Below are 144179 nucleotides of genomic sequence, written 5' to 3' on the forward strand. Positions count from 1 at the left end.
GTATTTGTTGATGCGTCCAAAGAAGCTGTTGGTGCTGTTTTAAAACAAGAACATCCTGATGGTAGTTTACATCCAATTGCTTTTCATTCTAGAAAATTAAGATCTTATGAACAAAATTATGCCATTACTGAGCTGGAATGTTTATCTATTATTGATGCAATTGATAAATTTTATTATTATTTACATGGTAACCATTTTACTGTACATACTGATCATGCTGCTTTAGTTTGGCTTAAAAATATAAAACACCCTACTGGTCGTCTATTTAGGTGGTCTTTAAAATTATCTATGTATGATTTTGATATAAAATATAAAAAAAGGATCTACTAATGTTGAAGCTGACATGCTCTCTAGAAATCCTATGTGTCAACATTTAAGATTGCAAGTTAATTTATTATCATTAGAAGAAATAAAAGAATATCAAAATTTAGATAATGTTTGTAATACTAAGTATAGGAAAATAAATGATGTCTTAACTATTAAAAAACAGGGATTGTACAAAATTGTGATACCCATGTCTCTACGTACGAAATTACTTGAAAAGGCCCATATACAATTTGGTCATATTGGTGTATCATCTATGCTAAATTTGTTATCTCCACAATATTATTGGCCAGGAATTGTTCAAGATGTTAGAAATTATTGTAAACATTGTGAAGTATGTCAGTTTAATAAGAAAAGTAAACAAAAGAAATTTGGTTTAATGCAAAATTTACCATCAGTTAGTGAACCTTTTGAAATATTATCTATTGATACTGTAGGTGGTTTAAATTATTATAATTCTACTAAAAAGTATATTCACATAATTATTGATCATGCAACTAGATATATCTGGACTTTTGCTTCCAAAAGTGTAACTACAGATACTTATATAAATTGCTTGAAACAAATTTTCCAAATTCAGGTCCCTAAAAAGATTTTAAGTGATAGGAACGCTGCTTTTACATCTTCAAAATTTAAGCACTTTTTAAGGAATCATAATGTAAAACAATTGCTAACTACTGCAAATAGACCCCAAACTAATGGTAAAATTGAACGTGTTAATCAAACTATTATAACTAGATTAAAATGCAAACTAAATTCTTATCACAGTAATATAGCATGGACAAAATTATTACCCCAAGTAACTGAAGAGTATAATAATACCCCTCATTCTGTAACAAAATTCCCTCCATCATATTTAATGTATGGAAAATTACCTTATGATTCCTTAATTCAAAATCAAGAATTGTATCCGTCAATAGAAGAAGCCAGAAAAATAGCTCAAAAGAGATCTGATGATTATCATAATGTAAATAAAGAAAGATATGATATTCATTTTAAACCTAGTAATTTTAAAATTGGTGATTTAGTAATGTATGAAGAATTTCAATACCCTAATACACGTAAATTATCTCCTCCATTCTCAGGACCTTATAAAATTTTAAAACAATATTCTGAAGTTACTTATGAAATAGATAAACCTAATCCTTTAACTAAAAAGAAATCAGAAATTGTTCATTCAACTAGATTAAGACCTTTTAATCCAGCAAGTGAGTTTAAGTTAACTGTCCGAAATAGTAGAATTCCTATCTCTGTTCAAAATTAAAATTAATTTTTTTTTTTTTTTTAATTCTCTTTTAAACATTTTCCTGATTATGACCTTTAATACCTGATTTAGACTTACACCCTAACTATGACAAGTTATTTTCCTGACTATAACAAATTATTCTCCCGATCTTGACCTTTTATATCTTTCACATAATTTGAATTATTTTGTAGCAAAAATTTTCTTCTCATTGTAGGATAATATTTGTTTCTAATTTACAACATTATAAAAAAGACTTTAACTTGATTATACAAGTTATCCGTCTTATAATTTTGATTTTATATGATCTTTTATTTTTCTAACACCACTTTGAGGTAATGTACAATGCCAAAAACCAGTTACCTTCTATTAGGCAACGGAGGTTTTTCGATATTTGTACCAAGCACCCCCCAACCATCAGCAAGTAATCACGCTGATCTGTTGGCGAGGACATGCCATAGTTTTAAAGTCAAAGTGTTCATTTTCTAGTGTATAATTGTATTATTTATATTGAATTGTTTTTTGAATAAGTATAATATTTTGTATTGAAGTGTAAAACATGTCAATCTTTACGATGAGAGGAAAAAATGCATCATATTTGTGAACTATCAACATGCATCATATTTGTGGACTATCTGGCATTTACAGATTTTACCAGATATTTTCATTCTATTCGAACTCTTTTTATGAAAAGGACTTTAAAAAAAAAAAAAAAAAAACACAAAATGGACATTTTTCACAAAATTGAGGACTTTTGTAATTATAACTTACTTATTTATCAGTATTCCATGTTTATTATGTTATAGTCTTAAAATTAGTCATATATTGTATATTTATTTATAACTCATTGTTTTAATGTTCAAAATTTCATATGCTATAAAGTCAAAATTTTATATGAGAAAGTCATGAACTATGATAGGCCATAGTTAAAGCTTGTACGCTATGTTCTGGATGTTTTCATGTCTTTTCTCATACTTTTGCTTCACTCCTGTACTAATGCTTTTCTCACCCCGGCCTCTCTTTTTGACGGGGGGGAAGATGTAAAATAAAAAAAAAAATACGATGGCTTTGCTCTTTGCGAACCAGCAACCTTTAATTACTTTTCTGCAATTCAGGATCGTCCCCTAACCCAGTACCTGCTAGAACATTCACGCCTATTACATAACCTCCTCATATAAATGCTGCGTCATAAGTTTTCTACATTTTTCTAGAAGCTACTCTGTTACATAACCATTCATATAAATGCTGAGTCATAAGTTCTCCTAGACAGATGCCTTCTCATCTTCGTCCTGCTAACGCTTCCGCTATGCTCCTCTTTCTTTGGTAGAACGTTATGATGTATTAAAGTTTAAAGTCAGTCCTATCTAATAGTTCAATCACTGAATAAGTTATTTGATTAACTTCATCTGGAAAAAGTCATCTGCTATAAATTAAAATAAAGATATGCTTGCTGTTAAAAGTGAAAAGTCCTGAGTCGTCATTTTACTCCGTGTTTCAATCACCCCAGCTTCGTTAACCATCTGCCAGAACGTGTAATGGAATAGCCTCACCATTCGCCCACGATGTGTTGGAATAACTGAAAACATTACATATATATATGTAAAGAGCTTCTCATAACTGTAATAAATATATCTCGAGTTCAAAAATGCAGTATTACGCAATCTCACAAATGTACTAATCATTATATGGAGTCGGACGCAATAACTGCCACCGCTTTTAAACTTTATTCGGCTTTAAAAGGTACTCTAAAGCATTCTACTGCAAGACTTGACTCTTCAGCTTCGAACACAACAACTAATTCTTTTGCTGGTGGAGTGATACTAATAAAACTGCCCCAAAAGATGTTAGGCCAGCTAATGATTCTATGAATGACCAACCAAGAGCAGTTATTAAAAAAAGTATGATGAAAATTAGATGCCTTAAGAATTCCAGAACAATAATGCTAATTCTAAAGGGCAAAGTTTTCTCAAACAGCTCTATGGCTCCAGCTAAAATGCATCATCATTTGGAATCTGTTTATGGTTAGGAAAAAATGTTGACTTTGTGATTTGAAAGTGTGCCAAACTCTTTCAATTAATACGGTTTATGGTAAACCACAAAAAGAAGGAAAGAAAAAGCAAATGAAGATTCTTATTTAGTCAGCTATCATATAACTCAATGCCGTGAAGCCTACTCCATAACTGAAAATTTTATTACACTTTTCACTATAGAGATGGTAAAATGTATGTTAGATGGAAAAAGAAAAGCATAAGAAATAGTCAAGATCCTACTTTCAACTGACACAGTATCTCAGAACAGCTAATATAAAGCATCAATAAACACTAGTGGAGTGGAAATATTTGATGTCCTAAATTCTTTTCTTGAAGAGAAAAATATCATGCGATAAGTGCACTGATATCTTTGCTGATGGAGCAAAGGTCATGCATGGTATAATACTGCATTAAAACCATACTACTGAAGAAAACCTGAGGTTTCCCAATAAAAGTGGACCTTAGAAAGGGTTCCATTTATCAAAAAGATTAAGAAATGCTGATTTAGACAATAAATCTGGTAACAGAGTAACGCAGACACACTTCACATGCAGCCCAGATTCCCATGCTTATAGCATATGCATATTTTCAAATGCTTGTCGTGGTGCAACTTTCAAGAAGTTTATTAGCTTTTATTAGTTTATCATTGTTCAGTTATAAGGCTTACAGGATTATCTTCCAGTAGAATCTAGAACAAATGTTGAAAAAAAAAAATGAGGACAAAAAATCAACAAGATATGATGCTGAGTTTCACCAAGATTTATATAAAGTGCTTTTCTGTGAGAAAAGCATGGGCAACATAGATCAAAAAAACATTTTAAGGTCTCGAAAAGTCAGTTTTCAGTTTAGGCAAAATTCTGCCAAGAAGAAAAGAATAATGTAAGACGTTATTAGAAAACAGTTTTTCTGATGTATTCATCATGTTGAAAGTAACTTGTAATATGTCATTTACTTATTACATATTTATCATTTTCCACTCTTCTTCAAAAGCAATACATGAAGGTTTACACTGTATGTGTTTATAAGTGTGTGTGTGTAAGATAAAAGGTATGAAAGTACACTTCTGATTTTAACTGGCAACAGCCCCCCTTATTCTTCATTTAGGTATATCCCCTTTTTGTCCTAAAAACAGTAATATTTATAATGCATCAATGTAAAACCGCACTGTTCCAAATTTATCCGCATCATACAATCTTACATTCAGCAGCAATATATGTATGTTTTAACCAATCCATGAATAAGATTTCAGTTGAAACCAAAACCTTTTGATACTCTCCCAGCCTTCTTTTGAATGCATGCAATTTTCTCACTTGCTTGCCTACAGGTACCGTGTTGTGGCTCACTTCTCTCATCATCCATTGTAATTTACAAGATGTACTAAACTTCAAAAAAATATAATGAAGATAGGATGCAGATTGCACCGATAATGATGTGTGAATTAGAATATGCATCTGAAGAATTATAATGTCCATAAATGAAATGTGTTGAATCTATAGCTATATGCTTGTCTGCAAGTCCTATCCTTCTACTATGTAATACACATTTGATATATCAGCACCATTTACAACCTATTATTGCATTTTTAAAAATTATTTTAATCATGGCCAATGGTCATATATGGCACTGACATATCAAATCTTAATGGTCTAAACAAATCAAATTTTTTTCCCATTTTGCATTATTTCTGAAAAAACAATGCAGCAGAAAAATTCACAAGAGAAGGGTGAGATCTTAATGACGAAATGAAAATATCTGCCCACTTTCTTCTGCTGAAATTTTAAAGGTGCACGCACACACGTACGCACATATACTTCTATATAAAAAAATTTAAAATAATAAATTTTATTGAAAAATCACAGAAATAAAAAATATTAAATACTTTTCATTTTACTGAAATGGAAACTTTATAATACAGTTTTTAATATATCAAAAAATGACATTATAAACTCATAATACATTCCATTATAAATTCAGACTGGATTTAAGTTTCTAACATAGCTCCGCAAACAGGAGAGAATACGCAAAATTTTTTAAATAAGATATCCAAGTTATGAATATAATCTAGTTTCTACTTTGTTTTGTTTGAATTTTACCCAACGTATAATTATTTACATGGAAAAGAAAAATTCTTTTTTTTTACTTATAAAGTGATCAGCCTCAAGAAATGACTAATTTTTCTAGCCAAGGAATGGTTACTTGGCTACAAAAATCTGCCTGTGTATGACTGGTGATCACATCTATGACTTCACTCATTGCTTCACTATTAGGTAATACAGTCAATATTCATTTTAATGATCTCTCAAAGGACGTTACAATTAATGGTCTTTATAACAAAAGTGAATTTAGTGTATTCTCGTAAGTTAAAGATATTTTGCACTTGTCTTTATAACGAGCAGCCATTACAATGAGTAACGACAGAATATAATCAAATCCTGATTTAACTGTTTTCTCAATTTAATAAAATATTTCCACTTCTCAAAAAAAGTTAATTAAAAAATTCTCAATTTCATAAATACATCAAAAGTTTTCAAATTTCTTCATTAAGTACTTCAAAAAAATTATGGAAATAACTTAAAATGAAATATTTAAATTTTTCAATGTAATTTTAGCTGGAAAAATAAGCTCAAGCTTTTTAATAAAATTGTTTTTATCCGACATCTACAGATTGAACAGACATGAAACACAATCAGTAGCTGCTTTAAAAATCACTTTTATTATAAGGTGAAACAAATATAACTTACTCGCAGTCTAAAACAACTGTGAATCAAATTCAATCAAAGCATCGAATGAAATTTCATAGACCTACTAGTTTCGGATTATGTAGCTGTTCATATTCATTTGCTGATTTTCAAGATATGATTTTCTGATAAAGAAACAAGCAATTGGTCTAATTTTCAAAATGAAAAGGAACAGCCCAATCACTTTTGTGAATGCTTTTCTAGTCTAGAGACGGGAAGAGATTGATAAAACATGAAAAATTATTTAATACTTTTAGTGCTTCCCACCTTTATGAATTATCTTGATTATACCAATAATTTAGCAGTAATTCTTTAAATATGAATTTCATTGTGTATGATAGCTTAGAAGTAAATAATAGACTTTATCTAAAATTTGGGAAAATACTCCATAGCAAAATACTCCCGTAAGAAACATATACATACTCCATAGCAAAATACTCCCGTAAGAAACATTTTGCTCTCACATAGCAAAGTACTCCCGTAAGAAAAGTATTAATTCTGAAAGCTGACAATCAGTTACATGAAGAAAACTGAATAAGTTACGAAAAATATTTATTTCTGTATTAGATAAAATAATTTAAAGACATACAAAGAAATAAATAAAAATAAATTATTAAAAATATTTAAGTTGCCATAAGATACTAACCCATATAAATAATAAAAAAATGATAATACGTAAAAACCAAGCTTTATCCAGCCTTCTTTCATGGCTCTGCTTAGCTGATCAGCATTCATTATAGTTGTTGGGTCATATAAGCCAGGTCGGCTCATAACTGGTCTTGTTCGATACCTAAAAATTCAAATGTATATCTTAAAAATAGAATAAATTCAAAATAATACAAGAAACAAGCTCCAGCAAAAGTGATTAACTGCACACATATGACAAAATACAGAAGACATTTCCTTTCATATTTACTTATCTTTGATCAAGAAAGATAGCTGTAAGTTATTGGGAAAATACTGCATTTTGAATAATTCAAACTTTATATCATGGAAATAATTATTAAAAAGTGCAAAAAGCTATCTTATAGAGCTGTTAAAGCTACTAATTTACAGAATTTTAGAATTGTAGACTGGAAAGATATGAAAACTGATTTGAAGAAATTAAACTTATCAAACAATGAATACTTTTCCTTTAAAAAAAAAAAAAGAAAAAAAATCATACTTTATAATTCATGAACAAACTGCAGCTATAAAATACACAAGTGTTTTGCTTCGAGAGCATTCCTCATCAGGTCTGGGATTTTATGCATAGTATTACTATAATTACACATGTTTCTCTCCTTCACATCATTTCCCATCCTCCCAGTTTTTCTAACACAAAGATTTGAAAACTTTTGGAAATACGATCTGGCTGGATGGCAGTAACAGTAAAGGTATAAATGGATATTGAAGTTTAAGTGGATGGCAAAATTTAATTATGAAAATTTTAAAAAATAATTAAAAGTAAAAATTGAAATGAACTATACATAAAATGGTAATTTTATCAAAAATTTTTATGTATTTAAAATACAGTAATAATAGCATAATGTTTCATACTTTTTTTTTTTAAACTGCCAAGTTATTTCTTTAAATGGTTTTTTTCAGAAGCTGTACCCTGTAATTTCTTCCTCTTGGTTTTTAAAAGTAAAAATTAATAAATGTAGAAGTGAAAATATGCAAATAAATATGGTATTATAATTTCACCGGTGTGTGGGGGGGGTCATTTTAGATAGGGTCATAGAAGAGTCCTGTATAGTGTAACAAATATTTATTAACAGGTTTAAGTTACACACGGACATTACATTTAACTTTAAGAAAATTACAGAGCAAGAGGCTGATACAACCTATCAAGTGGGACGCTTTGGCTTTTACTGTTCTCTGGCTACTCATCAGAGGGCAGCCTTGTGTTCATAGTTAGTCCAACAGTATATGTTAAAGGATTGGTTACACCAGTATTTATTATGACAGACATTGTAACAAAATTTTGTATAAAAAAAGTGCAAACATATTTTTTAATTTATTTCACTCAATACACATAACTCTTGAAATTTTACAAAAATAATTAGATAGGGAAATTCCATATACAATATAAAATTAAAGCCAATGCTTGCTCATATTAATAAATTAATTAAAATTTCAAGTTAATAAATTCATTAAAATAAAAGGGGATTAATAGGATTTACATATGTTTTAAAGCTTTAAAATGCAAAGGTTACACTTTTGATAATATTCAAAAATTCCAGTAGCTATTGCATATATTATATGTGCCTTCATTAATTGTAAGCATTTAAATTCATTTTCAAAGGAATATACTACTACTTTTCAGTTATATTTTCTTGGGCATTAAGTCAACAAAATTCAAATATTTTTTAAACTTCTCCAATATTTTATCAAAGTATGCTAGATTTTACATACATACACACTGTGTCTCAGTAACCAAAGTTACTTTATCCAACAATAAATAAAGTGAGCAGGTATTTTAAACAAGAAACAGGGACCGTCAAACCAGTTTCTGAACCCCACTGTAAACCTCTGCTTGCAATTTTTCAGATTGCACTTCCATAAAATACAGTCATTTAATAAATACAAATTCACAGAACATGAATTTCTGCATTCAGTTATTGTTGGGTAAAATATCATATGAAAGAAAAACTACTCCAAAAAATGAGACCATTGAATTTCAAAAGTTCAAAGATATGAAGTTTTTGCCAATATTGTTTGACTATATTTCTCATCTAATCTACTTGGGACTTTCCAAGAGATGAAGAGGCAGTATTCTATTTCTTCACGGAAGAAATATTCTTTACAAAGAAAATTTGTATTCCACCTCATGAAATTAAAATGTAACTCAAATCCAAAACAGCTCCAGAAATTTTGATAATGAAGGCAATAAAAGAGCATCTAAACGCAGATGTGATTTGCTAAATTATGCATTATTTTCCTTTATGTCAATTCATTTACTTATGATGTCAGGAGTTAACATCCATTGAATTTTGTGAATCAAAGTTTGCTTCAAATTAATCGCAACTGAATGGCTGATTGGAATAGCTGCAAGATAGTATGAGCAATCCCTTGTAATCTTGTCATTACACAGTCAAAAGTCTTTAATCCGGACGTTCATAATCTGGAATGATCTATAATCCGGACCTCAAAGCTACAAACTTTCTGCGCATGCGTAAACGCATAATACATTTATGCATGCGCATTCAATGTATAACGGACGGTATAAGCTAAGCTAAAATTATCTAATTATCTATTTCAGTTAATGTTGCAGATTGTGTTGTTCCTTAATCTTCGAACTGGATCCGGCTTGAACTTTTGATTATGTCAAAAAGAATTTCCGATTCTGGAGCTGCCAAAGGATCTACAAAGCGAAAGCATGTGTCGATGTCCATCAAACAAAAAGTGGAATTGCTGCAAAACAATGGATAAATGCATATCCTTTGTTTCTCTAACCATTCTGAAATTTGTTATCAATTTCACGCTGCTCTGTGGGAGGAAGAGGACATCGCGGCGCGCAATGAATTGGAAGTTGATCTGTCAGCACAATCCTTATGTTGCAGATGTTTTTATTTTATTCGGCTTATAATTCCTTACTAAATGTAGTATTTCATCTCGATGTATGCTGTCTTTGATATGATTTAAATCAAATTCCTCGTCATTATAAATATCACGAATACACATCAAATAGTTTTCTGGTTGCAATTTTCTAATTTCGACTATGCGTAATGTATGCTTTACGCATGCGCGCGTTGAGCGTAATGTATGCTTTACGCATGCGCGCGTTGAAAAAAAATGTTTAATAAAGTAAACAAATAAATATTAAGCTTTTTTCGGTAAATTTTGATACCCTTTAGATCATAATTGCTCTTTATTTCATAAATTATGGTTTCATATTTTTAATTTTATAACTTCTGCATGCCATCTTACCAGATTTAAATCGATGATCTATAATCCAGAAAAACCGATAATCCGGAATCTCCGAAGTCCTGATGAGTCCGGATTAAAGACATTTGACTGTATTTTAATGAAAGAGTATTAAAACCAGGGTGTAAAAAAAAAAATAATGATGATTATTTAAAAAAATTTTCCCAACCATTACTTATTCAATGATTTCCACACATTGATGGTTTTCAAAGCAATTAAACTTCTAATTAGATATATGAAACATAATATTTTTACTAATCTCTACATATAATAAAAGAAAGAGTCAGTGTGTCTTTCGTTCATGCTGAGCGTAAGCTAATAGGCCCAGGGCTACGAAATTTGGTATATAGGTGCATCTAGACAAGAGCCAGTGCCCCTCGAAGCAATTTTTTAAAAGTTCGAATCAGACTTTTTATTTTATCTCTTCGATTTTATCATATTATTTTGAATACTTTCATTCTTTTAGAAATGTGATTTTGGCAACAGTTTTTCATTCAATTTTATACTGGACTGCTGACTGTTGAAAATCAGCAGTTGCCACTTGGAAAAATGAGGGCGATAACTCCGTGCAGTTTCTAAATTTAATGTTTTTCTTGGATACTGGACGTTTGATGAGAAAAGTCAACGAGAAGTTGGTTAATTTATTTACTAGAATAATTAATATTTGTATTAAGGGATATTGCTTATTTCATTGTAATTTTTTTATATGTAATTCATTTCGATTGAAATTTGGGTTTTTTTTTATTTGGTTCTTTTTGATAAAGTTGTTCTGCAGAGTAAAATTCAATGTAGTTTTTAAATTTAATGTTTCTTTTGGATGCTGTATGTTTGTCGAGAGAAGGCAATGGGAATTTGGTTAATTTATTTATTAGGATAATTAATATTTGTATCAAGGGATATTGCTTATTCCATTGTAATTTTGTTATATGTAATACATTTGGGGGGGGGGGTTATTTTTATTTTAGCTTCTTTTTTTTTTAAAAAAAAGTTGTTTTGCATAGTAAAATTCTGTGCAGTTTTTAAATTTAACATTTGGTGTTCCCTTCAGGCATTTTTCTGGTACATTTAAAAGCCAGACGAAGGCTGTCAGCATAGCTGCTAGTAAATTAATAAAAAAAACACTAATAAATAGAAATAATATAAATTTGCATTATTTTTTAATGTGGCATAAAATTCACAGAAATATCTTGGCAGCTTTTTGGCATTAATAAAAGAGTCATTTTAATCACTTAAACACAGTATAAAGTCCAAATTCTGGATATCCAATATCTGCAATGATGCATCCAATATCTGGAATATCCAGATCTCTAAACCACCAGCAATTGTTTTTAATAAAATTTAGGAAAGGAGAACATGAATACTACAGGAAAAGAGGATTATGTCATAAAAGGAATTTTTCTCCGAACTAACTGAGATTCTTGTGTCACTTTCAAGCACCTGCAGGCAAGAGAATCACCACTGTGGCCAATGACAACGACTGATGTTTGAACAACAACATTTTTGGCCCCTTAGTGGTTATACAGTTGAGAGGTTAATATTTTTCTGTCTAACCAAAATATTAAGTGAAGCCTCAAGACATTATTTTTCTGTCTAACCAAAATATTAAATGAAGCCTCAAGACATACTTGTTTGGAGCAGGCTTTTTGCTAATGCCATAAGAGCAGGAAGAATTAGATTCAGAAGAAATTAAATTCAATCAACATAGCAAATTGAGTTCTTCCTTAAATAATACGACTTAGCTTATTATTTTTCACAGGCTTTTATTATTAAAGCTATGTTATCAAAATTAAAGTTTAAATTTTCAATTATATTGAAAGCAGTTTTGAATTCTAAAGCTGTAATAGGATCTGCAAAGCTAAAACATATTTAATACTTTCCTTTTAAAGGCGCTTTGATGTGAGAAAATAACATTGTCCAAAAAATAACAAAAATTATGAGGCTAAATATTTATAAAAATGCTTACTATATACTGATAGAACACCAAGTATCAAATTTATGTGTAGATATAAAATGCCAGATGAAATAATAAATTTTAAAAAAATTTAATGGCATTATTTTTATTTAAATTGGATTAAATTTAACAAATTGAAAACTCTGTTATCTTTTTCGGAAACCAGTATGAAATACAAACAGAACTGAAGAGCTACTAACATTTTCAAACCAAATTTTACAAAAAAAAAAAATTTGCAGAACAAGTCTAAATCATTTTTAATTCTGCTAAGAAAAAAAAACCATGGGAACAGTCTCACATAAGAAATGACATTAATTTATAATTAAATGATATTAGCACTGCTCTCTATTATTCTCAGCTAATTACAACATGTTAATAATTTTCCTGATGTAAATAAAATACTGAATAAAAGTTCACTGCCAAAAATTCACGGAAAAGAAATTTCAAAAGTGAAAGAGGGTAAATATGATAATTCTAAGATGACTTACCTATGAAAATGATATACAATTAGCGGAACATTTAAAAGTAATGATATCCATTCAAACGCAAATAAAAATAGCAATGTGTATAAGAGATGAAGAAAATATTCAGGTAGTACAAGCTGTGAGGGGAGAAAAAAAAAATTTTTATTATGTATAAAAATGGCACACACAATCAGACTCAGATAATAACAGAATAAAGAGAACCTAATTATTGAGGCAAACATAAACAATACACACTCTCTGATTATCTGCAGCCCAGTTTCAAAATTTCCAGTTTGAGTTGCACGAACTGGATTTAGATGACATTGATAAAGGGTTAAAGACGCCTTTTTGATGCAAACACACAATTTACTGAAGATTCAAATAGTTCTATTACAAGATCCATGTGTAGAACTTGTAAGAGTAAAAATTAATTAAGTTCATATCTTGCCATATGGCATAAGAATAATGGTTCACATCTTCATATGCCATTCATTGAGGTCATACAGGTTTAAACTCCCTTGGATAATTAATATTTTGAAAAATGTATATGTTTTATTTTTTATTGTGCCATACAACTCTCATATAATAATTTATAATTAATAATAGTGAGTGTATGATGCAGATCTTGAGCAATTATCTGATACACTTTAAACAAAAACAGATCACTTAGTACATGGTCAGAAAAACTGTAATGTATCATATAATATACTATACATAATATTCAATGTGCACAATGTGCTGAATTTTTTTAATTCTCTGATATTTTTTCAAGTGAATAAAGATCACTGTGCACATGGTGAAAAAGAAAGCAATATAGTATATAATACATATAACAATTAATGTGTATAATGCAGAATTTATGTAATTCCCAGATACTTTTTTTAATCAAAAGCAGATTGTTATGTACGTGGGTAGAAAAACGGTAATGAATAATAAAGTGTAGTACATTTATTATATCACTTTTGTATTTTAAACTCCATGTTTAACTGCTATTGTATTGTATGGTTTGTTTACATGTTTAACTAAATTGTAATTTTAATCATCATTTTCATGCTGAAAAACTGTATTTTAAATCATTTTCTTTTCATACATTGATAACATTTGCTGATTTAAGATAAATATCAACATTTTGATGATCTTCTAGAGAAATGTCATCAATTTCACCATTTTTTTCCTTGCAAGTAACTTTAACTATTATCATTTACAAACAGAACAATATCTATCAGCTGCCATAAAAATAACAGACTAATGTTTTTATCAATTCACAAAGCAGCCAATTTTTCATAGGGATGCAGATAATCATAAAGTACTAAACAATATAAATTACAGTGCAATGTCCAAAATCTGGGCATACAATACACCAAATGACCTTTGAACCACCATCCAAAAACTAACAATAAAAATTAAAATATTTAAATATTTAAGAAGAAAAAATCTTAGTCTAAGAATGGAGAATATAATAACAAAAGAAGGCAGATGTGCAGTAAATGTGATTTTGCACCAGACAGATTCCTTAATGTCACTTTTAAACACTTGCTGGCTAGGGAATAGCATCAATAACAATGCATCGATTGACATTGTACTGATGTTGGTCAAAATTACATTTTCAGCCCTTGAGTGATTGTGGGGAAGAGGGAGACTGCAGCATAGGCAGCACTATGCATTTTGCTGCCCAGTGCAGCCTCTGCTGGTCCTAAATTCTGTTGTTTGTTACCTCCCTCAATTCTAAAAACTGCTCCTAAATTCTACTGCTTAGTGCCTCTCCTGAATTCTAAAAATTTAGCCCTTTTAATTTTTGCATCTTGATGCTCCTCTAAATTCTAAAATGTTTACTATCACTGAATTCTGGCAGCTGGTTGGTACAGCACCATTTGCACCAGCTCTGACCCTGTGAAGAGGGGGTGGTTAGCACTTTTTTATCTGACTTAAACAATATGTGAAATTTCCATGTTGTCATGTCTCCATGTCAATGCCAATGTCTCTCCTGAATTTTAAAAATTCAGCCATGTCTAATTTTCGCATTTCAGTGCTCCTCTAAATTCTAAATGAACTAAAATGTTTACTATCCCTGAATTCTGGCAGCTGGTTGGTATAGCACCATTTGCACCAGCTCTGACCCTGTGAAGAAGGGGGTAGCATTTCTTTATCAGAACTAAACAATATGTGAAATACCCATGTTACCATGTCTCCATGTCACATCTTATTAGGTTTAAAGTGATAATCTAAAATCCAGAAATTTGTGAAATCTGGAATTGCTCAATTCCCAATAATTCTGAATCTCAGACTTTGCAATGCATTAAATATTAATATAACAAAATATTAAATTCATTTTTTATAATAACATATTTGATTTCATTTAATCATACCAATCTTTCCCATCCTACTGCAAATTAAACAGTACATAAGTATAATTATTATGGATAACTAAAGGATTCTTACTGGATTCAAGCTATTACACTGATCTATAGGATTTTTGTAGTCAGATTTTAATTCATCAAAAGCTATAACCTAAAGAAATAAAAGAAAAACATAAGCAAATAATATATCATCAAAAACTGTATAATATCAAATGTGTTAAAATGTTAATTCAAGTAGTTATGTATTTATTTTCTCAAAAATCAATGTTAGACAAACATCAAAAATTAATTAATTCACCTCCAATTACTACATGCCCACAGTTGTTATAAATACAAGTTCACATAAACTCTATGCAAAAGACTTAAATGCTGTTATTTCTTTGGAAGTATATTTACGCAAATATAAGATCTACTCTTTTTGCAATAATTATTCCAAAATTTGGAAAAGTCTTATAAACAGGTTTTTGGTAAACAAAATTGCCAAAATGAGAGGAAGTTTAAATATAGAATTATGCTGGTTAAATACTAAATCAACCACACTGGCAGGGGTGAATTATACAAATTTAAAAAAAAAAAAAAAAAGCTTGCATTTAACCTATAAAAACAAAATATCAGATTTTATCCAATAAATATTCATAAGAAGAAACTTTCTAAATATTAAAAAAAATTATTTCCATAACGTATTAGTCATCAATGCCACACCTTTTAAAGAATTCAAATTTAAGGCATGGTTTAAAAAAACATTTATCATTCAACGCAAAATGCTTGTAACAAGTTCAGTAGTTTTCCGTATTAAAAAAGCCATTTGCAAACTACATGCAGTTTGTCATGATGTAAACACACACCCGACTTTCAACATTTGAGATAACATCTTTTCAAACCTATTTTTCTCGCTGATTTGTTAGAACTCGTAATAAAAAATGTATATTTCAAATGATTCAATCACTGATGTTTCTGATCAGATCTCTTAATATGAATTATAAATCATGACATATGCAATGCAAAATTACAATGTTAGGAAAATCGGTACTATTCCGGTAGAGCGGCGTCATTTAAAAATGAAGAAAAAAATTAGAAAACAATGTTAACACAACATGGAAAATATCGTGGCTCGAAATTTCCAGTTTTCATTTAAAATATCGCACTTCCTCCCCCCCCCCATATTCAGTATGATGGACTACACAATTTGGAAATTATCTAATGACAAAGAGGCTGCCATAAAGATTCCTTCAGAACAAAGGAATAATTCATAGCAATTGACTTTGTTCTCAAAATCATCCAATGAAATTAACTTTTGACTCAAACAAAGCTCCGATTGAATTTTGCCAGTTAGAAATCAGCCATAATGTTCTGGAACAATGGATATTCGGGGTTTATGCTGGGAAAGGAAAGAATTTTTTCTGGTCGTCATTCCCAGTCATTGTGCTGCAACATTGATGACCCCCATACAGGAAAACATTGCAGGTGGCAGCATAATATTTTCAGACTACTAGGAAGGATATAAGAAAGAGGAATACTGACCTTTTTCCTGTAAATCACAATTACAATTTTGTACACCCCAAAACCGGATGTCATACCCAAACTGTGGAGTGATTGTGGGGGCAGTGCTAGATGGAAGAATTTATGTGTTATATTCAAAAACTGAAGTTTTTTCTATAATATTGAATGATATTTGTAATTTTATGCCATTAGTTTAGATTAAATTTCGTTTTGTTTTACTATTTTTTATATAATTTGTAGAATACTCTAAATTAAAAAATTAAAAAAAAAACTTACTTTCTTTAAAAATTATAAAATTTTTAAAAAATTTAATTTTTACAGAAGTAACTTTTTAACTGACACCACTCTAATGGAATAGAACCAGATTATCTAGTAGAAATCTGAACTAGTAGTTTTCTGCCTAACATTACACTAGCTCTATAGTAACAAACTGCGATTAAATGATTTTTCAAGAAATTTTCAGGAAATCCATATAAATTTAAACAATTAATTATACAAGCATGTATACACTCAGCAATAGTAATTTCTAGCTCAAAGTAAAAAAGAACAAGTAGCTCACAAATTAGTGTACACAATTAGTAAATTGCATAAGTACCAATAAATAAAATAGTCTTTATCTAGCTAAAAAATTTCATTCCAAGCCTTTATCTACTAAACTGGCCATAGATATATCTAAAAAAAAAATAGGTAACAATGTATCGCTATCTTTTCCTAATTTTTCTCTATAACAGGAAAATATTATATTTCGTTAAGTTACTATTCTAATCAGAATCTCATCTAGTCTAATCAAATACACCCTTTTATTTTTATTTCTAAAATGTATACTTGAGGAGGATGTATTGTCAAGTAAATATGATCTTTATTGATACTCAAAGCCAGTCTGTATATTATATAGTTAAATCATTCAAATTTTGTGTCACTTTAAAATAATCATCTTAGTTTTCATACATATTTCAACTCTTGATTTTTTTCAACTGAGTAAATTAAGCAAATTACAGGAAGGGAAAAAAACCTTGTAAAAATACTAATCTAAAATCATTTTAAGACAGACAAAAAATCATGTGCATTTTTTACAGTTAAAAAAAATCAGTACTTATCCCAGATTACATTTCCTAAGTCACTTTCTTGGGGAAAGGGGACAACAAAACACCTCCAGTGACAGTTCCTACCAAACTTTTGAAAGACAACTACAGCTTCTGGTTCTGCTCATAGCAAATTCCGTTAGTTGTGTTTGCTTGCCATTACTAATTAAATACTTAGCTGCTAAAGCAAAGAAAAAGTTGCAAGTAAAACTAATATATTAGAAAGATCAGAAAAAAATCAAAATGATTGATAAACAAAAAAAAAAAACTCTCAGATATAAACTGAAAAGGGTTACCAAAATGTCACTGGAGATATTTTATTGCTACAATAATATAACAAGCAATATATAACTGCCAAGAAAATGCGAGATAAAACAAAAGTATCAAAATCATATAAAATGTGCTATTTTTTCTTAATGGGATAAGTATATGTTTTTTAATAATCACATTAGCAACAATTCAATAGTCAATCCTTATGAAAGAAATAGCAGCATATTAATTTCAATAAAGAATAACATTTCCTTTTTTTTTTACAAGATAAAATTTAATATTTTCGGTTTAATCCTAGTATCTGGTGCACACGGGATTTGGCTACTTTATGATGAGCAGTAAAAACGGGACATATACGATTAGTAAACGGATCATTTAAAGAATATATAGTGTTATACATAGTATATACTATGTATATAGTGATAGTAAATAGTGTATAGTATATACATAGACGTTCTTTGGGTCATTTTTGGTGTTGGCGATAATTTTCAAAACTGCACCAAGGCTGCATTGTATACTAGGATTTTACCGATATTTTCTCTTCTTTCTTTAAAATGTTCTTATTCTCCTAATAGTATAATACAGACAAACTGCTTAGCCATGGTTGTTACATAATTGATTAATGAAAATTACATGAGATGTTTCTCATCAAAAATCTATTTGTCCCCTATTCCTTTATATCAAATAAAGAATGTTATATCTATTCCCTTATTTTAGAGTAAAAAAAAAAGTCTTTCTACCCATAATACATATGACAACAAAATATGAACAAGCCTTTGTTGTCTGAGTGGGTACTTGTATGTGTTTGGGCAGTTGAAGTCGTTAGGTGAGGTTGCCTAGAGTAAGGCAACCACTCATGAAGCTTAAAGTTCCGCACTTATGACTTGTCTGGTATCGCTTAATGTGATACCAGACAAAATTTACCACAGACTGCATGTCCAGTTCAGGGAAGCTACCCTTCCATGGTCAAGAGTGAAGGTTTGGTGCAATGAATTCAAACAAGGGCCATAAATATGCTGCAAATCAAGGTCATCCCCAACATCCTTGCACGAGTATGCAAATGAAAACGCTGCACAAGTTTGTGAGCTTATCGAATGGGATCGACGCTGCACACTGCTTCAAATTTCAGAACTTGGTGTCAGCTATGGAAGTGTTCAATCTGTCATCAAAAAACAGCTGGGCTTCAAAAAAATCTCAGCTTGTTGGGTTTCAAAGTTACTGAATAATGATCAAAAAGCTGCACGAGTTAGCATTTCTTGGTTGCTTTAAAATCGTTTTGAAGAAGAGGAAGCTTTTTTGCATAAAACTGATATGCATGCAACATTACATCTTTTGGGACTGGAGGGGATCCTACTGGTGAATTTCTTACAAGGACCTCAGACCATCAATGCAACTTACTATTGTAGTCTCTTGATCAAGTTAAGCTTCAGTGTTGACGCAAAAAATGAAACTGTCCCATCTGTCAAGTGTTAATCCTCCACAACAACGCTAAGCCTCACACAGCAAGTATAAGCAGCAGAAACTGGTGGAAATGCAAAATCATCCACTTTATCTCCATGTGATTGTCACATGCTAGACCCCTGTAAGAAGCACTTGGAGGCAAGCAATTCAATGATCAAGTGAAAATATTTGTGCGCAACTGGTTAGATAGTCGTCCAACTTCATTCTACAAGAACGGAATGAAAAAAATTACTAAAATTGTGGGGGAAAATCTATCTTGAAAGGAGGAGATTATTTAGAAAAATAATTTGTAGAAATGTAGATGTTTAATATTAAATAAATTTTAACAAAAGGCAAAAAAAGGCTATTAAACAAAACAATTTAACAAAGGCTATTAAACAAAAGGCTCATTTATATTTGATTTAACCTCCTACTTTTCAGACTTTTCTATTGTTGTTCAATGATTAATAATATTCACTTCCCAATGCATACTCTTTCAAATGCAATACACCAATTTTAAAAAATTAGTTATAACACAAATACTGAAGGACTGAACCAAAACACACTGATCTAAAACAATGACAGTTTTTAATTACAGCATAAAGTTAAACATTAGGTTTGTAAATAATTAAAGATTAAATTTCATAATTAACATTAATCTCAAATGTTGCATGAATGCGACAGATAGCACATAATCAGCACTATAATTTATATAATAAATATTTTTTTTTTCTTTTACTATTAAAAAAGGAGCTATTTATAACACTTAACATATATCATGCTGGAAAGGTCCAGCACCACACAAAGGATAAATATATTCTAATTAAGGTGCATATGGATCCAACAATATGTCAAGTAATTCAGTCTTTCAGTGACAAAGGCTTCCCTGAAAAAATGTTTTAGCAATTGACTAATTTTGCCATTTTTGAATTTTAACTGGCCATTGTGATCTCCAGATTTAACGATCACTGGACATTTTTGTCTAAGGCTACTTAAAAGGAATAGTGTATGCAAATAATCTATGAACCATATAAGAATAAGAAACTGTCAGTTTAATAAGAAACTGTCTAATTCAAGAATAATAAAAAAAATTATAATGAATTTCCTAAACAGAACATGTTGAGACTTATAACTGCTATCATTTGCTAAATATTATTACAAAAACATGTTTTCATACATTGTATTAAATTTAACAATGGCAAAAAAATAAAAAACATTAAAACTAAAACTGTTATTTCAAATGCATTATAAAATTCTGCATTTAAAAAATGACTAGGAAAGCTTTTTCTTATTTCTTACAACCTGGCCCCATTTTTTTTCCTTTCTAATTTCTTAAATATGACTTGATGGCAGTGTCTCTTTTAATGACAGCTTTGACATCAATTGTAGATGTTCATCTGAAGTTGCAAATTCAAATATGAAATATAATTCCAAGTTTCCTAAATAGCTTGAATGTAAATTACATGATATAATTAGCAGTCTTGTTTTACTAGAACAATATATTTTTCACAATGAATATCTGTTACAAGTTATATAACACCAACATGCATCCTTTTCAGCATTGCTAGATCTTGTACACCCCTTCATTCCAAAACTCAAATTATACAACAGATTTGAAACTTCCTTCCATACAGATTTAGATTTAGATTTAGATTATTTTTAACGTATTTTATAAATTAAATAACAAAGAGTACAGAACGTGTTGATATATATCAAAACTTGAATTAAAGTAGCTTTTTTATATTCATAAACTAAATACTGAACAATTAAATTAAAGGCTAATAATTAACAATAAAACTGAATATTTTTATTTATGCTACATTTGAACAAGCATTCGCATTTATTGAGTTATGAATTACAACAAGACTATCAGCTGATGGATTTCCTGTTATTTAAATAGGTTTCTTAAAAGAATGTGAAGCTGAACTGAGTTATAGATTATAGCTGAACTATGTGAAAGGTCTGGAAACACTGTCTAAAATATTTCGAGAAACTTTCTTAGGCAGAAATACGCTAAATTTACTGCACAGCCAAAAAAAAAAAGAAAAGAAAAGAAAAGAAAAGAAATGCTAGACGATTAATGCAGTAATCAGAATTCTCTTAAACGGCTAGCTCTGCAGCTCATAAACATTCCACAAATGTTACCAGAAAATAGGGTTTAGTAGAGGAACAAAACTGCTACTGAAATGTGGTTTTTCTAAGAAGATAGTACTTGCATTTTCCAACTGTCTAGTTCAGAATAGAAGTTCAGTTCCTTTCCGGAATGCAATATACCGCCATATTACTCATTTATAATTACCACCCTGCTATGTAATGAACAAATAACGCTATAAACGCACTTCGGTGATTGATTAAATATGTTATTAACTATGATAATATGCAACAAGTTATTCTCTTATAAAATTCCTTCCATAAAAGAAATTTTATTTCGACGTTAGTTAGTTTTAAAATTTTTCTTCTGAACTCAAGACCGCAGAAAACTGATATAACAATTTAAATTTTAAGAATGATTCAGCAGCTGTCACACTTACATGAAATACAGCAAAAAAAATCAGAAACGCAGTTAATATTAGCGCCACTATGTAGCAGAAAGCCGCAAAGGTAAACGCCATCTTTTCTGTTGTGGCAAGTTCAAGATGCCATTTTCAGATAGTGAACCTTTAGCATCTTTGGCTTTAGAAATAATCGTTAAAGCCAAGGCCACTTGACTGCATGACGATAATATCATACCGTATACGCTCACGTAAGGTGCGTACATTTTTTTTTTCTAAAATTACATCACTAAAATGCAGGTGCGGACATTACACGGGTAGTTTAAATGTCGCGCTTTTTCTCGTGAGTAATTTTGGGTGTAAATTTCATTTCAAACAGCCAAGTTCTAAGTGGAGGAAAATGACATAAGTAATAAAAGTATCAAATTTAAAGTTGTCTAATTAGATACATTCCGATGACCTCATAGATCACGTGATTTATGTATAGCTTTTATAAGCAAACAGTGCATATGACCTGTGAGATCATGTGACTTATGTACCGCTAATGTAAATGAGCAAGGCCATTCTTCCTCTTCTTTTCCTGCGGAATGTATCTCATACTTACCTAAAATTCACAAAGTAACTTTCTCCCATCCACATAAATAATGCAAATTACCCCGTTATCAACACTTTGCACGTATTAGTTCGTACAGGAGCCCAATATAGAGGCACAAATCAATCAACACTTGCAATTTTAATACTTACTTTTATACAAATTAAACAAAAGTTGGTTCTTTTATTATCTTGCCCACATTAATTTTTAAAAAATCTGTTCTGACGCTGTAAGAAAATCCATTTCGTTTCAACATTCGCCGCAGCCAGCCTTCACTCGCCTTAAATTGCGATGTACGAATATCTTCTTCTCGCGCCGCAGCAAGCGCTCTTATTTCGCACACTTCACATGTTACTGCATACCCTTGAGCACGTTTATGACGAACATAAACAACTACTTTTTTTCCTAAGTTCGGAAACTTACATTTCGAACCACAAAACGTACGCCTTGTTTTGTTCATTGCCACCAGTTCATCACGCTGTTTGCTCCAATTGCTTATACACTTTCCGACCACCTTATATACTCTTGCTGCTGCCCTTTTTCCATTTTCCTGCGCAAATCTAAGACTTTTAAAAGCCGTAGTAAAGCTGCTGTAGTTTTCCATTTCAAGCACGCTACTTGCTAACTTCTACGAATTCCAAATGATACTATGAATGGAAATAGAAACCTTGAAATATGCGAATGCTCCAAGAAGGAAGGAGGGTAAAGTAATTTCATTACAAAACAGTATTTCCTGGTAGCCAGTGTGGTGAAAATCCGTTCGGACTGCCTTTATTTATTATCACCTCTGCCGAGTGGACTGCCGGCCCCGATTTTATGACTGAATAACAGCTGGACCAGAATGCAAGAAAAGTCTCTGCTTTACCTGCTGGCGCCAAAGACAAAACAAATATATATTCTTTCTTTAAAGATGTTTATTGACTAATGTTATTGGCTAGAGGGAAAAAGGCGATGTTACAAAAATATATATAGTTTAAAGTAAGAAATTCTTTAGTTTTGGGGGTGCAGACATTGTGCGGGTCACTTTTTTTTTACATAAATTTTATCTGTAAAGTTGGGGTGCGGATATTACATGAGTACATGAGTACTAGCGTATAAGGCATATAAAATCAGATAAAATTGAGCTTTAGATAAACTCGACTAATTTTGTGGAAGACAAGCAAATGTGTCTCTCTTCATACACTCCTTGAAAGAGACAAATTTATCAATCCCCCTCGGAATCGATAGAGTTTCCTATCAGTCCAGTCATCAATGTTCTTCCTCACCTGTTGCATATTTTTTTAATCTGGCTGATATCTTAGTCGCGTGACGTAAGAAGCTTATCTGTTATGTGACTGCAGGTGTTGCACTAAAAAGGCGTAGAGCAACTATACCTTAACACATTCTGTCATGGGTCTCAAACTTCTGTGGCTTCACAACGATAATCGAAAAACACTAAAAATTTTGGAACTTTTTTCAATGTTTTGCTTATAATACGAAAATTCATGTAGAGGAAATTATATATGATTTTGGCCTCATGGCTACAAGGAAGCAGTCGGTAACTGAAAGTAATTTCTTCCTTGCAATCGTCAATATTGCCTTTCTTCTTGCTCATCACTACATCACCTGTAAAAGCTTGAAGAGACTGTAAAATAAAATCTCACCGTTTTCCAAAAATCTATATGCTGGGAGATTGAGAGTCCTCAGCAATAATGGCAGTCGCTATTTACTAGTTCTTAGTATTTCTTCATCATCTGATAACCTTTCTTAATACCACGAATCAGTAATAACTGTAAGGCCGTTATACATATAATTTAAAAAGTTAAATATAATTTCGCCGTTACCAATACATCATCATTATACATTTCAAGATGGGTGATTTTACTGTTTCTGGGTGTGAGCGAAAATCATATTTAATTTCCATTTTGTAATTGTTATTCCTTCCACTGCTTTCAAGAAACATGAAAATTGATTGCATTGATGCTCAAACATCGTCTCTAAGTCAGCCAGTTTATTACAAAATTTTCTCTACAAAATCAGTCTACTTTACAATCATTTCACTCAATACATGCAAATTTCATTTATTTGTAAATATCACAAATATAACGAGGAGAACAGCAGCACGACTTCCGATAAACTATGCGGCCCACCGACTGAAGTTCATTAATTTCATCAGTGTTACCTAGGCATACCAGACATGCATTAAATAATTAGTTTCAGACATATGACGTTCATATTAAGGCTCCACCGCACAGTTAGAAGGGTGTTTCTGCATTTTTCACAAAGATCTAAAAAGTGATCTCTTTTCAGGGCGCTCCAGGTGCGTTGCAGATAGTCCGAACTTTAATATATGCATTCTGTAAGATATTTTGTTTATTGCAATTTTTTCACTGAGTGGTCATCTTTGAAGAACGCTTAGTGTTCGAATAATGAACGAAAGCCTAAAAAAGTGCTTTTGTTTTTAAATTTTCGTTGTTTTTTAATTTTAGCAAAACTCTTCGTTGACTGGCAAGCTTGAGAGAAAAAGGTGTAGGATAAGAACTAAGTGCAGTAGGCAGCGCCTCAGTCTTACAATATTGCGAATTTTATAATGTATGTACAGGGTTTATTTTCAGCTAACACTATTCAGAGTCATCTACAGCTTAATCTATCATTGGAAATGAAACAAATCTGGTTGGGGGGGAATAATGACGATATGGGAAAAACGTTTCCGTAAAAAGAATTAGTTCCGAAAGTCGCCAATTAGAGAAAAATAAGGCGCTACTGTAGTCTGCATAACCTAGAATTAGACAAATGAATAACAAAGAAAGAATTTTAGTGCAACACAGCTTTAATGGAAAATAAACTACCCCAAAGTGTTACAGTGATGATATTTTGGTGCACCATAGCTCTTTATTTAAAAAGCATTTTCTCGGCGAAGGTATAGACCTCTTACATTGTAACCACCCTTCCCGTAGACCGAAAATTGCATCCTGTACACAACATTGTCAACGGCTAAAGCCATTATGTCACCACAAATGCTCAGCATAGCCCGTAATAGGTCCAGACTCCAGCAAGACAGACCTCAAACTTTCAGGAACACGTCACATGGGGTTAGATCCGAGGAGGGAGGCCGCTATGCAAGTGGAAAAAGCGACTTATGACACTACCATACCCATCTTAAACAATCTCCTTTGGAGGATGAAGTGAGTGACACCCAACCGGTATAGTGGTTAGCGTTGCTGACTGTCGTGCCGAAAGGCCAGGGCTCGAATCCAGGAGAAGACATGGATGTTTGTTAATGTACAGTGTAGATGCGGCATGGTGCCACTCCAAATATGTGGCGAGCCGAACGTCCTCTCGTGTGAATTGGTGGAAGGGAAGGTGGGTGGGAGACTTTCGGACGCGTCAGATGAAGTGAGTGTGTCAAACCACATTCGATTTCTTTTGGCAGCCTGAAGGTCTAAAACCAACTCTCTTATAATCGCTTTAAGGTTCCTTTAATTCGACAATTTCAGTAAAAGGGTCACTGGATGCAATTACTCTTAGCGGTCCTTCAATTAGATTGTTTACTAATTGATTCACTACTTCAGAAGAGATTCCTAATTCTTGATATGGCACTGTGAAAGATGTTCAGATTCTGGGCAATCACCATCTAGTTTTTGCCTAACAATAAACTGCAATTTTTGCCCTTTCACTTAAATTATGCCACATTAGCTTTAAGCGACACTACACTTCCGAATTCCAACATGCCTACATTGTGCAACAAGCTCTGTCAACAAATTTTCCTATTTCATACACTAAGCTATACACAGGAATCCACTTTGGCTTCATTTGAAGATAATTATGATAAATAATTGCACATTGGTTGGAAACTTTAGGGGTTGAGCTTTTCTTTTTCTTTTTTTTTTTTTTTAAAGATTACTTTTACTTTTGGTAGGCAGTGTAGTAGAAATTCAGCAATGACATCAGTTGTAATGATTACATTGATAATCTATTCCACATGCAGACAGGAAACAATTTAAAGCATATGTGAATACAATAATTAATCAACAAATGACAATCATTGAGTGACTAAATGAGTTAAACTCTTATTATCTTCCTACATATAATGGTTCTTAAACTTTTGTCATCAACTTGCTAGCTTTGGACTTTTGTAATTTTTCCACACATTTTTGACAGTTTATTGCAGCTTATATTGCCATTTACTGATCATAATTCTCATCAATTTGGAAGATTTGATCTTTTACAAATTTTTTTCACTTTATTTTTGACAATTTTCTGTGAATACATTAGAATCAATAAAATGTAATGCAACATTGTCTCTACTTGATACTGATGTTAATTCATTTCTTTTTTATATTTTATACTTTGTAGAAGTTTTTGTATGATTAAGAAGGCAGTCACTTTTATTTAAAACCTTTTTTTATTATGCTTTATATATAAGCACAAGAGACAAAGAGTATAAAGTTTATAATGTGATAAAAAAAACTGACAAAAGAAAACATGACAAATAACCAAAGTTAATAATATATTCACATTTTAATAGTGATTTCTGATAACACACTTCTTTTGATTAGAAAAGTAGCATAGACATCAAGTTTAAAAATATAAAAGAAGCTTAGAGAGATGTAGATTTCTTTATTTTTTATCACATTATCCCAAGATGTTGATAATGTAGCCACACTCCTAAAATCTATGGGATCATAGATTGCAAGCCTAATTTTCTGAAGCATATAAAATTGAGAAAACACAGAACATTTTCAGTTGGAAACTTCATAATATATTTATTCTGAAATTTTACTATTTCAGTTAACAACAAATAAAAACAATTATCAAACATAACAATTTAGATTTTGAAATTACATTGCATAAATGAAGCATTATACACTATTATTTAGATTGAGTTCACAGATTTTTAAACTTTTCCAGTGCTAGTGCTTTCAAGGAGTCATACTTTCTCATTGGAACTTCACATTTTACATGGACTTCCATATTTTTAATTATTAAAACTTTCACATCCTGACATACTGCAAACTAAACCCACATTTTTAATTATTAAAAGATATCTTCAGCGACATTTAAAATTAAAAACATTATAAAATAACATAGTATGAAACAAAATAAATTATCTCTTTGTGGCTTATCTGCTAACTGGAGGAATATGGCCAATGCTTATTGGCAAGAATACTCATAAGTGATTACAAAAAGATAAGTTTTTGTCTTTTTACAATTACTATCATCATTTTTACATATTTAGTTTATTACAACTGAATATTTACTGCTAATACGAATGTTATTTCAGCCATGTAAATTTGATTTTAGCAAAGCAAAACTGCTTGCTGAAACTTATCTGTTATGTAAGATCTCTAATTCAGAAGCACATATTTTTCATTCTTTTTTATACAACTAACTCTCATCATTCCTTAGAAATCAGAAATCAGATTACATGATTGGAAAGTAAAATGATACCTATTGAAAACTGAAACTTACCTGTCCTGTAAGATCTCTAATTCAAATGCATAACTTTCTCATTCCTTTTCACACAATTTATTCACAAATGATGTTTTTATTTATCATTTCAATTATATTTTAGAATTCACAAAACAGATTACATGTTTGGAAATTAGTTCATAAAAAAACTAGAATATTTTATGTAATCAAGAAAAAAATTTTCACGAACATGATATACCTCTAATCACAATTTTAACAATTCCCTGAGTCCAATATTGGACAACCACTTGGGGGACTGCATTAGAATACATTTTCTCTTCATAATTAATTATCTAAAAATGTTTTAAGTTAAGGATTACTATGTGCACATGTTAATTAAGAGAAAAAATTAATAAGAGTTTAAATTTAAAAAAAATAAAATATTTTCAGCATTCTTTATATTAAAATCTCAATTTACTCAAATTTTAAATTACAAAATTAAAATCATCCAAATCAAAATTCAAAATGGTGGCACATGTTGTTTTGGGCACTTTAGTACTGGACAACGTGTATTAGAATCAGGTAACAGACTAGGTCTCACTATTCCATTTCTTGACATGATTTGCCTGAAAATTGAGGAATAATACAAATTATATAATGATATATAATGATAAATTTATTTTACATACAATAATAACTATACATATATAGTTATTATTGTATGTATATAGTTATTCTTTATTGTATCTATATATATTATTGTATGTATAATGTTTGTTAAATTTAAATTCAAATTATATTATTGTATGTATATAGTTATTCTCTTGGAATAACTATATACATATAGTTATTCCAAGACACTTTATGAAAAATTAGTTTCAATGATTAGAAAGCCGACACTATACATGTTACACAAGCTTATACAATAAATAAAAGTGAGAATGAAGGAATAATTTACACCAAAAAAATTCAATTTAAAATGTCCCTTTTTGATACCTTTAATAAAAACTAACTGCTATTCATAAATGAAAAAAAATATCTATTACAGCTGATGTATTTTGAGGCCAAACTGATTAATTAGGCATAAAGTGTCTCTCATTTAAAATTTCCCGCCTGTCCGAGATATGTGGTTATCCTATACATACCTCTGATTAGATATGAAACCTTTCGATAATGCTTACTTTACGCATACTGTTTGTCACTCTATTAATATACAGTCAACTGTCGATTAAGTGGGGTTTGTCCAGAAACCCCACTTCAAAAAAGTTTGTTTATTGTGTAACGATGGAAAAATTACTATTACAAACTGTCAATATAAAGCAAGTTTTGATGGGAAATACAAAAAGAGAAGAAAGTGGTAGTGATAGCACATGATATCACAGTATTTAGGAACTGTTTTTAGCCATAACAGCATGCAATTTAATATCACATAATCTGAAATGCATAAATGCCACTAAAATAGTCAGCTAAAAATATAGGTACTACTTCCTTAATAATAAGGAGTGGCCCGCCTCACCGCAGTCTCGCTATGTGTTCTTATAATCTCGCTACATGTTACATCTCGGTTGATTAGTGATTAAATTTTGGGAGCCCCTATGATAAGGAAAGATCAAAATATATTGCTAAATTATGAAAATTAATTGTGTACTTTAATCATCTGTTTCCTACTGACCCCTATCAAAATACTTGTACTGCAGTAGACTCCTACTGATGTACTTGTAGTTTGATAGGAAATGAATGGAAAACAGAAGATTAATAAGTAATATAAACATTGTTTTGGTCTGTGTTATTCTTATTTTCAATACTGATTTAATTTATACAGTATAAAATCTTTAATCTGGACGTCCATAATCCGGACCTCAAAGCTACAAACTTTTTGCCATCAAAACTTTTTGCCCTCAAAGCTACAAACTTTTTGCGTTTACGCATGCGCGTTTAATGTATAACGGACGGTATAAGATAGGCTAAAATTATCTAATTATCTATTTCAGTTAATGTTTCAAATTGCAGTGTTCCTTAATCTTCTAATTGGATCCAGCTTATTATTTTTTGCAGACTGTTAGAGCAATTTTATTTAAAGTAAGCTTGACCTTTCGATTATGTCAAAAAGAGTTTCCGTTTCTGGAGCTGCCAAAGGATCTACAAAGTGAAAGCATGTTTCGATGTACCGCTTCCAATAGTGAAGAAAGTGACAGAGAGGTTATTGAAAACGAAAAAATTTTAATTGACAAGTTAGTCGGTATTTTTGACACAGCAATTACAGGACTTGAACAATGGAACTGGACAAGAAATTATGTCTGTTTATAGAATTAAAGAGAAAGTATTAGCACAAAAAACGAAGCAACTTAAACAACTTACATTGAAAGAAATGTTTAATAAAGTAAACAAATAAATATTAAGCTTTTTTTTGTAAATTTTGATACCCTTTAGATTATAATTGCTCTTTATTTCTAAATTACGGTTTCATATTTTTAATTTTATAATTTCTGCATGCCATCTCACCAGATTTAAATTGATGATCTATAATCCGGAAAAACCCCTAATCCGGAATCGCCGAAGTCCCGACGAGTCCGGATTTAAAGACTTTGTACTGTACAACCAAATAAACTTCTACTCCCAATTAAATAGGAGAATACAGGTAAATCAATCCTATTTTTCAATTAGTTCTAATATGAGTTATTCCTCTTTTCAGTATTTTTTAAATTGCTATCGTATTAAAACTGTGAATGTCATTCCTGGTTAATAGACAGTCTACTTTATAAAAGCATTATTTAAAAAAAAAAATCAATTTAAGTTTCCTGCTTTAGACTTTTTGCCTCATTCTAGACTTCTATTGCATAATGCAAACATTTCTTTCCGTAATATATTTTAATTATCTTTTAATTCAAAAGTTGAAAATTGCTACTTTCATAATTACTACATTTATTGCATTTTATTAATGTTACTAAAATAAACGAGATAAAAAAAAAAAAAAAAAAAACTTTGAAATACAGCAAAGTTTGTTACTCTTCTGTTATGGACCAGATTCAGAAATGTACCTATTTTTGTACGCATGTATTACATCACAGATTGGATTTTTGTATGTATGTATATGTATACACACCACATATATAAATGCATGCATACATACCCACTTGCATAAATACATAGATTTATGAATCTGGTCCCAATAACGGAAGAGTACCCAATGTTTTATAAGGATTTTATGCATAAAAGATATATTGTTCAACAAAATGAAAGGATATTGATATGTGTATGAATTTATTTATCTCAAACATTGAATTTAAGTCAAATTTATGAAAATTTAAAAAAAAATGATGGAAAAATAACATCTTTGTTTTGCAGCAAATCTTTAATGTAGTGTATGTTCACCTCAGACAGAAATGAAAATCTCACATTTTGATTTCAAAGAATTTATCATTATCAAACTTGCAATCAAGTCTTGTAGAACTGCCCATCATGCTTCTGAAAGTGCACTTTTTGATTATGTAGGGTTCTGAAAAGCATTTGAAGCTTTGCAATTCAGCTGCCCTCACATGCTGGGTTCGATTGGATTCAAGTCTGGTGAGTAAGTTGGACAAATTGTAAAATTCCATTCTAAATGAAGTTTATTTATTGCTAGGAAACAATTATTCATTTTCTTTAGTATAAGCTAAAATTAAAAAACATGAAGCTGTTTGATGCAAATGAAAAAAAACTGCTGATGAAAAAAAATGAGGAAATCGACAGCTATGCAGGGTATATATACATAGAAAAGATTGATTAATACCATTATTGTCATATTTAATGGGTACCAAGCTTAAAATGTATCACAGTGAAATAATGTACAAAATATTAAGCTAAACATGCTACTAAAACTAAAGAGGAAACATTAATTGGACCACATGATATTGATTCATTGGCATACTGTGGAATAATTAATATGTCATATGAAGCAAAATGCTACTGCATTCTTAGGAAAAAGCTCAGAGTAAATTTCCTCAGCTCATTTCACAATGGACTTCAAGGCTGATAACTGGATCACTGCATCTGTTTGACTGCTATTCTAAATGAAGCCTGACCTAACATTTTTTCAAAAGATTTGGAACTTTTGCTCAAAAGAGTATATAAACAGTAGTACATCAGATAGTAAATTTCAGAGAAGAGACCTGACTACAGAATACACAGCTTCCCAAAGGATTCCTGATTAATTCTTGATCACAATGCAAAAAGTTCATAAATATAAATATTCTCATGGAGTAATAACATCTATGGCTATAATAATATGTGTCAGAATTGAACATGCATGGTTGAGGAGCAAGAAGCAACATTTAAGCTACTTTACTCCATCTAGATCCCGCTTAATTTAAACAAGCATTTTAGATAGACCAAGAAATCTATAAGATCTCACAGGAGTAATACAGTTTCTATAGTCACAGGCATGTATTTTAAACTCCTGCATATTGCTAGTATCCTTTTCACATTGGTCAGTACTCATTTTAAAGGCTAGATGATAGTTATAATAACACGAATAGACCAAACACAATCTGCTAACTGTGAATACTGAAGTAACAAATTGAACATGCAACAAATAAAAATGCCAGAATAGATTACCAGAATAGATATTATTATAGATGCCCGAAAGATTAAGTTGAAATAACAACATAATTAAAAAAGACAAAAACATTTCCATTCTAAATACCAAATGTTTTACAGGAAGGCTAACCATAACTAACATAGTATGTACTGAGTAAGACAGCATGCTTTAAATACTTTGAAATTAATTAGATCACAAAAATTTAAATCTTACACATATTTATCTTCAGTTATACTCATATTAATGATCTACACATAAATGCAGTAAATACTTATTACATAAAAAATAAATTACAGTTTCATACCTTACTTGAGGAAGCAAACATTCCGGTCTTCCAATAACAAATATATGAAAGAGATGCAAGTGCTGCAACTAGAAATACAATATATACTAAAATAAGAAGACTAAAATAAAGAACATAGTGAAGAAATTTTTAATATTAAGACATTAAAGGTTTATTAAATGCAAAATAAAAAATATTTCCTTTAATTATTAATAAAATTTTGAAAATAAAAAAATATTTTTGATAAGATGAAAAAAATCAAAAGGCATAAAGTTTTGCTTTATTTTATAAATAAGAATTTCAAATACAGCAATTTAATACTATGAGGTAGAAATTCTTTCAGAAACTGACATCCATGAAAATTTAACAACACTCTTTTGTTATCAGGACCAGATTCAGAAATGTACGTATCCATGCATGCATGGATGTATGTATCCGGTGCCGATAACAGAAGAGTACCAATTTAACAATAAAAAACTTTCAGTCATATCCAAACATTCATCACACTATCCATACATTCTAACAGTACTACATACTATTTAAATTAAAAAAGAAGTACCTGAGAAATTGCATCAAGTACAGGTGTGGACTGTAATGATGCTGTGGATCTTGTGCTTAAACAAAGTCCTTCTAAATTTTTTGCATCTCCAACAGCTTTCCAAAATAATTTATACATCGGGTAGAAACACTGCTGATTTATTCTAAACAAAAAATATTCAATTTTAAATAAATCACAGAATTATTTTAGAATATCTGAGTTTTTAATTTAATGTATATTAATTACATTATTGTTCTAAAATTAGTGCATTTATTACACTATCAGACATTAAACAGAAAACAGTTATCTTGATTTATGAAGTTTCAGCAAGTTGATGTAAATGTAATATGAACAAATGATGATATCCCATATTATTACAAAATTCCAAACGTGGATAATATGGTTCACAAATGCTATTATAAGGATAGACTAATTTTTAAAAAGTGCTGTTAAAAAGTTGTTACAAAGAAAACAAGAACATCCTTTTCATTTGACACTGAAAAGACATCTAAACAAAATTTATATCCATAAAATTTACTTTATCACAAATTTGCTACTCTCAAAATTTTAATGATTTTCTGACAACTAATGCAGTTGTTTCCTGCCAACTATAGATTCCATAAGAAAGCTCTAAGGAATTTGATTTATCAACTACAAAAGAATTGGCAATTTATATTAAAAAATTATTGTTGTTGTCTTGTCCTAGGCATCAGTGCAGAGGAGTCAAATAGGGCCAAAAGTATCCAGAATAGGCGCAACAACATAAATAACTTTCGAAGAATAGAGGAGTTGGTGCGAGAGAGCTATATCCATACTGAAGAGTTTGGCCAAAATAGCAGGACAGTCGAAGAGATGGTTTGGAGAAAGTTCGATATCAATACAGTGAGGACAGCTTTTATAATTTCGTTGACCATCAGAGGAAATCTTCATTACTTTCAAGTGTTCAGTCTGGCTAGCATATTCACAGACCATTTCTTCTAGGGTCTGCTCTCATTGGATAAAACATCTGCTTGTCGGTCACATTTGGAATGGCGAGTTATCGCCTTGTAGGCGTGGTAATTAACGGCAAACAAACCTTGTAGGCTTTCAGCACAACGAGGAGAAACGGCATTTATTTCATTCGATAATTTTTTTATTTTATGAATGAAAGCTACGGGGAATTGTGTGGAATATATTTTAATTAATAGTTTATTTGTACTTGGATTTAAACTGTTAAAAGTACGATAATTGTTTTGCAGGAAAAAATGTTTATAATCAATTCAATAAACATTTAAGGGCATCGGATACCTATTCTTTTAACCTAAATTATGAGTAAATATAACTAAAATTATATTTTATTCCATTATGCGCTGTTTCTATTGAGACGCTTTGCAGGATCTTGGATCATAATCTTGCTACTGGTACCTACTACAAAGAGTACAAACCAGTAGATAAGAATAAGAAAAATTAGCATTAACAAAAATAGAGAAAATGAAGGTGTTAAATTATTAACACCGCACCCGAAGGCAAAAAGACCAATAATGACAAAGTCATTCAATAAAGTGAGGATAAAAATAAATCTGTCCAGGGCAGAGTTCCTAAAAGTCACGAGTGGGGATAGAACTGGCGATGTAGAATTCCGAGAAATTTATCCATCCTCGTTACCACTGAGCTGTGATTTTGCCATTGGCTTTCAGACACTTTTCAGTACACCAGGCTGATATACAAACAGTATAGGCGATGAAGCAAAAGTTGTTAAGTACAAGATTCTGTAACCCTATGTTTCCTGTTTTAACCAATCGGAGCAAACAGTAGAAGAACCGGTCTGTAGGCTTTATGAATTTGTGTCTAGCTATGGTAGTTGAAATGACACGGTTACAATTTAGTGCAGGAATGGAATTCTCCTTAATTGATTAGGAGGTAAGCCTTCAGCTGGCTATTGCGTTGGCATTGGTTCAAAAATTATTAAACTGACAGAATGAAATTAAATACTAAAATATAATTAAAAGAGAAAAAAAAACGAACACACACTATCACAACAAATTAAAATTAATCTGTTAACTGATTTCCACAAAACTAATGTAAGCAGTGGGTCAAGCTCTCTGTTAAATTTATCTCGAAAAGATAGTTGCTTTCGCCCTGCCATCTTAGGGAACAATATCGCGTGAAAGAAAGAAAAGTTTAAACCAAATGTTTCACGTAGAACTCAAAATCGTTAAAGACTATAAAACAACCTTTGAACTCACTTTTCAGTACGTCACTTAACAACACCCCACCTCCATCTCCCACTGTTCCTCTAACAAAGGGCACTTGTTCTGTGACAAGGTGACCAGACAGGTCTAGATGTCCTTAAACCTTATCAGAATTCCAAAGCTTACTGGGAAATGAGGCTAGGCATACATTTACACTTCACCCCCCTCACCCACTCAATTCCCAAAAGGGTGGTCTTCATCTGTTTTGAAATCTGAACAATAGCTATTTATTCAGGGATAAGGTGAATATCCACAATGAGTCTTAATAGATGGAAAAAATAACAAAAGAAAACGAAAAAAAAAAGCATTTGAAAATCAAAATATTATTATAAAGGGAGAAAATAATACTGAAATTTAGATTGAAAAAATCGTTTTACAGAGGTTTATTGTTCTAGAGAATATAGCAATATTGAGTGGAGATTAACATTAGTTTATATGCAAAATTACCAGGACCACAAAACATTATTGTAGTAGAGGGAGTTATTGTTGTATCGGGTATCGTTGTAGCGACAGTTTACTGTATCCCTTTTCTTCGCACCCAAGATTGAATTTTTGCTCTGGAGGCAAAAAGATTTAGCGGGTGCAAAACAAGATATCTTTCTACTCTGTCTGTACCTCATTTTGGAATCTGATGGGAGGAGAGATCATGAAATAGACCTCTTGGAAGACTCTAAAAAGTTAAAGAGAAAATAAGGAGAGGTACTCTGAGATGAGTACATCACTTGAGCAGGAAAGCAGAACTTAATAGCTGACTTGGCTTTATAGCCACAGCAGTAGAAAGATATTCATCTGGGAGCTCAGCTGGCATCTGGTCTTGGCAAGGAGAATTCATCAGTAGTTCTAGGCAGAGCAACGGACATTACAGAGGGATGAATCATCTTGCAGCAATGCAAAAAAAGTTAATTTCTCACCTCAGAGTCAATGATTTGCACTAAATCTAGTCTACGTTTCAGCTTACCTTCGAAGACTTAGCTCTCTAGCATTTACTTGCAATATCCATGATTTTCTTAAGGAAACAGAAGGTTAATCTATCTTGTAACAAGTTTTCAAAAGCAGACTTGAAATTTTCTAAAGCCAGTGCTCAATACAAATATTTTACATCAAGACTTCGTTGTCAGAATTAGGACGAAATTTTCATTGCCTACAAAATGCGCAGCAGAATAATTTGCTTATTATCTTACTTTTTACTCTTTAAATTTTAAAGATTTATTCCCTCGTGCACAATTTTTTGTATTTTCTATATTGAAAAAAAGTAAAATTTTTAATTAAACTTCATATTTTGTTTTTTAAAAGAAAAACACCAGCCATTTGTTAGACAAATCTTTATAAAGTGTATAAATCAAAGTAATTGTATAAAATACTTACAATACTTTTTCCATAAACACTTAAATTTTGACATCTATCCTTATTACTCGACATAACGCAATGTTAAATGAAAAAACACGTCTTAAATACAATTTTACCTCATTTTCTTTACAAAATGATGATCAAGTATTCCATTAAATTAATTGACCAGATAATTCTTCCAAAGGGGCTTTGTCCCTGAAGGACTATTGTTTTCGTTTTGGCATTTTGCATCGAATCACTTTAACCGGCCTATCACTTTTCAAATTGTTGCCACCAAATGTTAGAGCCCTCCATTATATTTAAAGAAATTAAATAATGAAGAATATGCATAAATGTGCGTATGTTTCTCACATTGTGATAAAACAACGGTACCTAGAGCCAACCAATTTTGAATGACGTAATCCTACTGTGAATATGGGCATCTGAATGCCCAAATTTGAAATTTCTTTTATTATCGATTTCATATTTCGTAAAACTTTAACGAATTTTTTATTAACAAACTCAACGACTTAAAAGCGAACAATAGCAGCACTTTATGGGGGGGGGGAACTTTTTATCTCCAAAGCGCAGAACCAAGTATTGGAAATTCTAAAGATATGCTCAGTTTAAAACTATTTTGTGATTATGCTGTTAAACTGAATTTTATGGTTTAAGTGCGAAGAACATGATATTTAATAAATAAAGGTAACAGACAAAATGTTAAAAAAAAAAAAAACGCTGCTTTGGACGTAATTTAAAATCTGAAACATTTCAGAATTCCCCCCCCCACCTTATTTTTATTTCAATTGCAAACTGGCAAGCAGACACAGATTTTTAAAGAGATATATAAAGAGAGCATACTGAACTTTTAGGGTTCATTTGGAATGTATAGTCACTTACAGTTGTGATTTCTGCAACTTTACAAATCTGCCTCTGTTGATAAGTTAATGTTTAAAAGCATGAAAAAGCATTTTTTTCCATATAATACAACTTTTATTAACTGTATTATACCACTCTTAAAATTTAAAAAAAATATTAAATCAATTTTAATATTTTGGTAAGAAGAATTCATACAAACAGTAGAAAAGATTACATGGATCAAATTTACTATAATTTCATAAATTCCCATAAAATATAACATATAAACATTATTATATAAAATGATTTTCTTTTAGTTTATATAAAAATTATACAACTTGTATTCTGAAACAGATGCACTGAACTGAATACTAAATCACAAAACAAATTAACAATACATTTGCAAACAGATTTTATAACTTTTAAAACGTATAGTACCTAAGAAATGTTAGACTTTTGGAGTTTTTTAATACATGTATAACACTGGGTGTATAGTGACAGACTAATGGATTTCCGACATCAATTATTTCCAAGCTCCTTAGTTCATTACAATAATCAGCAACTTTCATGAGAAAAGAAAGAGTTCGTAATTCGGCAACTTTATAAAGTAAGAGATGTTGCAGTTTCGTCCACTTTTGTATGGCTGAAAGCACACTATCTTGAGGGCCTACTTTACTACATGCGCTGAAATTGAATACATATTCTTAAATTTATTAAATATTCTTAAAATCTTAAATATTTAAAATTAAGTATATATTTAACACAAAATATTTTCATTTCAAGGCATTAATAATTTTAAAAACAGAACTCCAGCTTCAAAATGAACATCCGAAACGCACAAAAATATCCGATAGCACCTAATGAAATAATGGCTGTATGACTGGCCCGTTATAAAGGGAATAAAGTTATTTAATCATTTAGTTCCATATATAAAAATATTCCACACCCAATAAATTTTTACCATTAAAAGCATTAAAAAGAAATTAATTGGTTAATAATAACTTTAAATTTCTTCATATACTAAAATTAAATATTTAAAAAATGTCACATGTTTAATATGGAAGTCAAATTGTTAAATTTACATCACCGTATTTCAGAAGGCTGGAAAGCAAAAGTCAAATTGACCATACACAGATTCCTACCTTTTTTAATAAATACAGGGTGAGCACAAAATCTTTTCCTGATTACGAAATTTTACTGCTTGAAAACTATTAGAATCAGATATACATATGAATTTTATGACATGGTAACAGTAATAATTAAGCATTTTTATGAATAGTAGTATAGCAGAAGTCCAGAAATCCGCAAAGCTTGGGACCAGAGGTTGTGCGGATTTTAGGATTTCAGGACAGAAAAGATAAATCATAATATTCAGACTAAATGTGCAAAATAAATAAGGTGTATTAGATACATTTAATTAAATTATTATATACATTATTGCAATAACTCATTATATGCATTAAATTATTATTACATACATAAATTGATTATATTATTAATTTATTATACATACACAGCATCGAGGTTTGCCGATTTCGCTTCATGCAAAGATTTCCAGTTTCGGATTCCGGTGTTAGAGTCACAGTTGCTGTAAAATTTCAACAGCTTTTCTTTATTTTTCCGTATATCATACACGATCGTATCACAATTCCATACGATTCTGCTATAAAATGCACCTGTCTCCATCTTTTGCAGAATTTGCACTTTTTGCATTACCGTCAATGCAATGTGTTTACGTTTTTCAACGTTGCAAGCAGTAAAATCATAAGTGCGTTTCTTACCTGTAATTGTATTAAAAAAGGGCTGAAATTTAAAGTATTCTTAATTTACCCACAAAATATCCAGATAAAAAAAAGGCAGCACTAAATAATCTTGTGAAATAACAAAGCTCAGACGATGCCACAAGAATTGCCTGACGCTGATATCATGACTGAATAACAGCTGCACTAGAATGCAAGAAAAGTCTCTGCTTTTCATCCTGGCAAACAAATGCATATTCTTTCTGTAAAGATGTTTATTGACTAATGTTATTGACTGAAGGGGAAAAGGCGATGTTAAAAATATATATTTTAAAGTAAGAAATTCTTTAGTTTTTGGTTGCTTTTTGGGGGGGTCACTTTTTGCAGGTTGCTTTTTTGGAGGGTCGCTTTGTGCAGGTCCCTTTTTTTTACATAAATGTTATCTGTAAAGTTGGGGTGCGGACATTACATGAGCGCCAACATTACACGAGTGTATAAGGTAATTATGTGATATTAAGAATGGTATCATCACAGCAAATACATGCATGTGACTTCCATGCATATAAACATAAATTATTTACTCATTAAAAAAATGGTTCTTGTAGATACCCAATTGTTGGTAGCATTGACTAAATCTATGGATATATGGACAGGAAGAGCATTTCTGTTCCTTTGCCCCTCTACATAGAGATATCTACCCTTCTGAAATGTAATGGTCTTTATATGGCTTTTAGCACATTTTTGCACAATACTTCCACCTTTACCAGCCATCTATAACAATTTTAACATACCTATTGTTATAACAACTTGATTGATACTTTGCACTGCCTTGAAATGTCCAATTCCTCAATCACAATCACACACATTTCAAATTACTTTTTACACATACATACATTCAGCAGTCTAAACTCGGCATCAAAAATGAAAATCTACAGTAATAGTTTCAGTAACTTTCAATGAGATTTTTCTTTCAAATGTTATTGCTTACAATTACCAGTAAAGAAACAACATGAATGCATCCTCCCTCTTATACAGCTAAGAGGTCCTGGCCCTCAAATGCTCTGTAAACTTGCTCTTCCTATGATTCCATGGCTGTAAGGAACGAAAATTTGCTTAAATCATTTGTTCTTTGGCAGTTGTCAGGCACTGCAGATATTTCTCAATATGCTAAATATTAGGTCCTATTGTGTGCACAGATGCCTAATTTATAAAAATCTAATTAATACATTTAAAAAATGTTTTCAAATAAATGGAGGTGTTTAATAGTTTTATTTATTATTCCAAAACTTTGAAAGATTTAAATCCTCAGAGATTGTTAAGAATAATTAAATGTAAATATGGAAATACTCCTCATTTTGCTCCTTTCTTATAATTAAAAGAGTAGGTATATTCCCCCTTCTCCACATTTTGTGACCTTTTTTGAATATTTAACTATTCTGGTGTCAAAGCATTATTATTGAATTTCAGGTCTGGATGACTCCTACATTTTGAATAATCAAAAGTTTTATGTTGAGACTTGTTTATTTTAAAAAGAATGAGTACTAATTTAGATGGATTCAGAGGAGGCATTTCACCCTTCCTCTTTCAAGCATACACAATTCTGAAAATTTTCAAATGGTACAAACTTTACCATCAAACATTAAAAGTAAATTTATTAATGAATCAGAGAAGTTCTCAAATGTCTAATATTAGAAGAAATTAAATAATTTTTATATATAAATTACTTTTAAATTATATGATCCCATTTAGCGATTTAAATTTAGGAAACTGTTTTGCAGATGTTCGACAAAATTGCATAATATAAATTCTGAATACAGCAATGCAGTTTTCTATTATGCAAAAATTGGTATTTTAATAAATAATACCATTATATTTGAAATAGATAAATATAGCGAAAAATTATAAGCAAAATATAATTCTTAAAAAATGAAGGGTACCTTAATTCAGGTATTAATTGAAATTTACAACCAAATTCAGAAGGAAAAAAACTTTAAGCCCTTTTTTTATATTAAAATTCATTTTGTAATAAATATTGAAGAAATTTATTAAATGATTAGGAATGAAAGGAATGCACACATTTATTTTTAAAATAATGAAAAATGGGCAGAACATATAACTACTATCATTATAGCACAGTCTATTCCATGGATTTTTTTTTTTTTAACTATAACAACAGGACCATGCAAAAATAAGAATTTGATATTTCTATCTTCCATGGATATTTTGTGCAATTTTTTTTTTTTTTTTTTACTTGGGGAAAACTTTTATGTACTATAGAAATGCTAAAACAGAGCCATCAAGCAGACAACTAACTATCAGATTCTAATAATATACATTCTTATTCATAAAAAGATATATTCTTCAGTGCTTAAGACTTTCATTTAAGCCAGGGGTCCCCAACCTTTTATTCCCAAAGAGCACATTCTAGAATATCTGTTGGACCATATCTGGGCACCATTTAGAGTTAATAATACATGCACGTTAAAAAAAAAAAAAAAAAAGAGAGAGAGATCGGTCGCATTTTGCTTTAAACTAGCATCTGTGTTGCACGCAATTTTTATTTCATTAAAAATGAGAAACATGGTGCCCACGGGCATAGGGTTGAGAAACCCTGATTTAAGCCTTAATACATTTGATATAATGCAAAAATAATGTGTAAGAAAGCAGAACCAAAAAGCAAATCATTATGTACGAAAATAATTAGCTTGTACAAATTCTGAAGAAATGAAGTATATATACGAATATTTTATTTCACAGTGATAGTTACAAAACAGTCAGTTATAAATAAAGCAGAAGTTATAGAACAGTTAATAAGGAATTTCAGAATCAAATTTCAAATATGCAGAGGAAAAAAATGACTAATAAAGCTATTACAGCATTTCCCAGAGAGGAAGAGCTGAGTTGAATATTTATTATTCACAAAAGCAATTCATATGTAATGAAATGACTGCATATAAACATTAAAATAAAACTATAGAAAAGACTACATGGAAACAAAGGGGGAGCATTATTTTGCTAACTTACTTTATCAGGGGATATAAACTAACTAAATAATTCCACACCATTTTTTTAGTTTTTAAACAGTAGCTCTTGTTTATATTTTCAAATTTGACATAATGATAGTTGATTTAACATTGTACAAAATTGTTGATGTACTTAAATTTAGAGCTAAACAGTATACTCAGATTATCAGAAGCAAATCAGAGATTACACATAAAAGCAAGAAATGATCAATATTGTAGATATGCATGCTTAAAATTTGCCTAATTTTTACTCTTTTAACTTTCCATTTAACTCATTTGTTTATTATACAAATAAAGGATGCTCAGATATGGTGTTCGTAACACATTACAAAGTTGCTTAAAATAACCTAGATAATATTATGAAAACAACTTCAATACCGAACAGAAAGTTTTTATAAATAAAATAATACTTTTCTTACATCATTCCCGTGAAGCTGAAATTCCAAATAGTAAAATAATCATCACATATTAAAAACTTGATACAAAATTTTCTATACTGATTGCAAGTAACTTGCAATCAGTTTTTCCTGAAGGAGATATAAATCAATAACAAGCACTGTTTTCCACAGTTACTGCAACTAGAAAAACGGGTAACCTCCCTTTCTCTTTCTAATTACTGCTAAATTTTATGAAAAATTTTAGGAAAATTTAATTTCGATTGAAAATATAAATTCATAATATAAAATTCAAGTTATAACATCATTATTCAAGTTATAATATAAATTCATAATCGAAAATATAAATTCAAGTTATTTGAGTTAGTAAAGTTGTTCTCATTTACCTCTTCAAATTTTGCACATGAATTACGGAACAATTTATATTTATTTAACTTTTGAAAGCAATGAACATTTTCTTAACTAGATTTTTTTCCCCTGCACAGACTATAAAATACAGTACATATTTATAATACCTTTCTAACCTTTTGTTGAAACAGTTTTTGTAAAATTCTGTCATTATTTTCAGAAACACTACAATTGGATGTACATGTCTGGTAATCATTTTTTTTTTATTAACTTCTGAAATAATATGCTAAAATATATATATTTTGACATATATTTGAATTTAAAAAACATATATTTAATTATATTTCAACATATATTTGAATTTAACAAACATTCTCTATTTGTAAAAAGCAAATTTAAACTTAATTTAAATGAAATTTAATACAAACAAATAAATGATTAATTATTGTTGCAAACTAATCTACAATATCATTTAAATTCTGAGAGCATATGTAAATCAAGTGCAAGTTTCAAAATCCATGAATAAATATAAAAATTCCAAAAATTATTTAATTATTTCATCCTAAAAAATTTTTTAGAAAAATGCATAAGTGAATGATTGTTGAGCAGGCGGGAGACAGACTTATCAAGGGGAAGTTGCCTCCATACCTAACTCTTCAATCATTCGTGTTTCGTCTATATTGAAAGAAGACTATTTGTTATATTTGTTTTCTCATAAAGCTAATTTAAATTTTAAATTATGAAAATTCAATTGTATGCAAATAAAAGATTAATTACTGCTGCGAACAAATTTACAATATCATTCAAATTCAGAAAGCACATGTAAATTAAGTGCAGGTATCTAAAAACATCAAAAAATATTTAATAATCAAAACATTTTAAAGAAATTTTTAAGACTAAATAATAAATTTGCATAAAGTGAATAATTGTTGAGTAGGCAGGAGACAGAACTTTTCAAGGGGAAGTTGCCTCCAAACCTAACTCTTTAGTTACTAAATTAGTGTTTCATCATCCACATAGGCAGGGCTGTGGAGTCGAGTCATGGAGTCGGAATCGGAGTTAGGCAGATTTTGTTTTTGTTGAACAGTTTGAAATTAAAGTGAATTTTAAAAAAAAGTTAATGACACTTAGTTATTATTTTTATTTATGGATTATATACATTAATAAACAGTTGTTTTATACTTTGTTGACATATTAATAAATACATATAAGGGAGGATAGGGTAATAATAAGGGCGATATTTGCCATTACTGAAACTGATTCATTTAGTTACAAAACTCGCTGCTAAATTTAGGTAAGCAGCAAAAGCAGCAAGAACTCCTAAAATTTATCCCATTCTTAGGAAGCGAGCAGGAAAAGGAGCAATCATTGATCGAGCAACATGATAGGGAACTACATATTTGATGATATAAAGTTTGTTAGAATTAAGAACTTTTTTAGAAGATGTAGATAACCCTAATGTTTAACTAACAGAAAGACTGTAGAATGATCTTTCAGAATTAGAAATTCTTCTTTCTACACTGTATATAGCCACTATAAGCTACAATCTGAAGAATTAACAGGAAGCGAGAATGGAAGAATGTGATGCTTGTTCTTTTTCAAATGGAGGGTTTATTGCAGAAGGAATCATTTCTTCAATGAAGAAAAGAGAAACTAGTTTGCTGTACAATGAGATCTTGCTGGGTTCAATATTTGTAGATCCAAAAAAACGAATTTCATTGGAATTAATTGGTCTGTTTTTGTTGGAATGGATGAACGAATTGAGAAGGCAAAGAAAGCCATCTATGAATTGTCAAAAAGAATGAAATTATTTTCAGAACAATTGGAGTATTCAAATCAGGACAGTCAAACTGAAGACATTGCAAATGAGTCTCTATCATCCTCTTCCAGCGATGAATTAGATTTTGAGAAATATTTTTGGATAATATTGAAAAGGCTAAGGCAAAGCGAATGAAAATAAAGAACCAAGAGCCTTCAGATATAAAAATGAAAAAATACAAACAAGATTTCTACATGGCTTTTGAAGAAATATAGAAATATGATTGTTCTTGCAAGAAACTTCTTTTAGAACTTATAATAATCTATCCTGAAAAGTTAAAAGAAGTATCCTTAACAGTAAGAGCTCTTCCTCCTACTCAAGTCAGTGTGGAAAAACTTTTCTCAGCTCTGAAATTTATCAAATCGGATCTATGGTCCTCCAACAGAGCAGATCTTGCCGAAGCTATACTGTTTCTTAGAAATAACTAATGCCAGTTTTTCCATTTCATAATAAATGCTAATTAATATAAATAATTTGCTATGCCATCAATGTTTGTTTATGTAGCATCTTACATCTTTTATATTAAAAAACAAATTAAGCTGTAACCCATGTGTATAATATATATGCGGAAGTCAGAATCAGAGTTGGAGTCTTTAAAATTCCAGGAGTCGGAGTCGGTCATTTTAACTACCGACTACACAGCCCTGCATATAGGCATGAGTAAATTATTCAAAACTAAAAGTAAAACCAAAGGAAGACTAACATTTACATATTTAACATATAACATCAACATTTAAATTAACATAATTTTATTTCCTAGTCAATCTGCTTACTAAACTTCTCGAAATTCTTTTGTAGTTAAATTTCATATTGAAGCAATTCACTCATTTTGGTTTTGGATAATTTACCCATGCCTATATGGATGATGAAACACAAATTGAGTAATTGAAGAATTAGGTTTGGAGGCAACTTCCCCTTGAAAAGTTCTGTTTCCTGCCTGCTCAACAATTATTCACTTTATTCAAATTATTTAGTCTTAAAAAATTTCTTAAAAATTTTTTGGATTATTAAATATTTATGCTTTTAGATACCTGCACTTAATTTACATATGCTTTCTGAATCTGAATGATATTGTAAAATTAGTTTGCAGCAATAATTAATCTTTTATTTGTATACAATTGAATTTTCATAATTTAAAATTTAAATTAGCTTTATATGAATGAGAGAATATTTGTTAAATTCAAATTTCATTCCTTGCAGTAATGGTGCAAGAGAATTATCTTCACTATTAGTTTCTTACGTGTGTGTGAGTGCATGTCCTTATATTTTTAAAAAACATATTACTACATGGACGTGATTATTTTTTTAGTTCTTCATCATTAAATTTATTATAAACATAATTAAATTCTAGTGCACAGGGAATGGATTTGGGAATGTTTAAAAAAAAGATTAGATTATTATTTTCGAAATAGGTTTTTTGAAACCATTTGCTAATGAGTGAAATGTCTGAATAGTGATCAAATAATGAAAATGAACTGAACTGAAAGAGTCCACTGCCCTAAAATACACTGCACTTAGAGTAATTTATCATCGTTATTCAATTTAAAAAAGGTTCTTTTTTCTTAATTTAGCATGATTTTTCTTAATTCTTCCTCAAATTTTTGGGAGATAACATTTTAGTCTTGCAATTTTATCAAGTAATTTTTTTCAGTTCTAAGAAGCAGATTAGAATTTATTTCTCATTACAGATATGCAAGATATAAAATGTTAAAGAAAATTAATAACTATAATCTTGCAATAGGAATTAAAAAATTCCTCATTTTAATTTGGCAGTGCACCCTTCCCTTCTTAAGACTACTAATAAATAAATCTAAAGTGTGTCATCTGGAAATTAATCCACATCATGCCATTACATTACAGTAGCATCGCAAATATTTTTTACCTAAGCACAGTTAAAAATTTAAACAATTCAACCAGGTCTATAATTTTTTTTTCTTTTTCAGGACCTCAGTTATTTAAAAGCTATTTCAAAACTATCTATTTCTTTTTTTAATACTTTGTTCTGGTGCCATAGAATGTTGTTTACTTCTTTTTAGGGTCATGTACTTCTGATAAAATGGCACAGAATATTTTTGCGCATGAACCTCTGCAAAATTCCATCAAAATGTTTACAGGTTTTGAATGAAAGTAATTCTAAACTAAATCTGAATTTTATCTAATTAAAAAAAAATTTGAGGAAAAGTTTCTAACTTAAGACCATAACTTGCAATTAAATACAATAATTCAGCATATTCTCAAGTTTGTCAATTCTCTCATTCACTTATTCGGATAAAACTGCTTGCCAAGAAAGTATATTATATTCCATGAATTACTTTAAAATATTTCTACTTTCTTCAATATCTTTCAATATTTAAAAATACTAGCAAAATAGCTTAATTATGCAGTAAACTTACCACCCATATAAAGAGAAATGCTTAACACTTGTGCATGTCCTAACCATATCTTCAAAAGCAGTGTCCTGTACAGAAAATGTCAAATATAGTAAAAACACACTACTTAGAATGCAGCAAATTTATTTCATTTAAAAATTTAGTAAAACAGGAATTTAGAAAGAATATAGAATTTTATTTTATAACCTTATATCTTCAAATTTTTTATATGAAGATTTTTTAGCAAATACAACAAATAAAATAAATAATTACATTAAAATATCTTAAAAACTTCTAAAGGTCCTAATATAAAATCGTATAAAGCATAAATATATTGCATATTTATACTGAACCTTTGCAAAAGTAATAACTCTTATGTAAGTATAATTGCAGATCACAAATTATATCCCTTGGGAAAATCAGTATTCTAATGAAGTATTTTATTTCTTATATAAGAAAAATGACAGGTAATAATAATAGCTTTTGAATCATAAAACTGAAAATATACAAATTCTAAATCCTAAAGTTAAAAATACACATCTCCCCTCAAACAAATTCTGCATTTGTACAATGGCATCTACTTATACAAAACTTCAAAATATTTCACAAAGGTTCTAAAAATCAAATAAATATTATACTGAAGTGGGATTTGCAACAAAAAAAAATAATAATAAATAAATAAATAAATAAATAAAATTAAAAAAAAAATAAGGAAGATGATAATTTTGTGTGGAAAGGGGTGGCAGAAGGAAAGCATGGATCTTTTCTCTTAAAAAAGAATGCATTCCAAACACTTTCTCCCAAAAGATATTCATGTGAACTTCATAGTTCAATGAATAAAACATACTTTCATCATCACTTCAATATACTGAGGTAAAAGTTTTCTAAATATATATATCTTTTATTAATTATTTGAATAAAGACCAAAACAAAAGGCACTTCCTCTTTAAAAATGGTCTATGCATAAATCATTAATAACATTCTGAAATATGCACATTATAGATAAGGTGATTGAGTTTCCCAGTTTTGACAATTAAGCATGATGGCCCCTTATCTATGAAAGTAACATATCAAACAGGACGATGAACTTTATAAAATTTTTATTGACAGTACTTAACATGAAAATAAGAACATTGTTCTAAGAGATGAAAATAAGAACATTGTTCTAAGAGATAAAAATAATGCATTTAATTGAGTAGTCATCAACAGGAAATATTGGTGCATATTTTTTTTCTGCAAAATCTAGTGCTATGAAAGCCTTTATTTCAACTTTTCACCAATAAAGCTAGCAGTACCATATGAGCAATAATAATCAAAAGTAAAAATATAACTAGAAATTATTTATTTATGTCAATGCAAGAAATCAGATACATATCACAAATAAAACTATTTACTGCCTCTGTCAATTAAAGATACTATAGAATATTCTTTCCAATGCTATTCTGACTGCAATATTTACAAATGGCATGATACAAAACCCTCTACTGATAAAAACTGAATTAAGTGTTTCTGTTCTGAGGAAGGAAGATCTCCACAAGACCAAATTTTATGCAATCCGCACACCATTATACTAATTAGTTTAATGTTCCCAATTTTTTCAAGCGTGTTATTCCATTGTACCTTAAAGTAGCCAAGGAATTAAATTAATATTATAATTTATATGCTTAGATGTAACTTAAAAAAAAATTATACGGTAACTAAAATTAACTTAAAACTCACACTTTGAAATTTTTCATTAAATTCATTTAATCTATGAAAAATAAGAATAACTTATTATGTGCGTAAATAGAAGACAATCTGTTTCGATTAAATCAATCATGCTTATTTGTTTAATTTTCTGATTGCTGATTTAATGCTCATTTATATCATTTTCGAAATTATTAAATACTTCTCATCACAATATTTTTCCCCTTTCTTTCACCAATATGAATTTAATTACTTTTACATAGTTGCAGATTACATCCTAGAATGCTCAAAGTGAATGATATAAAATTAATGGAAAAGTAGTCATTGAAACTGCAGTAAATTCATAATTTTTTTCTATTTGGAAGATATGCCATTCCAGATTACACTTTCCATAACTTCAGCTTTTCAAATATAGGAACTTCAAAGAAATGTTTACATAGTTTTCAAATTATATGATGCTATTTCATTAAGTAATTCTCCTAATAAGAAAAAACTTCTTCAATGATAGTTTGCCAATGACAGTGATCAATGATAGTATCAAAGATAGTTTGCCTGAACAAATGCAATCTTTTCTGGTTATTTGAGATAATAATAAAGATTCATTATCGACACATAAAATAAGCTACTAAAATAAATTGATTCTTTTCAGTATTTGGCATCAAACACACACAAAAATTTGCTAATTATAAGGCCTAAATAAACTTCGATTATAAGAAATATAAAAAATGAATAAAAGAAAAGCATTAAAAATCTTTTTAAGATCACAAAAAAAAAATTTATAATGAAAAATATTTATCCTAGATACTTTTTCATTAATGGGCACAAATCATAAATTGCTAGATATCATCACTTTCTAAAAGTGGAGCATAAAATATCGCCAAATGATTTTACAAGCCTCATTTTTGGGTTATTTTATTTTTACTACTATTTCAACCGTTCATACGGTGAATGCAATATTTTATCTAGGGAAACAAACAAAATATAAGTATCTAAAAGGCCATAATATTTTAAAGGCCCCTAAATTTTTTTTAAATATTGGGTGTTTATTTTCTCTTAAATTTTGGAAGGCAGGATACATACCATTGCTCAGCAACTTTTTAAGTACCATTTTAAGTTGATGGTATTATTATTATTTATGACTATTTTTATAATATTTTATTACAGTTATTTGAGATCATGGTATTATGATTTTAATGATGGTATTCAACGGCAATGCAATCTATTTATATACCACATTATCATATCATACTATTAAAATATAATTTCATTTGATGTTTTTTTACACAAATTATATTTATCAGAAAAATGCCCTACACTTCTCTTAGTAATTTCTTTCTTTTAAATCTTTTTGCAGAGAAAATATCTCAATTTAAAAAACATTTATTTATAAAATAATCATATGTCTATAACATAATAGATCATTTTTAGGTTTGCAATGTCAGTGAGTTTTTATTCACGTTAACGACGAGATTTTTTACTCCTGCCAATATTCTGGACCTAGCTTATGAAAAAGTACTTCATGCTAAAAAAAAAAATTACATTCATGATTTAGTTACATCTAATTAGAAAAAAAAATCTTACCTCCTTAGAAGCAAGTTTAAGAGCACACGATGGTAAACACAGAATTTCAAGACCTAAGAAAATAACTGTTTTAGCAAAATGTTTGCAGTAGATAAAACAAGATTTTACTCATAAAATAAGAGGACAAAATTAATATTAAGTAATAAAGATTTAAATCTAATCTACTACATCTTGTTTTGATCGTGAGTTTTGAACATACCAAATGTCTACGGATTTTCAGCCTAACATAAACCAAAGCATTAGAAAATCGACGTAAAAAAATATTCTAATTGAATACAGAGCAATATGAGCCCAGAAATGGTGGCAAATAAATTGTAGACAAGCTAATAAATCTATCAACTCTAAAAGAATTAATAAGATACAATTATCTTTTTCATACGAACTTATTTTTATTTCCTATGAAATACAATATTTATTTCTATTAGTCCTTTTAAAAACATCGTTTATGATAAATTTTGTTACATCTATGGCTAACAGAATATTTGTGGAAATAAAAAACGGATTACTTTTTAAGTCTGTGAGCGGCTATTTACAATGAACAAAGCTAAGATCGCATATGTTTAGAGTGTTAGAGGGGGAAAAAAACTTACAGTGTGTCGGCGTATTTAATTTTTGAATTTGATAGTTAAAATACTTTGTTTCATTGCGTATCAACTATTTTTTGCCTTGCGTATCACCTGTTGAGAATCACTGCACTAGAGCAAGCAAAGAAATTATTTAATTGAAAGGTAATTTAGGAAATTGATTAAAAACGTTATTTTATATTTAGTTCTTGCATATTAAGACAATGAAACACAATCGCTTCTATTAATTATTCTTAATTGATCGGAAATTGGTTTATTCCCCTTCAAAAGTCAATTAATTTCAGTTTAATAGCAATTACTAAACTAAACTCGGTGGCGCAACAGCCTTAGTGGGCCACCGCCTGCAGTGCCCTTTTTCTGCTTTCTTGATCTTTGGGCCCCAGAGTGCATCAGCATATACCCTGGGCAAGCGGTCAGTTTGTAGCATGTTTGTCGATGTTTAATCCCCAAGCGAACTTGGTACAGTCTGTCTATCATAAGGAAAGCTCTCGGAAGTTAGTTTGCAGCTGTCTGTTGCCATAGGAATGAGCCTTGACCCATTTTCCGCAGGGGTGTCTTGAAGATGAATGATAAACTCTTTTCCCCTCAGCCAACAGTCACCAAAAACAAAATAACAATAAAGCAACTCTTGGTTTGCCCCTATTTGAAATATACTAGCCCTGTTGCTATGGTGACCGCCACCCGCCAGATACTGTGACGGGAACTGTTCTTCTCGTAGACAAACAGTACTAATTTTATCGACCAACTTAAGAGACGAAAGATTGAGTCAACCTTGCACAGACTGGGGATTGAACCCCGGACCTGTGATGCAGCTGTGCGATGCGTTAGCCACTATAATAGCAATTACTGATTCATTAAATTTTCTTAAATATTTTTGTCTTTTACTGGTTTTTCCATTTTCACAAATTTTTATTTTATAAGTTATATATATATTTAAGTTTTTACCAATTTCCTAAATTACCTTTTAACTTAAAAATTTCTTTACTTGCTCTAGACAACACTCAACATTTTTTTACTGCACTAACATTTAAGTTCACAATTTTTTCCCCTTTATATTCCTAGATGCTACAGGTACTGGTCCATTAAATAAATTAATATTTGCTTATTTAACAGCTTCAGTGGAAGTTTTAGATTTTTTAAGTATAAAAAATTACCTTTTTTAATCAGTTCTTAGAATTTACAGACTCTGGCAGAAACTACGATTTTACTTAAAGCGGAACCGGTTTCCGGCTGAATTTCAACTTCTGAACAGGGTCTAAGCCATAGCCGATCGAAGAAAGAAAATATGCGCATATATGAATGTGTCTACTGCTCTTCAGTTTACTTGCTTCGCTAGAATTTATTAGTTCTTATGCCATCTTATTGTAAAATTGATAGGTTAAAATATTTAGGCAAAATTCTAATACCAGTGTCCGTGACATAGCAAGATTAAATGATAAATTCAAAAAAATAAACTAAATTTTTAAAAGAACTTTTCATTAATATATATATATACAGAGAAAGAGATCACAAGCTCCTTCGTCACTTTACTGAATACTGTAAACGAGTTTTCGTGGACTAACGTAAGTGAAGAAACACTTAAAGCCCATGATATCCACCTCGATATTGGCTTATGCTCAACCTAAATATAACTTCATTCTCAATACAAATGGTAGCAATGAAAGGACAGGAGATGGTCTTTCATAATAAATTGACACCCAGGAGCAGGTTATCGCCTAAATTGAGCGAAAGTCTCTGACAGCCGCAAAGAAATTATTACGTCACCAGAAAATAACTCTTATTTATCATACAATCCCATTATTATCTCTACAGCAGCAGATTCCTGTCCCACAATGACCATGATTCCGTTAGTTGCCTACTTAATTAAAAACAACCAAAGATACAAGCAGCTAGATGGATAAACGGGTTACAGGAATAAGATATACAAGTTCAAATATCGTAACGGAAATGCTGATGCGGTTTCAAGATCTAGTATAAAATTTTGCAAACGCTATTCGAAAGCCAAGGTTTTTGAAAATGTGCCCAAATGGAAAATCCTGAATTGACACCAGTAATGGAAGTAATGAAAAAAGCAAAGAAAACACCCAGCTGTAACAAATGACAACAAAAAGGTTTTAGGTTTCATAGGATTAATTTCACCTACAACATGGAGTTCTCAACTACCATGCCTATATCTCAAAGTTTCAGATGGCAATTTATCTTATATCGAGTCCCCAGCACTTAATCAGATCTTCACTACAGTTTCTGGAGGTCATTTTGGTATAACGAAGTCGCTATAAAATTCGTGAATGTTTCTTATTTGATAAGGCCAGAGTAGATATAAAAGGTCCGGAAATATGTACATGAGAGAAATACGGAGTTACAGTATAGAAGTACATATACGTACATACGAAGTTACAGTATAGAAGCACCCACCCGAACGGTTCGCTCTGAATCTTCTGGAACTTGCATGACTAAGGCTAAGAAATAAATATCTTAGTTGGCCATCATTTAACTAAGATATTTATTTCTTAGCCTTAGTCATGCAAGTCAACCTTGCACAACTTAGTCGAAAGTTTATGCCATCCCTGATCAAGAAGTTTCAGCGATCCTAGAAGTTTGGATCATCTCTCACAATTAGTTTTCAGAAGTCAGCAAGCCTAAAATCCAGAGCTTCCCTCAAGCATACAGGAATGCCGTTCATGACAGCACTAGATTTTCTTCAGCGCAAATGATATGAAACTGTAGATGAATTCTGTAAATAGAATTATTTAATCTATTATTCCTATTAAACTACATGATATTTTTTTTTCTTTTAATGCATTAATTATCATATCCATTTTAAATAAAAGTTTATTGCATAAAAATTTTTTTTCCTTTTAATAGTAAATTATTTTCAGTTATTTATTTGGTGCATTTCCTTTTCATTTTGCATAATGAGAGCACAAATTCTATTTAACGAAAATATGCGTTAACAGTTTTAACGCATATTTTTGTTAAATCGAAATTGTGCTCTCATACTGCGCTCTTCAATACTTATTTCATACAAAATTTTGTAGATCTGATAATTTTGAATCGATCAATATTTAAATTATGAAAATAGCTGAATCAGAAGCTAAGATTTAGGTAAAAACTTTCCTAACAGACCCCTACGGAAAATCTAGGGATTTCTCATCGCTCTTACCATTTTCTGAAAGTTTCTGAAAAATGAATTTTTGAAGCCCTAGGAGCGATTTTTTCTTAAGCTTCCAGAATCACTGAGCAAACCTATAAATATGGCCGCGTATAAGCCGAGATTCAGTTCACTTCAAACGGTTTGCTAAGTACAGCTATTCAAAATAATACGATTATTGCTTTAGAGAATTTTGATTACTTTCTGCAATTTTTTTTCGAAATATCAATTTTCGAAGTCCTAGGAGTGATTTTTCCGAAACTTGCATAAGCACCAAGTAACCTTATAAACACGGCTACATTGAAGCCAAGAATCAATTCACTTTAAACACTTAAATAAATGAAGGAATTCAGAATTTCTTTCAGTCTACTATGTGAGTTATATCAGTGGTTCTGATATTTCTCGCGTATTTAACTCTTTCGCATCGGTAGAGGGCAAAATCTGTTCCTCTTAAATCCAAACTCCATCTCAAACACCCATATATATGAATTTTTGTTAAAATGGATTTCCTTCCTCCATTGCCAAGTAGAATGCTATAGCGCTAACAATAACTTGCTTAAATAAACCGATCACTTTTCTCATGAGGATCTTTGGGCGGTTTCACCCATTGTGTGCAGTTTTCCCTAACAACAGGATTGCAACTGCAAGCTCCAACAGCAAAACGTTCATGCTAAACAAAGAAGAGGGAAAGTGCATTCAAATAACAGGGCTACTTTTAGTCGCTTCAAAAGAATGATTCGCATGTCATTTAGCAACTCCCAAAACACTAACGTGAGGATAAACAAGCACCAGGTAGAAAAGGAATGCAGGCATTCCGGTGTTCCACCACAGACGGGCACTTCAGGCAGTTTCGCTGTGAAAGAATTTACGGGAATTTACCTGTGTTCTCCTTAAGCTTTTTATAGTTGCTTATTTTGATGCGAGTTGTTATTTATTCAAGAAAATGTCGGCATACTCCTTGTTAAAGAGATCTGCAAAATCCTACAGCACGCAACAATATCCAGATACCAGTGTCAAAGTGGATCATTTGAGGATGTTCACATTCTATTAGAAACCCGACTAACATTACAATGTAGCTACTACTATTTCTAAAAATATTTAATTTAGAAAAAGAAAACTCATAATTACTTTTCAAACAGTGCAAAGCCTCAAATGGGAAATTTCCAACAATATGCATTTCACATACATTTAATGCCACAATATTCTTGCAGACCCTGAATATATTAGGAAGTGAAACAATTGCCTAGAGAAAAAAGAAAATAAGCGTCACAAAGTGAAACTTTTACTATGCTATATCAGGAGAAGAAAAAATATTAACATGAATTTAAATGCACTGGGATTTAAGAGAACCACTTACAGGAAATATTTTCCCTAATCTTAAATCAGAACTAAGAGGGATGTGAGGAATTTCTCGCAATGTGAAATACTTCAACTTTTCACCTCCCACTCTCTGAATATTTTCAACTATATCCTCGGACATGATGGGATCAAGCGAATGCAAGACAAATATTAAATATTCTATACTACTGTCAGGAATGTGGGAAAACTTGGATATATCACAGTCCATGTTCCGTAGCTGTAGCCAAGGTGAATGATGGATATACATATTATCTAAAAACATTAAGAGAAACCTTTACTAAAATTTTATATTGCATGACAAAACATAATAATGAAACAATGACATACATACTAATCATAATACAAAAAGTTTAATAAATAAATTCTGCAATAATAAAATAGTGTTTAAAAAAAAAAAAAAAAAAAAAAGGTTTTGCATTCCTGTGTTTATTTCTACCAACAGTGATTTCCCCGACCGATCATAAGATAACAAACTGTAGCTGTGATTAAAAGAGAAATATCCAATCATTAAATGAATGTTTATATCATGTATTTATTTACATGAAATTATTTTTCAGAGATATATCACAGTTCTGTGGTTCCTTTTAGCTCCAACTTATGCACAGCATTCAAATTTGGTACAATTCCGTTAGAGCGGCGTCAATTACAAATGCACCAACAACCACGCCAAATATCTTGGCTCCAGAATTTAACATTTGAAATATCATGGCTCGAGAATTCTAGTTCTAGTTAGAATAGTGCTGTTCGTTATTTTGAATATTTTTATTTATGTTTAAAATACTGTGGCTCGTGATTTCTAGTTTTCGTTTGAAATATCATCACTGGTTATTTTTTTTGCCATATTTCGCCATTTTTTAAGTACGATAGATTACACAATTTGGCAGTTACCTGATGACGAAAAGGCTGCCATAAGATTTTTGTCAGAATAAAGGAATAATTCATACCAACACACTTTGTTCTATAACATCTATACAGAGTCGCAGCTAGGTTTTTCAGAGCCCGGAGACAACTGAAGATTTCGCGGCCCTCATATTTGCCAAGAATGAAAAACGTTTCATTCTAAAATTTTGTAACATCAATTTGGCACCCAAGGGACAGATGCCCTCTCTCTAGCTACACCCCTGCCACTACAGTCAAAAGTCGTTAATCCGGACTCGTCGGGACTTCGGCAATTCCGGATTATCGATTTTTCCGGATTATAGATCATCAGTTTAAATCGCGTAAGATGGCATGCAGAAATTCTAAAATTAAAAATATGAAACCGTAATTTATGAAATAAAGAACAATTATGATCTAAAGGGTATCAAAATTTACAAAAAAAAGCTTAATATTTATTTGTTTACTTTATTAAACATTTCTTTCAATGTAAGTTGTTTAAGTTGCTTCCTTTTATGTGATAATACTTTCTCTTTAATTCTATAAACAGACATAATTTTTTGTTCAGTTACAAAGTTCCGCTGTTCAAGTCCTGTTAATTGCTGTGCCGAGAATACCGACTAACTTGTCAATCGAAATTTTTTCGTTTTCACTAACCTCTCTGTCACATTCTTCATGTCTTTATCCATTTTTTGCAGCAATTCCACTTTTTGTTTGATGGACATCGAAACATACTTTCGTTTCGTACGATCTTTTGGGAGCTCCAGATTCGGAAATTCTATTTGACATAATCGAAAGTTCAAGTTTACTTTTATAGTATTGCTCTTTCAGTCTGCAAAAAATAATAAGCCGGATCCAATTCGAAAATTAAGGAACAACGCAATCATCAACATTAACTGAAATAGATAATTAGATAATTTTAGCTTATACCATTCGTTATACATAAAACGTGCACGCGAAAACGTATTCTGCGCTTGCGCACACGCAAATGCACAGTCGTAAGAGGTCTTATGCGCACGCGTAAATGCCTATGTGCATGTGTCAACGCGGCGCATGCGCAGAAAGTTTTTAGCTTTGAGGTCCGGATTATAGATCATTCCGGATTATGGGTGTCCGAATTAACGACTTTTGACTGTATATGATTTTCCATCTTCAGTAGTAGACCAGCTTGCACCTGAAATAGCACTTAATCTTCACTATCTGCAGTTTCATTGTTCCATCAGACACGCATTTTGTGTTCCTTTAAGGTATCTAAAATAGACTCTTCATTACTTTCAACTGTTTTTCACTAGGGTTTTTATTATATATTTAATAAACTATCTTTTTTAGCACAGTAATTCAAAGATAAAGTCCAAGTGCCGTATGCTGGGGTCTGCAAGGAAATGTGCACTTTTATACAAGCTTATAGTTTTTCTCTGTAATGTCGCATTGAGAAATGTAAGAAAGATAAAAATAAAAACCCTCTTTAAAATGTTAGAAGTTTTTTAAAATGGAGATTAATGGTTTCTTTTATTACACTTCTTGTTAGAGGCACCTAATCTGATTTCAGATATTAACTATTAAATAAAGGGAATGCTACTTTTAGTCAGCATACATAAGTCCAAGAAGTTACTTACCTATAGTTCAAGAATCAAGAAAGATTTAAAATATCCTGTCTAAACTGCAAAATATTTTTTTCCTGTTCTTTGATTAAATACCATTTTCCCCATTTTTATAATAATGAAACATAATTATATTTTAATCTCAGACCTATAACGTTAAAAATAGCATGTTAGGAACTTCATAATAGTATTTTTCATTTCCACATACACATAACAAAATTAAATAAATAAGCAATAAAATATGAATTTAACAAACATTCTCTATTCGTAAAAAGCAAATTTAAATTAAATTTTAAATGAAATTAAATTACAAATAAATTATTAATTATTGATCATTTAAGTTTTGAGAGCATATGTAAAACAAGTTTAAGTAATAAAATATATTTTCAGATTTATCATCAAAACATTATAGTTAATCACTTAATCAGAAAGTTTGTTTGCTACCTAATAAAATAAAAAAATAAAGCAGTGATAAAAAAATACACAGACAGACATACTTTTGAGACATTAAATTCAGACCTGAATACTCCATTTACTATAATTAAAATTATAAATACATTTTATGGTGATAAAAATCGCGTGTGATTTTGTGGGCTTTTATGCTTTCATTAGTGTGGGTATTTAATGTATGGGCAATTGGGTTTTGCTTTTGTAGGTTTTTGTCGACTGAGCTTTTGTCAGAGAACCATCCAAATCTTTTAAGATAAGTAATGTTTGGCTTACGTCTCCTGAATGTTTAATAAAGTATTAACTATTTGCCTTTTTGCTGTATTCATATGACTATCACTTTTGCTCCTAAATTTTATCAGTAATTGTGTCTCAATCAACATAGTTAGAGACAAGTTCGAGACTGTTATGGATCATACAACCACATCTTGTACTCTATCTAAAATTTGTGCGGATTGCACACCACTAGATATCAACGTGATATTTGCAATGTTTCTGTCGCTCCAATTTCAACAAGACAATGCGAGATCGTATGTTATCTATGCTGTCCTATATTTCCTCAATGTCAATGTTTGACTCTTGCATTAGCCAGCTCATTCCCCAGATTTCTCACCAATTAAAATCCTCTTTAATGTTGCAAAGATACTGCCATAATAAAATCAATGGCCAAGTTGAGAGATCAGCTTTTAAGCTGTTACGTTAATTAACCAGTTATCTTATCATTTTGACTGTACTTTCAATTAATTCTCCTTTCGTCAGCTCTCACCAGAATGCAAATCAGTTAATGTATTTAATTCAGAGTTCTTGAGTTTGAGAGAAAGCTTTCGAAAATTATCGCTGACCATCATACTATCACATTTTCTTATAACTGGATTACTTAATTCAGCTTCAGCTTTGCTAGCCGTAACTGCTCATGGACGTGTGAAGGTGTACGCCAAAACTAGGAGGCGAGATTTACCATGCAATTTAATATCTTAATTTTACATGAATTGTTTCTTAATTTCTGTAATCAACAGACACTTGATTTTCTATTATTATATAGATTATGTAACCATTATTTTACTTAGGATTGGGTACGAGAAAAACTTCTACATGTTTATGATAGGTCGCTGGGGAAAGGTGTTCTGATGTAATAGATGGTGTTCCAAGAGCTGGAATAGGTTTTCATGTTATCGGGAGAACATTACAGCAGTAGTGACTATGCACTGTGTGGATCGAGTGTTCTGCCGATCAAATGGAGACATAATCACATCAGACATTGCTTACTGTTCGAGTTCGATAAAGCCAGCCTGCTGCAACACTAGGTAAGTGTGCGATGAGGATGCAAATGAGGAAAGCATAAGTCATTGCTGATTTCGAAAATCCAGGGACAGCAACAGAAGCTGTCAATATCAACCACTGTCTAGGCACCCATCAATATTTTCCGAAGAGGATTTCGACTGAGCCGTAACAGTTAATCTGAATCCAACGCTAGAGGAATTAATGGAAAACCTTCCAGGAGCATAAAAAAACAGTGAAAAGAAATGTTATGGAGCTGGGTTTTAATACAAAGTTCGATAGCCGAGTTCCGCATCACGTGAGCGCGAGTCATGACGTGTGTTTCCTTACTTTCCCGGTAAAAAAAAAAATAACTTTTTGACACAGAAGATAAGAAATGAGAAGGTGAAGCCTCACAGTACTGTCTGTTCGCATTTCTGAACTGTCTCCATCAACGTCCAAACAATAACTTCATCCCAAAGAAGGTGCTGTTGATTGTGTGTTTGGAAGTGAAAGGAATGATTCATTGGAAGGTCCTGGAATCTAATCAAACCATTAATTCAACCTTCCACTGTCAGCAGCTACACAAATTGCAAGAATAATTACGGATGAAGGTGCCAAACCTTATCAATCGCAAGTGTTTATCCCCGAACATGGTAACGTTAAATCACATATTGCTATGATCCACACTTCAGAAATTACTAGACTTAGGTTTTATCCCACCCCTGATCTTCCCCTGCCTTGGTTTCCACAGACTTCACGTTTTTTGAGCTTTGCAAAATTCCTTCACTGGGAACATTTTTGATGATAAGGAGATTGTAAAAAATCGTCTTACGTGAGTTTTTTAACTCCCCACCTGAGGAGTTTTATCGTCGTGGAATCATTTTCTAACAGAAAGATGGCAAGAGGTCATTGAATGATGGTGATTATGCATGCACAGTTCTAAACAGGAACAGGTGAGATACTGTTTATACTGTTTGTGTTGTTTGCACTTCTATATGCATATGCACGGCCGATCCTAGCAGGGTTAAGATGGTGCACAGCAAGTGGCGGCCAAATGATTATCGAACATATTACATTTCTGTAAAAAAGGGAGGTCAATTCTAATTTACAAGTGGGCGGCCGATGGTCTAAGATCGGTACTGTGCACACCCAATAGTTAAGACAAGACGATAAGTCGACTGCCTGCCATTACGGTTCCAAAAATTAACATTCAAAGTAGTTTGGATGGGTTATATCTTCTTCGTAATAGGCATTTGAAGAAATCCCATTTCTGATACTAATTATCCTGTGCAACAGACAAAGACCATCTTGAATAACCAGGCCAGAAGAACATGAAAACTATGTCACATACGTCCAGCCCTTATTGGTAAAATTAAAAACAGGTGAAGCAGTTAATAGTTAAAAATTGCTGAAGCAGAACAGCAATAGAAGAAATTAATTTTTACATTTATTTATTGTATATATGTGATTATTATTTAATGCGTAGGAGGAATCAGATACTTTAACAGCTTACAGTCTTAGATGGTTGAGGGGAAAGACAAAAAGATGATGCTGACAAAAATGAATTTTGAATAAGTTCCAATCTTCATTTTCACGCATATAAAACCATCTTAGTACACATTCATCCAATAATAATGAAATACAACAATTTTTATATACACTGGATTTTTAAGAGGTAAGCATTTAAGCGAGGCAAAGCAACGTGGTGTTGACAGAGTAGAAGTTAGGAAAAGGAAGAATGACATAGTTACTGTGCCAAGAGTATTTATACTAAGTCCTGATGCATAAGTACAGCTAATCTGTGATTGGTTAATTTTAGGTTGTTATATAACATGGAAGGATATCGAATTTGGGAGAACAGATGAATTTAGGGGGACAGTAGCAAATCCAAAACAGTTAATTTTGAGATCGTCAATTATTCTTAAAGCAACTCTCGTATTTTGTTACATCTTACATATATGTATATATTAAAGAAATATAAAAATAAGCTAAAAGCTGCTTTCAGATCTGTGACTTTAGATAGATTCTGAAATTGAATTTTAGTCCATAACAATAACATACACAACAAAATAAAAATATTACATAGAAAGAATAAAAAACAAAAACTAAATGAATGTTTCTTCTGAAAGAAAATTCAACTTTGTTTTTTATAATATATATTAACTTTAAATTTATTATACCATTTTACCAACAGATAATAAAAAATACAATTATTTTTCTCCCGATTATCAACAGAAAATAAAAAATTAAAACTATGTTTGTCATACAAACCAAAATTTTAGTATAGTTTACTCGATGTTTAAATTCTTTCCATGATTAGCAGATACTATTATAAAAATCTATGAAATGACAGAAATTAAAAATAATATTTTGTTAATGACAATTCAGTTTGGCTGCTAAAATAGTTTTCACTAACCTAAGTTCACACAAGTGGCTGAAAAAAATGTTTAAAGTAAAATAAAAATAAGCATTTTAAGTTAAAAAAAAAAAATATTGATTGTTTAAAATGAAAGTACTCATCTACTGTTGAAGTTTTAAATAGTACTTCACTAAATTCTTTTCAGACTATCAGCAACATTTTTAGAAACTTTATTAGCACCCATTTTAATTTACAAACTATCTTTATCTACTTTGTAAAATGAGGAAAACAGAGAATAATATTTTAAAGCCTTATTGATCGCACTTCTAATTTTAAAAACTTCTAAATTAAAATTTTTTTAAATTAAATATTTTGAGAGGATAATGACACTATTAATAAAAGTAAACTAATTCAACATCAAATATTCATTTGTACAACTTACATGAATATTTAATAAACAAATAATTGTGTAAAGTTTAATATTCTAACCTTTGTATAAGTGTCTGATAGATTCTGACAGTGTAATTCCAGTTTGTGTAATCTCCATTTTGCGTAATATCTTCCGACAGACACATTTTATGTCTCGTTCAGGTTGTTCCCTAAAAGTGTCAAAATATATGACAATGGATTTATCTTCAGCTAGACATTTAATGCAAAAAATGTCCAGTTTACCAATCACTGGATGTAAATGAAATAAACAATGACTAGAAAAATTGATTCGTATGTCTTCTGCAGAAGGGAATAAATTAATCATTTCCAACATAACTTCTAAATCATGACAACGGTCTGTATCATTTGTGAAGTACACTTTCTTCAGTTTCTTAGCAGGAAAAGATGTACGCTCAGCAAATCCATTAGGATCCCAAGCAAAATTTTCAATTTCCGTACATTTTGAAAATATGCGAAAAATATTTCTTTTACTCAAACCACACTGGATAACAAATAAGTTTTTTAAATGAGGACATTTTGTTATGCACATTTCCAAATCCGTAGGTTTCACATGTGTGACATAATTGAAATTTATTTCTCTTACAAGAGGCAGTTTAATCCTGGAGGAAAAGAAAGACATATCATCTGGAAGGGATCTGCGATTCACGTAGAAATTAAGTGCTCTAAAAAAGAAAAATATATATATATTGGAATTTTTCTCAGAATAAGAAATTAACAACTATCCTTTTCATGCATTAATTTAATTTTAATTCAAGATCAAAACAAAGAATATAATTTCAACACATATATTAAATAAGCAAATGTTTAGCTATAAGAACATAAGTCCACAAAAATAGCACATTTAAAGTTCATAACAATATATCACACAATATATGAAAATATAATGACACAGAGGTTACAGCAAAAGAGTTCAAATCAAAAATAGTAGAAATGGTTGATCAATTGATTGGTTAATTTATTGAGGAAAGCACACTGAGGTCAGTAATGAAATTCTTTATGAAAGACTTTCTAAGGAAACTACAGCTTTTTAGCCAGATTCGAAATAGTGTCAAACTACTAGTTTCAGCAGTCTACTTGGCCAGCAAGTGATATAATGCAAAAAGTCCTTATTTATGAAAAATAATTTCAGATATAATTGTTCATAAATATTTATATTATAAATATATAACTTCATACCCTCTTTTCCATAAAATTACAGCACTTAAATGAAAATAAGCAGATTTATTTGAAATTTTGCTGTTTATTTGAATACATTTATTTATTTTATTACATTTACATTTTTATTTGTTTATTTGAAGTCATTACTGTCTTACTACTTTAGTAAGACATTAATGACTTAACAATGATATATGATTCTCGATCAGTATTTCTCAACTGCAAGCTATACGGCCTCCTAAGAAATCATACAACGTAATGGGGTTCAGTACGTTGGAAGAGCCATGCAAATGTATTTTAATGGGATATGCCAATTTTATCTCTGGCATTATTAATTTTATTTATACACTGTCAGGCAAGGAAAAAAAAATACAGTTCTAGGTTTAAAAAAAGCTATAATTTTAATATTAAAAGGGCTACTCTCACCAATTTCATGACACAGTTGCATAAGCTCATAAAGTTTTGGTACTACCAAGTTGAATCACAATTACTTAGTTGCCAACCCAATATATTTTTCCTGCAATCTGTTTTCATTTTTAAAAAAAACATCAAAGAATTGCAGAGAAAGCAAACCTCAACAATACCAGCTATTTACCAAAAGCATATCCTCATTGCTCTAATTATAGATTCTGTATTCCTGCAGAAAGTTTACAGCAGTTCTTACATTGCTTGCAACTCACACAAGCTAATATTTTTAAAATCATGTTTAAGGCAAAATTTATCATGATTTGTTTATAAAATTTACTGAAACTTGGAATTCTGCATAAAAAATGCATACGAAAATGGCGAAGTGGCTTGACTGAAGGAACATGGGCTATGCGCATGAAGGTCATTATGAGCATGGTTATATGCATGGTTCACAGAGTTTGGAACATACTGAAAATTTGGTGACTTTTATTAAGGTGGTTGCGATAACATGCAAGTACCCATGAGACAGAATATATATGGCACCACCACTTGTTAAACACTGAGGCATTACCATAAGTATGGATGCCAAAGTTTGGGGCATCTTGAAAATTTGTGGCAACTATTGTACGGTGACTAAGTTGTATTACCATATTTCTAATTATATTGGTACATTTTGAAATTATTTTACAAGTTATGCTTTTACATCCAAGATTTCAAATTTCACTTTAAAGATTACTGTATTTGTACTGTATTATTATATTTGTATTCCTCTACAATATCAAGACAAATAAAAATTTTGATTTCAATGAACAATGTACAATAGGCATCCACAACTTAATTCTCTTTCTACTGCATTCTACTATTAAAACTAAATTCTATTGTATATATTTTAAATACTTCTTTAGATTCCTCCATATTATAAAGTTAAATCATCATCAAACCTATTAAAATAATTCTTATCAATTTATTCTAGCATTCAGAATTTCTATTCCTCATAGTCTTTGAAAAAGGAGGTTTTCTTTTAATTTATATACTAGAATATTTTTCCTTGCAATTTAACTATGTTATTGAAATTCAATAACTATACTGATACTGCTAGGATTACCACATATTCCACAAAATTCACATATTCTGCTACATATCTGAAAACATTTAGTTCACAATAATTTCAAATTTTAAGAAAATCATAAGCAGCAATACACAAGCTAAGTCTGATGACATTCTGAACAGCAAGATGCTCTGGATGATAGATGATATTCTGATGCATCAAAAACTATTTAAGGGTTTAAAATTAACTATTTAAGTAAATTTTAAATAGCTTTTCCCATTTTTTAGCTATAAATTGACACATTTCTAATCATATAATGAAGAGATGACTTTAGAAATGCTACCTTTAAATCTGATGCCAAATGTCATATATTTTGCAATCTATACATAATATTAATCTTGGCAGAGTATGAACAACTTTGTGACACGACTTTCCCACTTAAAAGAAGATATAAATTTTGAATTCAATATTTTACTTTTGGATAAAAAATTTGAGTACTAAAAGATGTTTCTTCGTAGAAAACTACATTTTATAATTTCAGTTTAATACATCTGAATGTTTTGACATTATTTTCAAAGACTTAAGGTATCCGACTTTGTTTAGGTACCATTTTTTAAAAAATGGTTTTTATTTTAACTATAAACACATTAATTTGAAGATAAGCATATTAATGAGTGAAAACAGCTTAAAACATAATGTTAAGTAATTTTAATTTTGAAACATAATGGAAAAAAGGATAATTTTTGCTTAAATTCTGCCTTTATGGCAACAACCATGGTGAACAACGTATTGCATCCAAAATCTAAAAATTAAAAGTAACAATTCAACTTCTAATTAATATTTCTAAAATCTTCTGCTTCAGAGCATGCATCAGATTATATGAAACACGGGTACAACTCTGATATACGCCCTTATTTCACCAAATGTTGCGATATGTGTTCTGCGCTGGTTTTTGGCGCGATTGCGTGCTGTATGGCGACCTTGTTGATGTTGAAAAATCTTTCGCTGGAGTTCGTTGGTTCACGTCATGCTCTGTGTCTGAGAAGGTAGGGGGGAAAGATAAAATGGTGGAAGTTGTTGAATTGAAGCTCGGCAAAAGGAAATATCATCGTGGCCATCCTGTTGAGGGGCAGTGGGTATTTGGAGGTGTGGAAAGAGGGTCTGGGAGATTATTTTTAAGTGGCTGTGCATGATAGAAGTAGGGATTTGTGATTATTTGTTATTTTATTTATATTTGTGAACCATAGTATGAATTTTTTGGATAGTGTGTCATATAAATCCGATAGTGATTACGTGGCGGCATGTTAAAGGTGGTATGAAATTGGTATTTCTGCTGTTCGAAAAATCATTAATTCATGGTAAGTGCATTTTATTTTATTCTTGTTCTTATTTTGTAGAATGTTATGTTCAGTGTTTTTAGTATGAATTTCTGACATTATTGTTTTTTTTTAATTGTTTGAAATTTAGTTATTTTGTTGATTAGTGCGTACTGTCTAAATTGTGCAATTCGTAGATGTTTTTTTAAGTTGAAACAGGACGCTGTGGTATTCTTTGAAATTTATTGTTGTTATGTTAATTTATTAAAGCGAAGTGTAGTTATTAGATTCATTTGTTGCCTAAATTGTGCAATTCGTAGATATTTTTTTTAAGTTTAAACAGGATGCTGTCTACATGGTATTCTTCACAGTTCGTAGATTCGTTCGTTGCCTAGATTGTGTCATTCGTAGATGTTTTTTTTAAGTTAAAACATATCGTTGTGTACATGGACTCTTGTCAAATAATTTTGGTTAGAAACTTTATGCTTTTGCTATCTAAATTTTTTGTTTTTGTTTCGGATTTTTAGCTTAAATTGTGTGTTCAAAACATGGTTTTTGCATTTGCGAAAACCGCATTTTTGGAGACATTTTAGGCTTAAATTTTGAAATGTAGACAAAAAATTTAGATAGCGATATGGCAGTGTGGAGTTTCTCGCCAAAACTGTTTAGCGAGAAATTTGGCGACTTGAGGACGCATATCAGAGTAGTTCCGAAACACGTATAGAATGTACCATTTAATTTTATCCACAAAATTTTGAGTTATGGTTATTGGCAATATTTACAGAAAAAAAAAACATTTTTCAGAAAACAAGTTTAAAGTTTTAATAAAACAATTTCTTAGTGAAAGAAGCATCCTTGATAATTAAAATTACCCTTTGTAATTGACACCTTATTTTTTTTCACACACATTGCATGTTTTCTTTCAAACAAAGCGCAATTTTTTCCTTTGTTTGCAAAACTTGTGGAATACAGCCAAGAGTCATGATTTTGCACTTTATCAAGTTTTCGAATTCCCTGCTCAGTGTAAAATTCAGAACACATACCTAATCTTGAAAATGCTTCAAGCAAACCTATAAATCCATCATTAAATAACACAACACTTACATTTGCTCTAAACAATTATGTTCGCAGGTTTGTGAATGTTTCTTTCGGAACAATTTCCAATAAAATGCCATTAAAATGTTCCTTGATATTTTGAGTTTTGCACTGTATGCACTTTTTTAATAACTCTTGTTTACATAGTCAACTCCATATATGTAGGTTTAATTAAAATCAAAATTTATATTGATATACCAGAGGTTTTTTGGCTGATTCTTTTTTTTTTTTTTTTTTTTTCCTGCAATCGCACACTGATAGTTTCACCAACTCGTTGGTTGAGGAGGGCACTGGCTTCGAAGAAGGGCTACAATGGAACAAGCAGCTAGTACAGCCTGCTGCATCTCAATTAAGTTTCCAACATTACCTCTAATTGCAATCCCTAATTCTGCAGTTTATCAATAAAAGAATCAGTCAGTTTACCTTTTCCTTTCAATTCAGGAGTAGAGTTTTTTACTTTTCATGGTCTACTACCAACCTTTTTCTGTACATGTCCAATGCATGTCAGTTTCTTGACCGAATCTTTACCATACATATCTTTCACAATTAAAAACCCCTTAGAATCCCCACCCTTATAATACTCTGTGTACTTCAGTCTTTGTAATTTAATAGATCATTCAAAAAGCAGATAAGCACCAACTGCTTCCATAACCAAAGCTGCGTCTTTATAATTTGCAGAACAATTATGTTACGCTTTACATATATACTGCTGAATATTGTATTCCATTTTGTTTATTTTGTTGCAAATGATATAAAAATTTGACATAGCTTTCAAATTAAGCACTTTGTCAACGTTAATCGACAAAGCAGCAACACATCCATTCAAAATCGAATACGCTCTGTGTCAAACTAAATACGAAATTAAGGGAAAAAAACTATCGCCAGATTCTTAAAATATATAACAAAATATTTAAACTTAGTACGAAGGTTTATAATTTACAAAATATTTATGACAAATAAGGTTTCTAAATAGGTATGTCTATTTAAACGCTCACTTCCGGCCCAGAATATTGGAACTTCCGATTTATTCCGTTACAGATAAATGCTTATAATTTCAGTTCTAATTAACCTATCAACAAGCAAAAACTTTTATTTGATAGCTAAAGATGTATTCTTTAAAATAATGTAATAAAGTAAAAATCGAAATTTTGACCGAAAATCATCTTTTGTACGAGGTCGAATACCTTAAGTAATCTGATTACTTTGGTGACACAATGTACGCCTTATATTAGGCAACACTTCTAAGTTTGGAAGCAAAGGATCCTGCATATTATAATGAAATTTATTTGAAACAAAATCTTTATATTATTTATCATTTTTGCATTTATTTATTATTTATTTATCATCTTTGCAAACTTTGCCTCATATCTGATGACATTTTAATTTCAACGGGATAGTTTTTTTTTTAACCACAGTTTCCCTGTTCCACAGTTCCCACAGTGGAATTTTGTACCCAATAAATTTATTTCTTAACTGAAAAGAATATCAGTTCTTCTGCATTAAATAAAATAAATACAAGTACACAACTAAGAATACCTAAAAGTTACATAAATAATTAACTGTCATTATTATTTCACATTCATATCAAAAGAAAAATATTACCGAATCATAAACGTCAAGTCTGTGAACCTTTCATATTTCAGCTCCCTTAGCAACAATAATTCTTTAAGTGATAAAAACGAAAAGATTTTTACGATAACTTCATTGGGCAAACGCGCTAACCAAAATGATGGATCATTTTCGATCGATTTACTTGTTGAAACAGGATCTACAGGGCATGGTGTACTACAGTTTCGTTTTCGTAAGGACGATGTACATAACTTCTTAGACATTATTATATGAAAAAAAATAATAAATAAAATCTGCACATTCGATAAGGTTTTAAACAATTCGCAGTTTTTCCTGACGAATAATTTTAATACACGAACAGAAAAACTCGAAATCTCTTCTTTGGACAAAACTTGCAAAATTATGAAATAGCTACAATTATGTGAAACAGACGCCAATTGAATTAGACAGTAGAGCTGGAGCAAATCGCATGTATTCGTTACCGAGTAACGGGTACATCGGTTGACTCGAAGTACCGATTCGGTACTCACAAATTCATTTCGTTACTCGCATCTGTTCGTTACTCGCATCTGTCGTATGATGCGGTTTATTCTAGTACGAATGATGCGGTTGCTATTCGAATACGTATGATGCGGTTGCTATGCGAATACGAATGATGCGGTTTCTATGCGAATACGAATGATGTGGTTGCTGTTCGAATACGAATGATACATTTACTAACAATACCCGTGTGCCACATTTTTCATTGATAATTTCGAATTTTTTTGGGTTAACTCATCGGGCAAACTCTTGTTTACATTATGTATTTTAGTTGAAATATTGTTCAGTTGTTGATATTTAAGAAAATGATCAATTTTGATAGCGTGAAGCGTTATTTTGTATTTGCTTTTCACATTTAGATTTATAGTGCATATTATGTTTGTAATTTGAAAATTTAGATGATTATTGATTTCTTTCTTGAGCGTGCCATTGGGAGATTTTATTGAGTTGAAATATTTATATACTGCACTTAGGTACTGAATATGTAGGTTAATATAAGTTCTTTACTTCCTTGTACGAAATAAAAAGGAAGTAAGTATTGTAATCGAGAAAAATTTTTGGGTATCATATTTCAACGGAAATATCCATTTTTGACGATTACAGAATCCATGTAAATTTTTTTTTTTTTTTGGATGACGTCTGTACGTACAAACACAATTTTTTTTTTTTTTTATTTATTTTTTTTTTATTATTATTTCAGAAACGGATTGTTAAATGTAATCCCATTTACTCTAAGCTGATACCTGATACTTATGACTAACGATTATGACTCTAAGTTGATACTTGAAAATGATTTTTTCGTGATGTGTAAGTACGTATATATGCATTTCGCATAACTCAAAAACGATTAGTTCTAGAACGTTGAAATTTTGTATATGGGCCTGTTATAACATCTAGATGTGCACCTCCCTTTTTATTGCAATCGGTAATACTACCAAACGTAAATATGTACGAGTATATTATAAAGAAATTATAATTAAATGTAAAGTACATTTATATATATATCCTTATAATTAAATGTAAAGTACACACATATGTATATATATATAAATATAAAATAAAAGCCAAGTAAGGCGAAAATAAAAGCCTTGGTTTTTATTTTATTTATTTATCACTAAGTAAGTTACTTGGCTTTTATTATTTTACCAGAGTATAGATAGAAATTTGGTTATGTAGCCTCCTAAAACGACGTTTCGTCGCTGCCTTCCCCCACCAATTCCCTTTTTTTTCGGTTTCGGATTATTTGGTTACGGCAATGCACACTAGGGCTATTGCCTAAGGGAAGGGATGCCTTCGTGGAGGACTTTTTAAAGGAAACTGGCTCATATGCAAGTTACACATGGGGAAAGCCACGAAAACGCCCGTGCAGCCAGCCGTTAGCCGGGAATTGAACTCCGGAACGAACTATTAGTTTTCAGCGACTTTACCGCTCGAGCGCTGGTGGGCTCTTCACTGTTTGCAAAATAGGTGTTCACTTTACGATAAAGCAAGCACCTGTTTTCTTCAATTAAAACAGGTTAGACGATATGACTCTTACTACTTCATTCTCACTTAGCTTTTGATTTCTAATATTGATTCAATATTTTCTGTAGACATTCTGTTTAGAATAATGGATTTCAAACATGTGCAAAAGGTGTGTATCTGAATATAATTAGGTTTTTATAACATACGGCCCATTTTATTAATTTATAAAGCAATATTATCGCTGTTTAGAACCACATTATCGCTTGAAAGGAAGCAAAAATGTGACAAATGTATAATGAACATTAATATACATGCTTTACTAGAAATTCACCCTTTCCTCATTAGCGGTTCTGATGAAAGGAATGGGGAGAAGCAGCAAACGAAGTAACGAATAATCGACAAATAACGAAATCTAATCTTTAATACCGTCTCCCAGTTTCTTTAGTCCACCAGCGGTCCAGCGGTAACGTCGTTGAACACTGGTAGTTCGGTCTGAGGTTCGAATCCCGCGAACGGGCTGGCTGCATGAGTGTTTTCGTGGTTTTCCCCATGTGTAAAGTGTATATCAGCCATTTCCCTTAGAAAGTCCTCCACGAAGGCATCTCCCCTTTAGGCAGATAGCCCTAGTGTGCTTTGCCGTAATTAAATACACCAACACCAACCCAGTTTCTTTATTTGTATTTGGGAAGTTTTATTGTCATTATGAAAAGTGAAATTTGATATGGATACCGCATAACTTTTTAAATTATGCTTATTTTTGCTGCATTTCATTTAAATTTATTTCCTCGAATTATTCTAATTTAATTAAGCGATACCCGAAGACAAGTTACAAATGGCATCAAACACTACAAATTTTGAAATTAAATTTCCCGGTCAATCTCTGTCTACGAGACTCAAACTTCTTGTATTTTTATTTTTTCATAACGAGTATAAAACTTTGCCAGCTATAAATATAGGAACCAGAAGACAACATTAAAAGTTAGATTTCATAATTTGTCCAAAATTAATTCTTTTTAAAATTTGACATTGACAAAATATGAATATTTTCGTCATTTAAAATACTTCTGTATTTTTGTTGCACCGTATTTAAACTTGCTTCTTCGAGTTATTAACATTAAATTACATTAATTCCGTTATCTATTAGAAAATAATTATAGCAAATCATCTAATTACGACATCTCTAAGAGGTCACTTTCTAAGAGATCTGTATTTTTGTGAACATAAACAAACATTGGTAGTGAACATCACCTTTTTAAGACCACGACATGTAAAATCCTCTAAAAAGCATGAATGGTTGCATTTAAAGAGGACCCATTGCTTTTAATAAAGAATGTAACATTAATGTTAATTATACATGTTTTTGGTGTGTGTGTGCCAAAATAGTGATACCGTGGTTCTGTTGCTTTAGAAATGTGTGAAATTAAAAAAATGGATACAATATAACAAAAATGTTGTTATATTTAGATACAACACTTTCTGAACACGTCTGAAATTCATTCTTCTGTTCAGCATAATTCGTCTGCATTAAATAATAAATAGTATTAGAAATCAAAAGCTAAGTCGAAGTAGAAACAGTCATCTCTTCTAAACCATTTTAATTGAAGTAAACAGACGTTCGTCTTATCGTAAAGTAAACACCTATTTTTCAAACAGCGGATAAAATGGGAAAGAGGGAATTGGTGGGGTAAAGGCAGCGAACGAAATGACACTTTTTGGAACTGGAATGAAATGAGAAAGGACGAAAAGGTACTAAGCCAATAAGACAAGGTCTGGTATTTTACTTTATAATTTAACTATTCATCATAAATTTAAGAATTATTTTAATTTTTATTTGTCTTTACATTTTTGTTAAATTTTACTTATAAGTATTTTATATTTCAGTTGCAGTTTTAAGTTCAGTTTAATTAATAAGTGTTTTAGTAAGTAATTTTTTATTATTTTAATTACTAATTAATGTTATTATTGTAATATTTACTTTATTTATTTATTTTTTATTTTATTTTTTCCTATTTTCCTGACGGCCTTCCGTAGGCGCTTCTGACTTCTGACTTTTGTGACACCACAAAAAGAGGTGAATTATTTCCATCCAAAAATACGACGTAAAACTCCCTATCGCATAGGGCCGTATACGATCCCTAGAGCCGTATACCGATAAAATAGGTTCAGGACCAACGAGATATATACTGGTAGAGAGCTTATAGCAACCTCCGACTGGTTCCAACATTAGTGTCACGTGACTGCTGGTCGAATTCCGAAAGTCCGGAAATACTTTACATTCATTTCTATGGGGCGAAAGACGCCTGCTCTGCTTGGTCACATAAAATTTAATAAAAAATGGTTATCCGCTGCAGCGCCTATGGATGTAAAGAAAGTTTTGTAAAAGGGGGACCTGTAACCTTTCATAGCTAAGTTAAAACTGCATGATTCATTATTTTATTTCCAGTATTTTTGTCATTTTACTATCTCTGTTGAATTGGTTGGAAAGTTTCAGCCATATTGTATAAGAAAATTGCCGCTGTATATGACATTTTCAGCATGTATTAATAGCATCAAAATGTAATAAATACTGTGACATTATTTACTGGAATCACCTTTTACAAATAATTGCATTTTATGTTCTTTTTCCGTGTACTCCGTTGAAATAAAAAGCTGCGCCAATTGGCGCTAACCTTTTTTCGCCAAATCGTACGCGTTTTGGTTTCATAAACAAGTACTGCCTGCGATTAAAAAAAAAAAGAAAGAAAGAAAGAAAGAAAAATGCTATTATTAAAAATCTATAAATGAGCTGAAAATTTGTATACTAGTATATCTTAGCTAATAATGCATGAATAAATCCTAATTTTTTAAAATTTAGCTAATGCATAAGAATGATCTGGTAAAGCAGGAATAAAGTGGCAGTGAATTCGAACTGACCAGACATTATAAGGAATAAAATGGTATTAACTCGTTAATGTCAACAGATTGCGTATACTTAAAAGTGCCACCTATTTATAAACTAATCACTTCAATATTTGATTGCAGAGTTTTTGCTTTCATAGTAATATTTGTTTAATTTAAGATTTTTTAAAAACCTTTTCCTTTAAAACTATTTTTTAGCAACATAAATATATCATAACTATAGAATTTTCCTTAATTTATAATGAAGATTACGTGTGTATAAAGATATTTAGTAGGAGTTAAATTTAAAAAAAAAAAAAAAAAATTCTTGAAAACAGGCCTTAACTTTTTGTTGCATACAAACAGTATATATATATAGTTTGTAAAAAAAAACCCATCAAAACTATATCTGAGTGAACTTTTGCAGGTTTGAATGAGGCTTTCATCATTATATCTTTACTAGTTTTTACTTTCTATTCATAAAAGCTTTTTTTTTTTTTTTTTCTTTTCTGTGAAACAGTCAGTTTTATTAAAGCCCTGTTGTTAAAATAAAAGCATGTATTTTTAATTTGTAGTTTGTATTTTATTTACACTTTTTTAAAAGTAAATATCACATTCTTTATATATCTATAAAGATTTCTATGGTTTTACAAGCTAACTTTTTTTAAAAAAATTTATATTATCTCAAAAAAAAAAAAAAGTCAAATTTCTCATATCAGAGCCTTATATAGGGTATTGTATTTCATAAAGTTCTTCATGTAGTATATAATAATGTGTAGTTTCTCTATTTGAGCCAAATTGTGTGTTTTTGTTTTAAAAAGCTCATTACTTATTCACATATCAAAAATAGGAAATTTGGAATATACTTGACTACCAGTTTGAGTAGGTGATTTTTGGTATTTGTTCCCGATATATTTATAGTAAATACTATATTTAAATGCGCATTTTCGTAATCTGTTTATTTAATTGGGATAGAGGAATAAAATATAATATGTATTGTCATGTTTGAATTTATAATTCTGTAATAAAATTTTATTCTGGAAATGTACATTTTACAGCTGATCTGCAAAATATGAAATCTTACTAAATTTAATGTATAGCAGCATACAGTTAAGGCAGTAGCTTCCAAGTTTGCATGAAATTATTTTCTAGACATTGCTAAGTTTATAAGCACTTCAATATGCAAGTAACTGAAAAAAAAATGGGCATTTACAATCAGTGAAAGATTTTTTTAAAACTAAACATTTTATTTACTATCGTAAATTTCCAAAATGCAAGTACTATTGGTAACACTGAAAGGTCAAAGGTAAATGAAATTGTTCCGAAAACTATTTCTGACTTTAAATTAAGTAAAATTATGTTTACTTAAATATAAGAAAGTAAAATATTTTTCTATAATAAGATTTCAGTATAATTTATCTTTTTGTATCATAAACTATATTATAACTTTGAATAGTAATAGTTTATAGTTCCAGCTGAAAGTTAACAGTCTGTAAGTATATATTTCATGAATAGCATAAATACATACAATGTGATTTTCTTTTCTCTTTAGGATGCAATGCATTAAAAATAAACGAGATTTTTTTACCTTCTCAAATATTATAACAGTAGTGCAATTAATTTTTAAACATTATTCAAAATTAAAGTTTCCTCTCAATTTTTTATTATTTATTTTAGATTTTCTTCCTAAAATTATTTAACTTAAACATTTTAAATAATGGCGCAAATAATTTAAAGCGATTATTAAAAATATAGATAAAATATTCAGGAAAAAAGGGGTTAAGTTATATCCAAAAATAATTGTAAAAAATCGAATAACCTAATTCGAGGCCGTTGTCTGCCGACTGCCAGCAAACGGAAAAAAAAGCACTACTAGCCATATCAGAAGCACGCCAAACTGGCGATAAACAGCCTAAGCTATCATTCCCCAAGAGCGCCAAGAGCTTAAGTCACGTGGTATATGGAGACATCCTAGCAGACGAATTCTCTGTGGGTGAGCCGTCTACCTATTATATGAAGTCGTTGCTCAGGACACGAATACCGATGGATTTTACCGAAAGTAACGAGTAACGATACGATAGTAACGAGTACTGGTTCACCGAGTAACGAATACATACGGGTACACAATTTCTCGTTACTTCTACAGCATTATTAGACAGACAAGACAGACAAAGTAGACAGATGTCTTGTTTTTCACCCGCTACGTCTTTCTGCACCGAAGGGAGAAAAATCAACCTAAGGTGCGAAGGAAAGGTATTTTCGTATTTGAGGAGAGTAAAAAGGAACTTCGTACATTTTGTACGATTCGCAAGGCCAGGAAGAAAAGATGGGACAAAGTAAAATTTAAAATAAATGGCTCAAAAATAATAGAGGGGAAAAAAGGGCGGATAAGGTTCGGGGAACAGCCTTAACGCCAAAACGGGGAGAAACAGCTTATTACGGTAAACCACGTTATGGTTGTCATCATGGACTTTATAAGAAATACACTAACCCAAATAGGTTTTCTCCCTCGTCTGAGGCGTTCCCGGCTGTCACCTTGATCACATCCGGAGGAGTAGGGACCACTTTCAGAAATTTAACAGTGGTTGCCTATTGCAGTGTGTATAATCGTCAAGAAAAAGCTGGTTGTAGCGCCTCATTTAACAAATTAGAATTTCTACATATTTTTATTTTTGCAATTGAGATTGATTTTTAAAAATTTAGCATATTTATCAAGCATAATTAACGTTCCAAATAATTATAAAGCTATTGCTTGCTTTCAGGGCTGGATATTTTTTTTAGCTTTTCCTATGCTATAAGGAAATTTGTAACTACTTCTTTTAGAAAATAATATTTTAAATCTGAACTAATTGAAAATTTCAAACAAGCAGTTTCCTCTTGCAATTTTTATGCTTTTTTACTGGTGTAAATAAGTAAAAAATACTAAAATATTTAAAACGAATTTTTGAAAGTTTTGTTTAAAATTCTAAATTGTGCTGTTTTTTGAAAACTATAGATGAATATTATAGCACAATTTCTATAAAGGAATTTTATTTCAATCATATTTCATAATACATCATAGTAATAAACACTTTTGACTCCTTAAAAATTTTTATACATTTAATTCTATTATTCAAATTGTATTTAGCCGTAATAATTAATTTTGCTTGTATTTTATAGTGATTATTTTTTTTATTTATTTTTAGTTCTGCATAAGATTTTTTAAAATTTATTGTTAATTTAATTTATTAGCCCAAAGGGGCGGTAGCCTAGAAAGGCTGTTAGTTTCGATGCGGCATTTTGCTGTTTTACTATAAATGTCCGTGTCTCCTTGCTAATAGATGTTGCCAAATGTTATCCTCATGTATTATATTTAAAGAAATTAAATAATAAAGAATCTTCATGAATACATGTATTTTTTTCGCACTGTGACAAAAACGACGGTATCTAGAGCCATGAAATTTTGAATAATGTAATCCTCCACCCGAACATGGGCATCTGGATGGCCGAATTTCGAATTTGTTTTAATCTATTTCATATTTTGTAAAACTTTAAACGAATTTTTGATTAACAAACTCAACGAGTTCAGAGAGACCACTGTACGGAAAATAACAGTTTTATCTCTAGTGCGGAAATTCTAAACATATGCTGTTTTCAAATGTATGCTGTTTACGGACAAAAAACATGATATTAAATAACTATAAGTAACACACAAAACGTTAAAAAAGGTTCCTTTTCGGCGTAATATAAAATCTGAGTGCTTCTAGATTTTATTTTACCTCTTTTTCCCCCTTCATTACACTCAGAAAATTTTATGCTCCGAATTTAATAAATTACTAAAATAAATATACCACTTTAACTCTTTCGCATCGAAGTCGCCCGTAGCGCCCGTTCATTCAGGCAACGCCAAACCGCCCCAACGCCTCGTTTATTTTCTACCTAGTTTTTTCCCCTCCACGTTAGTGTATGGCTCATTGGTTTCGCGAGTTGTTAAAAGACATGTCAATCATTCTTTTGAAGCAAATAAAGGAGAAATACGGAAAGCTATTGATGTTCGCAGGTGCAATCCGCCCTAAGGTGAAACTGCACACAATGGATGAAACCGCAGGGGGAAAGGAAAACTATTCGAAGACAAATTCGTAAACATGGGCGTTTTCGATATTTGTTGAAAACAGATTTGGTCGTCTCTCGATGCGAAAGAGTTAATGTTAAAATGTTAATGATGATATAATCAAATAAATGATTGTTTTGTAATGCTATTATAGTTTTGAAAATCACTGCCTGAAAAAGGCAATTATTAAATTAAATCAGATCTTGTTTAATTTTACCTTATTTATTTCAAAGCATCGCGTACTATCAGTGTAATTTAATTTTACGTTATTTGTAAGCAAAATTAAGTTCATAAATTTTGTGTTTAGAGTTTTTACCGTTTTACCAAAGTAAAGATGTTTGTACAAGAATTACGCGTGAAAAAAATGCGCGAAATGCAGTAAAAAGTGCTTTAATGAGCTATATTAAATCCTATTTGGAAAAAACTGTGGCTTTCATAATCTCATCACTATACAACGTATCACATTTAATAATTAAAAAGAGTTATCTGATTCAAACGCCATAGGTTTCAGTGTTAAAGTAAACCAGATCGTCCATACTCTTTCTTGGCGACATGTCGGTGACGCGCGCCTCGCCCACTGGGTTAGTCTATCTCTTATAAGGTCCATGGTTGTCATCCGATGACGTACTTCTTCTAGGAGGACAGCGTGATACTTTTTCCCTGCTGAGGGATTATCCGTAGCAGCAGATCGGGATACGTATTCAAAAAATATTATTATGTTTGCTGTTTGCTTATCAAGCAAAGAGTATTAAATTAGAAATAGTACATAATTGAATAAAATATAAATATATGAGTTGCTTATTAAGTGAGTAAATTATGAATACAACGTGAGTAAATTATGAATTCCGAGTCTCAGTTTGAGCATGCTTGATCTGTACATAAAGTATATGGCATATAATTATAAAAAAATAACTTCTAAGAAACAGTATAATTCTTAATTTGTTTTAAGATTATGTTCTGAAAATTATTCAGATTTTTGAAGTTTTCAAAAAACAACACTTTTTTTTTTCACTTTTATACAATATATAAATTGATATTTCAGTGTCGATGAAGTATCAGACTTTCAATACTCAGCTACATAAATTTCTATCCATAAAATATTTTTCTTACTTTTTTATCAGCAATGATTAACAGATTTTATTTTAGATATAAAATTTCACTCAGATATATATGTTCTGCTTTACCACTCAGACAAAATAATGCATAAGACAATTAACATTATATAACATTACAGAACTATTCTAGAATGGCTACTACGTGGAAGGATATCAAATACTGCATTTTTAAAGTAAATAATAGAAGCATATTTCTATCGTAGTTATATGAGAACTGAATAATATGAGATTATAGTATAGTGTCAAAAGTAGCTAGTTATCTGATACATATGTAGATCATATGAGCAGGAATGTGATATATTAATACATATATAAAATCGGATCGAAAAGTAATTGCCCTGCGGTTTCGCAATAGACGCATATTACTCGACTTCTAATGCTAATTTAGCAACATAACAGAACCAAATTAGCAATCAGATACCAAACAAATATAAACACATCTTAAACCCGTTTTTCCCCATGTATTCTCCTTTTCTCCTCAGCACCTATTCCCCACATGATATTTACTTCCGTTGGCATAATGAAATGTCGTCCATATCCTTAAAAGAGCCAACTTGGCGCAACCAAGGCTGTTCTCCGAACATTATCCAAAATACTTTTACCGAATTTTTGATTGTATAAATGCAAAAGCTTAAAAATCTTTGAAAATACTGAAGCTGTATGAAAAAGAAGTATGAGAAACTGCTACGTTGTTTACCGTTTTAATAACTGGTAGAATTCACTTACTGTATCATGGTAATTTCAAATGTAAACAATTTATGACTGACTGACTGACTGATAACTTATGGCCAGAATACCACTGAGATCAGTAGTTTATCTGGCTCAATCAAATTTATGCCGGATGGGCACAATACCATAGAACTATCTTCACATAATGTCCGCAGTAAGGAGGAGAAAGACGGATAAAGAATAGGAAGACCAGCAACGCAAGAGCTCACTAGCAAGTAACCGGCCCGGTAAAGGCGTGACTAAGTGGGAGTCATAAAATGAGTGTAGAATGTGAAGTACAATAAATGAGTAAGATACAAAATTAAGAATGCTAATAAACACATTGGGTACATTATTTACAGGTGGGCACTAGGTGGGAAAATTATAATACTTATTTCTATATCTATAGACAATACATTTTGACGTCAGAAGCTTAGTCCCACCCATTTATGGACGTCACTTAGCTCCGCCTTCACAACTTTGATTATGCAGCGTATTCTGAGCATCTACCGCCGTTTCTTAAAAAAAATTATGCCATTTTTTAAAAATATTTGTTTATTGTTCGATGCCGTTTTGTTTACCTCGCTTTTGGTCTCACTCGGCGAAAAGACACTGAAAGTTTAGAAACTGACTTAATTTGTTGTGGACGCTATGCTGAGTCAATATATGAGATAATTTAATAACTTAAATGATAATTCCAGAATGGATTAAGCATGATATAATTTGCAATAATGAAAGAAGACGTTACTTTGTTGTTGCGAAGCTTAGTTTCCCTAGATTTTCAACAAATCCACTATTCTGTTAAGTTTCAAATGTAAACAAATTTGGTTGCTATGATCAATCATTTTGAAAGCAAAAAATTAAAACGTGGCAAATTGGCGATTTTCGCAGTGGGCTAAAGCACATTACTAGGTAGGAGAAATTAATTCTTTAATTTAAGAGATACAAGATAAGAGAAATTAATTCTATTCTCTACTTTGATAGTTTGTTGTAAAATTGTGAGGCTACAAAAAGTGTTTCATAATAAAAGAGTATGGGACCGAATGAAAATTCATAGTTAATTAAACAATAAAAAAGAAAAAACCGTAAAGCCTAAACTGTAAATAAATCATATATTCCATATCAAAAGCAAAAATTAATTTTTTCGACGATACAAAAAATTTTACCTTGAAGTCAAATGCAAATTGCAAAACTGAATTTCAGCAACATGAAAATTCAAAATGCAAATGTTACTAATAAAGGAGGATCTTTACAATGTAAATGAAGATGTTCCTTCAAGTCGTAGTACAGAACAATGGAGTAAACGGGATCGGTGTGGCGCAATGATAAATTTATTTATTGAAGATAGCCAAATAACTCATATTAAACATGAAACTACTGCTAAAGCCACCTGGGAAAAACTTAGGCAGGTACATAAAAGGTCTAATCTCTCAAGTAAAGTATTTCTTTTGCGAAACTTTTACGGTTTGAAGCTTGAGGAAGACGGAAATATGCAAACACATATACTAGTCAATAAACTCAAGACTAGTACACACCCTACTAGAGTTAGTCAATAAACTCAAGACAATTGCTGAGAACACAAGGATGATCACAATTCATCACTTTTGCTTTGCTCAATGCCTAGTTCTTACGATACGCTCTTGAAGCGAGAGCGGAATCGTAACTGAATCCAGAATTTTTAAAATTGAAATTAATTGACGAATTTAACAAGAGAGTTGAAAATAATTCATCAAATTCAAAGGCACTTAAAGGCATTTCAAAACACAGAGAGAAAAGTTTTGCTCATACTGTCACATAAATAATCCTTTTAGAATGCGCGATGAATCAAGAAAAAACCGAAAACCGAAAATCGAATCCAGATGCAGTGCAGGCAGTCTGTCTGTTGACAGCATTGTACATCAATCAGCAGAGAGTTTCGTTTTTGACAGCGGTGCAAGTAATCACTTGCTAAATAATAAGAAATATTTCGCGGAGTTTGAAGCCATAAATCCGTCAGACATTATAACTGGGATTGGGCAATGTATTAAATCAAGGATAGAAACTGTCCATTTTAAAACATATGCTAAACAAAAAATAACTGAAGTACTTTTATCGGAAGTTCTATATGCGTCTGGGTTAGAAAGGAATTTAATTTCAATTAAGAAAATAACGGAAAAGGAACTTTCTGTTTGAAGGAAATAAATGTATGATCGTGAAAAAAGATCAAATCATTCTAGAATGTCATGCAACTAACAGCCTTTACCAAATTAAACCAATCGACGGTAATAATGAACCATTAGTTCACGTAGTATTTCAGCACAAAAATGAGAACTGTGTTCAACTTTGGCATAGACGCCTTGTTCACAGAAACGACGACGTTATCAAACAACTTGTAAGCAAAGAACTCGCTGAAGGAATCAAACTAGATAATTTTAAACATGATACCAAATGCATTCAGTGCATTAAATGTAAACTAACTGATTTCGCGTATCCCAAAGAATCGAAATTCAGAGCATCTAAACCGCTTGAAGTCCTTCACATTGAAGTTTTTAGGACCAAGACAAATACCGTTGGTCAATGGTTACCTATATTTCGTAACTTTTATTGATGATTACAGAAGGTTTACAATGATTTACCTAATGTAAAAAAAAATGAAGTAATTTCTAAACTAAAATAATTTATTGCTCTTACAAACAAGAAATTCGGAAGAAAAGAGAAAACGCTAAGAAGTGATAACAGTGGAAGAATACAGAAGTAAGGAACTTGAAGAGTATCTCATAAAACCAATTGCAAAAACACCATACGAATTATGGAATAACAAGAAACCGAACCTCTCTCATCTAAGGACTTTCGGATGCAAGGCTTTTGCTTACATCCATAAATCTAAGGGAAAAACTGGATGATACTACTATGGAAGGAATACTAGTCGGCTACGACAGCAGAAGTAAAGGCTACAAAATTTTAATTCCTGGAGACAAAATAAGTTGATCTGTACGATTTATTGAAGACACTGAAACCAACGAGCCTGAAGTGTCTCTTTAAACCAGGATAAAGAAAATCTCAAGGAAGAAAGCGCAGAATAGGAAGAAATAAAAATTGAAGAGTCTTAAAAAAAATATATCCAGTCTCTCCCCAATCCAAAACCTGGAAGGAAATTCAAACTTTGGAAGAAAATGGCTGACAGTTGTTCGAGAGAAAATTAATTTACTAGGAAAAAAAAACAATACTTGGGAATTAGTAGACTTACTGAAAGGAAGAAAACCAATAGGCTGTAAATGGTCTTTCAAAACCAAGCTCAATGCAGAAGGAAAAATTGAAAGACACAAAGCCAGATTAGTCGCAAAAGGATTTAGCCAGAAGTTTGGATCTGACAATGATGAAACCTTTGCTCCTGTAGTAAAATACACACCTCAATGAGCTTTCCTATGTGCAGCTTCGTATAAAAACATGTCTGTCAGAACAGTCATGTTTTTATACATCGATGTCAAAACAGTTTTCCTACATGGAGAACTAGATGAAGAAATTTACATGATTCAGCCTGAAGGAGCTAAAGCTGGAAAAGAAACAAAGTTTACTTTTTAAATCTATATATGGAGTCGCTAGAGCTTGGAATCTGAAAAATTGGGAATTACTTCTAAACATATCATTAAAACAAAGTAAAGCAGAATGCTTATTTTTCAAAAACATCAATGGAAAATCCCATATATAATATTATATGTAGATAATATACTTATAGGAAGTGAAAAAGAAGAAGATATAATGGAAACAATCCAACAACTAAGAGCTAAACTGGAAATTAAAGATCTAAGAGAAGTCACCTACTACCTCGGCATAAAAATTGAAAGATTTAAAGATGGAACCTTTGCCATAAACCAAAAGAATAAAATCGAAGAAATAGTTCAAAAGTTTGAACTTCAGAACGAAAAACCAACATATACGCCAATGAAAACAAACTAGAAGCTGAAGATGATATTTTAGAGGATAATACAGAATATAGACAAGCAGTAGGGGCATTATTATATATTGCAACGATCAGCAGACCAGATATAGCATCTGCTGTCAATCTACTGAGTCGAAGAAAAGAAAAAACCTCGGAACATAGATTGGAATGCTGTCAAGAAATTCATTCGATACTTATACACAACTAAGGACTTGAAGTTGGTCTTTAAAACAAAATTCAAGAACCTATTCTAACTGCATATTCAGATGCAGATTGGGGAAATGACAGAACAACTCGAAAATCCGTTAGCGGATACTTATACAAACTAGAAAATAACTGCACTTCATGGAGCAGGAAAAGGCAAAACTGCATAGCACTATCTTCAACTGAAGCAAAATATATTGCAGCAGCTAATACAGCTCAAGCGCAATGGCTGTTAAATTAACTTTAGGACTAAAACAAATGTGCCGATTACTCTCTATGATGATAACAAGTTATGTATAAAACTTTCACAAACGGAGAAAAATAGCTCCAGAACAAAATATATAGACGTCAAATACCACTACTTGCGCGAACTTTCAACAAAACGGGATCCTAAGCCTAGACTATGCAGAAGCTCCGACATGATTGCAGACCTGTTCACCAAACCACTAGGCAAGCCTGTCTTCGAGAATCGGTGCAAATGGAGATTTTGCCCATCAAGTAGTAGTGATGAGTCGGTACTACCGAACCGGGTATTTTGTAACGGGTACTTAGTTGTAACGGGTACTGAAAATCGGTACATCCACGTACCCGTTACTTCAGTACCAAAATCGGTACTTTTCGGTATTCGTTACTTCTGTACCGAAACGGATACTTTTCGGTATTCGTTACTTCTGTACCGAAACGGATACTTTTCGGTATTCGTTACTTCTGTACCGGAAACGGGTACTTTTCGGTATTCGTTACTTCTGTACCGAAACAGGTGCTTTTCGGTATTCGCTACTTTGTAACGAAAATATGCGTCTCTTCTCGGTATTTCGGTATTCGTTACTGGAGGATCGATGAGGGTTCAGCTCACTTCGGTTTTGGTACGAGGAGAGTAGTATCTGGTTGTATTTGCGAAATGGTGATATGCGCTCCTTGTGTCAATGAATGGCCTGCTCCTCAGACACTTCCGTAGTTGACATGTTTTCTGATATTCAAAATCTTACTCCGTACAGATAAAATCAAACACGTGGTGACGTGGCAGAGTTCCTTCAGTGCGCAAAATCGTTAGCTACGTATTTCGGTACTCCAAATCGTTACTAGGGCACTTCGGTACTCCAAATCGTTACTAGGGTACTTTGGTACTCCAAATCGTTAGGGTACTTCGGTACTCCAAATCATTACTAGGGTACTCCGGTACAGCAAACCGTTACTCCGGTATTTCGTTACTTCGGTACTCCAAATCGTTACTTGGGTACTCGGTACTTGAAATCGGTTTTCGGTACTTTTCAAAGTAACGGTTACTTGAGTAACGGGTATTTTGTACCGGGTACTTGTCTGTACCCGTTACTCTCGTACCGGGTACAAGAAAGTACCGAAGTTGCCTATCACTATCAAGTAGGGATGTTGGTATGCAAATTGGTCATGGACTGTCCCCAATAGCGCGATAAACAGTATAATCTGGAGACCCTGTAAAGGTAACTGTGTAACTCGGTCTTTTTTTGCTTTCTTTTCTCACTCCTTCAGAAAAGGACAGTGATATGACTGTGATGTAACTTTCTATTGATATGTATTACGAAATTAATAAATCTGAATTTATTTTCATGTATTAATAAAATGTGTTTGCGATCTTCCAGTTTTCGTCTACAACCTCTGTTTCGATAACACAGGTTAATTAGCTATGATGACGCTGACGCTACGCTGGATAGAAGGCAAGAGAAATTAATTCTATTCTGTAGATTGATAAATTTGTTGTGAAATTGTGAGGCCACAAAAAAAGTGTTTTACAACATAATTTGCTTTCAATAATTGCAAGGGTTGTGCAAGTACTATATATTCGTAATCACAGTATTATTCAATTTGGCAATAAAGATTAACAAATGAATGCAGAGCATTGAGATAAGCATATTAAATTTGTGAAAACTCTGCATGTGTGTTTCGTAAAATGATTGTGGTGTTTTTAATGCATGCATAAGAATGAAATAAATTTCCCTGTAATGATGAATTTCAAAGGCCAGGTCAAAATCATTTCACGAATTCAATATTTTTAAAGAATTTAATCTCATCAAATTAAATCCTCATTACACTGATAAACAGGATACTTACGTATTAACGCTACCGCAGCTGCAGATTTGGCAGTTTTTAAGTGCCGCCTATCTACACCTAAAATTTCTGCGACAAATCATAAATTAAAATACTTTATTTAAAATCAAAACACTTTCAAAAACCAAAACACTTTATTTAAAATCAAATTAGTCAATCGGATTTCGATGGAAAATGAACCGATATAGAATTTAACATAGATTCAAAACAGTCTCTATTTTCTTTGACCTGATGCTGTCGCCATATGAACTCTGCTAAATTAGATTCTAAATGATGTCTTGCTGTTTTCCCTATGTCTCATGTTCCTCCATTTAGGACTTCCCCACATTCTCTCAACTGTTTGTGTATGAACTCCTGTATCAGGAACAATAAAATTGTATTTATGATTAACTTTAGAATGTAGGAATCCTTCTTTTTCTATTCTATTTGTTTGGTAACCTTTCCAACTGTCAGAATAAATTCTGATACCATCTGCAATGTTTCCAATAATTTTATTAAGAAGGATAGAGTCAGTTCTGTTAGGAACAGTGACAACAAACGAATTTTTTGTTTCTCTGCATATACTACCAAACACACACTGTTCGGGTAATACTCGACCACAATTATTTTTACGCTTAGTAAACAAACTTTCATCAATTTCCACAATGCAATCTGGTCCACCTACCTTCTTGTTTGGTTTATTCTCCATATTCAGGACACATAATTCACGCATGTAATTGTTCCAATTTATAACAGTTTTATCCGATAAATCAAGTTTCTTTTCACAAAATTTAATCGATGTCAACTCCTCGCATCAGCAGTATATGAATCTCAAAGCCGAACGAAATGGAATTCTGATTCCTTCAAACCAGTTGTCTTTTCTAAATCCCACTTGCTGATCACACTGTCTTAAATTACATTTCCAAAACGTACGTTTACCAAAATAAAGTTTCATATCATGCGAATTGGTACATTTACGTTTTTTTTTTTTTGGAAAATATTTCGCCCCTGAAAAAATAAAATTGTATCTTTTTCTGCGTTTGGCAAATCCCCAAAACGGATTTTCGTAGCACTAAAAAATGGCGTCAAAAATCCGCAAACAACAAGGCAAAAAGGAATCCAAAAAACAACTGCCTGCGAACAACAGGATTGATTTTGATTGCTCTAATGCGCAACTTCTGCTACGGTGGCGTTAATACGTAAGTGCGGTGGCGTTAATACTTACGTATTAACGTGTACCATAGTACCATAAAGGGTAATTACTGATTTGTGTTTACAAAACAGACTTTTATACATGATAAGTAATATTTTCTAAAGCGTCATTTTGTGTTGTTATCCCTAAATAAGAAACTACCTACATAATCAGAGGGCTGAGCTACGTTCTGGTGTTTTTACTGGCCTTCATGCTTTCTAAAATGCACATTGGCACAGTGCTCCCAAATTAGGGTTATGCAAACAGATCCGATAAATGAAAGAAATATAGGCAAAAATGAAAATGCCCAGAATGTCTCTCTTTTTGTGTGTGTGTTGAAAAAACATCCAAAACTTAGAATGCTGTAGAAGAAATTCTTCCATATATGTTATGGAATATTTTATACATTTAAAAGAAAAGGTTTCTTTAGAGTCTTGTACAATTTATTTCCATAAACGAAATTGATTGTAAGTTTGTTTCACTTCATACTTAATTGACAACATATTCTAAAGTTACTTTTTGAGTATGAATTTAGTGTTTTTATTGAAAATTGCTTTAAAATATCATTAAGATAAACTTAGTTCCACACTCTACACTTTAACTATTTCCCCATTTGACATTGAATTGAACGTTTTTATTGATATTTTATTTATTTTACTCTGCTGAAACATCTAAAGCATAAGTTATTTTGAATATGTTTTACAAAATATACATGAAAATTTTATTTGTGTGGAAACGTCTATATACTATTCGAGAACTAACAAATTATCCAAAAAGTTTATATGCGTGGAATCCCGCATGTCTATAAAATCAATCTTTAAAACAGCAGACATTCAGCCAATGTCTGCGATATATGCGCCAAAACTGGCAGCGGTTCCCCTTTCTCGCTAAGATGAAAAAGTTGGTGATTGGGCCTTACCAAATGGCCTTACTAGCTGCAAACCAAATGACAGATCTCTTCAAGATCTACCGTTTGGATATCCCCATTCTTTTGTATCTATAACAGTTTCTTTTGTATGTGTGTTACCTTCATTTATTAAATATCATGTTCTTTGCACTTGAATCATAAAATTCATTTCACTAGCAATGTCGTAAAATAATTTTAAAATGAGCCTATCTTTAGAATTTCCGATATACAGTTCCGCGCATTGGAGATAAAAACGTTCTTCCCCCCGTAGAGTGTTGCCATTGCTCGCTTTTAAATCGTTGAGTTTGTTAAAAAAATTCGATAAGGTTTTACAAAATATGAAATCGATAATAAAAAAAATCAGAAATTTCAAATTTGGTCTTCCACATGCTCATATTCGTAGGAGGATTACGTCATTTAAAATTCGATGGCTCTATGTAACATTGTTTTATCACAATGCGAGAAATATACATACAAACAGATTTTTCATAATTTAATTTCTTCAAATATACTACACTCTTCAAATATACAGTACTCTAAGAGAAAGAAAGAGAGAGAAGAAAGTACCTGTAAGAAATAACCTCTGTAACGGTAAAAAATTATTAAACATTCCTCCTTTTTTACCGGCAGTAAACTTCTAATTGTTGTTAATTTAGTTCTAGCGTATAAAACGTTTTTATTTACTTATTTTAAAGTATTTGAATTTAAGTAATATTTTAATTCTTTTAAACGTTGGTATGATGGTTTTTAATTTGATATTTAATTTAAGTAATATTTTAATCCAAGTAAAACGTTGGCGCAATGTTTTTATAGCGGTGTTTTTATTCTGTTTCTGTGCTATATGAAAGTAATAATTAACCTTACTTCAGTATTTTATACTCGTAGTAAATGTATTTATTTACATTTGCCAGTCATCTTAAGAAACAACGTTTTCAACAAAAAAATTAATCCATTATTTTTAACGATATTTATTTTTTTAAAGTTTAGAATATTTTACTATGCGCAAAATACGTAAAAGCGTTTTTCAATATAGCTGACGATTGTAAAAACCGCGCCAAAGTAAATCGCCAAAAATCCGTGCAACCATCCACCAAAGTAGCACCGAATTTCTTTTGAGCGCGAAATTCGGAGTATTTTCGCGCGTGCTCAATATGTATTTTAAAATGTAGAATTTCTGATTGGTGTAGACGATAATAGATGGTAGAGGTGCAGTTATTTTAAACAATAATTCGAGAACATTTCGAGAATTCGTTACGTTTCGTTCACCGGCTGAGCGGAGTGAATTACCCCTTTTCAGGTAAGTGAAAGTATTTTAAATTTTCAGTATTTTGTAACGATTTGAAGTGTTTGAAACTTATTATGTTTTTGAAACGATTTTTAATTTTTAAAATTATGTTTTCGTAAGGACTGGATTTTCATATTTTAACATTTTTTAGAAGTATTAATTTTTCAGGGTTTTGTAAGGAATTTTATGTTCTTTAAACTTACTATGTTTTTGAAACTATTTTAGTTTTTAAAGTTATTAGGTTTTTTTGAAAGGATTTCCAGTTTTAAAATTTCCCACTTATTTGTTCGATTCTTTTTACAAGAGTAAGAAGAATTGGATTTTTGTCAATTTTCTTTGACTTTATAAGTGAAAATACAGGTCGATGTGTACATCTATAAAGTCAAGAGAGTGCGCAATGCCATTTGTGCGCAATGCCATTGGTGTGTAATTCTGGGATGTTTTTTTAAGTGAAAATAGGTCGATGTGTACATGGATAAAGTCAAAGATGTGCGTAATGACATTTTTGTGCAATTCTGGGATGTTTTTAAGTGAAAGTAGGTCGATGTGTACATGGATACCGAGTGTGTAAAATTCTTAAAAACGCGTCAAGCAGTGGGTGATTCTGCACTTTTCCCAATTTTTTTATAGGTGAATGTATTTTATTTTAATTCTTCAGGGTTTTGTAACGATTTTAAGTTTCTGAAGATTACTATGTTTTCTTAACCATGTTTGTTTTTTAAAATTATTATGCTGGTTTTAAAGGATTTTCAGTTTTCAAAATTTTGCTTCAATGGCGATTTTGAAAAACGCCCCAAGTAGTGGGCGATTCTGCACTTTCCCCTTAAGTAATTCAACCATTATCATCTCTCAAAATGGTCTACCTCAAGCGCAGCAATTCTCAAGCAATGGTACGTGTAGCACTGGTGAAGAAAGCAAGAGAAAAATAGGTGGTACAATGAAATCCGCTAAGAAATAAAGTATTTTAACTATTAAATAAAAAAATTAAATACCCCAGCATCCTGCTTAAGATTTTCTCTAACATTCGTAAATTTATGCCATCTGAGCTATGTTCAAGGACAATAGCCGCTCATAGACTTTAGCAAAATAATCCGTTTTTTTTTTTTTTTTTTTCCACAAATATTCTTTTAGCCATAGACATTACAAAATTTGTCATAAATGATGTTTTTAAAAAGAAATATAATAAAAATGGATGTTGTACTTAACAGGAAATAAAAATAAGTTGCTATAAAAAAATAATAGTATCTCATTAATTCTTTTAGAGCTTTATGCCACCACCATTTCCGGGCTCTTACTGCTTCACTTAGACTCATTTTTATAACGTCAAGCAGGTAATTTTGTCTTTTTGTCGCTTTGTATTCCACACTTTTCTACGCGATTTGACAATATCGTCGTTTTGATTTTGAAGAACTCGTAATATATTGTGCATTTAAATATTTGTGAAAAAGTAGTAAAATAAACTTTTTTTTTTATTTAAATTTTTTAATTTTTAATTTAAAAAAAAAGCATTGCCCTTTTTTCAAACCTAGCCTTTTTTTTTTTTTTTTTTTTTAAAGCGAAAAAGTGATGATTCGTCAGGTGATGGATCCAGGACAATCTACTAGTACTAAGAATATTCAAAAGAGAATTAAAATTGTTTACAGAAAAGATAATTGATGTTTCATTTGTGTTTACTTGGAATGAGATGAAATGGACCGTCAACCAGATAAATTCAAAAAATCTTTTAAGAGAAATTATCGGAGTTCAAAAATAGTTAACAAGTAATGAAACGTTTTGTTTTACCTTAAGCGAAAAAGCTTTGGAAGCTGGTTTTCTAATAAGACTGCGAATTTGCGAAGGCTGGGCAAGCTCACAATATTGGAGAAAGCCCTATAATTACCGGCACCTAAAGATATCGTTTTAACATTATTCAACAAAAAAGCGGTTAATTAACTTAATAATATTTCGTTATCAAGTGATACAGTTAAGTTGACTAATTCATGAAATAGCAAATTCCATTAAACAGATACTTATTCAAAAAAGTAAAACAAAGTCTATTATTTCGCATTGCAGCTGGATGAAAGTGCCGATAAAACGAACTTTGTTCAATTATTAGTTTACATACGTTTCGAAGAAGAGTACTTATTTTGTGAATCTCTTCATGATAGAGCAATTACAAATGAAAGCTTCAAAGTAAGTTAGAATTTTATAGCTGAGAATAATATTCCTCGGAATAAGTGCACTGCCGTATACTGTGACGAAGTTTGGGCTTTAAGAGGAAAACATGCCGGTGTTATTTCTTAAATAAATAAACTCGCAGCTAAAACTAAATTTACTCTCTGCTCCATTCATCGTGAAGCTTTAGTAGACAAAACAATCCCCGAAAACCTGAAAATCGGTTGAATCAAGCTGTTAAGATTTTTAATTTTATTAAAATCCGACCTTTAAACTCAAGAATATTTAGGATTTTATGCCAAGCGATGCGCAGTGAACATGAAACGCTTTTGTTACATTCCGAAGTAAGGTGGTTATACAGAGATAAAGTTTTAAATCGTCTTTTTGAACTTCGAAAAGAAAGTCAAATGTTCCTTTGTGATTCAAAATTTGAGTTGCGAAATTCTTTACTTAGTGATTTATGGCTGGCGCGTTTAGCATATTTAGCTGATATTTTTGGAAAGTTAAACGAATTAAATTTAGTATTACAAGGACAAAATGTTAATTTGTTTACCATTAGAGATAAAATAAATACAATGCTAAAAAAAACATGAGCCAATAATTAAAGAATCGAATAATATTATTTTAAGCTTTTTATCAGTTTTAGAAAGTTGTCTAACAGAAAATAATTTGGAAATAAAAGAAGAATTAGCATCCAACATTAAAAATCATTGTTTTTCATTAATGAATAATTTCAGCACGTGTTTTCCCGAGGATTATGAAAAAGAAAATTGGATTAGAAATCCATTTTGTTCCAATGTAATTGAAATTTTATCTCGGGAAGAAAAACTGATTACCATTTCGGTACTATTCCGTTTTGAGGACCGTAAAAATTTGCAGCGAAAATGTATGCGCAAAAGCGCCAAATCTAGCATACGCGCCCATTCAACAGAGCGTCAAATCTAGCGTACACGCTGATTTCAGATTGCGTAAGTTTATATAGTTCTATATTTCTTAAGATTCCAGTGAAATACTAGTTTAATTTTTAAATCCTTTTTTAATATCCTATGGATTTAACAATTTGGGAATTGCCCATGAAGAAAAGTCGGCAATCGACCTATTTTCACTTTAAAAAAAAATCCCAGAATTGCACAAAAATGGCACTGCGCACACTCTTGGCTTTATCTATGTACACATCGACCTATTTTCACTTAAAAAGTAAAAAAAAATTGACAAAAATCCAGTTGTTTTTACCTTTGTACAAAGCGGCAAACAAAGAAGTGAGCGATTCTGCACTTTACCGAGAATATTTTCAAAGAAAAGGCATCATTCATTATAGAAAATTACGTTTGAATAACCAACGAGTTGAAATTATGCTTTAGCGATAAGTCGGTAGCGAAATAGCGATGCATGCATCCATTCAGTTATGTTTAGCAATTTTTATATAAATTATAATAATGATCTGAAATAGTTATTTACTCTTATGCTTCCATTCAGTCATGTTTAGTATTTTTCATATAAATTATAATATTAAAAAAGTATTATATGAAATTAACCTTTCATCTAAATTAAAACATCAATCTTAAATAGTTATTGACTATTATACTTCTTTTCTTGCCGCAATTATTAGGGTTTCCGCAATTATTTTTGGCAGCATTGGCATCAACAATAGTTTGGCGATTTTTTACGGCCCTCGAAACGGAATAGTACCCAGGATGGAACTTTAACTGAAGATTTCAAAAATAACACAGTTGTTAACTTTTGGCTGAAGCGGGGAAAAAGAAAAAAAAAAAATTAAAGGTATTTCAAATAAAGCTATTAAATTTTTACTACCATTTTGCATGACTTATTTGTGTGAAAAAGGATTTTCTTCTATGTTATATTTGAAAAATACATTTAAAAAATAAAGTGGATTCTAATTTATAGTTAAAAGTAAGTGAAATATGACGAGACATAGAGAAATTGATCTCTTTTAAACAGTCTCAAATTTCACATTATATTTTAGAATCAAAGTATTATTACTTAAATTTTGCTAATTAAAATTGTAACGAATTTTTATCTATTTTTTATTTGTGTATAGCCAATTAATCGTGCAAATGGCAATATTTTTTTTTTAATATTTCTATTGAGAAATTGAAAATAAACATTCTAAAATATAGTGGTGGTAATAAATTTTTTCAGTCTTTGTTTAGATGCTACGCGTTAATCGGATAAATTTTAAGTGGTTGTATACAAACAGGACACATCGGAAACTATCTTGGATGTCTTAAGTCGTCCAAGACAGTCCTTGGAATTATCGTAGAAAGTTTCTTACCAACCAACCTGCAAGTGCTAATAATTCACAAGATAAGATTAGTACAGAAATTAAATTTACTACCACGACTTCAGGTCTATCCTGTGGAAATGCATTGGGAGGGGGGAAAAATTTATATATTCGCTAATCTTTGGAATATGGTAACAGGTAGTTTGGCGACATTTTGGTAAGGCGATAAAGGTTGCTAGCTAGGACTTTAGCAGTGTACATGGATAAAGTCAAGAATGTGCGCAATGCCATTTTTGTGCAATTCTGAGATGTTTTTTTTAAGTGAAAAGTCGACGTGTACATGGATACCGTGTATGTGCAATTCTTAAAAACGCGGCAAGCAGTTTGCGATTCTGCACTTTCTCCCAATTTCGTACCTAATCTTCGTCATGATTAAGCACTTTTGTTCCATAAAAGTTCTAGCATAAGCGTAATTCGGGTAACAGATTGTTGGAAAAAAAAAAAATGTTGAGTAAAAAAAAAAAAAAAAAAGGCTTTACTTCGTGAAAACAAAATGGCGTCCAAACAAAAACTAGCAGGTTGCTGTAGCAGGGTTGGTCGCCAAATTTTCGCCAAAAAATCGCCAAGTTACCATAATCCAAAGATTAACCGATATATTTTATGATGATATGTATATATATTTTTTAATTTGTGAAAGCATTCCGCGATAGGTATAATGGTTACTTTTTTATTAGGCCCACCAGCGGCCGAGCGGTAAAGTCGCTGAACACTGGTAGTTCGGTGCGAGGTTCGAATCCCGCGAACGGGCTGGCTGCATGGGTGTTTTCGTGGTTTTCCCCATGTGTTACGTGTATACGAGCCAGTTTCCCTTAGAAAGTCCTCCACGAAAGGCATCCCTCCCCTTAGGCAGATAGCCCTAGTGTGCTTTGCCATAATTAAATACACACACATACTTTTTTATTAACATTCTAAAAGGGATTTCGGCTAAAATCTTTAAAGTGATGATTCACTAAGTGATCCGGGCTACGGAAAATACTATAAACAAAATATTTATTCTGTTTGCAACTTTTAAAGATACTTAAAGTTTCAACAGTAACGCAGACCATACATGTCTAGTAATGTATATTGAGTGAAATTACCTGGAATGCTAATGAATTACCCGCACGATAAATTAACACCAGAAATTTTATAAATATTATCCCGATATTTTGTTTCTACAAGAACACATTCTTAGCCGAAACACCACCATCAACGTTTCAATTATGGTATTAATGATCAGACTCAAAATAAGGAATAAAATGCGTATTAGTTAAAGGAACGCAGCTAGACGTCAGTTTCAGCAGGCTTCCATTAAATTTTCAACGATTAGATCACCTGAATAATGCTTTCAGATCTCTTAAAACTATCCACTCATATTTCTTGTCGCGGCCAAGGATTAGCTCCTCAACACGGGCCATCTCTTAAAATTGTCCACTCACATTTTTTGTCGCGGCCAAAGATTAGCTCCTCAACACGAGCCTTTTTCCAGGCGTGGCGAGGTCTAACATCTTCTTGTAGTAGGACAATGTCCCCCTATTTTATTTGTTTCAGATGGATTCCGCACTTGATGAAATGTACGCAAGTCCGTCAAATATTCCTTTTGCCATCTTTTCCAAAAGGAGTCCATCAAATGTTGACGATTTTTCCACATATGATTTAAATAAACTAAATTCGCTCTCCACCGACAATAACTCCGTCTGGAGAGTTAGTATCTTCGAGTACAACAAATGCCATAACATTCCGCCTCATTAAGGGCCTATCAAAATTGAGAAAGCAGAATTTTAGCTCAGTATCTGAAATCTCAGTTTCGCATCAACAGCATACAAATGACAAAACAACAGCTTCTGATTTGCATTTGAATTCTACAACAAATGCTCACACAACATCCAATCTTTCGGTCAGAAGGTTTTGGCTACATTAAGAAAGTATAGAAAGAGCGCAGGAGCTGATCTTCTCTCTACCAGAATAATAATAAAGCTATTCCCTTTGAAACTGGTATTCAGGCTCACGAATATCTTTTACACTAATCATGATATAGCAATACTTTCCTTAACGATGAAAGACTCCGAATATTAAACCCACGGCTCCTGAATCATATCGGCCATGTACCCTTGATCAGTAAAATCATAGCAGTAGTTAATACTCACGAGAATCCACGATCATCTAAAGGAATATAATATTCTCATACCACATACATTCGGATTATATATAATATTATCCGCTTCATTCAGTCATACAGAGTGGTTGAAATGCCTTCAGAGGGTATGCAAGCCAAGAAGGTCACGTGTGGCCTTTTTCACATCGTAGCCAACGCTTTCGATCATGACTGGCTGAACACACTCATCTACAGAATACATAGTCTTGGCTTCCCCGATTGCATTAACCACAGATTTAAATACAACCTAACTGGTAGGCACTTTGTCGTTCGCGTATCGGGTACATATTCCTACCCGCCACGCTATTTTAGCCAGTGTACTACAAGGGTCCCTACAATTGCAATATCTGCTGATGACACAGAGATCCTTCCTAAAAGTGCATCCCTCAGTTCAGTAATCTAACATCCACAAAATCGCATACAAGCACTAAAGACCTGGCTAAAAAACTGGAAATCCAAATCAACGTGGACACGATGAAAAAGAAAATTAATGAGATTCTCATATTTTATGGAACCACTATTCCCTGAGCTCATTAAGTTCTTTATCTTAAGGTGATTCTCACAAATTCTCTCCCATGGATATCACACATTACATCTTCTATCCAGAAGTTACGAACATGTAAAGTAGACTAAAATCCTTTAACTGCTCGAAATATCCTACTATCTACTGATAATGATGTACTTCGGCATTAATTCGTTCTGCGTCCTATGCTGTGTTAAGCCTATCCAGTCTGGGCTTATTCTTGCAAAACAGGGGCTTATTTGTTCTCGTGAAATAAACAGAAAACAGCCTATCCAGTCTGGGCTTATTCTTGCAAAACAGGGGCTTATTTGTTCTCGTGAAATAAACAGAAAACAGCCTATCCAGTCTGGGCTTATTCTTGCAAAACAGGGGTTTATTTGTTCTCGTGAATTAAACAGAAAACAACTTCAAGTTACATAGAACAGTATACTAAAGCAAAAATATACTTGTAACAAAAAATACACAAATAACTAAAAATTATCCAGATAAAGGCTTATTATCATCAACTAGCTAAATTTTTTACTAAAGAAATGGGCAGATCAACAGCTCTGAAATAAAAATGTGTAACTAAGATTTTAATAATTTACTTAATAATATCAAAAGACCATCTTAAGTTCCCAAATAATTGTGCAATAATGTTCTATTATGCTACTATCACATACCTTTCTGAATGAACTGCATTTTACGAATCTGTATTTACTTCCTTGTACGAAGTAAAAAGGAAGTATTGTAATCGCGAAAAGTTTCAGGCAGCATATTTCAACGAAAATATCCATTTTGACCGCTTTCGAATGCAATTTAACGACGTTTTTGCGGGATATCTTTACGTAAGAACAGAATAAGACTCGTTTCCTACAAAAAAATTATAAAACTGCTTTAAAATTAATTCTGAAGAGAATTTTTCGTGGCTTCTGTACGAACGTATGTACGTACGTATCTCGCATAACTCACAAACGAGTAGCCTCAGAACGTTGAAATTTTGTATATAGGACTGCTATAACATGTAGATGTGCACCTCGTACTTTGGTTGCAATCGGCCGCGCCAAACTTATGTAAATATATTGTTGCGTGCGTACGGATTCGTTACTAAATGAATGCACAAGTCCGATGAAAAATGAACAAAAATTTATTATTATCACAACAAAAATGCTTATATTTTCTCAAATTATCACGCAGTATTACAATATCTCACAGTAGTTTTCTTTTAACTACTCAAATGTCCAACAGAACGTAATTCAAAACAGCTAAAGAACGCTAATCCGCGAATTCGCTACAATCAACAACAGTAGTTTTCTAAACAACAACAAATTAAGCAACTACTACAAACTGAGATGTTTTCCTCCTTTTATAAGATTTTAAAATCACGCGCTAGAATTTTCCAGTACTTTCTCGAAATCAAAAAGAGATATTTATTTATTTAATGCACGCGCTCTTGTATTTTCAATTTTCCGGCTTAGCTTTCTTTTAATATTCGTCACGCGCTGCACTGCGCGAGAAATAAAACCATTTAATTTATAATTGAACTAACATTAGCTGTTTAAATACCAAATTCGTAACACTGCCCCCTTCCTAAGGACTGCACGTCCCGGGCAGTACAATCCCTGGACAGGAAGCTAAACTTACAACTGTGGCATAAATGCAACTGAGGCATAAACATTACATTACAATATCAAACAATATAAACAATAAATGCAATAACTAACTTAAACAAATCAAATGCTATCAAATACTAAATACAAAACAAATACTAAATACAAATCAAATACTAAATACAAATCAAATACTAAATACAAATCAAATCAAATACACATTTATAAACAAAAAGGACCATGGTCTGATACTATTTACAATTATTTACATTACGTACTATGGCTATAGTAATGAGCTAACCTGTCGTAATGAACGACTTTAGGTTTAGAGTTCGAAGACTTACGAATCCGAACCACGACGTCATTCAGCCTGTTTAGGACTGTGTACGGCCCATCCCAAGGTGACTGTAATTTCGGACAAAGTCCTTTCCGTCGAGTCGGATTCCACAACCACACCTTGTCTCCTTCGTGGAATTGATGTTCAGTAGCTCTTGTGTCGTATCGGGTCTTCATCTTCTCCGTCGCCAAGTTGACTCACTCTCGTGCAAAATTGTGCATCACTTCAAACCGGGCCTGGAGATCTTGAATATATTCCTCAGACGATGAAGGAGCATCCGGAGGGCGGCCAAACAATAGATCACAAGGCAGACGAAGGTCACGACCGAAGAGCATCTGTGATGGAGAATAGCCGGTAGTCTCGTGGACAGCACTGCGGTAAGCCAGTAAAAAGAGTGGTAATTTATTGTCCCAGTCCTGTTGGTTTCTGGAAACCACTAATGAGAGGTTATTAAGGATGGTTCGATTGAACCTCTCTACCATGCCGTCCGACTGGGGATGCAATGGCGTCGTTTGAGTTTTGTCAATGCCGAGTAGTTTGCATAGTTCTTTGATTACTGCCGAGGCAAAATTCCTTCCCTGATCGGAATGTAACTGAAGAGGCACTCCGAACCTGGAAATCCAGTGCTGTATCATTACCTCAGCTACTGTGACTGCCTCTTGATCAGGAATAGGATAAGCTTCAGGCCACTTGGTGAAGTAATCAATGACAACAAGTATGTATTTGTTGCCATCAGCAGTTCGTGGCAGAGGTCCCAGGATGTCAAAGGCGATACGTTCAAAAGGTGCACCTACGTTGTAATGTTGCAGTCTGCCTCGGCTGCGTTTCCTCGGTCCTTACCGACCTGCACAGGCATCGCAAGATCGGCACCACTTTTGCACGTCATTCTTTGCATTATTCCAGTAAAAGCGCTCGCGAACTCTCTGTAAGGTCTTCATAATTCCAAAGTGACCTCCTGTAGGGCTGTTATGTAGTTCTTTGAGGACATCAGGAATCCGGGATCTTGGAAGTATCAGTTGCCATCGGAACGTCTTCCCATCATCCGACTCGAATTTCGGGTATAAGACGCCGTTTCGAATGTGAAGTGAATCCCAGTGCCCAGTATTAATTTGTTGTAGGACTACAGATAGAAATGTCCTGCCATGTAGGTTTTCTGTTTGATGACTCTATTAAATCAAGTATGGGTTTAATGTCGCGGTCTTCCAGCTGGTCTTTCCTGACTTCATCATCACTCCACGGGTCTCGATCAGCCGATGTTGATGTTGTAATTTGTCTTGCGACCGGAGTCAGCAGCTCGTATTTCGCTTCCACCCTGGAACAATATCGGCAGCTTTCTTGGCAAGGTCTTCTAGACAGGGCGTCGGCGTTTCCGTGTGATGATCCCTTACGATGACGGATAGTGATGTCATATTCTTGGAGTCTCTGCATCCACCTGGCTATTTGACCCTCAGGATTTTTGAAATTTAAAAGCCAGGCCAATGAGGCATGGTCCGTGCGGAGGAGGAATTTTCTCCCGTATAGATAATGATGGAAATGTTCTACAGCTTTGACTATGGCGAGCAACTCTTTCCTTGTTACACAGTAATTCCTCTCCGGTTTAGACAGGCACTTGCTCCAGTAAGCTACTACACGTTCTTGGCCGTCTATTTCTTGGGACAAAACAGCACCGACACTTTCACTGCTCGCGTCGGTGTCGAGAATAAATGGTCTGTCGAGCTGAGGATACGTCAGGATTGGAGCAGATGTTAAAGCTTCCTTTAAGTTGTTAAATGCATCCTCGCATTCCTTTGTCCACAAGAATCTTTGCTTGCTCTCTGTCAGCTTGTGAAGTGGTCTTGCGATGGAAGAAAAGTTCTTCACGAATCTCCTATAGTAGGTGCAAAGCCCTAGGAAGCTTCTCAGCTGATGGACATTTTCGGGACGCATCCAGGATTTAACCGCTGATACCTTTTCAGGATCCGTGCGCACATCTTCTGCGGAGATGACATGTCCCAGGTAAGTCACTTCCTTTCGAAACAATTTGCATTTAGCGGGAGTCAGCTTCAGATTGGCCTCTTTCAGTTTCTGAAGCACCTTTCTAAGATTTTCTAGATGCTCTTCAAAACTCTTTCCGATGATGATGATATCGTCCAGGTATATCAGACAGGCTTCGTAGGAAAGGCCTTTCAAAACAGTCTCCATAAGACGTTCGAATGTTGCCGGCGCATTACACAGTCCAAACGGCATCACTTTGAACTGCCAAAGTCCTTGTCCCGTAGTAAATGCCGTCTTTTCTCGGTCATCAGGATGGATTTCTACCTGCCAATACCCACTCTTTAAATCAAGTGTTGAGAACCACTTGCTTCCAGAAAGAGTGTCTAGAATGTCATCAATTCTAGGAAGAGGGTAACTGTCTTTCTTCGTAACCTCATTCAACCGGCGATAGTCAACGCAAAATCTTGTTGAGCCGTCTTTCTTTCTGACGAGAACGATGGGAGATGCCCATGGACTCGCTGAAGGCTCGATGACATCGCCTTCTTCCATATCTTTTAACAGTGTTCGCACCTCTTCCTGTTTAGCAAACGGTAGACGTCTTGGATGTTGCTTGATCGGGGGATGATCGCCAGTATCTATTCTATGTTGTGTCAAACTAGTTCGACCCACATCAGAAGACGAGCGGGAGAAAACAACTTGAAGATCTTTAATGACGCGATCGGCAGCATTTTTCTCTTTATCGTTTAATTGTGCATTCTGCAATAACTCCGATGTAATGCTCTCTGAGGACACGGATTCTGGGATGTTACTCTTTCTTTCAACGCTGGTTACTGGAATACATGTTGCAACCACTTCACCTTTCTTAATAACTCTCGACTTTTCAGTTACATTGGCGACTCTCACCGGGATAACCGTTCTGGATAGGTCGACGAGTGTTGAGACTACTAGTACTCCTTTTGGGATATTACAGTTATTGGGATATTCTATGATGCCGTAGCGGAAATTTCTATTTTCGGCTATGGATCCAGGAAGTAAAATTTCTGTTCTTGCCGGTATTGTGATATAGTCTTGTGCTATGATTTTATGGACAGATTTAACTTCTTCATCATTAACGAGAAATAACGCTATGTCCTCAGATGTAGAATGCAATTCGTTATTTTTAAAATCCAAGGAAAAATTGTATTTCCTTAGAAAGTCCAATCCGAGTATGCAAGAATCAATGATCTCTGCTACATATGCCGTGTGATGGTAAGCGGCACTTCCAAACGTGATGTTAACATTTACTTTTCCGTCGATGTCGATCTTCTCACCGGACACAGTCTGGAGGGTAACGCAGGGCGGCGTCCAGATAAGTTTGTTTCCTAGTTGTTGAGCCAAATCTTTTTGGATGATGGTGACGTTGGCTCCTTAGTCATATTGCACGGAACTCCATTAATATGTCCTATTATGAAAAGTCCATTACTGCCGCCTCTCATTGCAGAAATCTGAAGCGCTTTAAACGGGGGCTTTTCATTATCTGGCAACTTCCGCCCCGCGAGATGGCCACTAATTAGTTTCCCTGCTGCTTGTTAGAAGTGGTCTTAACATCAGTACCCTGGGGTGTTTTGCAGTTTCGTCGTATGTGTCCTTCAGCACCGCAGTTCCAGCACTTAGCGGTCGGTTTCTTCTCACCAATATTCCGTCTCAAGGCGTTCAGTTGTCTAATTAAATCGTCAAGTCGAGCGGTGACTTGATCCCCTGGCTCCTGGACTTGAGCAGCTCTGACTGGGTGGCGGTCTCGACGAGTGGCTTGATGGGCTGCCTCAAATTTCATGGCGTACACTAGAGCACTTTTTAAATCTTTTACATCCGCCATTCGTAGAGCTTTCTGTATTTCAGTATCTCGGATGCCGTCGATAAAGTATTGCAAGGACAGGATTTCCCTTGTTTCTGTCGGGCATTCCGAAAAGGCGAGATGGGACAGCCTTTCAACATCCGCGGCGAGCTCCTGAAGTGTTTCGGTAGGCTTCTGTTGACGAGATTTTAATTGGAGCCTGCTGTAGTCTTTTAAACACTTCTCCCCAAAGCGCAACTCCAAGGCGCCGGACAAAGCTTGGAAATCTAACCTTTTGTTTTCGGGAAGAGTCTGAAGGATATCCGCTGCGTCGGCTCTTAGAGAAGCGGCGAGATGACAGGCCTTAGCTTGGGAATCCCATCCATTCGCATCCGCCACGATAGAAAATTGTGTCTTATACACCTGCCAGGAGGTCTTCCCATCATATGTGGATAGCTTCAGAGGTGGACGAGCAGGCATTGGTAAGAATTTAAAATCATCACTCCTGCTCCCTGCCGACGCTACGAATTTCTTTAAAGTATCCATTTCTTTGGCAACTGCAGAAACTCTCTCATCAATTTGTTGTTCGATTTGGTGTTGGACGGCACAAACTCTTCCTTCAATTCGTTCCTCCACAGCAGAAACTCTCCCTTCTATATGTTCTTTTACAGAAGAAACTCTTTCTTCTATTTCTTCTTTCACCGAAGAAACTCTTTCTTCAATTAGTCCTACTTTATTTTCAACTGTGTCAATTCTGCCTTCCATAGCTTCAAATTTATTTTCTATTATGCAGGTAATCTCTCTTTTCATTTCTTCTTGACCTGCTTCAATCTTTTCTTGACCAGCTTGAACGGCTTTCATTTCGTCCTTAACAGATTCCTGGCCCAACTTCATTTCTTCTTTAACGGACCTAATTTCTTCTTTAACAGAGTCTTTCATTTCTTCTTTAAATGTAGCAAAGGCTATCATGAATTGTTTTAACTGTTCTTCCATCGCTCTTGTGATTGGCATTCAAATCCCACTTCTGACACCAAAAATTGTTGCGTGCGTACGGATTCGTTACTAAATGAATGCACAAGTCCGATGAAAAATGAACAAAAATTTATTATTATCACAACAAAAATGCTTAAATTTTCTCAAATTATCACGCAGTATTACAATATCTCACCGTAGTTTTCTTTTAACTACTCAAATGTCCAATAGAACGTAATTCAAAACAGCTAAAGAACGCTAATCCGCGAATTCGCTACAATCAACAACAGTAGTTTTCTAAACAACAACAAATTAAGCAACTACTACAAACTGAGATGTTTTCCTCCTTTTATAAGATTTTAAAATCACGCGCTAGAATTTTCCAGTACTTTCTCGAAATCAAAAGGAGATATTTATTTATTTAATGCACGCGCTCTTGTATTTTTAATTTTTCCGGCTTAGCTTTCTTTTAATATTCGTCACGCGCTGCACTGCGCGAGAAATAAAACCATTTAATTTATAATTGAACTAACATTAGCTTTTTAAATACCAAATTCGTAACAATATTTATATATATATATCCACTCTGTTACCCGGCTCAGTGTTCTCAGTTTCTTTACTCTTATATGTTTGTAAATTGTACATTTTTTGCTTTAAAAATGATTGAATTATGTTGTTTCTTCCGTTTAAGGTTTTTATGCTTTTAGTAAATCTGTGTGCAATATTTTTAGAATTATCAACAATTTTAAAGTTTTTTAAGTACCGCTAAGCTTTTTCTTTTGACGGCGGCCATTGATTGTTTACATTTGAAACGGCAGACTAGTGGATTTGTTGCCAACCTAGAGAAACTTAGCTTCGCAACAACAAAGATAACGTCTTCATTTATTATTGCCAATTAAATCATGCTTAATACTTTCTGGAATTCTTTCGAGGAAATAAGTGAAGATTTACTTCGTAATTTTTAACACAGATATTTTGAGTTTTTATGTATTTTTGCCTTCTCGCGAAGTGAGAACTGAATTAATTGAATAAGAAATACTCAATCGTCTGTGAAAAACTGTTTCTTTTTTGTTTTGTTTGCGTACTTTTATACATCATTCTAGCTTTATTATGTATTTGAAGAGAACACGTGGCAACGATTAGATAATTCTATTCTTTAAATGATATACATTTTGTGCATTATGAGTTATAATATGAATGAAATATAATACTGTTAAGTGAATCTAGCGCCAGAGTGTCGCTATGGTAAACAAATACTAGAGTGAATTTTAAAGAATGCATTTATTCTATTGTGGTTTATGCGCTGTCGGCGAAGTAGATTTAATTCAATCCAATAAGTTTAAATGAAATGCAAGAAAAAATGCGGATAATTTAATATTTCGTACAAGGAAGTCATGTGGTGTACACATCAGATTTTTTTGATTTATACTTGCCTTATTATTGCTTAGTCTCCATTTCGATGCCTTTTTGAATTTGCAAGTTGATTATCTCAATTTCCGAACACTTTACATGCTTATTAAGTTAATTGATACAGAAATTTCGAAATTTTTTATTGGGTTCGTTTGGGAAATACATTCATTGTCTTAATCATTATCACTGTAACATAATTAACCTCTCACTATTATGAAAATGCCACGAAAGTTCAAAGAAAGAAATCAACCACTGCTAGAAAAATAGAAATATTAACATTTTAATAAAACAAAAAGGGTTTAATAAAGCGATCCTTATATACAACATGCAATAGATATTCTAGATAATAAATTAATCACATGATGAGATTAAAAAAAGCTAAATGCTTTAACGAAGATACATGAGACATGTGTCATGTCACTCGGGAGATTACGACTGTTTTGCACTTGAGCACAGGTAGACGTATGCTGAGATGGATATATCATCACTGCTCTTTTCACATCGTTCTTCAGGATGACAATCGCACCTGTAATGAAAGATATTTCAATTAAATATACGTTTCATGTTCTTAAATTAAATATCAGCCAAGAATCTGTAATATACATGACTTAATATGTTTTACTGGCTTGAAAAAGTGATACAGTAAAAGTTCTCATGATAACCATCTCCGTAAGGCATCAATATTTCCAAGAATATAAAGCATTGATACTAAGCTTAACCGATATTAGGAGATAGTATTTTATACTTATTTATTTCCTAACATAAACATGAAGTATAAAAGAAGCAAAAAGACATTTATGAATACAAAAACGTTATTGATGCCATTCACAAAAAGGGTAATGTTATTTTTAATAGTTCGCTGGCTTTGCCGCAACAACCGATAATCATGCCTCTCAGATACACCGTCGGTGATTGTTTCAGAGGTTTCTCTGCAAGCAAATGTGTTAATAGTTTTATTATTTGATACAAATGCTTATTTTTTTTATTGGAGAAGCCCCTACTACCAATTCATGTATCGAAAATTACCCTTTTCTACCCTTTGCTCTAGCACTTCGTTTTGCTCTAAGGGTCAATACTCCTCGATTTAGAAACCCTAGCGACTGGCCGAACAATCTATACTGTTGCAGTATGATGTCGAGCTTCACCCAAAATACTACTCAATCAATATCTCTTCCCTAGCATATTTCATAACATAAAATGCAATGAACCCTCTTTAAGACGACTGCCATAGTTTCAGACAATTTGTGGTCATTTTAAAGATGTGATAGAAAATATCGATGTTTACGTTCTCAGAAACGCTGCTCACTTTTAGAGATGGTCATCTACAGGAGATCGCTACCAGACTATGTTGTTTCTGCTTATGTACTTTCATCACTGTTCACTTTCAATTTGACAATGGCCCACCAGCGGCCGAGCGGTAAAGTCGCTGAACACTGGTAGTTCGGTCCGAGGTTCGAATCCCGCGAACGGGCTGGCTGCATGGGCGTTTTCGTGGTTTTCTCCATGTGTAACGTGTATAAGAGCTAGTTTCCCTTAGAAAGTCCTCCACGAAGGCATCCCTCCCCTTAGGCAGATAGCCGTCGTGTGCTTTGCCATAATTAAATACACACACACACACACAATCTGAGAATGATCCTTTAATACTGTGTATCACTTGTACTTACCGCAAGAACTATTGTTACGATCCAGTGGTTTAGCAATTATATTAAGAAGTACAGATGATTCATCCTCCCTAAATTATTTTTTCTCTCATACCCGGATCACACATCAAAACATGAAAAATTAATCTTATTGATCTAAGAGAAAGAACTGAATATATTATTACCCTAGATACGAAGATATACCCTTACGAAGATATAAGCAAGACAAAGATATATGTATTCTATAATTTTCGTATACGCTATCTAGTCTGAAATAATTACCGAAATTAACTTGTAATTAGTTAGTTGAAAAACAACAACTTGCAACTTTTTACAAATGAAAAGAGAAGGAATGCTGTTTCGTTTCTTGAAGCATATTAAATGGTGTCTGGAAAATCCTTGTACTCAGAAGTAGCAAAATGAAAGATACGTGTATTTGACATGTGCTTTACAACTAATTCTAAAGAATTGCGAGTTTAGTAATGGTCAATGGATGGCCTTGCTGATATCCGCTATTGTAAAAGCAAATTCATAGGTAAGGATTTTTTTTTTTAAATAAGAAATAAAAGAATAAAGCTATTCAAGTATCAACCTCAAATGGCTCTAGAAGAGCACCTGAATAAGATCAACAGGAAATTCTTCACGAAAGCTCTGAACTGTGACCATATGAGAAATTTTGATATCTTTACCTACGAAATATTGAATGAGGACGCCAAACTGCGCCCACTTGCGGCCCACCTTATCAGGGACCCGAACTTTCCCACCTAGTGCCCACCTGTAAATGATGTACCCAATGTGTTTATTAGCATTCTTAATTTTGTATTTTACTCATTTATTGTACTGTGTATTTCTTAAATTCTCTAGTTTTATTCACATTCTACACTCATTTTATGACTCCCACTTAGTCACGCCTTTACCGGGCCGGTTACTTGCTTGTGAGCTCTTGCGTTGCTGGTCTTTCTATTCTTTATCCGTCTTTCTCCTCCTTACTGCGGACATTATGTGAAGATAGTTCTATGTTATTGTGCCCATCCGGCATAAATTTGATTGAGCCAGATAAACTACTGATCTCAGTGGTATTCTGGCTATAAGTTATCAGTCAGTCAAGTCAGTCAATCCTCAAATGGCTAATCTTCTCAATTATTCCGCAGAAAGCAATGAATGATAATGTTTCCATATAACTTCGAAGTACCATGTACAAACATGTCAATTAAAGTCATGGTGCGACAAAAATATTATTTTAGCGGTTGGTATATTTACTCATAATATCTTAAAACTGGAGTTCACAATTTTTTTTAAATAATCGTTATATTATTATGACAGAAGATTCACACCATACTTTTTAAATTTCAAATGAGATGTGTGTCAGTGCTTTCAGAATACTGTTATGAATTTTAGTAAGATTATATGTAAATTGTAGTTTTCTCCTATATAATGTACCATGAAAAGCATCGCCGAAAAAATAGGATTAGAGAGATTGTTAGTCTATTTGAGGTAAATGGTTGGCGAAATAGTGCCAAGTTAGCCAATGGTTTTCGGGAATACTTTTTGTCGCCAATCTGACAAGAAAATGTCAATAGTCTTCAATATCATTTGCAGACACTTTGGTCCGATACCTATGTAACTGTAACTGTGCATGCATTCCAGCAGTTCCGAGAAATTGAAGGTATTGGAAATTTCTTAGCAGACGGGGCAAAATTATATAAAACCAGAAAGAGAGCATCAGTTCTCAGTTAATATTGACAGATCTTCGTGCGAGCTTGGCATTTTAGATACCCTTTGTATTGAAGTGTGCTTAACGACCTTAGTAGTTTGATTTGGTAACTACTGATTGTGTTGCCATACTCAGAAGAACTGTACGAGTACTTTTGTGCAAGAAGTTCCAGAACTGTGAAAGTATTTTTTATTTTTTGAAAAAACTAATTTCATCAGGATATCATCGGTTCTATTAACATTCAATCCATTTCGAACGCGTACGCACGTAATAATACTGATAAGTATCCTAGCTCATCAGTTGTTCTAGTTTTACTGAAAGTAATATAAAGATTTCCCTTATATTAGGGATTAGAGCTATGGAACTCTCATAATTATTTAAAATTCAATAAATACTTTTTCTAGATACTAATTAATAATTTCGTAATACACAACAAACTCCTCTGAACTAAAAGTCCCGTTTTTAAGAAAGACACTGCTTTGACTTACTCTTCCTATTCGTTATCCACATTTTTAAATTGTTAATTTAAGATGTATAACAATTTCAGCTGCTTTATTATAAGCGGATCCGAGTTGTTTACTGATTAGATTCAAAATTTTGTCTTTATTGGACACATGGACCTTATAAGAGATAGACTAACCCAGTGGGCGGGGCGCGCGTCACCGACATGTCGGCAAGAAAGATTAGGGATGATCTGGTTTACTTTAACACTGAAACCTATGGCGTTTGTATGACATAACTCTTTTTAATTATTAAATGTGATACGTTGCATAGTGATGAGATTATGAAAGCTACAGTTTTCTCCAAATAGGATTTAATACATCTCATTAAAGCACTTTTTACTGCATTTCGCGCAATTTGTCACCCGTAATTCTTGTACAAACATCTTTACTTCAGTAAAACGGTAAAAACTCTAAGCACAAAATTAATAAACTTAATTTTGCATAAAAATAAAGAAAATTAAATAAGATTGATAGTACGTGATGCTTTGAAATAAATAAGGTAAAATTAAACAAGATGTGATAATTTTTTTTTTAACTTAATGAACATTTTCACGCAGTGATTTTCAAAACTATAACAACATTATAAAACGATCATTTATTTGATTATATCATTACTAAATTATTAACATTAACGTGGATTATTTTAGTAATTTATAAAATTCGGAGCATAAAATTTTCTGAGTGTATAGAAGGAAAAAACAAAGGTAAAATAAAATCTAGAAGCACTCAGATTTTATATTACGCCCAAAAGGAAACTTTTTTAACATTTTGTGTATTACCTATATTTATTGAATATCATGTTCTTCGCCCGTAAACCATATAAATTTGAAGACAGCATATCTAGAATTTGCGCACTGGAGATAAAACTGTTATTTTCTGTACAGTGCTCTCTCTGAACTCGTTGAGTTTGTTAATCAAAAATTCGTTAACGTTGTACAAAATATGAAATAGATTAAAACAAATTCGAAATTTAGCCGTCCAGATGTCCATGTTCGGGGTGGAGGATTACATTATTCAAAATTTCATGGCTCTAGATACCGTCGTTTTTGTCACAGTGCGAAAAAAATACATGTATTCATGAAGATTCTTTATTATTTAATTTCTTTAAATATAATACATGAGGATAATATTTGGCAACATCTATTAGCAAGGAGACACGGACATTTATAGTAAAACAGCGCAAAATGCCGCTTCGAAACTAACAGCCTTTCTAGGCTACCGCCCCTTTGGGCTAATAAATTAAATTAACAGTAAATAAAAAAATCTTATGCAGAACTAAAAATAAATTCAAAAAATAATCACTATAAAATACTAGCAAAATTAATTATTACGGTTAAATACAATTTTAATATTATAATTAAATGTATAAAAATTATTAAGGATTCAAAAGTGTTTATCACTATGATGTATTATGAAATATAAATGAAATAAAATTCCTTTATAGAAATTGTGCTATAATACTCGTCTATAATTTTAAAAAAGCAGCACAATTTAGAATTTTAAACAAAACTTTCAAAAATTCGTTTTAAAATATTTCAGTACTTTTTACTTATTTACACCAATAAAAAGCATAAATATTGCAAGAGAAAATTGCTTGTTTGAAATTTTCTATTAGTTCAGATTTAAAATATTATTTTCTAAAAGAAGTAGTTACGAATTTCCTTACAGCATAGGAAAAGCTAAAAAGATATCCAGCCCTGAAAGCATGCCATAGCTTTATAATTATTTGGAACGTTAATTATGCTTGATAACTATGCTAAATTTTTAAAAATCAATCTCAATTTCAAAAATAAAAATATGTAGAAATTCTAATTTGTGAAATGAGGCACTACAACCGGCTTTTATACACGCTGCAATAGGCAACCACTGTTACATTTCTACAAGTCGTCCCTACTCCTCCGGATGTGATCAAGGTGACAGCCGGGAACGCCTCAGACAAGGGAGAAAACCCATAGTCTATTTCTTATAAGGTCCATGGTTGGACAGCGGTAATTTTTAAATTAATAATGCATTCTGCTGACAACTTGGGAAAACTATATTAAAATATAATCCAAAACTTTCCAATTTTAGTATTTCAGATGTTTATATCAATAAAAACATATTAGGTTTCGGCTAAAATTGATAAAACAAAAGTAATACTTAAACTCTGAGCAGATGGTTCCTGAAAAAATATGATATAAACCAAAATGTATTGAATTTGTCATTTAAGACTTGTAAATGCACACAGAATCTTGATTTAGAGCAACATACTAGATTTTGACTAATATGTTCATGATATTAGTCACATGATAAAACGAAGACTGATATGTCATATGGTAAAACGAAAGTTCTACTTGGAACTCTCAACAGGTTTTCCGCGGGAAAATCTAAAATCACTAGAATAAGTGTAATATAATCACTCACTTTTGAAATAATGTAATACAGAAGTTATTTCTATTATATCTAGGTATGATGATTATTTATATTCAAGCCGTAGAAGAGAATGATTTTTGTAAGTGTTTCATTTGCAGAACTTCAAAACTTCTGTAATGCAGACATGTTACCAAAAAATACACTTGTTATTTCTTTTGCGCTATTGATGATGACAAGACACGAGAGCAAATCCGAAAACACCTTTTGCTCTACTGCGCATGCCCAGAATCGAATTTGACGCAATTACAACTTACATGGCGCAATTTTAAAAGACGACAAACACGGTATATGGTTTATATTGCGTTATCTAGGCGTAAACAACTCGGAGTTTTAAAACTTGTTGGACTGTAAATTGCTTCATTACTCAGATTGTAATTATCGATTGTAAACTACGCACATTTTCTTTTCAGAAGGATTACAAAACAGGAAATATTAAAAGATATATTAGCTGAATGCTTATTGATTATACTTCTGAGGAATAAAAGCAATTGAGCATTTACCATACGTTCCATTCGTATATACTGTCAAAAATTAAGGAATAAATCCAGTTTAACTTACTGAATTAAAGTCAAATAAGTGATGTTAAATTAAATGTTTATGAACAAAATAAAACAGAACGAAATGAAACAGAAGCACATGCTATAAGCACACACAAATTTCCGTAGTACTGCAACTGTAAAGACTAACAGGCTTGTGTTGGGTCGCTAGTAGTTCCTCCCACGCCAACTGAGCATGCGCACTAAGCTAAATTCGTTAACATTGAACAACTTAATGTGCGATTTGCCATTACGCCTCCGGGTAAGCGTCCATTCGTCGACGAAGTGCCTGCGTTTCCAAACTTATCACATATTAAGTATTTATCATTATTCTGTAGATGGAACCGATTAAAGTAAGCCGGAAAACGTTCACGATTAGTCAATACCTGATTTATATCAACATTATTTATAATATTCATCTTTTTGTTTAACTTTATTTTTTATTAACTCTTTTTTCTTATTAAACGACTCCCAGCAAAAATTCCATTCTGTATAAATACAGTTTTCCATTTCAGCAGTGGTCTTTTTTCTTGAAACTTGGATATCAAAATTATGGATCCCATCCCCAAGTGCCGCCATTTTTGCAAGGGTGTCCGCCCTTTCATTTCCAACAATTCCACTGTGTGCTTTCACCCAGTGTAATTTAACAATATGTATGCATTGTGTGTATTAACAGTATTATTAATGCTTTCGAAATATTGTTAATACTTTCAGCAAAATGAACACTGATTCCAGTTGTTAGAACTCTCTATTGATTCATTTCTTGCTGATCGCTGAACGCACTTTTCAGGTGTAATTCCAAATTTTTTGCTGATATTTAGAAATCGCGAGAATATACGTACAGATTAAAATGAATTTAGATTTCTTTATACTATAGAAACACTAGTTTTACACATGGTCAATTTTACCTGATAAATATAATCCAAAATTTCGTATTATAGATCTTTCTATTTACTGAAACAATAAATTACATTTTGTTAACAACGACAAACCGCAAATCATATTTTACTTAAAGCTCGTAGCTGTTTATAACATGGAATTGGTGAGAGGTCACATTTTTTTCCTAGACATTAATTAAATGAGTGGGGAAAAAAAAAAAAAAAAAAACTCGCAGACTGTAATGAATACCACAGATGGAAGAAAATGAACGTAGCCAGAAGCCACTCAAACTGATAACAAAAGAATTTTATGATAAGACAATGAATTTTAGTAGTACGCTATGAATAAGATTTAAAACAAAAATCGCCAACCGAGCAGTTTAAATTTACATCTTGTTGATAAGGAAATCAGTCAACAGTATATAGTTTATTTATTGACTGATTAAAACGCAAGATTACTGACACTTATAAGGAGTAGTGATGGGCAACTTCGGTACATTCTTGTACCCGGTACGAGAGCAACTGGTACAGACAAGTACCCGGTACAAAATACCCGTTACTCAAGTAACCGTTACTTTGAAAAGTACCGAAAACCGATTTCAAGTACCGAGTACCCAAGTAACGATTTAGAGTACCGAAGTAACGAAATACCGGAATAACAGTTTGCTGTACCGGAGTACCCTAGTAAAGTTACTGTACCGGAGTACCCTAGTAACGATTTGGAGTACCAAAGTACCCTAGTAACGATTTGGAGTACCGAAGTGCCCTAATAATGATTTGGAGTACCGAAATACGCAGCTAACGATTTTGCGCACTGAAGGAACTCTGCCACGTCACCACGTGTTTGATTTCATCTGTACGGAATAAGATTTTGAATATCAGAAAACATGTCAACTACGGAAGTGTCTGAGGAGCAGACCATTCATGGACACAAGGAGCGCATATCACCATTTCGCAAATACAACCAGATACTACTGTCCTCGTACCAATACCGAAGTGAGCTGAACCCTCATCGATCCTCCAGTAACGAATACCGAAATACCGAGAAGAGACGCATATTTTTCGTACAAAGTAACGAATACCGAAAAGTATCCGTTTCGGTACAGAAGTAACGAATACCGAAAAGTACCGATTTCGGTACTGAAGTAACGGGTACTTGGATGTACCGATTTTGAGTACCCGTTACAACGTAGTACCCGTTACAAAATATCCGGTTCGGTAAAAAAAAACTATTTGTTTTATTAGTCGAAAGTGGCTTTGTCCCTGAGGTACTATTGTTTTCGTTTTGCGATTTTCAAACTGTTGCCACCAAATGTTATCGCCCTTAAATAATGAAGAATCTGCATAAATGCATGTACGTTTCTCGCATTGTGATAAAACAACGGTACCTAGAGCGATCCAATTTTAAATGACGTAATCCTACCGCGAATATGGGCATCTGGAAGCCCAAATTTGAATCTTTTTTATCGATTTCATAGTTTGTAAAACTTTAAAAAAGTCATCCAATTTTAAATGACGTAATCCTACCGCGAATATGGGCATCTGGAAGCCCAAATTTGAAATTTTTTTTATCGATTTCATAGTTTGTAAAACTTAAAAAAAGTCATCCAATTTTAAATGACGTAATCCTACCGCGAATATGGGCATCTGGAAGCCCAAATTTGAAATTTTTTTTTATCGATTTCATAGTTTGTAAAACTTAAAAAAAGTCATCCAATTTTAAATGACGTAATCCTACCGCGAATATGGGCATCTGGAAGCCCAAATGTGAAATTTTTTTTTATCGATTTCATAGTTTGTAAAACTTAAAAAAAGTCATCTAATTTTAAATGACGTAATCCTACCGCGAATATGGGCATCTGGAAACCCAAATTTGAAATTTTTTTATCGATTTCATAGTTTGTAAAACTTAAAAAAAGTCATCCAATTTTAAATGACGTAATCCTACCGCGAATATGGGCATCTGGAAGCCCAAATTTGAAATTTTTTTTATCGATTTCATAGTTTGTAAAACTTAAAAAAAAGTCATCCAATTTTAAATGACGTAATCCTACCGCGAATATGGGCATCTGGAAGCCCAAATTTGAAATTTTTTTATCGATTTCATAGTTTGTAAAACTTAAAAAAAGTCATCCAATTTTAAATGACGTAATCCTACCGCGAATATGGGCATCTGGAAGCCCAAATTTGAAATTTTTTTTATCGATTTCATAGTTTGTAAAACTTTAAAAAAGTAAGTTTTTAACTTCTATTATTTTCCTTCCTCATTTTGAATGTATTGTGTGTTTTAGGTTCTTAAGTTCTTATTTCAATTCTCAAGTGCGTTTATTCGCTACTAAATTACGGAGAAGAAAATATAATATTGTTATATGTTCAACATGCACCATTAGTACATGGTGAATGTCGACATTGACCGGTGTAAGTCAGAAATAAGAGTATTCGGAAAATATTTCGGACATACACCAAGAGACTATGTGAATGTTAACATTCACCGATGAAAGTCGACATTCTCCAGATTTCGGTGTTTCACCGTAACATATATATGTACTATATACATATAGCAAACATATCTTCACCAGTTGTTATTACCTATTATTTAATGCAAATTTCAGAATGCCAAAAATATATATATATTTTTAATAGTTGAATTCCAATGTAAAGTTCGACACTGTGCTAAAGCAATTCCTATTTTCAGTTTTGTACTGAAAACAGGAATTGCTTTAGCACAGTGTGGCACGGTGGCAGAATCACCAAGGCGACCGGCCTGCCATATGCGGCCCACGAGGCAATTTTTCATGCGACCCGCGAATGCACTTCAGTTATGTTTTTGTTACAATTTCATAACCATTAAAAACGAACATTAATAACGCATAAAAAAATCTATTGAACTGAGGTAATTAATTTCGAGTGTGATACCTCTAATTTTCTTCTTATCAATCTTATTCGAAGATTTGAACACACATATTTTATTAACATTTATTTCTGCTCAAAAAATAAACTAGTTTTGCACTTAAAAGTTTTTGCACTAAGAATATTCGCTTTTTGGGGGACGGAATAATATTACGCGAACAGCGTTGACAAGGCTACAAACTTATTAGAATTGAAACATCATTAAATGCCAAGCTGTAAAAAATATATATAAAATATTTAAAAATAAAATTTATAATTATTTACAAACAAACATTTGTATTTTTAGCTACACGTCGGAGAAAAATTTATTAGAAAGAGACCAAATTGTCATTATTTATTCTCAAATTTTATCCCAGTTGGAAAATTTTCTCTGAAAACTCTGAAAGTTTTCATAATTTTTTTTTTCCATTTTAAATTAATTTAAGTTCTTTATTCATTAATTAAACAAGTTAGAATTAATCTGAAATATATGTTAATCGGAAAATTGAACGTTTAGCTGTCAATGCTTTGGCATAACCAGAAGAAAATGTGCAGTTACCAAAATTTAGATTTCTGATAGAAGGAAAATTTTAATTTTTTTCTTTGCGACAATATCATTATTGTTTATGCACGTTTTTGATAAAGTTTAACAAGCGAATTTATTTATAATATTCTTTATTTTATTATAAAAAATCTTGTTCGTAGCTGCTTTCAGATCGGGCATTCACTCCGCATGCAATTTAAGTTTGAAACTCTGGTCTAAGAGACTCTTAATAGCATGAATTACAGCATTCTGGTTCGCGAATGGTTTATATTCAAGACGTGATTCCATATGGCAAAACATTTACATGCTGAGAGTCAGACAGCGGAAAATTGTTAAATTACGCAAATGATGGAAGATCTTATTCTCAGTCATTGATTTTTACATGTTCCCAACTTATTTCTCTAACTCGCAGGTGCCTAATGTCTCACGAACGGTGGTGTTTATTTCATTATTTATGTTAATATCTACTCAGCTGATGGCAGTACACGTCACAAGTGACTATTTTACATGACAGAAAAAGCTCACAACGTACCACAGTCTTTGTAGCAGAACACATATGGAACAGAAAAACAGTGGTTGCAAAACAGGTATAGAACACAGTGATTTCTTCTGATTCGTGCTGTTCTATTTCTTCTATATTTTAAATCATAAAACTCCTATTATGGTCAATCGTAAGGAACCGATACAAAAAAAGATAGCTACTCTCGTATTTTGGAATAGTAAAGTTGAGTTTCAAACACCGTAACTGTTGTGGTTTGACGATTTTTTAGGAAGCTGGAACCCAGATACGCATTTTTCTCACTTGCCGACTGCTGTAGGTGTCTGCAAACAGTTGGCTGGTGACACAAGTTTGGCATTCGGATGACACACCGTTATTTTTCTTCCCCATTTTTATCTGAACTGTATCATGTCGCGAACAACCAAATGACTACTGCTATCTTATGGTTGATGTCAACTTCATCCGCATGAAATTTTCAAAACTGTCTGGGGGGAATTCTGTCTCTCGCCGTGCTGATACTTCATGCTTTATCGACATAAGCAGCAGTTTCGGGATATTACGCATAATGGAATTCGTGTATGATCTCTAATCCCATATCGTGATGCATCATCGCATTACAAATTGCTTTGATCTAACTGAAGTATTTTCTTCACGCGCCGACTAAATTTACCAAACGGTTATTCACTTTGCATCCACATCTGATAACTACCGCGATTCGTTCTTCGTAAACAACTTGATGGAATCGGCAAATTATGACGAAGCAACGCAATATATGTAGGATGCCAGTGCCGATTCTTACGCGAAATTTGACCACATGCTTAATAATTCTACTTAATCTACTTATCATGATATACCATGCTTATTGCCAGGGCCCAGATTTTGATACCCTAAAAATTCATTGAAAATGCCTTTAAAAATGATCAGAAAATGGCCATAAAAATAAATGTCCTCTCTAAAAAAAATGATAATATGAAAAATGACACAACAAGTGGATTAAAACCTAAATAATTACACTTCCAGTCACTTGAATTATTTTTTCTTCTGAATTTTCAACAGAACAAATCTATGAAAACTGCACTGAATTATTAAGTGCTTCTTGATGTTTTCGAAAGTGAAAGATCGTTTGTTGTCGGTACATAAGTTTCTACATTGTGAAAAGCTTCTCTCGACAATTACCTAAGTTATTGGAGAATACTTAAATTGCAAGATTTCCTTTAATTCTGTCTGTGGAGAAAAAATTTTCTTCAATTTGACTCGAAGCTGATATATGTCTGCGGTATATATATATATATATATATATATATATTCCCCTTCAGCATATAATCCTATAGAACTTGATCAGGGCTGTGGAGGCGGAATCATGGAGTCGGGTAGATTTTTGGGTAAAAGGACTCGGAGTTGGAGTCGCTAAAAAACACGTCGACTCCGACTCCAGTTTTTGCTAAACAGTTTGAATTTGAAATGAAATTAAAGTGAATTGAAAACACAAATTAATGACAAAGTGAGTTAATATTTTTATTTATGGACTATATTAATACATAGTTATTTTCTATTTTATTGGCATATTAGTAAATAAATATAAGGGAGCAGGATGGACGTGATATTTGCCATTATTGATTAAACCGATTCATTTAGTTATTAATCTCATTGGTGAATTTAGATAAGCAGCGAGAACTCTCAAAATTGATTCCAATCTTAGGAAGCGAGCAGGAAAAGTAGCAACGCAATGGAGAAGTACATATTTGTTGATACAGTGGTTGTTAGGATTAAGAACTTTTTCAGAAGATGTAAATAACCCTAATATTTCACTAACAGAAAGAGTGTGGAATGATCTTGCAGAACTGGAAACCCTTCTTTCAACACCGTATATAGCCACTAAAAAGCTACAATCTGAAGAATTAACAGGAGACGAGAATCTTAGAAGATGCAGATAACCCTAATGTTTCTCTTGCAGAATTGGAAACTCTTCTTTCTGTACTGTATATAGCCACCAAAAAGCTACAATCTGAAGAATTAACAAGAGGCAAGACTGGAAGAATGCGATGTTTGTTCTTTCTGAAATGGAGGGTTTATTGCAGAAGGAATGATTTCTTCAATGAAGAAAAGAGAAAACTAGCTTGCTAGACAATAAGATCGTGCTGGGTTCAATATATGTAGATCCAAAACGCCGAATTTTGTTGGATGACAAACAAATTAAAAAGGCAAAGAAAGCCATCTATGAACTTTCATTAAGAATGAAATTATTCTCAGAACAACAGGAGTATTCAAATCAGGACAGTCAAACTGCAGATATTGCAACTGAGTCTCTATCATCCTCTTCCACTGATGAATTAGATTTTGAGAAACATTTGGATAATATTGAAAAGGCTAAGTCAAAGCGAATGAAAACAAAGAACCAAGAGCCTTTAGATATAAAAATGAGAAAATACATATAAAAATGAGAAAATACAAAGATTTATACACGGCCTTTGAAGAAATAGATAAATATGATTGCTCTTGCAAGACACCTCTTTTAGAACTTATAAAAATCTATCTTGAAAAGTTAAAGGAAGTAGCTCTAAGAGTAAGAGCTCTCTCTTCTTCTTACTCAAGCCAGTGTGGAAAGACTCTTCTTAGTTCTGAAGTTCATCAAATCAGATCTATGTCCTCAGATCTATCCATCCATCACATCAGATCTATCCAAAGATCTTGCCGCAGTTTTACTGTTTCTTAGAAATTACTAATGCCAGTTTTTTCATTTCATAATAAATGCTAATTAATATAAAAAATTTGCTACGCATCAATTTTTTTCTGTAGCACCTATTTCTTCTTTTATATTAAAAAAATAAGCCGTACCTATGTGTATATGTTTACATATATGTGAAGGAGTCACAGTCAGAGTCATTCAAATTTCAGGAGTCGGAGTAGGTCATTTTCCCTACCGACTCCAAGGCCCTGATGAACATACATACAAAATCTTAAAAAAAGCCGAGAAATGGCGGTACGAAAACATTCTTAGAAGTGACGCTCATAAATTGTGTAAAAAGGCTGCCGTGATTAAGACATGGCTACCTAGAAAAATGAGTTCATAGAAGCTGATAGTGCTATTTCAAGGTAATATTTATTTTTTAATTTTGATTTCTCGAATATGCCTCAATGTTTTGAAATGACGGATTCAATGAAAGGCATAATACAATTAGACAGATTCAATGAAAGGCATAATACAATCTAATAATATCGACAGTATGAGCGATCAGTCTATATACATTAGACAACGCTAAACAAGTATGTCAACAGCAAAAGCGATGGCCGCATGGGTGTGTCCGGGGTTTTTCTCATGTGTAACGTGAATATGAGCCAGTCTCCTTTAAAAAGTACTCAACGAAGACCTCCTTATGAGCAAACAGTCCTTATGTGCTTTGGACAGGATACGAACTGAGCGAAATTTGATTGAAGATACCCCCTCTTATCTAATCCACGAACTGCGCGACCGCTCTTATCTAATCCACGAACTGCGCGACCGTTTTCCTCTCCCCTCTTTCTAAGAACTCCAATTACCAAGAAGATGGGTGCTACAAAAAGTCATTTATCGCCATTAATGGGACATTTTATTGAGACTGCAAGCCTCTATTTTCGTTTATCGATATTGTAAAAATTGTGATTACAAAACAAATATTAATTTAAAATCTGGCGTGTACTAAAGTAAAAATGAATTTCTTTTACACTCATTTTAAAGTTTTATGATGCTTACAAGAATAACGAGCCAGATCTTTTTTATTCTCTGTAAGAATTAAAAACTTTCCAAGTTGTAGATTTAAGCTGCTGATTCAGTTTTGAATAATAAAATTGATAGATTAATGACATACATAAAACTGATACATAATTAATCTATCAAATATCGGATTTGTAGCGCAACTTAAATAAGTTTTCTCGTCTAGATAAATATTAAAAATCTTCTTAGATAGCAGAATGGTTTTAACTTTCAAATTTACCATTTTAGGTAAACAGTTCTAATTTAAAAAATTCTCTTTATTAAATCTAGAAATTGGATTTCTTAAGTGGTTCTAAATTCACACTAATATTATTGCAACATATGCCGTATTAAGCTTTCCATTTTTAGTCATTGAAGTTATTTTAAGGTTATTTAACTTTCCTACAAATTCCATATTTTAATAGTAGAAACGTTTAAACATTTATTCTGTTTTCCGTTTACTTTACCTGATGTACTTTGGCATACATTTAATTTCTAATACACATTTAATTAATAAATTGATAATTATGAGCATCAGCAAAATTTTCATAATTAACAAAAAACATTCGAACTTCCTTATATTATTAATATCTTGGGATTTTGAATTCCCTTTTAATCCATTCCTTTTCCACATATTGTTGCACTGTATTCAAGCTTTCGTATATGTAAAATTTATATATTTTGTATTATATATTTTGTATTATTTAAATCATAATTTTTACAAATTGTTGCATCATAACTCTAGCTAACAGAAGATGTTTCTAACACCTTGGTAAAGCTTAATCTTCAGCATGCAGCTTATTTTCCAACCTAGTTTCAGGCTGAATTATTTGTAAGATTAATTATTTGAAATTATTTGTTAACAAAGGTAGTCGTTAAATGACGCTGATAATATTTCTAACTGTTGTAATTTATAACGCAACGAGTTCATGTGATTTATAATATAATTAATTCATTTATAATTTTTCAGCAGTATTGAAATTAATAACAGATACTGATAATGACATTTAGATTACAATGATTTAGACTGCATTGTCTTCTTCACTGATGCTTTTATGCTACCTTCCTAATATTTCATAATGGCATACAGATAAGTTTAACTCATTCACGAAACATGTAAATCTCTAATTCAGCCCACTTTTGTTCTTACGTGTGCTGTATCTTCAATTTTCTTTAATATATTGTTCAACCTAATTTCAAAAGGCCTTATGATCAAGCAGAAAAGTCACTAAACATTGGTAGTTCGACCCGAGTTTCTAATCCCAGAAATCCACTAGCTCTTTCTTTTTTGTACTTATTTACTGTGTAAAAATATATCTTAAAAATTTCAGTTCATGAAGTAAAAATACTTTAATTTATTCTTTAAAAATATCGCAAAAATTTTCATCTTTACCGTAGTATATCTTTTTACAAATCCCTCTAAAAAGAGCAAATAAGGAAAGAAATTAACTCGGTTTCGGTGATTGATACCTCGGTCAAATTATATGTAACCTTTTCCAAAAGCATAGAGTTTAATATGGATATCAATAAATTAAGGATTATTTCTCCATCTAATTTTCTTAAAATGTTTATCCCAGAATTTTCTTTTCACACTGTAGCACTTTATTAGTTTTCTATAATCATTCAATTTCTCTAGCTATGGCAAATTTGCATACCTTCTGACAAGTAGTTGTATTTTTAACCGTTGTATTTTAATTCCTCTTGACTATCAGTACATTATTCACTTGTTTCACAAGTGCAAATATTTATTTTATATGCATATCTACGTAAAATAGCAATAAAACTTCAGTTATGCGGAGTTCCTGATCGATTGCTTGTTTTAGATTGAATGGAATTAAGCTTAATGTTACTATTAATTAGCTTGTTATTAATTTAATTATACGTTTCTAATTAATTATTATGTTGAGATATTTCCAAGCATATTACACAAACTTTTGCATCCCAATTTTTAATTTTTGTTTCAAAAAATAAGCTTTTATTTATTGAGAGGCCTGATTGATTATATTAATTTGCAGTACTGTTTAATTCTTTTCTTCTAGATAAATTTTAGAAAAAACTTCTTAGCATAATAAATTTATTTACAATTTATATACATCAGTGTTCCAAACGCATAGTAATGTTGTTATAATTGACTTCATGATAAACTTTTTTAAAATTTAACTACTAATTTCATCATGTAAACATTTACATGATTACTTTAATTAACAAAAAATATTTCTAGCACACTTTAACACGGAATAATCTTTTGCACGCCAGTGAACTATATTAAATTTTCCAGTCTAGTTCAGACATCTTGACTATTATTGATGTAGTTTATAAAAAAATATAATTGGTATGCTTTACAATTATTTAATTTATGATATTATTATTATAATACTCTTTGCTCTAATATTGTAATTAATGAAAGATGTTTGTAATGCTAATATGTATGTTTTACTAATACCTTTTATTTTCTTAGTTAGCTCTCGCATTTTTTACTGTTATTTAAGTAATTAGCCTGCTTGTTAGATAATCTTTACTTGTTCTTGTGATTGTGATATGTAATGTCTTTACTTGTTCTTGTGATTGTGTATATTTCTTTATTTTTATTTTCCTCTTGGCTACAATTGTCTTCGAAAAATTAAATTGTAATCCTGTAGGCAACGGGGGGAAGAAATTCTGATTCGCCCAGTTGGACGATAGCAGGACGGGGGCGGATTTTCATTCGCATAGTAAGTAAGTAAACAAAATCTAACTTTTGAACAAACTTCCATAAGCCATCGCGAACGGGCTGGTTGCATGGGCGTTTTCGTGGTTTTTCCCCATATGTAACGTGTATACGAGCCTCCCTTAGAAAGTCCTCCACGAAGGCATCCCTCCCCTTAGGCTGATAACCCTAGTGTGCTTTGCCGTAATTAAATAAACCAAACCATAAGCTCATAAAGTTGGCAAATTTCCATGAACTTAAAAAGTTGTTAAGTCCTTTATAACATCCATACTACATTAAAAACGTAAAATGTAACTATAACTGTAATGTTCAATACTTACGGGCTTTTCAGGAAATACAGGGGTGTTTTGACATAGGGTTCATAAACCATCCATCCACAAGGCGTCGTCTTTGAACACAAGCTTTTTTTTGATTCGGTAACTTTTGTGTCACGCTACAAATAAAAACATTATTGTAAGTAAGTTTTATTGAAAAGTCCATATTTCGAAAAAATCTTCAGCTAGAGAATCATTCACCTAAATAAATATTTAGCACGGAGATTTGGTGGGGGGCGTAAAACTTTTGTTCGAAATAACCTAACAAAATTTCCAAAAACTTTGTTTGGAAGAATGGCGCTTTGTTAATTAAAAAAAATCTCAGAATTTATGCAATACATGTACAATGAGCGATTATGCGAAATCCTGCCCATTATAATATTATGTTCGACTGAATCCCTCGTCGGCAGTATGTTTACGACAGATTCCTACTGGCTAAGAGCCGCAGGAGTACATACAATCTAGGCGCACATTTCCAAAAGCATCAGATTTTCAAAAATGTCAATATCAACTACGCTTACTGTTTAAGACTTATTCCTCTCTTACATAGATCAATTGTCACGTAGAAGAAATGTAAACACCAGAAGTCTTCAAATTCGACATTTGGCGATTGGACACCTCCCCCCTCTTAAATCGATATTAATTTTTTGAAATTGTTTCCTTATTCTGAAGTAACATTTATTCACGATAGTACTTTCAAGAACCAAAAGGAATAATTACCAAAAATTCCATAAAAGATGTTTCTCCTTCATTGTACGAAGTAAAAAGGAAGTATTGTAATCGCGAAAAGTTTCAGGCAGCATATTTCAACGAAAATATCCATTTTGACCGCTATTGAATGCAATTTAAAGATGTTTTTGCGTGATATCTGTACGTGAGGACAGAATAAAAGACTCGTTTCCTCCAAAAAAATTATAAAACTGCTTTAAAATTAATTCTGAAAAGAATTTTTCGTGGCGTCTGTACGAACGTACGTATCTCGCATAACTCGAAAACGAGTAGCCTCAGAACGTTGAAATTTTGTATATAGGGCTGCTATAAGATGTGGATGTGCACCTCGTATTTTGGTTGCAATCGGCCGCACCAAACGTATATAAATACTATATTTATATATACAGGGTGATTATAATTAAAGTTTAAGTTTCAAAACGCTATAGAAAAAGAACCACTCATGAAAATGACGCCAAATTTGAAAGGAATGTTATTGAAGAAGGCGGAAAGCGTATGGCAGAAGAAAAAAATTAGTTTCAAAAGTTAGCAATAGATGGCGCTGCAAGCGGAAGAAGACAAATTAAAATGTTAGTTAAATTTCAGTGTTATAAAGCCGTCAAGTACCAGGCTGTTCCTCATTTCGCGTCTCAGACGTTCGCCATGGGTGTTTCACTGCAGGACCGCGCTCTGCTGGTAAAGCTGTATTACAAGAATGATGATTGTGCAAGAGTAGCTCTGCAAAAATTCAGGACACTGAAGGGTATAAAAGAAAGCGTTGGTCCAATGAGTGTCGTAGGTCTAAAGAAAATGATGCAAAAATTCGAAACGACAGGTTCGTTTGATGTGCAATCTGGTAGAGGGAGAAAACGAGTGCATTCGACGGTAGTTGAAGAAGTGGCCACAGCATTACAGGAGGGGTCGGCCGGTGGTGTGCAACCGTGCAGTGCACGAGGAATTGCCCGAACATTGGACAGGCCTACGAGCACGGTGCTGAAAATTGTACGAAACATCCTGCAATGCTATCCGTATAAAATTGGCCATGTGCAGGAGTTGCTTCCGCCTGACCTGAGAGCTAGGGAGACGTTTGCGTTAGAATTCCTGGCTCGCATGGAAGTGGATAATGAATGGCCGTGGAAAGTTTTGTGGAGAGATGAAGCCCATTTCCATCTGACAGGATACGTGAATACCCAGAATTTTCGAATATGGGCAACAGAAAATCCACTGGCAACGCACCCCGTACCACTTCATCCTGAAAAGGTCACGGTATGGTGTGGCTTTACGGCATCATTCATCCTAAAACCATATTTTTTCGAGCAGACGGGTGCTTCCGGTCCTGTTACTGCAACCGTCACTGGTCAGAGGTATGCGTCTCTTTTGCGCAACCACGTGATTCCAGCTCTGCAACAGCGTGTATGTGTGGATGAAATCATTTTTATGCAAGATGGCGCTCCTCCGCACATAGCACATCCCGTGAAGCAGCTGTTGAGGCGCCATTTCGGAAATGCTCGAATTATCAGCCGTCATTTCCCTACAGCTTGGCCGTCCCGATCGCCTGATCTTACTCCGTGTGATTTCTGGCTGTGGGGATATCTGAAGGATGTTGTGTTCCGTGCTCCAATTGCAAATTTAGCGGAATTAAAGGCACGCATTTCGCAACACATTCTGAACATCACCCCGGAGACACTGCGATCCGTTGTGGAACATGCTGTTTGTCGCTTTCAACTTGTTGCACACGACGGTGGACACCATATTGAACATGTTTTGTGCCAGTCTCGCGACAGTTCCGAACTTCTTTGATGAATGGTTCTTATGCGGTATGTCGCCGCAAAACTCTTGAAACCGATTTGTCCCTTTCGATGTGATATGTACAGTCATGCAAATAAAATTATTCAACAGTTCTAATTTGTCAATGCGTTTTAATGTGTAACTTCCACCTTAGCCATTGTTTTACGAATCGCTTCTCGTTTCTCGTCGTGATTCTGCCGCTTACAGCGCCATCTGTTGCTAACTTTTGAAACTAAATTTTTTCTTCTGCCATAGGCTTTCCGCCTTCTTCAATAACATTCCTTTGAAATTTCACATCATTTTCATCAGTGGTTCTTTTTTTATAGCGTTTTGAAACTTAAACTTTAATTATAATCACCCTGTATATTAACTTTGTTACTCGGCACAGTGATCTCAGTTTCTTTACACTTTATGTGTTTGTAAATTGTACATTTTTTGCTTTAAAAGTGATTGAATTATGTTGTTCTTATCTTGCGGTTAAGGTTTTTATGCCTTTCGTAATTCTGTAAGCAATATTTGTATCAACAATTTAAAAGCTGTTTAAGTGCGGTTAAGTTTTAAATAACATGGCGGACATATTTGTTTACATTTGAAACAGCAAAATTGTAGATTTGTTGCCAATTTGAGAGACTAAGCTTCGCAACAACAAAAATAACGCCTTCATTTATTATTGCGAATTAAATCATGCTTAATCCTTTCTGGAATTTTTTCGAGGAAATAAGTGTTTAAGATTTACTTCGTAATTTTTAATACAGATATTTCTAGTTATGTATTTTTGCCTTGCCGCGAAGTGAGAACTGAATTAATTGAATGAGAAATACTAAATTGTCTGTGAAAAACTGTTTCTTTTCTTTTCTTTTTTTTTTTTTTTTTTTGCTTAATTTCTTTCATACATCGTTCTAGCGTTATTATAGTATTTGAATAGAACATGTGGCAACGATAAGATAATTCTTCAAAATGATATAAATTTTGTGCATTCGGAGTGTCGTTATAGTAAACAAATATAGTGAATTTTAAAGAGTGCATGTATTCTATTGTGGTTTATGCGCTGTCGACAAAGTAGATTTAAATGAAATTCAAGAAACAAATGCGTATAATTTAATATTCCGTACAAGGAAGTCATGTGGTGTACACATCAGATTTTTTTTATTACATTGCTTTAAAATATTCTATTTTATCCAAAAATTCATTTATTGTTGACAGGATTATATTTCTCATAAAACATTCGACGCATGTTTTCGACATTCTGCAAAGTGTGGCGAATCGCAACTTAAGTTTTGGAAAAAAAAAAAAAAAAAAAAAGGGGCGGGCACTTTCAAAATACAGTTTAAAAACGCTACTCGAGAAATATTTAACCGAAAAACACAAGCCAGTATATAGACTAAATTATGTTAGGCAAAGCAAGCGACAGTTAACTTGTCTACATAAGCTTCCTCTCAAGTTCGACCAAGAGACCCCCGGGACCTCGACAGGACAGTTATCCGACAGCATGGTCAGCTGACAATGCGTACAAGTAGAGCCTCCCCCCCCCCACACACACGAAAAAAAAAGGAAATAGAGAGAATGAAAGAAAGGAAACGGAAAAGAAAAATCTGAAAGGGCTCAGATTTTAACGGTCGCTCAAAAAGGTTTGTTACGGTTTTTTTATGCACTCGCTAAGCTCATAATCTACCAGTCTGCTGTTAAACTCACTCCTGCTAACCTATTCCTTTTTGATTTATTATTAAGCATAACTTTTTTCGCACTTATATACAATTCAACAACAAAACTAAAAAATGTTAAAAGCAGCATAGCAACATATGTTTAGAATTCCTGTTGCAGTGTTAAGTGTTGTCAGTTCTTCAAATCAACGTATTTTTGATAGACACTTTCGTGCGCTGGAGATAAAAATGTTTTATTCCCTACAGTGTTGCGCCACTGCTCGCTTTAAAATCGTTGAGTTTGTCAATCGGAAATTCGTTAAGTTTTACAAAATATGAAATAGATAAAACAAAAAGTTCGAAAATCAAAAGTCCAGCTTCCAGGCGCTCATATACGGGTGGAGGACTGCGTTATTCAAAATTCGATGGATTTAGGTACCGTCGCGAGAGGCATGCTTGCATTCATGCGCAGTTCATTAATTTCTTTAATTACAATACAAAGCGATAATATTTGGTGGCAACAATTTGAAAAGTGATTGAACGTTTTTAGTGACTCGACGTAAAATGCAATTTCCAGACTAACAGCCCTTACGGCAAATGACCCTCCGGGCATTTAAAAAAAAAAGTTTGCGACAAAATTTTACAGAAATTTGTTCATATTTATCTGACAAAAGGCTATTTTCAGGGTACAAAATGAGAAGGTTTATAGATAAGTACCACATTTTGGGCTTTATTTTTATTTGGGCTATTATTTTGGGCTTATTATATAGACAGAAAAGCAATCTTACTTAGCTAAGATTTTGAAATCAATTTCGACAGCAATCAGACCATAGGACTATTTCAGGAGGGGGGAGGCTGAAAATTTCAGAAGTTGGAGGAGGAAAGATTTTATGGAAAGAACTGAGCATAGCGTTGAAAAATTGTTACCAATTAATGAAAAAAATTTATTAATGCGGAAGAGTTTAAAAAAATCTAAAGTGAACGGTAAGAGGTCAAAATTATCTAAAGTGAACGAACTTAACGGACAATTTTTGTATATCCCAATTCAAAATTATGTAGTCTATCAAAATTTTGTTTCTCCTTTTCGAACATACGATTCGTGTTTCCTGAGCAGAATTTCAGCACTTTTTCAGTTTGGCCGATATATGTCAAACCATACTGAAATGCATGTTAAATTAAGAACCATACTGAAATGCATGTTAAGTTAAAATTCCGTAAAATCAGAAATAGGAGCTTTACGAACTGTACAACGAAATTTAGTGGTGGTTGCAAAAATAACGTGAAAATTAAATTTTCAGAGAATTCATGCAATTTTGTAACTCAACTACAAGATTATTAGGATTATTTTTAATAACTGGAGCTGTTTTATGGTGGCAGGAGGAAGATTTTGGACAAGCTTCATCACTGTCCGTGGCAGAAAATCCTTTTTCAATGTAAACTGACTTCAAACAATTAATTTCTCAGCAAGTATTCTGAAAAGCAAATTTTGGTAGCACCGCATAGTATGTACTAGCAAAAAGGACTTTCTTTAGTTGGCAGAGTGACATGATTTTGTATGGAGAAGTAAAACAAACAGAAAAAATTTTACAGGAAACAATTTCGGTTCTGAACTCGGAATTATGACCAATATATTAAAACTCAGAACTCGAGTTGGCAATTAACAGTCCCTGAAAATGAAACCCGTCAAGCAAATGCGGACAATGTTTGTAAGATCAAAACATGCTTAAGTCAATGAAATGAGATATTCCTCTGGTGTAGTGCAAGTAAATTTTCGAGTAATAAGTTTACCAAAAAAATTAATGAAATATGAGGCCATGATAAATTCAATGCAGTACGAGGCATGTGCTACCAGCGAAAAATATAACGCGCCGTTTACAAGAAATTACTAGGAAATACCGTTAAACAGGATGTTTAACACAAGAATTTCTTATGATATTTATGGGTATTTTTTTTTTTTTTTTTTTTTTTTCGGAAAAGGAGTTTTTGTTTTACGCTGCTGTTATATCCGTTATGTTTTGCTGTTAAAACGCAGCAATTCGTTAGAAAAAATACATTGCTTACTTATGCTCACTTGTCTGACGTAGCCAGCACAAGCACACGAAATTCCTCGTGGCAAGGAGCGCAAGATTACGCCTGCCGTTGGCAACAGCCTTGAGCACCAAAACTGGTGACGGTAAACTGCGTGTTAGAAATACAATACTTGGAATTAAAATCAGTAACAGTTACTGTATCAAAAAAGTTTTGTTTTCTATCTTTCTAAGGCAAAAGGAACTTAACTCCACGCATTAAACATTCTCAGAATCGATTCTCCCGCACGACCGATTCTGCAAATCTCTCTTAATGATGAGATCTTATTTCATCTTTTTAATTTAATGGTTCTATTAAAATCAGCGATTTAACTGCAAATTAACACGCTGCTTCATAGTTTAAACCTTTATTTTCCTTTCGTCATTATCTATTTAAATGATAAAAAAATAATAATTTAAAAAAAAAAAATAATAAACGGTTTTGGATTTTAAATTACGTCCAAAGGGGCGTTTTTTTAACATTTTGCGTGTTGCCTTTATTATTAAATATCATGCTCTTCGCACTTAAACCATACAATTCAGTTCTATAGCAATATCACAAAATAATTTTAAATTGAGCATATCTTAAGAATTTCCGATCCGCGCTGGAGATAAAAATGTTTTTTTCTGTACAACGTTGCCATTGCTGGCTTTGAAATCCTTGAGTGTGTTAATCAAAAATTCGTTGACGTGTTACAAAATATGAAATCGATAATGAAACAAATTTCAAATTTGGGTTTCCTGCCAATATTCGCAATAGGATTACGTCATTCAAAATTGGATGGCTCTAGGTAGTTATTTTATCAAGATGCGAGAAACATACATACATTTATGCAGATTCTTCATTATTCAATTCCTTCAAATATAATACAGTGAGATAACATTTGGTGGCAACAGTTTGAAAGTGAAATGGACATTCAGTGATTCGACGCAAAACGAAAACAATAGTTCCTCAGGTATAAAGCCTCTTTCGACTAAATGTGCTTAATTTATAATACATGGAACCAATAATGTTTCAAGAACATTTTCAACTTTGTCATAATTAATAAAAGATTATTCTAACGCATTTTTATGTAGCTGGTGCGGAATCATATTTGGACTCACGATGTGTCATCTGAGCAGGATAATTTGGGAAAAATCCATAGCGTATTTTTTTCATCACGAAGAATTAAAAACCTAATTATTGTTAAAACCTTCAAACGGAATCGGTTATCAATGAAATTCAATAGAACTCTACAACAGCAAAGAAGCAATTTTTCCCACATTTAATATTTAATCTTTAACACTTGGAAGAAAAAATTAGTCATTCAAACTTCTATTTTACGCTGGATAATTGTTAATGATTACTACACTTCCTTTACGTTAGATAATTGTTAATGATTAATGTTAAAATCTTCTAATAAATTCGGTTATCAATGGAATTCAAAAACAATTTTTCTCACATTGATAATTAATCATTAATACTTCGAAGGAAGAAATTATAGTCATTCAAAATTCTATTAAATACTAAAAGCATTTGAAGCATTAAGCGTTATTTGAAGCATTTGTAGGTAAATTACGTGAATCATTTCAGTAACTACAACACAAGTTATTAATTCCAAAACTTCGCTTTGGAAACCTTCGCCCTTACATATGCAGGCAATTTCATGAATTATGATTCTCTTTAGGAACACACTAAAAACAGGAACTGTTATGAAAACAAACACTAAAAACAGGAACTGTTATAAAAACAAATCTCTCTACAGCTCAGAATTTTCAAAACATGTACATAGACTTTCGTAAGCAGAATTCCAGATCAAACTTTCCAAAATAATTTCACACTTAAAAGCATAGAACGGGATTTTCAAAACACAATTCACAGCCACTTCGTTTCCAAAGTTGATTACGTGAGAATTCACAATGTAAATACATAATTCCACTTACCTTAATGTAACGTGCATCAGAGTGAATGAGAATCAGAGAGCTCAATAGTATGGCTACAAGACACTTCATTTTCCTTTTTTTAACAAAATAAATCAGCTAACTGTACTACGATGTATAACGTTCATCGAGAATTCGGAGTTTATATACACACGTCAGCTTAATTTACGTGACTGTAAGAACAAACAACAAGCTTGGATGGTTGCCAGCTGAGGGGAATCATTGGCAAACCTTCTTGCTGCGGGGGGGGGATGACGGATAAGGCGGGAGAAATCATCGCCAAAGTTGTTCATAACATCGCAGAATTGCGTAAGATATTCGCATGGTAATTGTTTTTCTTTTTTTCATATCTTAGTAGTTGCTTCTTTCACTCCACCTACGAAAATATATCAACATTCTAACATAAATAAACACAAGTTTCGTTTGAAGAGTTTAAATATTTTTTATAGGCGCGTGTATGCGATATATATCTTTTGGGCTCCTTATGCATTAATGCATATTTGATAACTCAAAAAGGAAAAATTAATATCAAATAATAAATTACAAATTGAATACTTTATTGAAATCTAGCATCTCGAAAAATTTATCATTAAGGTTTCAAAAGCTAAAAAAAATTATTTAATAAATAAATAAATAAATAAATAAATTCATAAAATAGAATACATAAAAATTACGAGCTAAATTGACAATTTTTTAGTTTATAATTAAAGTTTATAATTTATTATTTGATATAATTTTTTTCTTTTTGAGTTATTAAATATGCATTCTTGCATAACGAGCTCAAAAGATCGCTTACACGCTCCTATAAAAAATATTTAAACTCTTCAAAGGAAACTTAGTGTTTATTTATATTAGAATGTTGATATATTTTCGTAGGTGGAGTGGAAGAAGTAATTACTAAGCTATGAAGAAGAAAAAGAATTCATACTTCGTATTGAAATCTCGCATCTCGAAAAATTTATCATTAAGGTTTCAAAAGTTAAAAAAATGATTCAATAAATAAATAAATAAATTCATAAAATAGAATATATAAAAATTAGGAGCTAAATTGACAAATCACTTATCATGACTGCATTTACGTTATGTGCCTTTATGCGCGATATTCGCGGAATATATGGTTCGAGTCGATTCGATTGCCAAATCATATTACATATAAAACATTTTCAAGTTAAGCATTGGCGCAGTTCATAGTTCGAAAACTAGTTCTATACAACTTCAAAAACAAGCTGTTAAAAATGGCAAAAACAGTAGAAAAGTTTTTTAGAATATTATTTAATTACAAATTAAAGCCAAGTGGAAACTTGAAGGAAGTTTTAATTATTATTATAAATCATTATTTTTGTTAAATAATTAAAAAAAAAAGTTTTTCAAGACGTAGGTGTGCATCTATATAGGGGATCCTTTATGTACGAGAATTGTTAACAAATGTACAATGTACGTTTTCAAGAAGTTCCTTTTAAATTGTTTAAAAAAATTCGCATCATGTAATATATAATATTGCGCATCTGTTTTCTAAATTAAACATAATTTTAACGACGTCATGGTAAACTATACTATTCAAACACATTTTATAGATTTCTATTTCATTTCACTCAATTTCAAACAGCAAAGTTTGAGCTCTTGCGAATAAAACCAAACTTTGTAATTTTTTATACTGACTTATTTTCTTTTTCTAAAATTGAAAATGTAAGGAAGCATAGATAAAACACGCAACAAAAGTAATCGTACACCGAAACATTTTCGTAAAATTTCTTAAATAAAATTATTGTCTACCACTTCTTTTTATTTCTGCATTTTGATAAAGATTTAAAAAAAAAATCTTTAGCTTTATTTTTATGCTTGCTTACTTCATAATATTGTTGCGTTTTTTACTCTTCTTTTCTGATACCAGTTGTTACGTTATTTTCTTCCTTCACGTTCGTACAGGGTTCGTAGATTTGGAGTGAATAACGAAGACACTTGATGAAGTATCGAAACACACTTTATTTGTCAGTATTATCAGAACACGTTTTACAGTCGTCAAGGAACGACTATAAACACGCTGACACGATCAGCGACACAGCCTTCACGTTATCAGGCCATAACGGTTGAGGCAGCTTCCTGCAAAGCACCCGACTCTGTTTTCCGGAGTACAGCTCCCGACTCTGCTCGTTCTCGGAACTCCACGTTCTTTCGAGACTCTCCACGCTACAACTCGCGATGCATTCGACGACACACGAGCACAGCTCCCGACTCTTCGGTTCAGTCGTTTCCGGAGCTCAACACGCTCTCTCGACGATGTACTTACCGCGATACACTAACAGACTCCTTCGGTGCCCTCGACGACCCACTCGGCGCTCGCTGCCCGGCTGTCAACTCTATCGACTCCGCAGGGATTAACTCGCTAGACGAGACACACTCTCAATAATACTGACTGCGGACCAGCAGGGTTTATATAGCTTTTGGCTGGTGTTCGAGAGCATGCTGGGCTAAACCGGTAAGAATTCGTTCCAGAAGGTTCTCCATCAGTCCATGGCAAATCGACAATTTTGTCTCCAAACGGGCGAGTTCTCGCCAAATGTGGCAACTCTGCATTCCCTTGCCATTTTATGGCAACCCTAAAACTGCTAAAAACCTAAAACTGGTCTATGCTCAGACGTTAGAAAGCTGCGATAAATACTGCAGGAAATACTACAAAATACTAACTGATAGAAATACTACAATATTAACTGATAGAATATACTAATATGTGCAGATTTCTCTAAAGAGTACGAGACTTTTGTAAGGTAACTTTGTAGAGCTATTATGATTTTTTGGGGGGGGGAAGCAGGACACTTGAAAAAATGAGCAACACCTTCCCCGGGAATCGAACCACGGACCCCTGAAATACCGGCCCAGTGTGGAAACCACTACACCACGAAGGCACGTTAAAAATGCGGGAGAAATACCTTATATACTCCCTCTTTTAAAGGGCGACTGGGGTTTTTAGGGAACCAATCGCCAAATCCTGGGTGTGGATAACCATCATCCACCCCCCCCTTTTTAGTTCGGCAGCCACTGTAGAGACAATAGGTATTTTTTTAAAGCAAGAGATGAGAAAACTGAGGAACACCTTCGCCTGGGAATCGAACCGTGGAACTCTGGAATACGTGCCCTCGCCGCGCAGACCATCACACCACGAAGGCATGCCGACTAGGCGGGAGAAATACCTTATACCATTTCTGTTACTTTTTTAGCATAGATTTTCTGAAAAAATTAAAACGAAAAATTTAAACTTGAAATTTTTTTCAAGTTTAAATATGCTTATGAAATAATTAATGTAATTTTACTAAGAGAAATTTATATATATTATTAAAAAATGTTCATTCTAAAATATTAATTTTTATTAATGAATAAGGCAATATTTCACTGAAACTCTTACGTGTACGAACACTTTTGGGAGCCACTGGACATTAATGGGATCCTGATTAGATAGTATTGCATTCTGCAGAAAATTGAAAACATTTTGTCCAAAACATTTAAGAAAAATCTGAGACAGCGTGGAGACACTCTCCAACAAAAGAGAACTCAGCAGATGTCGCCATGAGAGGTGATGCTCGTATCTCAGGATTGAAGAATAAGAATAGTTGGTCTTTGGACCACAGTGGTTGACAAAAACAGAAAAATGCTGGCCAAACTTGTTTATAAATTGCACTTCCGAGGAAATTCAATTTGAGAAAAAAAAATTATGAAAGCATTTCTAAGTTCAATACAAGGGGAAAAAAGTATAAATTCTTCAATTTGGAGAAATTTAATAGTCTTCGCAAAGTTGTAAGATTCACTATCTGGATAAGAAGTTATCTGAACAACCTCTGAAACGAAAAGAAACACTTTAGTCCTCAAATGTAGAACTCAAGGAATTTGAAATCTGCTAAATTAAAAGCATTCAACAGCCATTTTTTTTTTTTTTTTTTTTTTTTTTTTTTTTTTTTTTTTTTGGAATGAAATCAGTGCACTGAAAATTAGAAAACCGCTGACACCAGATTTGAGAATTCACATACTTAATCTTTTTTTAGATGAAAACAATAGTCTTCGAATTGGTGGAAAACTATAAATGTAGATTAAGAATGATCGGAAAAACATTCTATAATTACAAATGAGAATAGTAATAGACAAGAAGGAAGTTCTGAAGTTAAAAGGAAGGCAGAAGATAAGGATATTAAAAAAAAAAAAAAAAAGTGTGATCTGTCAAATATTTAAAACAGGGCCGATGTTCAAGATCCAGCTCTTGTACAGCAAAGTTAGAGCTGTAGATTTTGCATTAATTACTGACTTCATTACAAACAGTTTTTCGTTAGGTTTTAGCAAATTCGTTAAAATTTAAAAGTCTGTTGCCAATTAGCGTCTTCCATATTTTATATTTTACATATTCCCCCTCCAAGAAGAAAAAGGCTTGGCGATAGACAAGCCTTTTGAAGAAAACACATTAGAGTGTTAGCAAAGAAAGAGAAATTTTGTACAAGATTTAAATTGTTACACCTTAAATAATGGAGAATACAGACCTTAGCGAAGAGACGTGATTTAGCAGGACAGCATCCGTTCAACAATATATTATTGCGAAATGCTCAGCGGCTTCGCAGTGAGATAGCTTCCCCGCAAACGGGCTTATATTGTCAGGAAGTGACAGGGAAAGGCAGGGTTGGACAAAGTTGGCGATATGCCACAGACGAAGCGAGAACATTCTAGAACACATTTTCAGCGATTTTCTTGAGAATATTCACGAAGGTAGGTTAAAGCTATATATACCCTGCCTGTCCTGGGAGAGAGTAATGTCTTGAGTTCAGAGATTAGCTTGATACCGAACGACCAAGTCGGGAGCTGTACTTTAGTGTTATAGCCTGAAAGCTCTGCTGCTGTTTCAGCGTGTTTTTCGTAGTTTTTCAAAGACTGTAAAAGTGTTTTTGGAACTGTCCTGTGTAATAAAGCATACTGGCGAATAAATTGCGTTTTGGTTCTTCATCAAGTGTTATCATCAATTGCTCCAAATCCACGAACCCGTATAAAGCAACAATTGGTGTCTGGAGTGAGATTTGTAAGCGAATGCCAGTAACTCGCCTACAGGAAAAGGTCATCGCGGAGGAAATGAAGGCTTTGATGGATTTGTTAGCAGCTGCAAAAGCCGGACAAGAAGAGATGGAAGCGCGACAGGAAAAGATGAAGACTGAGATCAAGTTTGGACAAGAAAAGTTAGAGAATGAAATAAAATCTTGTCAAGACGAAATAAAAGCCGGACAAGAAAAGCTGTAGAAGAAACTCCAACAGATGAAAATGGAACAAAACAAGATTAAAAGCGACATCGTGGAAAACCGAAGTTGAATTAGAAAACACGAAAGCAAACGTGAAGGAAAAGTTAGAGGAAACTGGAGCCCAACTAGCAGATGTGGAAGAAAGATTTGAAGAAAAATTGAAACACCGGACTGAGTCCAAGAATAAACAGAAAGTTTTACGTTCCTCCCAATTTCTTCTTACACGGTAATCAAACCAAGCACATATGATGGAAAGTCATCACAAGCTGTCTTCATCGTTATAAGCCTGAAGATTTCTGATTGCTTCAGCGTGTTCGTCGTAGTTTTTTGACGAGTGCAAACGTGTTTTTGGAACTATCCTGTGTAATAAAGCTTACTAGCGAATGAACTGCTAACTAAACTACTAGCGAATTTTGATTCTTCATCAAGTGCTATCATCAATAACTCTAAATCCATGAACCCGTAGACTACAACAATATGCTCCTTTTTCATCCTCTTTAAAAAGGATGGCTCCGTTGCTTTTATGCAGCTAAAGATGGCAATCTTGAAATATTTTTAATCCATGGAAGTTGTTTACATTAGCATGAAGTTATAAATCGTTACACTAGGCAATCACTTATAGGTGGAGATCTGGTTATCAAAGAGGCAAAAACTGCGCAAACTGCAGAGGCAAAGCTAATTTTTGTTCATTGTCAAAATGACAATATTAAGAAAATTAAAGTTATCATAATGGTTACGTTTGTTAAGAAGTAAGGGTACTATATAAACGTAACAAATATTTATTAATAAAGTTATTAAATGCACTTTTCAACTGCTCATATACTTTTTCAAGTACAAGCATCTTGAAGTCTGATACAATCTAACTTTTACAAGCTTTAAATATATAAATATATATTAATAATTACTTTCACACTCCCTGAATTATTATTTAAATCTTTTAGGTCACTTCAGCGGTATTATTACAACTATAATAAAATCTTACGAGCAGTTTATTTCGCGAAGTGCCAAATATTTTTCCTTGTCAATATAATGTTTATTTTTATTTTTATTTATTTATTTTATTTATTTTTATAAGATGTTTTATTTTCGAAGATTCTCTGATATAAAGTGCGCATATAATCTTTTAGGAAATTTTTCTTCTTTCTGAAAATATACTTTTTCTTTCTTCGATTTTAAAATAAATTTTTAATGAATGAACTTATTTGCTTACTTCGAATTAAAACCTAAAGCCATCAAGCTGATTTTTAAAGCAATGATGGTTTTTTTCTCTTGCAGTCTGTGCCTGTCGATTGACCACATAGCACTTGCTTTCATTGTAATTGTTAGTAAGATCCATAAACAAATTAGTCATTTAAGCGACGAGAAGGGCGGCTAAGTTTCGGCCCATTTTATTTCACCTTTTTACTTCCTTGTACGAAGTAAAAAGGAAGTATTGTAATCGCGAAAAGTTTCAGGCAGCATATTTCAACGAAAATATCCATTTTGACCGCTATCGAATGCAATTTAACGATGTTTTTGCGTCATATCTGTACGTAAGGACAGAATAAAATACTCTTTTCCTTCAAAAAAATTATAAAACTGCTTTAAAATTAATTCTGAAGAGAATTTTTCGTGGCGTCTGTACGAACGTATGTACAATACGTACGTATCTCGCATAACTCAAAAACGAGTAGCCTTAGAACGTTGAAATTTTGTGTATAGGCCTGCTATAACATGTAGATGTGCACCTCGTATTTTGGTTGCAATCGGCCGCACCAAACGTATATAAATATATTTATATATATATATCCACTCTATTACTCGGCTCAGTGATCTCAGTTTCTTTACTCTTATATGTTTGTAAATTGTACATTTTTTGCTTTAAAAATGATTGAATTATGTTGTTTTTATCTTCCGGTTAAGGATTTTATGCCTTTAGTAAATCTGTGTACTATATTTTTAGAATTTTCAGCAATTTTAAAGTTGTTTAATTGCCGCTAAGCCTGTTTTTAATGTCGGCCATTGATGTTTACATTTGAAACAGGAGACTAGTGGATTTGTTGCCAATCTAGAGAAACTTAGCTTCGCAACAACAAAGATAACGCATTCATTTATTATTGCCAATTAAATCATGCTTAATTCTTTCTGGAATTTTTTCCAGGAAATAATCGTTTGAAATTTATTTCGTAATTTTTAATATAGATATTTTGAGTTTTTATGTATTTTTGCCTTCTCGCGAAGTGAGAACTGAATTAATTAAATGAGAAATACTCAATCGTCTGTGAAAAACTGTTTCTTTTTTGTTTTGTTTGCTTAATTTCCTTTATACATAGTTCTAGCTTTATTATTGTATTTGAATAGAACATGTGGCAACGATTAGATAATTCTTTAAATGATATACATTTTGTGCATTCTGAGTTATAATATGAATGAAATATAATACTATTAAGTAAACCTAGCGCCAGAGTGTCGCTATGGTAAACAAAGTGAATTTTAAAGAATGCATTTAATTTATTGTGGTTTATGCGCTGTCGGGGAAGTAGGTTTAATTCAATCTAATAAGTTTAAATGAAATGCAAGAAAAAATGCGTATAATTTAATATTCCATACAAGGAAGTCATGTGGTGTACACATCAGATTTTTTCTATAATTTGCAACATGGAAAAAGGGACCCTACTAGGATCGGGAAAAGAAAAAATGAGCCGCTAGTTCAGCTTTTCTATTTTAAAACAGGATCATCTATTTCTGAGAATTGGAAATAACGCTTTTTACCATTAAATGATTTGATTTATAAATACCACAAATGTATTAAAAGTATTAGTTCTATTTTGCATATTTAAATAAAATTTGCTAATGCAATTCTAAGATACTTAGATTTTAAGATAACAATTTAATTGAGAATAAAATAATGTATGAATTATTTAAATTTACTTTCAAAACATTTAGTAAAGTAATAAATTTAGTATTATGCAGTTCATAAGCTGCTTCGTGAAATACAGTTTTAAGGTAAGGTAATTCATCTCTTGCCAAGCTTTTGCAGAAATAAGTATGTCGTTAAAATAACACAGTACCTTAGTTTTGAAAAAAGGAGCTGGGACACACGAATATCAGACGTTGTAACTCGGCAGAATAATTTAAAAACCCAGAAGATTATCCTTTCTAGCAGTTCCTGTTTCATCTGAGGCAACGAACACTTCCATTAATTCAGCTTCTTCAGTTAGCAGTATTTCCAAATAGTCACGAGCCAAATCCATAGTAGTAAAAATTTTGCATGCTCCTAAACAATCTAAAAGATCATCTGTTTCATGGAAAATCAATCTATCTCTTACTGTTTGCTTGTTAAGTCTATTATAGTAATCAACAACGAGATGCCGCTATTCTATTTACTAATAGCACTAGACTAGCATAAGGATTAGATTGGATTATTCAATTACGGCAAAGCACACGAGGGCTATCTGCCTAAAGAGAGGGATGCCTTCATGGAGGACTTTCTAAGGAAAGTGGCTCGTACACACGTTACACATGGGGAAAACCACGAAAACGCCCATGCAGCCGAAGCAGGTCGTTTCGACGCCGCCGGTTCAACGCCAATGTTTCGACGCCGTACGTTTCGACGCAGGGGCAGTTCGACGCCATATTTTTTTTCTTATTTTTATTTATTTTTAGAATAAATATGAAGTAATATAAATAAATAATATGACTGATTTTTATTTATTGAATTAGCGATTGTTTGCATGCATATTTGAAATAAATATATGTGTGTATACGTGTGAAAGTGTTCTAGATTTTTGTTTGTGTCCCAGATTAGCGAGAAGCCCCCCCCCGCCAACGTCAATGCCTCGGGACATGAGGGAGGGTTCTTTTTATTTATTTATTTCACAAAACAGCATCAAAAATGCAAAATACACAAATGGTAAATAAACATATGGTTACAAAGTAGTTGTATTATACTGCAGACAAATATAATTACAGATAAATAAGATTACAGATAAATAAGATTACACATAAATAATATTACACAGAACTGTTATTATACTAATCCATTGCAAAATTATGCGCCACACCTTTCAAATATTCCATTATTTTTCGATTTTCAAAATCTTCAACTATTACTTTAATTCCCATATCAGCTAGCAGATACCTATTCCGCTTCTGCGGCGGTTCATCTCCACGTACAAATTGTTCATAACATTGATCAATTGATTTTTGAACACGCCTCAGACCATCTATGAATTCCTATAATGTGGGGTGTGAAATACTAAATGATGATGACACCAAATTTTTTTGAATGATGATGGAAACTTATTCTAAAAATAAATAAAAATAGAAAGTATGGTGTCAAACAAAAGCAAAAAAAGTATGGCGTCGAACTGACCCCGCGACGAAACGACCTCGTGTCGAATTGACCAAGCGTCGAACTGACCTGTACCGCATGCAGCTATCCCGTTCGCGGGATTCGAACCTCGGACCGGACTACCAGTGTTCGGCGTCTTTACCGCTCGGCCGCTGGTGGGCAGACTAGCATAAGGGGATCTAGTTTTGATAACTATCCCATTGTCTTTCTATTCCTTAACTCTTTCTTTTATCACGTTGCATTTAGCATTCAGTATATTTGTTTTTTACGGGCGCGAATACACATGATTACTCCCAATGATTTCTTTAATATCCATTTTCTCACGTTGGATTTCTTTAATATCCAACTTAATTCACTTAAATTAAGAGCAAAACAATCCTTAGACCTATTTAACAACCGTAAGATTATCAAGACTACTGTTCCTCCTTATCTGCTTTGCGAACATGATGTGTCCTGAATGGGAACGGGGAGCTTACTGGAAGCAATGTTCTGTGGAATTGTAAAATAGATAACTAAGATGAGAAAGGTTAAATTTACCCTTTATTCTCTATGATATTACAGGTGCTCCTGCACTTCGGGATATGGTCTGAGCATAAAAATATAAGAACTACTAGCTAACTAAATTTAAATAAGAGCTAGTTTTGAATACTTTATACAGATGACTAACACTAAGTTTAGCTTTTTAGTTTATTACGTATGTAAAGCACAACTGCGGAAAGCTACAATAAGTTTTAAATATCGAGGGGACTAAACCTCTGGCCTTAAAAGCGGACAGCAACAGATTGAAAGCTGTTTTGATTGAAAACGTTTATTCTGGCCGGAAGTGGAAAAATAAGAGAGGTCAGTAAAGTTTTAAAATAAAATAAACGTTAATAAAACTTAAGATCCTAAAACTATCTAACCTAGAAAATTATATAAAAAGCAGTTTCACAAAACATTCTCCAGGGACAAGTATTCTTCATCTGCACTGCATCTAAAAAACAGTTTTTTTTTTATTTGTCTCTTATCTAGTTTCTTCCAGAGATCTAGAAGGAAAACTAGTTTAATCATTTTGTTAAGCAATTAAATGGCAAGTAGCATGAACACACACACACATACATTGTAGAGACATTAGGATTTTTTGGAAGCCAGACAGATGAAAAATTAGCAACCGCCTTCGCCGGGAGTCGAACCACTGCCCTCTGAATACCAGCCCAGAGTGCAGAACCACTACACCACGAAGGACGCTAGGAAAGTGGGAGAAATACCTACGATCATTCACATATGCATTTTTTAAAAAAATTGTTTAATTTAATTTTAATTTATTAAATTAGTAGATTTATTTTCATGGATAGATTTTGCACTTGATTTGCTTATGCTTCTGAATTTAAATGATATTGTAGATTAGTTCGAGAATTAAATCTTTTACATGTTTGCATTTTTTAAAATTATTTTGGCTTTTTTCCTTTTTTTAGAATTTAAATTTGCTTTTTTACTTTTATACGTATTTGTTAAGAATTTAAATTTGTTTAAATTTAAATTTCATTCCTTGCAGCAATGGCGCAAAGAATATTTAATTAAACATTTATTTAAATTTAATTTTTTAAATTAAACTCAATTTATTCTTATAATATATATACATATATATATTTCTTTTAAAACTCTATACACATTTCATTCATACCTTTATTTAATTATTTCCTCGTGCTCTCTGACGTGTTGTAAAGAGAGAAATGCCAAAACACGGGCATAGCTATGTACAAGTGTTCAACACTACCGCCGACAATCAAAACACTAACGTGTTAAAATTCAACATAACAAGACCTCAGAACACACCTTACATTTAAATCTAAACCCTGAGGTACTATTCTAAAACAAGTGGCTAACTCTTAAATGTAGCATAACTATATTCCTAAACATGAGTTACTATATTTCTAAACATTTCCTAAAAATTAGCATTATTGAGAAGGAAAAATAGTGGGCACTTTGCGAAATAAGCATAACTATATTCATTCATTCCAAATTTAGCACATATTCAGTCATACCATTAAGTTTTAAACTTTGGCGTTTATACAACCTGTACACTTTTGTACTTCTTAAATTTTAAAGGAACGGTTCACTAATTTTACACATTTCAAATCATACAGAGGTAATAAAATGTTTTGTTAACTTTTCTTCAAAGCAACTGCTTGTATCTTTAACATTTAAATACTTAATTTCACTTTCATATAAGCCCGTCAGACTAAAATGTCTTTTCTTAACAGAATCTTTTAAATAAAACTTTATACAATATTATTAAAATGTTCTTAAGGTACTTTTCTTATACTGTTACAAAAGCTTTTACAATACTCAAGTATTTACACATTACTATTATACCGAAAATGCTTTGATACAATCAGACGCTTACTTTGACTGAGATGAGTTACCTTTTCATTTGAATTAAAACCTCTTTTTCTTTATAAATAGTTTTTTCTTCCATTTTCAATATACAGTACATAGTTGTTGCGTTTTTCTCTTCCTGACACCAGTTCGTAAGGGGTTCTTGTGGATTCGGAGTGAAAAACGACGACATTTGATTAAGTATCGAAACACGCTTTATTAGTCAGTATTGTCAGGACAGCTCCAAAACACGTTTTCAGTCGTCGATGAACTACTGTAAACACGCTGGACCAATCAGCGACACAGCCTTAACACTGTCAGGCAACGACGGTGGAGACAAGCTTCCTGCAAAGCACCCGACTCTGTTTCCCGGAATACAGCTCCCGACTCTGCTTGGTCGTTCTCGGAACTCCACGTACTCTCGAGACTCTCCACGCTACAACTCGCGATGCACTCGACGACACACAGAGCACAGCTCGTGACTCTCGATTCAGTCGTTTCCGGAGCTCAACACGCTGTCTCGACGATGCACTCACTAACCGCGATACTCTACGAGACTCTTTCGGTGCACTCGACGACCCACTCGGCATTCGCTGGCCGGCTGTCAACGCGATCGCCTCCGCAGGGATTGACTCGGTAGACGAGATACACTCACTCGATGAGAGACGCACACTCTCCCAGTCGATGAAGCACACTGACTGACTGCGGACCAGCAGGGTTTATATAGCTTTCGGCTTGTGTTCGGAAACATTCTGGGCTAAACAGGTAAGAATTCGTTCCAGAAAGTTCTCCATCCGTCCATAGTATACCGCCAATTTTGTCGCCAAATATCGCCAAATGGGCGATTTTCTTGCCAAATGTGTCAACTTTGCCTTCCCTTGCCATTTTATGGCAACCCTAAAACTGCTTTGCGTGGAAGCCATCTCACCG

General features: G+C 32.3%; 2 protein-coding genes and 1 long non-coding RNA gene across 3 annotated transcripts in view; all 3 read right to left on the reverse strand.

Annotated features, from left to right (window-relative positions):
* cni (protein cornichon) overlaps positions 1–16606 on the reverse strand; it is a 22327-nt gene extending 5721 nt beyond the window's left edge. Inside the window, exons 1-4 of the mRNA XM_085816224.1 lie at positions 16538–16606; positions 15099–15167; positions 12684–12796; positions 6982–7125 (exon numbers count right to left, since the gene is read on the reverse strand). Of these exons, the coding sequence (XP_085672350.1) occupies positions 6982–7125; positions 12684–12796; positions 15099–15167; positions 16538–16591 (380 nt within the window). The 5' untranslated portion in view covers positions 16592–16606. The remainder of the gene's footprint in view (positions 1–6981; positions 7126–12683; positions 12797–15098; positions 15168–16537) is intronic.
* A 10144-nt stretch (positions 16607–26750) lies between these two features.
* On the reverse strand, positions 26751–69703 carry LOC118195877 (uncharacterized). Its single transcript, XM_035367216.2, has 10 exons — positions 69267–69703; positions 62682–63304; positions 55648–55901; positions 55419–55533; positions 50556–50608; positions 47313–47377; positions 38034–38279; positions 33202–33343; positions 32664–32731; positions 26751–28409 (listed from the first exon to the last, which is right to left on the reverse strand). The coding sequence occupies exons 1-10, from the start codon at positions 69494–69496 to the stop codon at positions 28304–28306; spliced, it is 1902 nt and encodes a 633-aa protein (XP_035223107.1). The 5' UTR covers positions 69497–69703; the 3' UTR covers positions 26751–28303.
* Positions 69704–105070: 35367 nt separating this feature from the next.
* On the reverse strand, positions 105071–131459 carry LOC146997856 (uncharacterized). The gene is made up of 3 exons (XR_015040911.1): positions 131298–131459; positions 123179–123291; positions 105071–105332 (listed from the first exon to the last, which is right to left on the reverse strand). It is a non-coding gene; the product is annotated as an uncharacterized LOC146997856 (long non-coding RNA).
* Positions 131460–144179: the final 12720 nt, after the last annotated feature.

This window comes from Stegodyphus dumicola, chromosome 4 (genome assembly GCF_044657685.1).
Source record: "Stegodyphus dumicola isolate Sdum_Otavi_A_Nest chromosome 4, ASM4465768v1".
Taxonomy (NCBI): domain Eukaryota; kingdom Metazoa; phylum Arthropoda; class Arachnida; order Araneae; family Eresidae; genus Stegodyphus; species Stegodyphus dumicola.

Coding starts and splice junctions, on each gene's coding strand:
- LOC118195877 (XM_035367216.2), bottom strand. CDS start 69,496: ATGTCTAAGAAGTTATGTACATCGTCCTTACGAAAACGAAACTGTAGT. Junction 55,902..62,681: donor TATCAGACACTTATACAAAG/GTTAGAATATTA, acceptor TAATGTTTTTAG/ATAATATGTATATCCATCAT. Junction 32,732..33,201: donor TACTTGATGCAATTTCTCAG/GTACTTCTTTTT, acceptor TTGTATTTCTAG/TTGCAGCACTTGCATCTCTT.